Source organism: Eublepharis macularius, chromosome 1 (genome assembly GCF_028583425.1).
Source record: "Eublepharis macularius isolate TG4126 chromosome 1, MPM_Emac_v1.0, whole genome shotgun sequence".
Lineage (NCBI taxonomy): Eukaryota > Metazoa > Chordata > Lepidosauria > Squamata > Eublepharidae > Eublepharis > Eublepharis macularius.
The window spans coordinates 192,737,134-192,848,392 of record NC_072790.1 but is presented as its reverse complement, the minus strand read 5'-3'; the positions used below and the strand labels follow the sequence as shown (position 1 = coordinate 192,848,392).

At 42.0% G+C, this 111,259-nt stretch overlaps 2 protein-coding genes across 4 annotated transcripts; one reads left to right on the top strand and one right to left on the bottom strand.

Moving 5' to 3' along the window:
• Nucleotides 1-18,892: 18,892 nt before the first annotated feature.
• On the bottom strand, nt 18,893-70,798 carry INTS7 (integrator complex subunit 7). 2 transcript variants are annotated; one of them, XM_054995811.1, is made up of 20 exons: nt 70,697-70,798; nt 68,376-68,505; nt 67,324-67,470; nt 66,213-66,350; nt 65,935-65,981; nt 64,784-64,983; nt 63,886-64,008; nt 57,477-57,594; nt 55,570-55,704; nt 54,216-54,313; nt 52,143-52,382; nt 49,817-49,954; nt 48,442-48,648; nt 39,476-39,670; nt 38,468-38,571; nt 36,924-36,992; nt 35,680-35,812; nt 31,936-32,034; nt 21,565-21,750; nt 18,893-20,745 (listed from the first exon to the last, which is right to left on the bottom strand). In XM_054995811.1, exons 1-20 carry the CDS (start codon nt 70,785-70,787, stop codon nt 20,443-20,445), a joined length of 2,901 nt encoding a protein of 966 aa, XP_054851786.1. In that variant the 5' UTR covers nt 70,788-70,798; the 3' UTR covers nt 18,893-20,442. The 2 variants fall into 2 exon arrangements, with proteins under 2 accessions (XP_054851786.1, XP_054851793.1); XM_054995818.1 differs by lacking the exons at nt 18,893-20,745; nt 21,565-21,750 and adding an exon at nt 25,627-25,681.
• Nucleotides 70,799-71,199: 401 nt separating this feature from the next.
• Nucleotides 71,200-98,791, top strand: DTL (denticleless E3 ubiquitin protein ligase homolog). Of its 2 annotated transcripts, none has more exons than XM_054983340.1 (15): nt 71,200-71,293; nt 72,893-73,018; nt 74,040-74,138; nt 75,688-75,749; nt 76,357-76,477; nt 77,627-77,692; nt 78,180-78,295; nt 79,113-79,186; nt 80,750-80,853; nt 82,107-82,211; nt 85,945-86,057; nt 89,931-90,020; nt 90,624-90,756; nt 96,028-96,872; nt 97,945-98,791. In XM_054983340.1, the coding sequence occupies exons 1-15, from the start codon at nt 71,248-71,250 to the stop codon at nt 98,011-98,013; spliced, it is 2,169 nt and encodes a 722-aa protein (XP_054839315.1). In that variant the 5' UTR covers nt 71,200-71,247; the 3' UTR covers nt 98,014-98,791. The 2 variants fall into 2 exon arrangements, with proteins under 2 accessions (XP_054839315.1, XP_054839305.1); XM_054983330.1 differs by having other exon boundaries at nt 97,942-98,791.
• Nucleotides 98,792-111,259: the final 12,468 nt, after the last annotated feature.

Genomic DNA, 111,259 nt, shown 5'->3' with positions numbered 1-111,259 from the left:
TCTCGCGTTGTTATCTCCCAAACTGCAGGTATGCAAAACAAAAGTTCTTTTTGCTCTTTTTAAGCTCTTTAAGTCATTAAAATCACTTTCTTCACTCCCCGCCACTTTTTAATGCCTTTTGCTTTAGGAATTTGTCTCTTTACTTTAAAACGTTTCAGTCGTTGAACAGAAATTAAGTCCGTTATGGGAGATAGTGATCTTTACTCTCTCTCACTCTCCTAGGGTTGTTCTCACTGTCTCTTTGGCTCCCTTCTGGTTAAAATCTGTTTCTGAAGCTTGGGTACGAAGATCCTATGCCAACTGAATGACTCCAAAGGTTGCTGCAGAGATATTAGCCACCCCTCTGGGAGGGGATCTTCAAAGCAGATGGAGAATCCTTGATTCAGAACTCCCTTCTGCCAAGATCACACCCTCTTAGGGCTATCGAGCATCCTTGCCCAATTTCTACCTGAAATTGGGGGGCTGTGGGTGATCAAAGCACCCCACTAGCCCAAAAACAGCAACCCAGATGACACAGCTCCCTGAGTCACTTCAGATCTCCATGATCCCCAGCTGGAAGTCGACCACGGCAAGGCTGATCCTGATAAGGCTTGCATCACAGTGGGACCAGAAGCTCCCCCCATGCCTTTTGAAGTGCCAAAATAGCCATGTTTCAGCACTTGAAAAGGAAGGAAAGTAACAAGAATGTCTGGACATGCCACACCTTACAGCTTTTTTATATGTATATATATTAAATTTTATTGGGCTTTTATAGTAAACAGGGAGGGGTTACAAGACATAAACGTTTAACAGATTCATATACAAGACACATATCCATCCGTCCAGATACAAAAAGCCACTATATATGTAATTAGCACCCCATATACCTTCAAAATTCCCTTTCATTTTCTAGTCTTTATTTAATTTCTATACTTTTTAATCCACTTACTCTGCTCCTTATATCATTTCTAATAATTTTTTCTTTTGTGCATATTATAGATAGATCACATTTCACCTCTTTTACCTTTTAATCAGGGATCTTAAATCCTTACTCATTCCAGGAGTGGGATGGAAACAGTAAAGCATAAAATATCAGCAGGACAGTAGTATACATCAAGATAAAGAGCAATTTTTATGCTAATTTCCCCTCTTTCTTATATCTGTTCTGGCCATGCCTTCCAAACTTGTCTACTTGAAATTTCATAATAGTAAAGGTGGAGAGGCCAAATCAATATTTAGTTTAAAGACAATTTTATATTCTATAAAAAATATCTCCTTCATCTATTTCGTTCCAGCCAAACTTATTTGCTTGGGTTTTCATATTGATAAGGCACATAGCTATATAGCTAAAACACAGTTTTGCATTTTAAAAATAGTAGCTCCTTCATCTGTTTTATTTTGGCCATCTGCACTTGTTTACTTGGATGCTCATACTCGTAAGGTTGAAAAGAGCAGATGGTCATTTAGCTTAACCACTAGTTTGTATTCTGAGAAAAAGGAGTAAAGTCTAAGAACAACTAATAAACTCCAAAGGCCCATTTATCACATTATCACTATCGCTTTAACAATAGATATACAAAGTCTGTTATAATATAGAGCCTCCAAAATTTTCAATAAATCTATATTGCATAACATTAAACATATAGAAAAAGTCTAAGTCATAATCCATATTTCTCATTCTTTCTTACTTTCAAAACAAAGAAGGAAAAGAGAGAGCAGTAGCAAAACCAAATAGCTCTATACTTCCATCAATCTCCCTCTCTCAACTCTTCAAAACATATACTATACAGTGTTATATAAAAAAGAAAAAATAAGGAAAGAAGGGAAGAGCTATAAAAGTAAGGGGTTAGGTCTGCATTAATGAGTCCTAATCTGGTCCTGATTGTTGCTTTTTCTTCTTTCTTCATGAAAAGTAGTACATCCAATCCTTAATCTATCTGGGCTACCAAAGGTAGATTCCCTTGTCTTCCAGCCATTTCTGAAGGGGGTCGATATGAATGTTATTACTCCTCTGCTTGTTTTTCTGCTTTAAGATCCACTGCACTCTTTTTTCCCCTTTCAGTATTGGCATGTTGGATTCTCTCCATGCAGGTCTGCTTCGTAGCTCCGCCTTTTCTTTGCTAATGTTTTGTGTCTTGAAAGGGACGTCCTGGTAAAATCGTCCATTTTGCAAACTGTGTCACAGACTGGTTTTCCCCTCATTTGGCTCTATTTTTCTTTCAGTTAAATCTGTCCCTTTAGAAATATTTTCTGCGTTGTCATTTCTTGTCATCCGTTTGACCTTTTCCACTCCAAATATCCCGTCTGCTTTAATTAGTAATTCCGTCATTAATTTAGATATATTTCTTGCAAATTAGGGAGTACCTCTTCTTCTCAAGAAGCCATTTCAAAAAGTGGTTAAAAGCTTTATTTTAGTTAATTATGTTCAAAAATTTATAGCTTTCCAGCAGTTGCTGAGAGAGTCTCTTTAGAATTCTTCTCCTGTCTCTGCCCCTCCCAGCTTGCTCAAGCAGCCACAACGCAATCAAGCTGGATTGCCCTCATAAAACCATAAAACAGTCTACTTACTTAATGGAAGGCTGTGGGGTCAGTTAAGCTATCTTAAAGTTATTTTTTATCTGTCTTGTTAAGAATCTGCTTCATTCGCTGTGGTCCCTTTTAGCTTGTTGGACCCCCAGTTTTGCAGCTATGTAGCCATATTGGCTCCTTTGTTGGTCCTTGTTTTCAGAACTGGTATCGGTGCTTCTGGGGGTTTGCCAGTCCCCCTAGGCTCTTCCACCTTGTTCCAGCCTGCCTCCCCTCTCTGGGGGGAGGACTTGGGGGTCCAATCTCTCAGGTCCCAAGGAACCAGGAAGGTCACGGCAGGGAGCTCATAAAACTCCCCTGTCGTAATTTCACTGTCTCATCCCGGAAGTCACCTTACAGCTTTTTAAAATAGCCTGAATTCAACTGTGAAATAGCATTTTTATACACATAGATCATGTCCAGCTCTTAGAGTCTTGGGGTTCATTTCTCAACTGCCTCCATTTCTGCATCTTCAGACTTTTCACCTGATAAGGAGGAGTCTGTAGTCTGATCCATGAAAAATGCTTTCCCCCTACTCTCAGGATGTTTGAACTAAAAAAAAAAATCTGATTATGTGTCTCCTGATTAATTACACTTATTTTATTAAAAAAACCTTTCCCTCTTAAAAAGGGCCCTATGTACTTTAACAAAACTATGTATCAGAGTATCAAACCGCTCAAACCAGTAACTACAATAATCATAAAAAGACACCCCACAACTATCTGCAGTATAACAGATCATACATCCTGTATGATCTGTTCAGAAAACTATCAGTTCAACAGCCAATGCAATAGAAGTCTTCAAACAAAGCTGTTTCGTGTGGCCCATCCTAAACATGAGTAAAGTAAGAGCCATCCTATTCCAAAGAAATCATGCCAAGATCAAAAGGCTTGCACCTGGTCTGAAGTCAAACACTCTGATGAGGAGCTACAACATGTACAAGCTAAAGAGAGAAACGTAGATAGCACACAGGCTCACACTAAGAGAGAGAACCGTTCAGATACAAGGGTCCCAGTCTGTGAATGCCTTTGGGACAACCAGTACTTTAATGTGAGCTCAGCCTCAGTAACAGGCAACAAATGTGTGCTTTTAGAATAAGAAATGTCAAGGGAGGCTATTTCGATTATCTTCAACACACTTTTTGCCATTTTACAATGTGAACTGTACAAATGGAATTTCTAGCATCACCTGTACCACTCACCAGCAACTGGCTAGCAAGATCTGTTGGCAAAGATAATGTCAATTCACCATTTATGCTCAGACCAATCCACTCCCAAGTCCAACTAAGTTTTCCCGCAACAGAAGATGCTTGTGCAGGGACATGTTTCAAAGACACACACTGGGCCCAAGCAGAGCTCGTCAGAATGTACTAAAGGAGATGTCAGAAAAATTACTATCAAATAATAAATTTGCAAGCCTGTTTACTCCCTCAGTCAAATTGAGTGTGCCTGTGTTAGTGTATGCTATTGGTCTATCCTCTGTTAAAACACTTACAAATGACTTAACTTAATCCAATTACTATTGTTCATTAACAACTCGGTGACGTCATTGGAGTACACTAATGTTAAGTCAACAACCCCATCACAACTCTATTTTAAAAAACTTCCAAAAGTCCCCCACAAAATTCTTCAGGAATGAAGGTCAGAACAGCAATCACTGTCCCAGAAAAAAAGGCCAAACATTTATGAAAATACATAAAATAAATGCTAGCATATAAAATATTATCAATTAATTTGTCCCCCATGTACCAAGGCATTTCAAACTTTGTTCTAACGCAGCAGCTAATTTAAACTATGCTCCAGGTATATGATGGCAGACAAGCCTCTGTGAACAACAGTCTTGCCTGCCATTACTAGTCCTTGCAGATACTTGCCTCCTCTTCACAGGGTAATTTTCTGCACATTCTGTACACACTATCAGTTCACATGTGGCAGTGGGAGGGCCAATCAAGGCCCAGTTTTCACCCATTAACTGCTCTATGCATGTAGTTGAGGGAAGCAGTAGAATGGACTGTACTTCTTGTTTCAAGTAAGGTATCATGTTGTTGAATACTCTATATAAAACTTAAAAGAAAACATGTATTGTCGAAGGCTTTCACGGCCGGAGAACGATGGCTGTTGTGGGTTTTCCGGGCTGTATTGCCGTGGTCTTGGCATTGTAGTTCCTGACGTTTCGCCAGCAGCTGTGGCTGGCATCTTCAGAGGTGTAGCACCAAAACTGAGCACTGAGAGATCTCTGTCTTTTGGTGCTACACCTCTGAAGATGCCAGCCACAGCTGCTGGCGAAACGTCAGGAACTACAATGCCAAGACCACGGCAATACAGCCCGGAAAACCCACAACAGCCATTAAAAGAAAACAATTTAAATAGAAAAGCAGCACAACAATAAGGCCGATTCCAGATGACTAACCTTAAGGCGCTTCATGCCGCCCTCTTCCAGATCGCGACGGGGAAAATGCGAAACATCGCGTTTCCTCGCGCAAGTTTTGCACGTCATCGCGCAAAACTCACGCGAGGAAACGCGATGTTTCGCATTTTCCCCGTTGCGATCCGGAAGAGGGCGGCATGAAGCGCCTTAAGGTTAGTCGTCTGGAATCGGCCTAAGTGGGACAAAGCTAAACCCTTTCTCCTGGAGAGTCCTTATTGAGCATTCAAAAACTGAACTTCTTATCTGAAGTGGTACAAGCCCATATTACAACCCCAGGATTCTACCACTTCATTTACTGTCTAAGAGTGGGGCATACACTAAGGTGTGGTGTCCTCTACACAGTGCAGAGGTTACATAGCAAAGAATGTGTTCCTGACAAGGAGGCTACTTAAAAGGATTCTGTTGAGGCTGGAATATTTGAAAATCTCTGTTTTAGTGCATTTCTGTAAGGGGAAAAGAAGCACGTCTGAAAAATGAAAGGAGGTCACAAGAGAGAGAGAGAGCTGTTGTGGTGGTAACTCAGTCCATTTTCATATCTCTGGGTTGCAGCATGCTGGAAGATGCCGTGGGTCCTGAGGTGCTCAAACCAAAAAAATGGGCTTATAAATATTTTAGATAAAGAAGATTCACAAGGGAAAGACCCAAAGGAAACTACAGAATAGGGGGAAAACTGGAAAGCCGTCTTCTTTCTCACAGGGGTCCCCACTCATACCAACAGGGATAATCTCTCTCCTCCTCTCCCTTATCACAACCCAGGCTAGAAGTGGGGTGCAAGGACTGAGGGATGCACTTCTGCTTCCCTAAGCACAAAGAGAGGGACAAATTCTACTCCTAATCACAATTATATATTTCCATTTCATTTTATATTTTACAGTTAAAACCTTTCTGCCCTGTGAGTCTTCTAGCAGCTGTTCAAACAGCAGCTGCTGAAGGTGAAAATAATAGCAGTCCAGGAAAGCGCAGCAGCATCACTCAAACACTTCCAAATGCCCTGAAGAATAAAGTCTTCAATGCACTTCTAAAACCTGAAGGCTCTTAAAGCATGGCAAGTCTATTTGAAGAAGGTGTTACAGAGAAGGAATGCTACCTTAGAAGATGATGTGCTCTCTCCTGACAAATAAACATCCATAAATGTTATGAAGAAGGAGTAGCAAATTTGACAGTGTCGGAGCCTTTGAAGAGCAACCATTGTTTGACCATGTGCAGGAATGTGATGCATGAGTACACTAAAAAAGCTTTTTTTGAACTGCTCCAGTTGGTTTTGTTGTGTTTTGCTACAGCACAAACCTTTGTCCTCCTCGTGCTGAAAAACTGGCCTATCAAGACATGTTTTAAATTGTTTCTAGGAAACAGAGGAGGAATGAGTCAACGAGCAATCATTTATTTAATTGGCAAATAATCATATCACACAACTTCTGTTGTGTTTAATCCTGTTTATTCCTATTGTATAATCTTCTAAAGTTAAATTTAATCATGTTCAAAACACACACACGCACACCTTACTTCCAGAAATATTTGTTCAAATGATGTAATTCAACAGTAGCAGCAGAAACAGAGTTGGATGTTTTGTGTAGCCAGCAGGAGAAAATATAATTCACAAAGGCAATATGATATTTTGCATCTTAGTTGGCCTCAAATTAGAACAGGACACTCATCATTTTGTAGAAAGAAGCAAATTTTCCCTTGCATAAATTTAAAAAATCTAAGATTTAAGCAAATCGGCATGTCATCCAGGTGTTGTGGACAGGACAACGGAGTTTTAGGTTCAGATGCCACGCAGAATGGAAGACCGGTCACTATCACTCAGCCACACAGATTCTCACAAGATTAGGATGTGATCTTTCTTGAAGGAAAAGATGGGCTACAGATAAAAACCCAGGGTGGATTGAGATGGGATGGATCCAAAAGGTACCAATATAGACATGGAAGGACATTTTAATGAGAAGAGTAACTTTGTATTTTAGCCTGTAGCTTGGAAGCTATGAAGCATTAAATCATTTTTCCCATTCCCTTGCTGTATAATATTATTCCAACTGATTTAAGCACATGAGATTTCTCTTAGCTATCTGGCTCTTCAATGTAGAAGTTCCCTGAAAAAAGAATGGCTGAATTCCACCTGAAACTCCATCTAAAGTGTAGAGTGCATTTCAGACAGGAGAATGTCCTCTCTTCCCAGTCACAAGATTATAGAAAGCTAGTTTATTACAATCTCTGCTTGCAAATTCAACCACTAATTTGGATAGAAAAGTTGCTAGAGATAATAAGCACTCAAAGCAAATTAAATTTAGGATGACAGTTCACTTCCCATTTCCGTTGCCAAGACGTAATGACAACATAATAAAAAGAATCAGGAAGCCATTTTGGTACACAGAAAAAACAGTGTTGCACTTACCTGTAACTGTTGTTCATCTAGGTCTTCCGCGCAGGCACACATGGGACTGCGCATGTGCAGGTCTGCCGACTTCGGAGATTTCTATAGCTCAATACCATTAAGGGGGTGCCCTTGCCTCCCAGCGTGCATGTGCGGCCGCTTTTCCTGCCCAAAATGGTCACCAAGAGGCTTGACGCCCCTGTAGTACCCTCAGTCCTCTTTTGCCGCCGTACCCTGAGGTAAGTACCAAGAGTGTTAGTGGGGAAAGAGGGAGGGTATGTGTGCCTGCATGGAAGACCTGCATGAACAACAGTTACAGGTAAGTTCAACACTGTTTTTCATCTACAGTCTTGCTGTGCAGTTCCACATGGGAGATTACAAAGCTTAAATACCTGGGTGGAGGCAATGAAGTGCTGTCACAGGAAAATCGATTGCAGGACCACTGCGCCCACTGCTGTCTCTTTCCTGTCCAGGATGTCCAAGGTGTAGTGCTTGACACACGTGTCCACTTTCGCCCATGTCACCGCTTTGCAGATGTCTTGGAGCGGGACACCTCTCAGGAGGGCTGCTGAGGATGCCTCGGATCTGGTGGAATGAGCATGACCTTCCAAAGGACAAAATAAGTCTGCCGTTTTATAACACAATAGAATTGCCTGAACCACTCAATGGGCCAAGGTCTGTGGGCTAACCTTTCCCCCCTTCTTTTGACCCCAGAAACATACAAAGAGGTGGGAGTCCACCCTAAAGGGTTTTACCCTATCTAAATAATATAGGATAGCCTTACACACATCTAGCGTGTGAAGGGCCCTTTCAGCCTCTGTGGTCTGGTTGCACAAAAAGACTGGCAAGGAAATTTTCTGGGAAAGGTGAAATTTTGAGACCACTTTAGGCAAAAAATACACCTTAGTCCATAGGACTACTTTTTCTGTGTGAACCTTCAAGTAAGGGGGTTCACAACATAGAGCAGCCAACTCACCCACCCGTCTGGCCGACGTAACAGCCACTAGGAATGCCACCTTCATAGAAACAAAGAGGGCAAGTGGCTAAGGGTTCAAAAAGTTTCAATATAAGTCTGGTCAACACCAAGGGCAGCGACCACTGAGGGACCAGGGATCTGACAGGGGAAAACAAATTGTTCAACTCCTTCAAAACTTAGATGTATAATGTGGAAAAAAATCTATCTACAGGGGGGTGAAAGGTGGAGATAGTCGCTAAATACACTTTGGTAGATGAATTGGATAAACCCCCTTGCTTGAGTTCCCAAAGGAAATCCAAAATTCCAGACGAGGAAGCTAAGGAATCTAAATCTCTCCCTTGACACTACCTAGAAAATGTATGCCACTTCAGTGAATAAGACTGGCACGTAGACAGACGCAACGCCTTGCATTCTCCAGGACATGAGTTACTCTTTCAGAGAAGGCTTGCCCTGAAGGATTAGCCATGCAGTCAGTCTGGGTTTGTCTGTCCTGTGGTGGAAAACCCTCCTCCACGACAGTAGATCCGGTCTTATCAGAAATTGGTACACTCGAGTCTGCAACCTCAAGAGGGTGTGAAACCAAGGTTGCCGTGGCTAGTAAGGGGCTATCAGGATGGCTGACGTCTTGTCCGCCTGAACCTTGCTGAGGACCCTGGCTAAAGAGGGAAAGGAGGAAACATGTAGAACAGGTGATCCGATCACTTGAGTTGAAACGCGTTCCCAAGAGACTTGTGGCCCACTTCTCCTCTTGAACAATAACAGGGAGCCTTGCGGTTTTCCTCTGAGGCAAAAAGGTCTATATCGGGAAAACCTCACTTGACAAAGACAGGATGTAAATCCTCGTCTCAAAAGGACCACTCATGGTTGTCCCCTTGCAACCTGCTGAGGTGATCCGCCACTGTGTTGTCTACACCCAGAATATGAACTGCTTGCAGCCACACTGAATGATCTATAGCCATTCCCGGCGCCAGGGTTTCTGGCGCTGGAGGCAGCCTCACGATGCGCGCGCACCCCAGAATGCATGATGACATCATCACACGATGACATCATCACGCCACGCCACCGCAGGGTGGCTGAGGCAGCATGAGGCCGCCCGTGGACCGCACGCCCCGTCCCGTTGCTGCTGTGGCTGCCTGGGGGCACCGCACCACCGCAGGGTGGCTGAGGTGGCGCGAGGAGGCCGCCTGCACGCCGCGTGCCGCGCACCGTGCGCCCCACACTGCCAGCCGTCCGTGTCCCATTGCTGCTGTGCCTGCCTGGGGGGGTGTAGCAGCGGCAGTGGTGGCAGTGGCGGCAGCGGCGGCAGCAGCGGCGCAGGGCTGGCCAGCAGCGGCGCGGGGCTGGCTGGCAGCGGCACAGGGCGCGCCTCCGCCCCCAGCACCCCCTCCAGCACCCCCTCCAGCACCCCCTCCAGCCCCGTGGCACCTGTGGCCCCCGCCTCACCACCTCAACGGTGGTGCCGGCCCTGTCTATAGCCTGCATCCAGATTTTCATTGCCTCTCTGCACAGTGACAGATGCCGTGTCCCTGTTTGTTTATATAGAACATAGTGGTTGTATTGTCTTGTTCTTTACAAAATCTGAAAAGGAAACCAATGCATACGACACTGCTCTCAGTTCTAAAAGGTTAATATGCTCCTGATGCTCAGAATCATCCCACATTCCATGTGCATAAGACCCTTTGCAATGAGCGCCCCAACCTAGATTGGATGCATCTGTAGTAACAGAGACATCAGGTTGTCTATACCCAAATTCTATACCCTTGTAAAGGTTAGAGTCGTCCATCCACCAATCAAGGGATAGAAGGACCCTCCAGGGATACTATTTATTATTATTGATTGATTGATTGGTTTGATTTGATTTATACCCCGCCCTCCCCACAGATGGGCTGAGGGCGGCTAACAACATTAAAAAAATACATTAAAAGTCACAAAACCATAAAATCAATAATTTTTTAAAAAGTCATTAAAATAGTCCAGGAACAGGCTATTTAAACAAATATTGGGAGTCCATATATGGGTATAACAGATGCAGATGTCCTAGGGCAGCCCCAGAAAGAGTGGTGGTCTTAGATGGAAGAAGGAGGACACCCGCTGGCACTCAGCCAAAGGCTAAACTTCCTACTCTGTACTAAACTAAACTTCCTACTCTGAGAGTCCCTTTCAGCAAAGAAAACAGAGGTAAACCAGAGTTGTAATGGACGCATACGCAGTCTTGCCATTGTCGAGGCCATGTAGCCTAGTAAAACCTGGATGAGCCTGGCCAGTTGGAACCTGCATCTTTTGAACTTCCTAACCAGTGCTTTTATCTTTTGGGCTCTCTCTGGGGGTACGAACCCCGCATCTCGAACACCATCAATGACAGCCCCTATAAACTGGGTAACTCTAGCAGGGCAAAGCTTTGATTTCTTTTGGTTGACAAACAATCCTAGCTTAAGGCAAGTGGATAGTGTAATTGAAATCTGCTTGTCCACATTGGCAGCTGAATGCCCCACAATCAACCAATCATCTAAATAAGGGAAAATACAGCAGCCCTGTACCCTTAAGAAGGCAATAGCTACCCCCATACATTTAGTGAAAACTCTTGAGGCTGTGGACAACCCAAAGGGGAGGACCCAGTACTTGAAGATACGAGTACCATAGGTAAAACGAAGGAACTTCTTGTGTTCCTGAAAGATAGAAACATGAAAGTAAGCATCCTTCAAATCTATAACTGCAAACCAGGACTGTGCGGGTATTAGAGTTAGGACCGCCTGCAGGGTGGTCATCGTAAACTTACAAACTCTGACAAGTTTATTTAATTCACGAAGATCTAAGATTGGGCAAAGACCCCCGTCCTTCTTTTCTACCACAAACAAATTGGAATAGAAACCTAAAAGGGAGGACCTATCTGTGACCTCCTCGATTGCCCCTTTCTCTAGAACAGCTGAGAGTTCGGCCAGCACCCCTGGTTGTGAGCTCTGAGCAGAAAAAGTAGGGAGCCGGAGGCAAGGTAACTGAAGAAATTCAACTTTATAACCAACTTTAACTATTTGTAAAACCCAAATATCAGAGGTGATATTACACCACTTTGAAAAGAACAAGTTCAGCCTGTCCCCAAACAGTGGGTCAGGTCCCTGTAATTGTCAAAATTGCTTATGGGAGTGAGATTGCTCCTTGGACTGCTGTGGGTGAGCTCCCTGTTTATTTTTATGGCCCTGTTTCCTTTTCGAAAAGGATTGCAGGCTCTGGTAAGATCTCTGAGGATGGTAACCATACCCCTGGTATGGGTAAAAGTGATGTTTTCAGCCTCTCGCAAAGGACTCATACTGAGATCTATTGGAAGCTTGTCGCTGAGGAAAAACGCCATATGAGCATGCTGTACGCCTGTCTTTACACTTTTTTGATAAATAGTCATCTGTCTTTTCTGAGAACAAGGTTTGTCCCTCAAAGGGGAGATCCTCGACCTTATTTCTGGTCTCTGTTCGTAGCATGGTGGTTCTTAGCCATGCAAACCTGTGAAGAACGATGGCTGAAAGCAAAGTCCTGGCAGAAGTGTCTGCCATATTATGGCCAACGTGGATCTGGTGGCAGGGTAAATAAATTGCCTCCTCTTGGATAACACAGAGGAAGACCCTCTGGTCTTCAGGTAGCTGTGGGATGAAGGTGCCCACCTTATTCCACAGGAGCAACTGATAAGCGGCGATCATTGCCGCATAATTGGCAATTTTAATGCCAAAAGCTGCTGAAATGTAAACTTTCCTCCCCATGGAATCGAACTTTCTGCTCTCTTTATCCGAAGGAACTGACAAGGACCCTTGCTTGGGCTTAGCTTGCATGACCTTGGCAACCAAGGAAAATGGGGGAGGATGCAACTACAGGAACGGATACATGTCATCCTTGGTCCTATAGAGATTCTCTACTTTTTTATTTGTAGGAGGGGTGGAAGCCGGTTTAACGTTTAATCCAGTTCGAAGCTCCATGAAGCCCTCAATGACAGGAAAGGCAACAACGGGCATCGATCCAGAGTATATATGTTTTAAGATCTTGTCCTTAGAACGTGGTTCCATGGAAGCCACATCAATCTCCAGAGCCTTTGCCATCCGCTGAAGGAGTTCATTATAAGCACAGAAATCATCCGTGGACAAAGCCTCCTGTGACGGACCGATCACCCCCTCGGATGAATCCGCCGACGGTTTGTCACAGGACCTTGGATACCGGGAGCTCTCATCATAGTCCACATCGGACAGTCATGGGGTCCGTCTGGAGCCCAGGTAGGAATAGGCTCTTACGGAAGGGGATCTAAAACGGTCCCTGACTCTGCAGTCCGAGTAATAGGAGCCCTCCCTATGGTAACAGTGTGGAGTTGGCTCACGTAGGAGACGCTGGTGTCTTGAATAAGGACTATCCCCCTCACAAGCATCTTGAAGGTCCTCTTCCTTCCTGGGACGAACGTGAAGACCAGGAACCCTGGAAAGGCAACCTGGATTGTCCTGACGGAGTGGGTGGCTTGTCTACCAATATTATGTCCTCCTCCATCAAGCTTCTGGAACAAGGGGTACTATGGGGTGAGGAATGATCACCCAAACCTCGGTGCCATTGCCTGGGCAGATCGGATCCGGCCTCACTACACTGGACTGCAGGTGGTTGGGAAGCAATGACACTCTCCAAAATCTCCTTATCACGTTTAGAAGTCTGATGTTTCTTTCTCCTTTCTTTTCCAGGCCAGTTCCTGATGGTTCTGAGGGCAGCACTGGATCTGAAGGCTTCCGAACCAATGAGTCACTGCATCAGCTCCAAGCTTCGTGATCTGAGGCCGTTCCACCCTGAGGAATCCTTGGTTCCAATGCTCTCGACACCAAGGAATCATCCTGACGAGTTGGAGGAGAGTGTTGAGACCACTATTGGCGCTGAAGGTGTTCTGCTGCATGGAGTTCTTGACTCTGGAGGGGTCGGATCTGAAGTAAGTATGGTCGGTTTTGAAGCGCTCTGCATTGCCGATGAGGTCGGATCCGAAGATGGTCAAGACAGATCCGACGGTGGTCAGGACTCGGTATTGGCTGGGGAAGAGCAAGAGCGAGGTGTTTTGGCTCCAGAGGACCCAGGCCCAGGGTGGGTAGACAAACCGGGCAAAGCAGAACTTTTAGCTGTGGGTGGTGGATCAGTCGCTGCCATGGCATGCTGCCATAGAGAGGTTTACAGTCTACCCACCCACTCTGCTCTGGCCTTCGGAGTGAAGGTACGGCAGTGCTTACAAGCCTGTGTGTTGTGAGTCTCCCTCAAACAATACAGGCAGTTAGAATGGCCATCAGATCGAGTCATTTTCCTAAAGCACGAAGCGCATCGTTTAAACAAAGCCTTCTCCGACATACTTGCAAGGAAGATGTCTTCTCTCTCAACGAACAGAAAACGAGCCAGAACTTCTAGCGTCGGCGGCAAAAGAGGAACTGAGGGTACTACGGGGGTGTCCTACCTCTTGGAGACTGTTTTTGGCAGGAAAAGTGGCCGCGCATGAACGCTGGGAGGCAAGGGCACCCCCTGGTAGTATTGAGCTATAGAAATCTCCAAAGTTGGCAGGCCTGAGCGTGCAGTCCCATGTGGGACTACACAGGAAGACTGTAGATGAACAATCCGTTTGCATCCAACAGCATACACCAGAATGCCCCCAAATATAGGGACCTCTTTGCTTGTGGTCCTAGATTTTGGAATGAACTCCCAAGAAAGCCCTGGTGGTATGTTTTCCACAGCTTAGCAAAAATATTGTCCTTTGAAGGGCTGCTGTGTAAGCAGCAACTGAGCAATAGGCCATGGCTCAGTGGTCTCAGAGCATCTGGTTGGTATGCAGAAGATCCCATGTTGAATCCCCAGCATCTCCAGTTAAAGGATCTGGCAGCAAGTGATGTGAAAGATGGTATCTGAGACCCTGGAAAGCTACAGTACTGACTCTTGATGGATCAAAGGTCTGATTCAGTATAAGGCAGCTTCAGATATTCAATAAGCATGCTGCTTATTTACTCTGCTGCTTATTAGTGAAGCCCTTTCTATACTAAGGCCTTTTTAAAAAGTTTTGTTTTAAAAATTATTTTAACAATACATTGTGTACTATTTTTAGCTGCCTTGAGGGTCTAGTGTGGGCTATTTAAAATAAGCCAATCTTGATCCTTTTTAAAAAGGGGCAGGGCATACTTACCTGTACATGAGGAACATCCAGGCTTTATTCTGCAGAGGTAAAATGTCCATCCGTGTGGAGAAAGGGGTAGATGGTGGGCTAGTATATTGCAACCCCTTCCCCTGAGGTAGCCCTCAGAGGCTATCATCCCACATTCAAGGGCAGGATTTGTCTGTTTCCACTATACCACTGTATAACCACTGACAAAGTATGCCCTATCTGCATGCATGTGCACACACACACCACACACAAACCTGTGCAATATGGAGACTTGACCTGTGTTACAGTTCCTAAGAACTGCTAAGAATGTACAGCAAGTACTCTGAACCCTTGGAATGTGCTACACAAATGCCAATATTAATGCTCTAGAAGGAAAATTACTGGAAAAACATCACATTGGGGGTTGCTGTTTCACTAACAGGGTGAGAGATTCAAAGCAGGCTATATGTAAATTTGTCCTTTTTGATATATAAATGGAGAGCTACTCTATTCCTCTTTTAAATAGTTACCATATTACTTCAAATGGTTGCTTATTTACAAGTAATTTTTACTGGCCTCCTTTAAGAATACAACCTAACTGCAGTGTCTTGAAGAAAATGACCCTTCAAATTATATAAGAAAAAAACATTCTGAATTGCAGAAATTACCACCTGTCTTCTTAAATGAGCTTGTAATATCACACAAAGAAACATTTAAGGCTTTTAAAGTATGTCCTTTGAGGTGCACTCATTTGAATACTTAAGGGACAGTAAATTTCATTGCATTTAATAGAACTTGTTTCTGAGTAACAAATCTTGACAAGTTCAAAATATGGTCAGAAAAAAGAAATAACTTGCACACAAACTTCTTACACAGTTGAAATACATCAACACATGGATGGTTCATATCATGTGTGACTCACCACATTCAAAACTATCACCCAGAACACAATTCTTTTCAGTTGAATCAGTTCACTTATTTGGCTATGAATCAGGTGATGAGAAAAAATTACTCCAGGGTGTCATGTGAGCTGACTGCAGAAAGAACAAACGTGAATCTTGTGGGTCCTTAAAGACTACAACTGACATTGTCAAGTAAGACTTATGCCACAATAAACCTGTTAAGGGAGTCACAAGAGCCTTTAAAATTAAATTATATGCATGCTATATAAACAGGACTATAGTTCATATGTCAGATTGATATAAGCCACACAGAACTGTGATAATCATTACATATGGCAGTCGAATACAGGAACTGTAGCTGGTTGGTTCACATGAAGCTTTCCTGCACAAAGTTAGATCATTGGTCCATTTAGCAGCTCAGTATTGTTTAGTTAGAGGGACTGGAGCCCTCCAGGGTCCCAGGTACAGAATGGTCTTTCCCAACATCTGGAGACAGTAGACTAAACCTGGGACCTTTTGCTCTTCTAGCTCTTCTAGTTTCTTCTTCAAGTTTTTGTTTGTTTATATTTAAATGCCACTTTTCTGGCCCTCAAAGCAGCTTACAAATAGAATGGCCTCATGAAACATGAAAAATTACATCAGTTACATAACATCAAAATGCAATTTCTTAAAAACTTACAGAAGAAAATTTTTGCAGAAATAGAAATAAAATAGTTAACATCTGTAAAAATCTTGGTGGGGAGCAGAGGGGAGAGAATAATGCATTTTAACAGAGTAATGGCTCGATAGAGAAGGCTGGTGGATATCAGGGATAGAGTTCCACAGGAGAGGGAATTTAACCCTACGGAAAACTCTATGGAAGAAGCTGCCATCCGGTCATAGCCTTTCTTTTCTTCAGCAAAGAGCACAGGCATGCTGGCTTTGAAGACGCAGTTCTAGATTTCTGAGCACAGCATGCTGTAGCAGGTTTGCAAAAGCCAGCTCCATGAAGGAAAGCTCTTGTGCTCACCAGCTGGTTTCCACGCATGTTCTCCTCTTTAAGAGGCAGTGCACATTCACTAAGTAGATGGAACCGATACCAGAGAGTTTGTGTCTAAACAAAACCATTAGCCTGCATTCTGGATCACATTTAGGCAGGTTGGGAGGAGGTGTTACTACTTGTGCTCTCTTTCACATGTACCTTTAGACATGTGTGGCCTGTCTAAACGGCTGAGGGGAGAATCGTAAGTGCAGCAGCAGACCTATAGCAGATTGTTGTGCTCACTGAATCCTAGTTTGGGGTTATCAAGTCCAGGAGTCTTCTAACAAATTTCCTGCCCCCCCCCAAAAGATCAAACTAATCTAACTTGCATTGTAAAATATAGAAACAAAAGCAAAGATTTCAGGTCCCAGTTGAAACGTGAGCTACAACTGAAAACCTCACTTATTCACTTGAGGCTGGGGCACTCGAACCTGAACTGAGGCAAGACAATCAGTTTGTAACTAGACAGAAGCAGCAGTGAAGAAAAGGCCTCCCATTCAGTCCCCAAAAGAGAGAATCAACATCCCATTTTTGCCATTCTCAGAAATTCAGACATGCTGTATCAGGGCCTATAAAACCAAAATATTTTCCAATATTAAAACTAGATCTTTTTTTGGTCCTTTTCGCACTGGGACTTTAAAGCATTTCTGTATCTGTTCTGCTTCCCATGTTTGCAGGAATTTCACACTTGCAAGGTAGTCATGGGATGCAGTACTGATGTTTGTCCATGGTATCCCCGATTTCCCCCCTGCGGACATACTTCTATGTTATTTTGAAGGTGCTGCTGAGTTGCATCTGGTCTGATTAATGTCAGCGCGAACTCTATACTCCCCTTCTGCTTCTCTTCTCCCCCCTCTCCTTTTCCCTGGGACTGATTGGTCTGTGTGAAATTAAGCACTTCCACCCTCCTCAGCTCTCTGAACTTCTTTTCTGCCATTTTTATCAGTAAAGTGAAGTAAGGGTCATAAGGCTGCTTCGCCGTTGGCTTTCTTCCTCCCAGGTATGCATGCTCTCTCTCTTTTTTTTCTCCAAAGCCAGGAACAATTCCTAATCTTACTGCTTATTCCCTGCTGGCTTTAAAAGCCAGGGAAGGGTTAAATGGCTGTTTTCCCCCTTCCTCCTTTGAGGCATGCACACTCTTTTTTTTAAAGGCCAGGAAGGGTTGTAAGTTGTAACTTTACACATTTCTCCTGGCTTTAAAAAGCCAGGAAAGGATTAAATAGCTGCTCCCCCCCCCAGGCATGTTTTGGGCTTTGCCAAAGAGGAAAAAAAAAAACAAGCATTTTGCACAGCCCTTTGGAAACAAAGCAGCAGGGAAGCTGCTGGGAGGGGATGAAGCAGCAGCACTTTAACCATTTCCTGGCTTGGCTTTAAAAAAAAGTAAGTGAGAGAGGAACAAGCCTGAAAAATACATGTTTTCCCCCTGAACTCCGCTACCTATTGCCTCTCCAGTGGGCAAGGGACAGCCCAATAAGCAAATGGGTGTGTGTGTGTTTCCAACATTGCAACGTTACTACACCTGCTCAAAGTTTAAAAAGCGTGACGTGAATTGCAAAGCCCTGAAAGCCTGGAACTGCACCAAAGCTTCAAAGCCATTCTAAAATGAAAAACAAGATGCCAAATCGAAACTGCCTCGGACAGTGTAGAATGTGGGGGTGCCGTGCTGAAGCCATTGCAATTGCGGCGAATGCTCATAAATGGTGGTTTAAACTGTAAGTGTGAAAAAGGCCTTTTTGAATACTACAGCCTCAGTAAGTACCACTTAATTCTACTAACATTTCTTCAGCTTTAGTAATTTCTGCTGCATCAGATCAACCAACTGACAAGATAATGTACATTACTCTGTCCGTAAGAATCAGATAAGCAGCATGATGGTATTAAAATAAAAGGTTTTCCCCTTGCATACTCTTTCCTGAGGTGATACCAACTCTCCTTGGTATATCATCATTACATACTGCTATGCAGAAAATCCGGCTTAATTTGCAGTATCATAGGTTTACAATTCTGTTGTCGCATCTTCTGCTTTCAGTGGTAATCAAGACCTGTTTTTTCCCCTAATTATATGACTAATGAATGATGTGTGTGTTCTTGAACAACACTAAGTTTCATCTGTGTCCAATTTTTTTGAGAAGTTATCTGCTAGCAAATTCACCTAAAAGGATTAATTATTTTTGTCCCACTGTTTCTCCACAGAGTTCAGAGTGGCATACATGGTTTACGAAATAAATACATTTACCCCTCCTCCATTATATCCTCACAACAATTCTGCAAAGTAGGTTAATCTGAGATACAGTGATAGACCTGAGGCACCAAATGAGTCTGAGAACTGAGTGGGGATTTTAATCCAGTTGCCTAGTTTAACACTCTTCCTACTATGCCATGCTTACCAATATACATCAACTCTCTTCTCTAATCAAGTTTCTAACAAAGAAATTGAGCCAAGGGGGAAAAAAACAGGGTCCATTTTTAAACTCTAACATTCCCAATTTTGCTAACTGGTCACACAAAACTTAGAAGTACACTCTTTATTAAACTATTCAGCATGTAACAGATAAAGTTGTGTGCATTACAAATAAAGGACACCCAATATATTTTTTAAAATCCTCTTAGCAAAGACTGTTGCTGTTTCTTCCAATGTATCACAACCCACAAACAGTTTAAAGTATATGCCCACTGAAACACAGAATAATGGACTTTAATGAGAATGAATAGGGCACATTTCAAGATAGAGGTTATCTGATAAATGTAAAAATGGGAGAAGGTCCTTCCTTTCAGGACTCTTGAAGGGTCTGACAGCAGATGTTACTGAAATCTAAACAAAGTGTATCCTGAAATGACAGGGTTCAGGGTATGTGCTGTCCTTCCAGCAGTTTTCTATTTTTCACATTAAAAAGAGGGCAAAAACCATTTCATGCACAAATGTATTAAGTACATATGCTTTTCTAATATCTTTATATAGAGCAAATTGCTACTTCTTAAAACCATGAAATGTTCTCAATGAATCCTCTCTGGACATTAGAGGCTTTCCACATATTCCCTTCCCATAAACAACGATTCATTTCTGCTCTTTTGGGAGGAAAACATCATACAACTGAAACGTCTTTTCCTCTTAAACAAGGTATTCTTCTGTTTCCCAGCTGGCATCCCTGTGTTATATACAGAAGTAACAAAAGAGCAGAGTGCTGGGATTCAGAAACATAAAGAATGCAACTTTATAAGGGGAATTATACCTTAATCTTTTTTCTAGTCCAGTAAAGATCAAAATGAGTACTTACAATCAATCTAACTAGGATTTCTCAACATTTCTGCCAACTTTTTACATTTCTAAATGTGCTGAACAATACTTCAGCTCAGAATGAATTCTCTCTCTTACACACACGCTCACAATTGGTTTGAAAGCCCAAGTGCAGCACTGGAATTTGCTCTCCCTAGGAACTGTCAACCAGAAGAGCAATTTGGTCTGCCACAAATACAATTGTTATAAGACTTGCCCACTCACTGCCTTCCCAAAGGGAGGCTCTTGCTGGTGGTGTTCAAGCTGAGGGGAGGTGTTTTTTTGTGTGTAATTTTAGGCTCTTTTATTCCCGATGTCAGGCCTTCGTGATAAACCAGTTCACAAAGCCCATTTTTGGTGTGATGAAATGCATTACCAGCTAACACAGAACAAACTGAAAGCTACCGGTTGATGGTTTCACTGTGTGACCAGATCACAGTGGGGCAAATGACGGTGAAGTGAGTTGGCATGTATGCAATGAAGCCATCAGAAAACTGACACAGAACGGATTCAGTTCTGTCCACACCCATGATAACCCACATCACGTGGCTCACGTGAATCTAACCAAAGAAACTGAACCAAGCACAACTTATGGCTGTGTTCAGCACCTGAAATGGCTGTTTCAGGGGCACAACCAAGCTGCATTTTGAATGTTTGAATGGGGCTAATAAAGGTGAACAAATTCATTGTGGTTGCCCCAAAAGAAGCAACGGTGGCAAATTCTGGGGACAGAAGTGGGAAATGGCAGCATCCAAGGAATGTCCAGCTCCAGCCCCTGAAGGTAAAGAACATTCACAGGAGGGCTAAAACCGTGAATATGCAGTCCGTTGCTGTGGCTGTGGCTGCTGCGCTTGCTGGGGTGGCTGCTGTCCTTGCTGTTGCTGCAGCCGAACTTGCTGGGAATACGGATCTTCAAGAGACTTAACAAACAAGGTGGTTTTGGGCCCAGTCTTCCATATGATGCCATTGAGGTCTCTGACAGAGGACTCTACTGTGATGCTGTGGGTGCCAACAACAGCAAAGTTCAAGAGGAACTGTGTGCTGAAGTAATCATTGTGAGGCTCAACCATCTGCTCCATCTCATTTGTCAAGCTGTCAATGGGTATCTGAGAAAGACAGGAAAGAAACGTTGGAATGGCAATTTACGCTGCCTCTCAAAGAAAACGTTCAGATATTTCTATTTTGTTGTGTAAACAGAGGCTTGGCTTTTACAGCTGAGATTCAATCTTCCTTCCATTCCTGGAAGCAAGCCTGTGACCTTGCAGAGGAGGGGCAAATTAGCTGATTTGTTTTTTATTTGCATCTAGCAACATCTAAGTAAAACATTACAATCTATCTTTATCTATCTTTCCTACATGATCACACAAAGCTCAGCTGTCCATACCAAAGCTGAGGCCTTGGGAACCACCAATCACTGATTGGCCATGTCAAGTCACCAGCATTCTTTCACTTGAACAGATTGGTTTCTGACTTCCAAACAGATGTATGCTCTTGGCAGGATATTTCAAGTGCTAAGATAACAAATGCATAAAAGGATCATCTATTCCCAGCTGCTTTTTACCCTCTGAAGTGCATATATAACTGAGGGGCATGCTAAGAGTGGGAAATTTAGTAGAGTTACAGCACTGAGACTTGCATCAAGGTTATAGCATCAAGTCTAATACACCACTCAAAAAGGCACTCAGACTACCAGGGTGCCAGTGTCTGAAAGAAAGGAAGGAGAATCAGCTTATTCACAGCAAATTCCTAATGTGTTTCTAGCATCTCATTTTCAAAAGAACCAAAGCTGTTCATGCAGATTTGAAGTCATACAGTGGAAATGACAGAATTCTTGCTACCTCACAGGGTAAAATAAGGCCCACAGACGCTTCGTGGGTTTCAGGCAAGACAACTGTAGGCAATGTATGGTCCTATGCTTCCTGTACCTTGTACTCTTGTCCAGATTTGCTCTGTAGTATTGAATATACATTCAGACAGATGGACTGAATTTTGCGGAAAAGTCCTGGTTTGGAGCCATGCTGGACAACGCCTTCCACCTTTAATGCCAGCTGCTGGTTATTCTGAACTACTATGGGCTCTGCAGGGTTACGTGGAGAAGGTGAAAGAGCAAGCTGAAACACAGACAAATGAAATTATGCCAAATTTACTCAAAAGAAAGATGACATCTCTCTTAAAAAAAGAGGCTATACATAAAAGCAGATGACCCTGAATTTAAAATGACCCCTCCCCGCAAAAAGTAGCAGAACAAACTAAGCTTTCTATTGCACAGTAATCAATATACAATATAGACTACAGAAGAAAGTATTTTAACCTTTCACACCTCTCTGCATTGTAGCACATTATTCAAAAGAAATATAAGTCAAAACTTAAACTGTGTTATTTTTCTCAACTTGACTGTAGTTGGTTTCACTGTGAAACAGGATTTTATTCTTCCCTTAAAGGTTTTGTATGAGGGCTAGGGAATTCATTCAGCAAGTTTCCCCTGGATTCGAACACTTCAGGGTGCAACAGTGTCACATGTGTGTATAGGGTAGGGGAAGTGTGTGCACATGCTGAATACTTCCCCATTTTAAAAACTTTCTGTGCATACAAAATGAGCATGACAGTGTGAAGAGTTGAGTAGACTTCCCCAAGGCGTGCTAATTTTGCAAGTACACATTTTTCAGATGATGGAACATTCAGTCCATGAGTATATGCACACTTAAACAGCCTAAAGCGGTACAATGCCAGAAAAGTTTACTCACTTGGTTTTGGTAAATTTGTGAACGCACCCTCATACTCTTGAGTTGTGTACATTTTAGGCATCTCCAACACATAAACATGGAGTGTAGCATTAAGCACAGAATTTGGCATTTCCATTTTTTAGAAGAACAGGTTTCTTCTGTCCATTGTGGTTTTTGAGCAACACCGGGCACAATCCAGTACCAGTAAAGCCTTGAGAAATGCTTTCAGTGGAGGACCTTTAGTATCACGCACATCTCCTCTCCCAGAACAATCACTCCCTGCCTCCCTACTGTAATCATCACCATCTTCCTGAAGTTACTTCTTATTTTCTGACAGTCTCTGGTCCTTGGCAAAGATTTCTGAATTTTTAGAAAGCTTGAACCTTGCAAGTGGAACACAGTGTAAGCATATCCAAATTATCTGATTTGCAGATCCTGGGTTTCCCCACTGAAGAATTAGGTGTAGTTTTGGGGCTTAGGGGGAATAGCCTTTGCCTATCATTCTAGATAGCTGGTGCCATTCTAAAGGCCCCGCCAAGGACATGAGCATGCTGCTTCTTCAGCACTCATAGGATTTAGGTGCTGTTTATTCTTTACAGCAGTGGTGACAGAGCTGTTTGTCCATCACTTCATCCAAATCACCCAGCCTTTTCCACCCAGTCACTGCCAGTGATTGGAACCATGGAAAAGTCACAACACTGTTCTATCTCTGCAACTCTAATCTGAAGGAAGCCTTATCCTCTATCTTGCCACATTCTACAATCTTTCTACTAAGCTCTTTTGCTTGTTAAGAGCCCTTAGCTTTTGACTCTGACAATCTCATGTACATATACTCCAAGTGACTCTAAGCAGACATTTACTCAACGGCTATTGACACAACCAGCTGATTACACTAAGGAGGACTGAAGCTGAACATGCCTGCGGTAACTAAGGAACAACTCTAGTATGTGTGCTCATACTATATGGCAACCCCCGCCTCCCCCGGCTTACCAAGCAGCCTCTCCAGTGAGTTCCAAAAGGACAGCACAGACTTTCCTTTTTTGGGACTACTTTGGGGAATAATGTCAATTAATTCAGTTACTTTACTGTTATTGTTGTTGTTTTGTTATTTTTTCTGTTTTATACAACAGGAAGGGTTTAAACCTAATTGAAATTACTTGAACAACCACTTGCATAATTCAACCACGCTGAGATCTGTTATAAAAATTTTTAAGACCAGCTAGCCTCAGAGTCAATTATTTCCTCAGGTACCTTGTTAGGGATTTTAAATATGTCTAGCTGTTAAAGCTGCTTCTCAAAGGAAATTCTGAACTCATGCATAGCTTTTTAGAGCAATCCCATTAAGTCTCTCCATGTGGAGACTTTGCATGAGGACTGGAACATTTGCCAAACACATCTGTTTACAGGATCCTGCATTTATGCTCAGTTGTGTTCATAGTCACCATTCTGGTAAAACTGCCCAAATGACTTATGGCAAATAAAGTCTCTGTGAGTGCAATGCTGTATTCATGAGCAAAGAAGAACAAGCGTTAGAAATGGCAGTTGGAACAGCTTATCCCTACAGTTATCTGACTATTCCACAACTTTCATCCTCTGTGCATCATGAGCCCATACACTGTCTTAAAATAGCAAAACAACCAATCAGTACCATTGTATCATAAGCATGAGGGTTATTTTCTGTGATGGGCATATGTCATTTCTATCTTTTTTTCTTTCAGAGTCCCAATGGTATGTACCTTCCAAAACCCATCTCATGTAAATTCTGAATTCTGAGCTACTTAGTAATATTCAACTGCAGCATCTGAACATGCATGTTAACTGAAAGGGAATTTATTTCAAAGTACTCTGCTTTCCAATTTAATTTCCCTTTCAGCCAACACCCTCAATTAATTAAGATACCAAACAGTGATCTATGAAGAGATATGAGCTTTATTTGCCAATAAAACCTAGATGCGTATCCTTTCTAGAACACATGCATAAAGACCAGTTACATCAAAGGACCTTATATACCCTTAATGCTAATTGTTTACAGAATAAAAGATCAAGAGGATTAATACAGTTCATCAGAATTACATTTCCCAGGATACATGGCACCCAACAGCCTGATTGACAGGCCAATAAAATCTAACTGTAATGTCTTAAATGCTTGGAGTCACACTTCTCTTATGGGTAAGAAACTTCTCTAGGAAACTGTTCTTTCAAGGCTAAAACTTAAGTTGTAAAGTAAAAACAAAAGAAAAAATTTATAGTTAAAAGGAATTTTAACCGGACTGTCTTGCAATTTAATCTCTCAAATGGGGGCCTACCAAGGCAAATTTTGCCTCGTGTAGGTATTTAGCTTCTATAATGCTCACACAGGATTTTAGGAGCGGGGGTCCTCAGAAAAAGCCCTTAACATTAACATTTTAAATTGTAAGTTTGCAGAAAAATGCCCAAGAAATGGTTGGATGGAAAAGTATTCTTGATCATTCAAATACGCAACTGTATTATAAAACACTGATATTACATCAGAAGCTTGAATGGATGTGTATGTAAATGGTACATGCACACAATCTCCAAGCAACTTTTTAGAGAGGAATTACAACATTTGATAGTCATGTTATATAATTATAAGGCTGAGCAGAAGGGACTAGTATTGCTTTCTATCACAAAGTTCTAGTGAAAAATAACTACAAGCCACGATTTAACCCTCCCCCCGAAACCCTATAATGCAATCAAGGAAGATGATTGCATTTCCCCCCGCTAACAATGATAAACTATTTACAATACAGAAGATATGATATACATGTGACAAAGGAAATTACATCCAACATGTGGAAAGATAAATGTATTCTTCAGAGTATATTTCTTTGGCAATGCTAAATCTGAATTATTTCTAACAGTGAACTTTTGCCTTAAATATATATTATTTATACAGCACTTGAACTTCTGTCCAAGAGCTTTAGAAAAAAATGCTTAATTATTTTCTAGGCAGGCTAACAGTGCAGTAACATCTGAGACCATATTACACCAATGCCGATAAAATTAACTTTTACAATGAATAAAGAAAAGGAACTAATATAATAATCCACAAGATGAGAAAAGAATGTTAGATTTGTTCACTTACCGTGAAGCTTCCTTTCTCGGTGGTCCGGGAGTGGAGCAGTCCGTCCTGACACTTGGGTAGCTCCTCCTCCTCCTCTTGCGCAGGGTCGGATAAAAGTTGCGATCCTAGAGGGGGGAGGGCCTTCCCAGACTCAACAGTTCTTCTCCAAGCCCTCAATACCCCTCGGAAGTGCCATCCAAACTCAGTATAGCCTGTTTTATAGCACTAGAAAAACTGACATTAACTTCAACTTGTTAACATTCCCCTTTAACATATCTTATCAGATTTTTTTTTTAAAATATGTACAACAGGGTGGGTTTATGGACTGCTCCACTCCCGGACTACCGAGAAAGGAAGCTTCACGGTAAGTGAACAAATCTTCCATTCTCCTGTTGTCCTGGAGTGGAGCAGTCCGTCCTGACACTTGGGATATACGTCTAGCAGTGTACCTTTTGGGTGGGTATCTTAACGCTTATGTGTCTAGGACTTGTTGCAGAACCCTTCTTCCAAAGGCTGCTTCTGCAGAGGCCATTTGATCTATTCTGTAATGCCTCGTGAATGTATGAACAGATTTCCAAGTCACAGCTCTACATATATTCTCTAGGGACGGAAAGGCTCTATATGCTGCCGAGGTGGCTGTTCCCCTTAAGGAGTGTGCCGTAATTCCCTTAGGTGGAGTCATCTTCCTGGTTCTATATGCTAAGCTGATGCATTCTGTAATCCACCTACTTATAGTGGATGTTGTTACTTTCCCACCCATGGAATTCTTCCTAAAGGAAACAAACATGTTCTCTACTTTGCATAATTGTTTGGTCCTCTCTATGTAAAAGCTCAGCGCTCTCCGCACATCTAATTTGTGCCACTCTTTTTCTTTCTCATGACTAGGGTTAGCACAAAAGGAAGGTAAAATTATTTCTGCTTCCCTATGGAAAAGAGAGTTGACTTTGGGAATAAATGCTGGGTCTATCCTTAACAGTACCCTATCTTTGTGAAAAAATGCATAAATCCTTGTTTACTGAGAGGGCCCCAATCTCTGACACTCTCCTCGCTGAAGTTAGGCCCACTAAGAACACCGTTTTAAGTGTTAGTTCTTTCAATGGACAGGTAGCCATGGGCTCAAATGGTTCCCTTGACAGTGATTTGAGTACCAGGTTCAGGTTCCAAGTCAGAAATCTATGCACTTGCGGTGGATTAATCAGCATAGTTCCACGTAGAAACCTCTTGATATGAGGATGTCTGGTAAGTGATAAGCCCCCCTTCGACCCTCTAATGGCCGAAATAGCAGCCACTTGTCTTTTTAGCGTGCTAGTACTGAGGCCCGCATCAAGTCCATCCTGTAAGAATAACAGAATCTGCTTTATGGACGCTGTCAATGGATTTCTTCCTTTCTTCTCACACCATGATCCGAACACCTGCCATGTCTTACTGTAACTCTTATTCGTGGAATCCTTTCGAGATGCTAGCATTGTTGAGATGACACGTTCAGGATATCCTAATTCCCTAAGCTGACTGTGCTCAACCTCCAGGCCGCTAGTCTCAGGGATCTTGGATCGGGATGAAGCATTTTCCCCTGCTTCAGTAAGTCCTTCTTGTATGATAGTATACATGGTTCCACAGCTGACAGCCTCTTCAGGTCCTGAAACCATGGTCTCCGTGGCCAAAAGGGGGTTATCATTATAACCTCGGCCTTCTGTTCCACCACCTTCTGTAGCACCCTGTGGATTATCTTCAGTGGTGGAAAGGCATACATCAGCCTGCAAGGCCAATCCTCGTTCAGTGCATCTACTCCTATTGCTTCTCGTGCCGGTACTCTTGAGAAGAATTTGGGCACTTGGTTGTTTAGTGGAGTCGCGAAAAGATCCACCTCCGGGTATCTGAATTTCTGGCAGATTTTGTAAAACACCTGTCTGTCCAACTTCCATTCTGACTGGTCCACTCTGTGTCTGCTTAACTAGTCAGCCATCACATTTTGTTGACCTGCCACATGGATCGCCTTCATCGATTTCAAGTTCATCTCTGCCCAGAGAAGGATCTCTTCCACCTCTTTGTTCAATGCCTTGAACTTGCTGCCTCCCTGCCTGTTTATGTATGCTTTTGCCATGACATTGTCCGTCTGTATCATGATGTGTTTCCCTTTTAGACTGTCTTGCAGTTTTCATAGGCCGTATTTTATAGCCCTCAGCTCTAGGAAATTTATGCTGTATTCTTTTTCTTCTGGGCTCCATTCCCCTTGTGCTATTCTGTTTTTTGTATGAGCCCCCCATCCTGTTAGGCTCCCGTCCGTAGTCATTGTTGTCCTCTTCGGTTCGCGGAGTGGTGAGCCCTCTGCAAATCTGTTTGGGTTCTTCCACCAACTGAATGCACTGTATAGAGCCTGTGGGATTTCCACTAATTTGTTCCGTCTGTGTATTATGAATCTCTGGTATGGCCGGAGGAATCTTTGTATCGGACGTGTATGGAATCTGGACCACTGTAGTGTTTCTTGGCAGGACACCATCATCCCTTGCAGTTTTGCTAGTTGCATCACTTCCACTTGTTTGTCTTCCTCCACCAGGTTTATCAGTGTTTTTTCCTGTCTCTCCTGAGAAATGAAGGCTTTGTCCTTGACCGTATCTACTGTCACCCCTAGATGGACTATTCTCTGTGACGGGTAGAGAAGACTCTTTTGTAGATTGATGACAAAACCGTGTTGTTCCAAACAACGTATTGTTGTTTTCACTGCATCCTGGGCTAGATCTAACGAAGGGGCCTTTATCAGAATGTCGTCCAAGTAAGGCGACAGGGCTATTCCTTGCATTCGGAGAATCACTATCAAGGTTACCAGGACTTTCGTAAAGACTCGCGGGGACGACTTCAGACCGAAGGGCAAAGCTCTGTATTGATAGTGCTTCCTGTTGTAAGCGAAGCGGAGATATTTTCTGTGCCTCCTTCTTATGGGGATGTGTAAGTAGGCCTCTGATAGATCTATGGAAGCTAAGAAGTCCCCTTGAGGTATTGCCCCTGTGGTAGACTTCATTGTTTCCATTTTGAACTTCTTCGACTTTATATGGAGATTTAACCACTTCAGGTCCAGTATGGCTCTTACATCCCCGTTCTTCTTGGGGACGATAAAGAAGATTGAATAGACCCCCTGTTTCCTCTGTTAACATTGGTACTGGCTCTATTGCTCTTATGCTCATCAGATGTGCGATGGCATCCTTGATCCCGAGATTTTTCTGTGGTGACGGATTTTTGAGCACCTGTACGAAGCGCCTTCGCGGGATCCCCTTGAATTCCAAAGAGTAGCCCTTTGACACTGTGTCCAATACCCACTGGTCCGTTATAGTACTTTTCCATTGATCCGAAAATGCTTGTAGCCGTCCCCCAATCTGAATTTTTGTTTGGTGGTTTGCACAGTCATGCTTGACTTCCTTTCTTTTGGTTCTTTGCTTGTGGGGCCGGCTTCCTGTATGAGAATGGTCTGTTCTCATTTCTGGGTCTGTTGAACCAGCGGGATTTGAAGGGCCTGTCTGCTCCCTGTCTCGAGGTTCTCTTAATCTCCCGAAAGGAATACTTGTTCTTAAACTTTAGATCTTTCTTCTTTGATGGAAGCACCTTTTTCTTATCTGAGTCTTCCACAAGGTATCTGTCTAGGGCACCACCAAACAGTTTGGTACCTTCAAACAGGATTGCGGCTGGTGGGTCCACATCCCAGTTCCTCAGCCATGTATTTCTCCGTGCCGTGACGTTAAATCCAGCAGCCCTAGATGACATTTGAAAGGAGTCAAGGGATGCATCTGCTGCGAAGGCTACCGCCAAGGCTATTTTCTTCACCTCATTTTTGATTTCCTTGGGAACCTCTCTGCCAGCAGTTGCTAAATCTGAGGCCCAGGTGTACGCCGCCCTGGCAAAGAGAGACCCAACCGCTGAGGATCTCAGTGACGCTGCTGACGCCTCAAAGTCTCTACGTAGGGCCTGTTCTATCTTTTTGTCAAAAGGGTCCTTCGGCATGCCTTCTGTGTCCATAGGTAAGACTGATGTTGATGCCAGGCTTGTCACTGGATCATCCACAATAGGAAGTTTAAATTTCTTTGTTGTTTCTGGAGTTAGAGAATAAAACTTATGAAACACCGATTGCAGTGATTTTGGCTTGGCTGGGTTGTCCCATTCAGCCTTAAGTATGTCATGGAATATGGCTGGTAGAGGCACTCCCATTTGTTCGGGACCCAACTTGGGGAGAGCCCTTTCTAAGCCTTGAGGATAGGGATGCTCTTTTTCCTCTTTTCCTGCAGCTGTCTGAGAAATCTCTAGTGTTCTAAGTACTTTTGCCAGTAACTTAGAAAACACTTCAGGAGGAAAAAGTCTGGTTTGTATTTGTCCCATTTCTTCCTCTTCTTCTTCTGAGAGTTCCCCTTCCTCACTTTCTGAAGATTGTTGTGAGGAACCTGAGCCCCAAGGGGACTCTTCAGAATCACTAGTGGCCCCAACAGTACCTTTCTCCACCCTTCTCTTTTTTGATTTAATATGGAAAGGAGGCTTTGCAGGTCTTTTCCTGTTAGAGGAGCCTGCTAGCTGTTTGTCTGCCCCTTTAGCCGTGTTTTGGCTTTTGATGTCCTTTACTGCATCATCAATCCCTTTTTTAATTTCTGCTCTTAACCAGGATAGAATATTAGCCTTGGCTTCTTGGCCAGAGAGATCTGGGTCTCGCATCTCATCACCCTCCCCCTGGGTAGAAGGGGTAGGTATCGGGGAGCTTGCGCCACCAGTTAAAGTCTCTGCTGCTTTTGGATCTGTTGTGCCTGTTCTCGCCGCCATTCCCGCCAAAAATCTTCCCACCGCCTCCGGCGCCTTCAGACAGGCCGTTGCCACTTATGGGGCCTTGGAATTCTCCTCTCACGGCTGCTCTGTTGGGCGTCCTCGCGGCCTCTGCAGAAGCCGGGTCCTAGGTTTCTAGGCACGTCAGCTCTACGGCTTGGCTTTTTGTCGCTCCGCACGTCTGAGTCAGGGGGGGGGGGAGGCACACGTCCTTCCATTTTTCCCCTGCGAGCCACGCGCCTTTCGCTTTTAGTTCAGTTTTAGGTCGCTGCTCCGAAGAGCAAAAAGAATCCATGTTCCTGCTGAGCAGGGCCGGAAAAAACTGTCGCGTCTGGGGAGCCCCTCCCCACTCTAGGATCGCAACTTTTATCCGACCCTGCGCAAGAGGAGGAGGAGCTACCCAAGTGTCAGGACGGACTGCTCCACTCCGGGACCACAGGAGAACAGGAAATGTGGAGATCTTTCAAGCCACCCAACTGATTTCACAAAAATGAGAAAGCTGAATAAGACTAATACATCATTCAGTAGCAATGGATTCAGAATACTGGACTTCCCAGTGCCATAAGGGGGGAGGGGGGAGTTGCATTTCCTTCAGGCAAGTGACATTCAAAATGGCTGAGAAGGGGAAAAGGCGCAAGGGCAAAGTATACACAAGCTATATATGTGGTGGCCTTAAAATTATTAATTGTACAGCACTCTGTAACAAAGCATTATAGGCGTTTATTAACTACTACAGGCACTCAACTTTCTTCCTCTATTTCTGCACTACCTATTGTGGCTCCACTTGTTTCTGCTAAATTCACAATGACCAGAAGAGGTACCCAGGATAGCTTTGCTATGCGTTCTCCAGCCAGGGAACAAGAGCAGCTATAGTACAGTGGTTAAGTCATTGGGCTTGAAATCAGCACTCTGCTGGTTTGAATCCCACTAACTGCCATGAACTCTGCAGATGGACTCCTCTCAGCCCCAGCTCCCCTGCTGTATTGTGGGGATAATAACGACGTTGACTTTATTCTCCACTTTGATTGGGGCACTAATCTGTCTGTAACAGCGGTATAAAGCGCAGTTATTACTATTAAGAGAAGCAGCGCACTGGCAGGCTGTTCAGGATCTCTCTCCTAGTCTTGAAATGACAGAATAGCCAATGTGAACTGTCACGCAATCCAATACTCTCCCCCTTAGGAACAAGTGGACAGAACTAGTATCCCTGCTGTTTCATCCTAGTGTATAGGATTAGGACAAGCAACTGACTCCAACTCAATAAAGAGTGCTGCAACGGGACAGGTAAGTCAATGGCAGCAGAAGAACAAGATACACTTGAAAAAAATGCTTAAGCAAAAAATTATGCCTCTGCTACAAAAGGCTATAAAGGTCTGTGTGACACACCACCTTCCTATTGAGGTAAAACAAAAAAGCAGCCAAGAGGCTTTTGTCATAGTGACATACATTCTGGTATCTCAATGCTTCAGAGGAACTTTCGCTTTTCAAAAACATTTTTAAAATCCAAAGTTGTATTTTCCCCTAAAGTCTTAATTTTAGCTAAATCAGATCTTTTGACATTTCAGCCTCCATACAATAAACAAGAAAGTCGGATCAGAAATTGTCCCCCAGTACAGGAATGATAAAAAACAGGTTCCCATTACATAAAATGATTTTGCATTAATTTGTCAAAATTTGGTCCAGCTATTGCTTACCTTAATGCTAGTTGACTGTAGCTTCTGGAAAAAATACCTCTGAAATGACAGGGGAACTTTCAGCAAGGCAATGACTGCACTGCATAGACAAGCCGTGTGCTAGAACAAAACAATGCCAAGCCAGATCAGAACGAATCCTTTCTACAGCACAGACAGGAAACAGCATGTACTCTGAGCATTAGGATAGTAGTCACTTGCATTTAAGAGAAGTCAAGAAAATGCACTATCAAGAGAACAGAATAGCCCAGAGAAAATCCAACAGATACATTTTCTTTCTTCTATTGGGACAGAATGAACACTAGCTATAGCTCTAAGAACAGTGTAAGCAAGGAGGCAGTACAAAACGGTGCCCTTTTTTTCCTAGCCACATTGGATGACCAAGAATACTCGCAAAGAGGATGTGATGGCTGCAGCAACCTTGTTACAGAGTAACATCTTTACTGAGGGTGGAGCATTACTTTTTAAAATAGACATGTGGAAACAAGAATCTTTGTCAACCTCTAAACAAACCTCTAACCATTAAATCACAGAGCTGTGTTTAAGATAGCTGTGTTTAAGACAGCTTATCTCTTACAGGTTAACAGTCTTCCAACTTGAAGGGGTCAGAAGTTTATTTTTATTCCAGCTATAAAGTGAAAAACCACATATCCGAGTTAACAATCACTCATTGTTGTCTAAGACTTTTATTTAAAATCCATCTAATGAATCTTGAAACGATCAAATAGGCACAGATCACATATACAAATGTAAAAGATAACATAAGCAGACGAGCATACACATCAAAATCCCTTTCCCTATATATCTTTGATCTAAAAGATAAGATATAATTTTAAGAATCTCGCCAAAGCACTTCTGGAAAGATTAGATAGTCTCATGCAACTCAAGTCTGAGACAGTCAGGGGTCTTTGGATGTGGCTATCTAGCAGAAGTTCAATGACATGAAACTACATAAGCATACTAAAGTCCACCATAAAATGACAAGAAAACTTAAAGACCTAGATCCGGGACAGTATTTGGCGGACTGGGCGAAACTGAAACAATTTTTGGAAAAAAAATGGGATGTGAAAGGAGAACTGTGGCAGTTTGAGAACTTTTGAAACAAGACATTTTAAACAGAAGAGAGAAGTGACTTTACCATTAAGAATTTATATCTATTTTAATCTAAGCTTGGATTATAATATAGCAGAAGAGGGATGAAATTTAGAACTGATTTTTTAAAGAATAAGATAGGGAGGTTATGATAAGTAATACCTTTATCAGAGTATATGAATAAGGGAATAGTTAAACAAATATACTGATGGGGCATACTATATATACTATTATGTTGGTAGATTAGATTGTATATTATATAATGAATGTGCAGTATGGTGCTGTGTGCGGTGCCACATTGGTGGCAGGGTGCACAGTAGGGGTGTTAATACATATTATAATGACAATAGTATATTTGATAGAATATATGTTTAAAAGAAATAGAATATGTTTAAACTAAGACTTTTGTTATATATTATATTATATCATACTGGTCTATATTGAGGGGTATAAGATTTATACTATATTGATAGTATAATTGATAGATGTATATTATACTGATAGAATATTTGATAGTATAATTGATAGAAGCATGCTATATCGATAGGGTATTTGATATATATGATAGAATACCTGGAAAAAAAAATTAGAATGTGCTTAGACTAAGGGAATTATCAAGTAATAAGAGGGGGTAAGGGTTGGAAAGCTGTTGGAAGTCGATAGAGAGGGGGGAGGAAAAGGGTGGGGGATAGGGTTAATTAGATATTGAGGGAATGTATGTATTGAATTTGAAAAGTATACTCACCAATAAAATTTTCTAAAAAAAAAAAAAAAGCATACTAAAGTCCACCAATTTGTCTCTTCCAATGGCCTGATATGAGCTGCCCTCTGACCTTAATACCTCTCTCTTAGAATACATGTTGCAAATCAATGATTTATTTGTTCTTTATATCGTACAGTTTTTTCTGTGCATCAGTCCAAATACAGAAACTTGTCTGTTCAAGGATGCAAGCAACCCACCTTGCAGACATGAAAATGAAGCAATTGTCAAATCTGCTTCCCTTTTGTTCAACCAATATTTTGTCAGGCAACGGTCTGCGACAGCCTGATCTAGCTCCAATGCAAGGGGTCTGCAGGCTGACAGAGGAAGAAGGGTCTGGGGTAGAACAGCAGGATATGGGTCCAGTGGCACCTTAGAGACCAACAAGATTTTCAGGGTATAAGCTTTCGAGAGTCAGAGTTCCCTTCTTCAGATACCTTCAGAGGAAAGGAGTGGCAGGACAGCCAGACATGACTCATCAAGGCAGTAATGGCTGCCCCTTAGAAGTTGAGGATAGCAGTAATGAGAATCCATGGTTAAGACTTGAGCAGAAACAGATGTTCTAGAAAGAACATTCTTGTCCATGGTTCTGGAGGAAGTAGTCAGAGGGTTATTTATTGCACAATGATTTTTTGCTGTGAAGCTCTTAGATTTGTAAATTTTGCCATGCTTCATACTATATCAGGACACAGCAGTCACCAGCAAGAAGTTTCTCTATTTAACTCTGGTATAGTTTTTAGTTTAAAATCCGTTCACTCCAATGTTATTTTTTGTAAATAAAGTTTATTTTTGTTTTGTTTAATCCTGGCTGGCTTGAGATTGTTAGCTGAGGGAAAATATCTGACACACACAAAAATGCTCTGGTCACGACCAATGGGCCTTGGCATTAATTGGTGGCAGCATATATTGAGGGAAAGTAACTTCTGAGTTCCCTTTTCCCCCAATAACCCTGGGCTGTAGCTGGGTGAGGGGAGGTACATATAGGGAACCAGCTGCCTGTCTGGTGGAGCCTCTGGAAGAGGAGGGGACACTGTGAGGATTTGGGCCAGGGCTCTCTGCCTGCTGTAGTGCAGGCTAGACTTTACCAGCCACCACAGAAATCAGGATGAGAAGAGTATGATACAACAGACACCAAAAAGTTGCCCCATATTAAAAGGCCTTCTGTAGACACTACTATTTACTTGTCGTTAAAGTACCTGTTTCATGCAAAGCTAAGAGGTTTGCATTTAAAAGACAGAGAACAAGGTTTAGCTATATACAGCTCAATCTGAGGTCCTTTTCTTCTTTCCAAAAGAGGCATAAAAGCTAAGAAAAATTACCTACTGGGAAATTCTGGTTTTGCTACAGGTGCTAACATATTTAATACAATCATTCTAGACTTAACAAAGAAGATTTTGTCTCTTCTGAATGTCTTTTTTTAAAGCTTGGCAATGATTATAGTGGTTTATATTCATTCATAGCAGATAGTAATATTCCTCTTTCAGAGCTTTCATGTCACATGTATCTCCATTCTTACTTCAGTGCAAGAGTCTTTAATAATCCTGAATCTTGACTGATCTCTTCTGAACCAAATATTTAAGATATTGGCCTGCATCCTCCCACTTAACTAAGCTAAGTTTGAAACCTACCTCCAGCCTACCAAGTCTTCTTTCAACCTTAAGTGGCTCTTCCTCCAACAGAAAAACTACTTAAGCTGGAGGAAGCCACCCGCTGCCACTAGGGGAGATTCATTCAAATGATGCAGCAGCAGCATAATTTTACCTTAGGTCAGACCTATCTCCTTGGTCTCCTTACAAGCAATGAAAATCCAGAAGTACTTTTAAAAAAACATCAATTCACTCCTCAGAGAACTGTAATAGTTTAAAGGTGTGAACCATGCAATAGTCATTACTTGCCATGTAAGATACAGGTGCGTATTTTCTGTTCAGCGATTCCACCTCCTCCAACACGTGACTAAACACAGACATCATTCTCCTTTCATATTCACTCGTGGCATGCGCCCCACCTGCAGAACCATATTCCTGAAAGCTAGAGAACAAAATTAACCTAACAACATTCAGTGGGCTTCATCTACAAACAAGTGCCTTAGAAACTTGTGTATTTTTTTCAAAGCAACTTTGAGCCTCCAGGTTGGAAGGGGAGGATAAAAATTCTAGAAATAAACTCAATAAAATATCAATGTCTTCTTATTCTGTCCTCTTCAACAGTGCAGCCACAGATATTCTGTGAGTCTTAGTTTTAAAATTCCCATATTGATGTGCTCTATTACAACTTCTGAGCAATTTTTCTAACTTCTAGTTTCAAAGGCCCTGATCCAAGTTCTACTGTATCAATGAAATCCAGGGTGAGTCCAAGTGCTAAGTAGACTCACGAGGCTACATCTCTAGAGTGGCTTCATTTAAGTCAATGGAACGACATCAAGAGATTAATTAATTTGTTCATTTGGGAGGCCTCAAGCAGGAAAACAAAGTCAGAACTCATAAGAAAATACATGGAATGCTGTATTTTAAGTATAATTCTTACTTGCAAGTCAATTTCACTGAAATCATTCAGGCTTACATTCAAATAGGTTTTAAGACAAAGCATAAAAGCAATATTGGAAGGAAATATTTATGGCTTTTATTCTTTCATTTTTTCCTCACGAACCTCTGTCGATTCCCCAGATCATTCAAAACTTATCAGTGATTTTTAATGAAATATAATTAATGGTAGACAAATTGCTCTGTAAATCAGCTTGCACATCAGCATTGACTTTCCTTAGTAAAGTGAGATGTAGGAGAGGATTAGGTCTGTTCTAGGCTAGAGTTCACATGGGTTGATGCCAATACCCAAGACTAGAGGGGGATACTTTACTGTCAGGTGACGGCTTAATTAGAAACAGTACGCATGCTCAGGACCACCATTCCTTTCTAGGGGGTGATAAGATTTGTAGCTTCTTCTGCTCCCTCCCGAAAGTACAAATCCCACAATCTTCAGCAAACAATGGAGTTAAAAAGTAGTCAGTAAGGCTTCTGTAGTCCCTAGTGGACCCTTCTCATGCTTGCTTTTTCACTCAATTATTTTCTAATGTAATGTAATGTAATTTGTAAAAGGTTGCATAATAAAAGCTGAGGGAAAAAAGTTTATCCCACACACTTACCTTATAGATTCAGGATCTAAAATGAGGGCTTCAATTGCATGTGATATTAATAGGCAACTCTGCTGTTGTCTGATGTGATGTTAAAGTGAACAAATAAAAGATGCAAAATGTGTATTTCATGGTGCTCTAAAAATGATGCTCATATCAGAATCAACGTGGCCTTAGATTATCATAATACTAAATTCTAAGATCTACTTCACGTATTATATGTTGGCAAACATGTCTTATCAGTACGCGCACACGACAGGGATCTGTAACCATGTTTTGTTTCTCTTATGCGTGTCCCCAAAGAATACAGATGATGCATATTTGCTGCACACGTGCTTTCTAATGTAACATGTGAAGCAACTTGCCAACAGAATCTAGCGGCTTGACCACAGTTCCAAAAGAGGATAGTACAGCAAATGAATCCATTCATTTATTTAAGAGGCTCATTTGCTCTTAAATTCAAACCCCCTCCCCCACACCTCAACTGACAACAAAATGCACAATAATGCAGACACTGCGTAGAATTGCTGTTTTGCCTGTGTAAATACTCAGTTCAACCTCCGCAGCTGAGAAGAGATCTTAGGTAGCAGGACTGGGAATGATTTCTGCTTGAGGGTTTGCAAAACCATTGCCAGTGACAATGGGCTACATGGAGCACTGATCTGATTTGGTATAAAGGCAGATCTGTCAATCCTGAAAGGTGAATTCTCACTACCAAACTGCAGTGACAGTAGTGTTTTCTTTCAAAATTAAACTGCTAAATTAAAACTGTAACATTTATTTTTGTTCCACGGGTTTTGCACTGCCTATATTCTACTGGTGTGTTATATGTACAAGAGGCATTCATTATATGAGGTGGACCGGGGTTAGTATTTGGTGAAAGAACTGTATACCAAGGTTAACGTAACCAAAAGCAAAAAGCTTTGACAAACTGGGACTTAGTGAAAGATCCAGCAAATGTGGCTTTTGGAGAAATAAAGCTGCAAGTGTCTGCTTGCAGAGATGAGTACTTCAGTTAGTACTAATACACGAACATACACTAACTACTTCATGAACATGATTATCTGAACACACTTCATTTGCAAACAATTCTTTAGAACACGTGCCTCAAGGCAGGGAAGTTCCCTATAACAACAAAGCCTTCAAAGGAGAAGGCACCGCTATCTGCTTAAAGATCTTCCCAAGAGGCTTATTTAGATGTATGCTATATAGAGTCTCTGCCATATAGGGTCTCTGCCAGGATATGAATATGCATCATTGAGAATTGAATCTCTGCATCTCTATGCATCGAGAATGCCACTATAAGCTGCACCTACCAGTCCATTCCTGTGAAGGAATCTATTCTATAAAATCTCCTGCTCATTACAGACCAAGCTGCTATACTTGCAGGCCTCTCATCTCTCTTTTTATGTCTAATTCAATGGAGACTTGGGTCAGGAACTTTTACTCCTAAAATAGTCAATCTATGCCTCTCTACATACCTCCCCACCTCCCCTAATAATTTCAACATCCCTTAGGGAAAATAACTAATCCCTGTGCTTTCAAGAGCAGGATACAGCTCCACATTCCTCAGCGTGGCCGAGTCTGCATCAAAAGACGACTGATAGAGATCTCCATATCTTGCAGCCAGGTTCCTGAATTCTTCCATGGAGAGTTTCATCTTCAGCAAGGGAAAAAAATGCAAGGAAGTGATTACCATAGATGATGTAACGCTGATTTCGTATTTTTATATGCACCCACACTGTTGCTGTTATTTATATTAGAGAATGGTCAAACTAATACATTACAAGGCCTCTCTATTGTGCCTTTGTATCCTTAGGTTATTTGGCAAAGCACTGCTCAAAGTTCGCCTTCCATACCATCCTACATCAGAATATAGGCTTCCTTGAGACTACTGGAATATCTCTGCTTCCTTCAGCTCCAGCCTCCTAGCAGTTCCTTGGAAAGGAAACAGTGGGAGGCTGCCAGCAGATGGGTCAGTTGCTCTAGTTGGAGTTCCTGGTTGTCAAATATTTGTTTGTCACCACCGATTTCTTTTACGTATTTTATATGGTTCTTAGCCACTAAGGATTACTTGTGTGCCTAAAAGTGGGCTAGATACATATATATTTTCTATTTACATTTACATTATTTATGCCTGCATATTGCCATTTTCCCCAATGGAGACCCAAAGCAGCTTACATCATTCTTGTCTCCATTTTATCCTTGCAACAACCTTGTGAAGTAGGTTAGAATAAGAGTATGTGACTGGCCCAAGGTCACCCAGCAATCTTCCAAGGTAGAGTGGGGATTCAGACCTGAGTCTCCCAGATCTTAGTCTGACAGTCTAAGCAGTATATCATACTGGCTCTGTGAATAATCATGTTGTATCTAAATAAAGCCTGTACCATCACAACAGGGATACAGAGGAACACTCTTGGTTAAACCCCTTGCAAAGTGATCCTAATCACAGGAGGGTAGGCTGGACAGAAGTCACTTGTCACTTCTTCTGTCTAAGAGCTTACTGTTCTCATCTCAGCACAATGACTCAGGGAAAAATCACAGATACAGACTAGAGCACATGCCTGGTTGGAAATACGCCCACAGCGCTGAAGGTCACTGCCAGAGGTCATGGCAATTGTGGTTGCAATGGCAGGAGGGGGGCTGGTCTTCAGGCTGTTGCAAGTGCAGATGAGCTGAGAAAAAGCCTGCAGGAGGTCAATCCTGAGCTTGACAAACCCACACTGAAAGCTCAGTGGGTTAAGTGGAGTACTAGCGGCCTGGAAAACAAACAAACAGGCAGAATTTGGACGTTGGTAACCTGGGTCAAAAGCAAATATGCTGAATAAATACCTTTCAGAAATTGTTTCATCAGATACATAAAAGAAATTTCCTCAGACTGTGAGGGCTTATTGATTAAAATCCAGAACACTACACAACTGAATATGTAGAGAGTAGTTTTAGTACCTATATTCTGATGCTTACTGCAGTTTAGAAAAGATCACAATTTTTACCCAAAGAAAATCTCATTTGGATGTTTTCTTTCTGGGACTTCCGTGATGCTTGAAACTGCCAAACTGAGCACATACATTGCCCACACTGAGATGTGGCATAATTACCTACTCTGAGAGAATGCATTCTAAGTATCCATATGGGCTGCTGCTCTGGGCATGTCTCCTGAATCTAAGTAGGCACAGCCAAAGCAGTCACACAGGGATCCAGCAGGGAGTCTCCTTGGGGGACAGGAAGGCTCGAGTATCCCTAACATGGAGAACGACGGGAACATTCAATCGTTTTTGCCGTACAGTCAGAGTCAATCTCAGGAGGCTGACTGGAGCAGCTTATGAGACTTTTTTGTTATTTAATTTTAGTTCTTGCAGTATATAAGCTGTTGTCTCAAGTCACAAAGTGTGCCCTGGAAGTTGCGCAATGTAGTTCTCTTTTTTAGGACAGGGGCTGAGAAGAATGCAGTGACATGTCCAGAAAACTCTAAGTTCCTTTTCCTGACAGGTTTTGTTTATGGAAATTTGTCAAGGCTTATAACTCCATCGTCTGAGTTTCTTGGAAAAAGACATCAAAGCACCACATCAACAAGGAGGGCAGCATACCACCTTATTCTTTCTACTATAGAAATCTGCACAGATTCAGGTAAGAACCTTATTTATAGGTGTGTTCACCTAACACACCTATAAGCAATCAAAACATTATGAAGGTAGAAAGCAAAACATTATGAAGGTAGAAAGCAAGCAAGGGAGCAGGGGCTCTCTAGTGTTTTGCAGAGAGTGCCACCTGTATGATTATCTGCCACTGGGCAGAAATTGTGGATGTGTGCTCAATGCATGGAGCTCTTAGATCTCAGGGAAGAGGTTTGTTCCCTTGAGGCTAGGGTTGCCAACCTGGAGAAGCTCAGCAGCAGGGAGACAGTTGTGAACGATACTTTCAGGGACCTACTAGAACAGTCCCACTTCTGTGCTGACAGCTCTTCTGCTGTCATGGAGATTGTGGGTTTCAAGGTTGGAGGGCATCAGGCTGAGAAGGGATATGATCCTTATGTGGGACACCTTCTTTGGATGACAAACCATTATCCTCTTGTACCGAGGATACCCCCCTGGGGTCGGGAGGAGGTGGACTTTTGGTAGTGGGTGATTCAGTTATTAGGAATATAGACAGCATTGGCTATGACAGGCATTTTGATTGCATGGTGACTTGCTGCCTGCTGCAAAGGTTGCAGGCATCACATACGGTCCAGATAGACTGATAGACAGTGCAAGGGAAGAGTCAGCGGTCGTGGTGCATGATGGCACCAGTGACATTGAGAAATATAGTCATGTGGTCCTGGAAAAAAAAAAAGTACGTTATTAAGCAGAAAAGTTACAGGCCAGGTCCACACACACCAGTTCGATAGGCACAGATTAGGGGTTTCAGAGTGTGGAGGAGAAAGGGGTGCTAGAAGGAAGCATTTAGATTTGTTATGCACTGGCAGCTTTCTGGGACAGGCTGAAAGTGTACAAAAGAGATGGGCTTCACTTGAACCAAAGGGGTAATATTTGGGAGTGGAAGTAGGATGAAAAGGAGGTCCATGTGCAGAAACAAAAGGGTCCAGGGATGGAAGGGTTGTTGGAGAGGGAAATCTGTTATAGGTGTCTACATGACAACACTAGAAGCCTCTGAACCCAGACAGGGGATCTGGAGTGCTTAGTGCTAACTAACAATTTTGATATAATGGGTGTCTCAGAAACATGGTAGAAAGGGGGAAATCAATGAGATAGTCATCCCTGGATATAAGCTATACAGGCAAGACAGGGAGGGATGTGTTGGGGGAGGTGTTGCATTATATGTCAAAGAGGAGATAGAATTAAATGTTATAATAAATAACATAACATTCGATTTATATACCACCCTTCAGGACAACTTAACGCCCACTCAGAGCAGTTTACAAAGTATGTCATTATTATCCCCACAACAAAACACCCTGTGAGGTGAGTGGGGCTGAGAGAGCTGTGATTGACTCAAGGTCACCCAGCTGGCTTCAAATGGAGGAGTGGGGAATCAAACCCAGTTCTCCAGATTAGAGTCCTGGGCTCTTAACCACTACAACAAACTGGCTCTCAACATTAAGTTAGAAACATTAAGAGAATGAACTCCCCAACAGAAGCAATATGGGTAGAAATATTGGGCCCTAAGGGTTACTTAAAAGTAGAGGGTGTACTATTACCTACCTGATCAAACTCCTGAGGATGATCTCGAGATGAACAGGAAATAAAGGATGTGACTAAAGCAAATAATGTGATAATGGGTGACTTCAACTACCTTCCCATTCACTGAGGAAACATATGCTCAAGTCATGTTGTAGAAATGACATAATTGGCTACAGAACCAGAGGGGCAGGACCTGGCTCTGAGCAGAGCTCAAGGCCTGGTAAGAGATGCAGGTGTTGTTGCACCAACTGGGAACAATGCTATTAAGTTCAGCATTCTTGTCAATGGGAAGTTATCCTTAAAGTCCAAAACAATAACATTTGACTTCAAAAGAGGGAGCTTTACAAAAATTAGGGGAATAGTTAGAAGGAAGCTTAAGAAACACGAGACAGTCAAATCCCTGGAGGATGCCTAGATGCTATTTAAAACCACATTAATTGAAGCCCAGACAGAAGCATTACCCAGTTTAGGACAAGTACTGCCAGGTCAAAAAGGATGCCCGCATGGTTACCAACCCAAGTCAAGGAGGCCACAAAAGGCAAAAAGGAAGGTATGTTCCAATGAAATGAACAGAAGGGAGTACAGGGTTTAGTTAAAGAATCGTAAGTTGATAATTAGGCAAATGAAAAGAGAATTTGAGGAGCAGATTTCTAAAAATATCAAGACAAACAATCATTTTTAAAAATATATCCTGAGCAGGAAACCAGTCAAAGAAGCATTTGGGACTTTGAGTGACCAAGGAATAAAAGGATTGCTAAAGGAAGATGAGGAGATGGCAAAGAAGCTATATGAATTCTTTGCATTTGTGTTCACTGAAGAAAGTGTGAGGCATGTACTCAGGCCACAGCCACTTTTTTCAAGAACGGAATCTGGAGAAGTGAGTCAAACTGAGTTAATGAGATGAAGTTCAAGACCCACTGGGGATATTAAAAGCCAATAAGTCTCCAGGTCCTGATAGCATACGTCCAAGGTTTCTTAGGGAACTCAAATGTGAGATTATCTCTAGTGGTGGACAATCTCAGTTTACCAATAGATTCAGAAAATGCATCTCTTTCAGCTGCTTTCAAACCATCTACAAACCATCTATATTGTTGAGATGCTTTGAGACCAAAGCTGGACCAAAAGATTCTATGTTGAAGTGGTTTTGATATTTTTCTTCTGGATGTACCCAGAAAATGGAAGACTCCAAATAACCCATGCAATTTATTCTGTAGTGATCCACAGAGGACAATTCTTTTGTCTGTACCATTTATAATCTTCATATCACACTGCTGAGATCCTCCATAGCTTTGGAGTTGAGTCTCATATGTTGATGATACCCAGCTCCATCTCTCTTTCAACAAGGCCCTCTAGAACTGGCAGTGTCTGTACTCTGTTCGTGTCTGGTCAAGCAACTGAAAGCAAACAAGCTGAAACTGCATCTAGACAACAAAGAAATGATGCTCATCAGTAAGGCAGAGACTTTGAAGGGGACTGCTCTGCCCATTTTAGATAGTTTTGGGTTGCAGCTTAGCTGACACACACTGCAAAAAGCTCAAGAATTTTATTAAATCTTGCATTATTGTTAGAAGATCAGGTCAATGCTGTTGCTAGGAACTTTTTTTCAGTTAGATCTGATGTGACAATAGCTGCCGTTACTAAACTCTGTTGATCTGTCCATACTGATCCATGCTTCAGTAGTTTCAAAACTAGACTGCTACAACATGCAAAAAGAACTGCCCCTTACAACAACTCTGAACTTTCAGCTGATACAAAATATTGCTGTTTGTCTGCTGGGTGTTGAAACCACTTCATTGGCTTGCCTAAATATATTAAAATTTTGTACCCTGCCTCTTGGCTCAGGTAATAATTAAAACTTTGCAGATAAAACTAGATAAAATACAAAAAAAACCCAAACCCAAATACACCTCCTCCCCAAAAGATGCCTGCTGTACATATCAAAAGCCCTGGCAAACCAACGTCTTGCAGCGCCTTCTGAAGGTTTCCAACTAGGGGACTCCTTTTACCTCTTGAGGAAACGTGTTCTAGAATGGGAGACACAATCAAAGAAGCCCAGGAGCTGGTTGATGCCAGGTGAGCCACCCTAAGACGGGAACAGCCAGCACGTGGCAGCCTGAAGACACTAGCTGGCGCACATGAACCAATATATGGGCACCAGGCCATGAAGAGCTTTAAAAGTCATAACCAGCTCTTTGAATTGAACTTGGAAACACACTGGCAGTCAAGGTAGCAGTTTCAAAATGTGCAAAGAATGTTCTCATCAGCTAGTCTCAACAAAAACTGGGCTGCCACATTCTGGACCAGCTGTAGCTTCTGGGTTGTCTTCAAGGGCAGACCAACATAAGAGCACATCACAGTAATCCAACCACAAGGTTCCAAATACATGGCACAGCATGGCCAGACTGGCTGTCTAAGAAAGATGAGTTGGTGAACCAGATGCAGCTGACAGAAGGCAGCCTGAGCCACCGTGCCAACCTTCCTTCCAAAACAGCACGGCTGGGTCCATGAGCTCCACCAATCACTTAACCTGCTCTGCAAATGCAAACTCCACTCCATCCATAATAACACAATTAGACATTGAATCCCATATAATTCAATCCTCTCCTGGCATTTTTCTGAAACCTTATGCTTGAAATGAAAGAGCTTAAGAGGCAACATTCATAAACAGCACACATACACAGCTTAGGTTGTATACCACCTCAACAGCAGCAGCATTTTTTCAACGAACACCTTGCCGCTGCTGTACGGATATTGCTAACACAACTAATAAACGAAGCTCTGTTATTTCCAAACCCATTCAAAAGACAGAGCCAAAGACACAGAAAAGAAGCAAATCAGCGTTTGCTCAGTGAGACGAACAAATTACACATTCACCTTTCTAAAGGTTCATTTTTAAAAAAGCAACTGCTTAAGCCCTTGTAATAAAAGCCTTATCAGATGCATACATTGCAAAGACAAACTGAAGCACCCACTTCCTTGCACTGGAGTTTTCTATTCAAACTAGCACTATTTTTGTCACATTAAGCAATTAAATACATTTTCTGCTCTATATAAAATGAGCACTGTTTCATTTCTGCTTGCCTGAGCTAATAAATTGCCTTGTTCTGGACTCAGGAATGCTCGCACTCATGTTGTAAAGACCCAAGACAGCAGTCATTTAACCAAACTGGCAAGCTAAAATATGTTTTGTGCCTGTCCTCCCCTTTCCAGCACCCCAACTGACTTGTTCTGAATACACATTTTGATAGCCTTCAACATTTATGTCAAGTACTGACAAATTATGAACCACAACTACACAGATTCCCCTTGAGGCACTTTTCTACAGCCTCCTCCCCTGAGGGGATTAAGGATTTCCAGCCCTTACAAATGCCAAGCCACGTTTGAACGCATGACAGCAGTATTATATGCATTCCACTTTCCTCCAGGAAGCTCAGGAAAGAATACGTGGCAGTGCCCTCATTTTATCCTGTGAAGGAGGTCAGAAAGAGTCAGTAACTAGTCTAAGGTCACCCAAGCGAGCGTCAGGACTTAATGGGAACTAGAATCCCAGTCTCCTTGGCTCTAATCCAACATGCTGCCTCCTACACTACACTGGTTCACAACTCATATGCTAAGTGAAATATGGCAGGGGGGTAGTTGAAAATGCAAATTCAGTGTTCTCCATCAGTTTCACCACCCTGCTGCAAATGTCTTTGCATAGTTCAGCTGGTCCCAAGTAGGCTAGGCTGTTAACTGGGACACACTGTAATAAGCGAATTTTGTGCAAGGTTAAGGCCAATCTGCTTCCAGTCTGTTACTTGGTACAGTTCCAAGTGGTAATCTTGCATTTTAAAACCCTGAGCAGTCGAGGACCAGGGTACCTCAAAGGACTGTATTCCACTACACAAATCTGCCTGGCACAGGACGCCATCATCACCAAGCCAGATTGGTTGCTGTCATCTGAAGGGAGGTGGAAATCTACTAGAGGAAAGGTATTTTCCATGGTTGCTCCCCAGTAGTCTAACTTCCCTTTGAAAGATGTTATCCTGATGTCACCACTGTCCCCTTTTATGTACCAGCTGAAATCTTGTTCTGCTTAACCAAGCTTTTGATTATTTAAGTTTGGGTTTTTAAGCCCCACTTCTGTCAGCATTGTGAACTGTTTCATCTCTATGCCACTGTATTACTACGTCTGCTTTACACCGCTTTAATTAATATTTTAGTAGTTTGTTTTTTATTATTACAGTAAGCCACTTTAGACAGAAACATGGTATGTGAATCTTTAAAGTAAACAAAATAACAAATGAATCAAATGGGCTGGACATCAAGAATCCCCTCCACTAACTGCAGAGTGTCCCTCCAACTCCTGGCAGTCTCTCCTGGCATTAGAGGCTCTTTTTCCAGTGGAAGGCTTCTTGCCTTCCACTGGCTATTAGCAAAAGAGTCATAGGATTCAACCCCATGCTTTCCGTACCCATTTCAAGACTGTGTGGATGATTCAAGTCCTCTCACTTTCGCCAGAATAAAGTTATGACACAACAGGAGTGAAACAACCAGGCCACCATCCAGAATATTCCTACAAACATTATGCAAATGGTATTATTTATGTGAAGCCAAAATACAAGTTAGCTGCAACCCCTCAGCTGGCACTGTATTTCCAACACACCAAGACAACTTGCCCTTCCTCATTTAAAGATTTCAAAAATGAGAAGTCCTATTTAAAAAAAAAAAGGCAACATTTGATTTAAAATGGGCAGAATGAAGGTGCTCACTTTTGTATAAGGAAACTATGGCACTTGGTTGATTAAGCAAGCAATTCCAAGTTGCTCAAGAGGCAGCTAGGAGCTTTTGCTATTGTACCAACTTGCCTCTTCTGCATTCCATTCCAAGGTACTTTTCGCACTCAGTTTTTAGAGCGTGTTTGTACCTGTTCCGCATCCCATGTTTGCAAGGTTTTCACACTTTCAAAGCAGTCATGGGACGCAGTCCCGCTTTTTGTTCGCTGTATCCCCGATTTTTCTCCCTGCGGATATACCACGATGTTTTTTTAAGTCCGCTGCTGACTGGCAGCTGGCCCACATTTTGTTAATGTGAACACTTTTGCCACTTTTTGCTTCTTCCCCCTCCCCTCTCCTTTTCCCTAGGAGCTGATTGGTTTGTGCAGAATTAACCACTCCCACACTCCTCAGCTCTCTGAATTCCTTGTCCACCATTTTTTTTAGTAAAGCAAGGTAAGGGTCATAAGGCTGCTTCTCCGCTGGTCTCCTTACTCCCAGGTATGCACACACACTTTTATTTATTTTCAAAGCCAGGAACAATTCCTAAGCTTGCTGCTAATTCCCTGCTGGCTTTAAAAGCAAGGAAAGGGTTAAATAGCTACTTTCTCCTTCCTCCCTTAGGGTATGCGCGCACACACTTTTTTTTTTTAAAGACAAGAATGGGTTGCAATGTTGCATCATTGTAATGTTACTGCACTTCTTCCTGGCTTTAAAAGCCAGGAAAGGATTAAATGGCTGAGTTTCCCTCCCTCCCAGGCATGTTTCAGGCTTTGGCAAAGGGAAAAAAAACCCCAAGCATTTTGCACAGCCCTTTGGAAACAAAGCCTCAGCTTGCCGGGAGAGGATGAATCTGCAGCATTTTAACCCTTTCCTGGCTTGATTTAAAAAAAATAAATGAGAGTGGTACATGTTTTCCCCCAGAACTCTGCCACCAATTGCCTCTCCAAAGGGCAGGGGACAGCCCAATCAGCAAAAAGGGGGGATGGGTTCCAACACTGCAATGTTACTACACATGTGTGACGTGAATTGCAAAGCCCTGAAAGCCCGAAACTACACCGAGGCTTCAAAGTGGGTTTGAAATGAAGCACAGACGCCAAATCGAAACTGTAGTGGACAGTGTGCAATGAACAGGTGCAATGCCGAAGCCACTGCGATCGGGGAAAATGCTCATAAATGGCGGTTTAAACCGTAAGTGCGAAAAGGGTCCAAGAAAAAAAAACTAATGCAGGCATCTGAGCACTTCTTGCTCTGCCTGTACTGTCAAAATATGGTAGTTTATTTCACCAGTAGAGTAGTTCAGTTCTTCACCAGCCACACCAACAACTCAGTAGGGCTCATTTGGACAGTGCAAACATACTGCGTAATTTGCCTTGAGTCTCAGTGTGAAAGGCAGACTATAAATTACATAAATAAAATAAAATAAATAAAAACTGAAATATTGTACTGTTGGACTAAACCCACTGCAGTACAGGAAATGTATATTTGAATCTTTTCCCAAGACCTTTGAAGAGTCTAGCTAAATAAAGAGCAACTGAAATGGACAACTCCTTTAATCTAGAGACTGCAATGAAGAAAGAAGAACCAATTTACACTGACCGTTAAAGATGCTATCCCTTTGTGATAAGATTTTAGAGACTCGGCAATGCATGAAAGTGCTGAACTACAATCGTCCTCTTGAAGCCCCATTAGGCACTGCTCTGCATGGGAGAACTCCTTCAAACTATTCAGCCAGAAGTAGAAGTGTTCAGAAGCCACTTGAGTCAGCAAGCTTTGGAAGAGCTCCCTGGCCATGCCATGATTACCCTGCAACAGAAGACAGACACAGCCAGAGGGAGAGAGTGAGAAGGTGCGAGGATCTCTGCATTTAAAAGCAACACAACAGGGAAGAGCAGCACACGTGAAATAGAGCTGGTTTTTTAAATCCAGACATTTGCAATAGAAATTTGGAAAAGGGCCTTTGAACCTTGTCCCATCTGCTTTTCTGAAACACCTTTCCCCTGGAATCGCTCGTCAAGATATTTTGCTCCAGTGTGATAGACACACACAGACACAAACACACAGGGGAGCATTTTTATCTTTGTTATGGAAAAATAATCACTTCTTAGGAAGAAATCGGCAGCTTGCTGAAGCTTACAACGAAACATGTAACACAAAATATACTTTAAGCAGGACAGCTTTATTCATGAAAGTTGAACAGAGGCTCACCGAAGTTACAAAACAACCATTTTCAAACTGGCATTTCAGTCACCATACATAGCAAAGATTACTTCCAGTATAAACTCTAAAAACAGACCATACTTGGTTTTTAAAAAGTTGTCATCAGCTCTGTTTCAAATGAAAAAGTCAAAAACTCAGAGTCCACATACTACCAATCAATCCAATGACATATAGCAGTGTGTGAGCTTTCAAGTTATCCAGAACTTTTCTTCAGGAAAAAGAAGATGCTTCAAGACATGGCGTTAAATCCTAGGCAAGTCTTTGTTAAATGCAGAGCTGTTTCAAACATTACTGGTAGCCAGCTACATCTAGCCTCTTTAAGCAAGAGGTTATCGGAACAGCCACAATCCTTAGAAAATACAAATTCCAATTTTGTAGCATCCAGCCTGAAAAAGAGTTTTGCAGAACTCAAAAGCTCATGTACTGTTAACTACAATACCAACACTTGCGCCTATATACCACTTTTCTAAACAGATTTGTGCCCCACTCAGAGCAGTGAACAAAGTCAGTGTTGTTATACCCACAATACAGGTGAGGGGCTGAGCCTGAGAGGGCTTACTCAAGGCCACCCTATTGAGCTCATGGCAGTAGTGGGATTCAAACTAACTGAGTGCCGATTTGCAGTCTAACCACTTAAGCATTATGCTACAGCATTTGGTTAGTGTGAATAAAAGATATTATGTGGACTTTGTTCTGGGTTTTTGGATAGTTTAAAAAAAACCAAAACTGTATCACAGCCACTGTTTGCACATACCATTCTGGAAGCTTGTCTGGCTATCCTGTAAGCTGTCCATCCATTAGAGACATTTTCAAGCTGTTGTTTGATAACAGTTTTAACTTCAGAAGATAAAGTCTTTTGACTGGCAACAAATATCACAGTAGCAAGAGAGACCTAATGAGGAAAAAAAAGGAACATGGCAAGCCAAAATATAACAATCTCCACTACCATGTTCTATAAGTATCACTTGAAAGTGATTAGTGCTCGTTCGCCATGATGTAGCAAGTAAATGTCTGCCCAACTCAAGATACTGCTTTTTTAAACATAACCTGATGAAGAATACTGAAGAACTTGAAAGTCTGCATGTTTTGTGTTATTCTGAGTGGTCCTAATAAAAAGTTATCATACGGCTTTTGTTCTAAAGAGTTATGAACAGGATTTCAGACTTGAGCTAGTAAACCATAGCACTGGATGGCTTTATTGAATTATAACTCTGAGTCTTATATACAGAAATGTATGAGAACAGGCACAATATATCATTTATGTTTGTTGTACGTATGTACGTATGTCATTTATAGTCCACTGAGACTCAAGGCAGATTATACAGTGTGAGATTAGTACAATCAATATTGAGAACAATTCTATAAACAATGCCATAGGGTAAATAGATACAAGTTCACAAAGACATAGCATTAGTAGGAATCCAATACAACATAAGGAATAATCTGACTTATTCAAGTAATAAGCTACTTCAACCCTCAGAATCTATTTGATTCTTAAAAGCCTTTAATAAGCTCATGCATTAATATCAAGTCCAGGAAAGGCCTACATAAAATGGGGCTGAAGTACCTCCTTGTTTACCAAGAAATAATTACTGGAAAATCACATACAAATGAGGGAAAAGGAAAACGAATATAATAAAAGATTTTTAATTTATAATAATTTCTTTTTAAAAAGAAGGCAATCAGGAGAGAAGGAAACATGAGCAAACCCCTGTAATTTCTTAATCCAAAATCCACACCATGAGGTCAAAAGACGAGAAAGTGATCCTATAAAAATCTCACGACTGTACTGTTTGCACCAAGGTGGCAAAATAAACACAGTGTCCCTGTCAAACAAATGCCATCTACAGGACTGAAAGGGTATTAAGACAACAGAGCAGCAATCTTGGAATCTTTTTTCGTTTTGGGGTTCCTTGAAGTTCCTTTACTTGGTCACATCACTCTGCTCTGCAAAGTTCAATGGTTTTCTTTCATTGTCTGAATTAAATTTAAATTTCTCTCATTTTTTAATCATCCGCTTTTCTTATTTCAACACTTCAGCTGTATGCTGTCCCATTAATTTTCTTGTTTCCTTAAGCCATATACCTTACTTTGGTCATCTCTCTCCTATGTCTTTCTTTTTGGCTGTGACTATTGTTGAAATAGTCTTTCTAGTGATCAAAATTTGTTCTGCTGGGAAGGACTTTTCAAAACTCTCCCCCCCCCCAAGCTTTCCTAGATCGATTTTCCTGCACAAAACCCCCTCTTTTCCCAAGCTTTTCACCCTCTAGCCCTCCCATTTGCTTTCTGTCACACGTCTTGAAAGCTTCCAGTCTAAAAGATAAGGCACAAGACTCTGGTGGATTTTTTTAAATTTATGAAGTGCCTAGAGTGCAGCAATAATAATGTTACTCTTTCCAGCATCATCACTTGAGTATTAAAAAAATAAAATAGTGTAACAAAAAAAGCTGGCAACTCTAGATAAGACCAGCAGCTCATCAACTTCCCCCTCTGTATACTTGATTGCAAAAAGTCTGGTAGCAGGCAGAGCATTCACAATCAAGGCATAAAAGTCCACATCAGTCCTAAATTTTCAATCCTTCATACCTGGCAGTTAGGGAATACTGCTTGTTCCTGACAAATGGGATACAGCGCTCTTGAGCATCATTGCTAGTAGCTGGTGGCATATAGTTTCCATTTTGTGACATCATTGTTCTTGGGGACATCACAGAATGTACTTGACATTTCACACCAACAATAAGAACCAGGAACGATGACATTTTTAAAGTTATGCAAAGCATCTATCTAAATACACTATGCGTTTCTCTGTAACCGCTTTGACAAGAAGTACTTTCAAACAGAACTGTTAAATATGACACAAACATGGCAAAGATGTGTTTTCTCAGAGAGCCCACTACAAAGGGAAGAGATGGTTAAAAGACATCATGTCTTTCATTGTGTTTACCAATGCAGTAAACTGACTGTTCCATACATGGTCCAATTTTAATTAAGTTCACCAGTAGTTTATAAAGTGTGTATTCGATCCAATTCCACCCAGGTCCAGAATACATCAAGAACAATGTTCCCAAGCCTCATCTTACCAGCAGCTCTTGTTGTTTATCAGAGGCAGAACTCCCAATCACTTTATATAGGTCCATCAGGTCTGCCAGCATTCCATCCCCTAAGACAGGTAATTGCATGGCAATGGCTGCCAAACAATGGCACATGAGAATCCTAGCAGCATCTTGAGCACTGTGCAGCTGCGTCAACAAAGACTCCACAATAGACTGGCTCAGATGGGGGCGACACTTGGCCAGCTTCACCATGCAAGTGAGAGCAATCTGCATTAAAATAAAACAATCGTTTCAGCATCTGCCACCTTTCAAAAGATTTGCATTTTTTCTTGAATCACAAGAGGCTAGAAACAAAGGTTAAAAAAATATTGTGCAGGCACCTAATACAGTGACAGTCTGCCAAAGCATATGTAGGGTGGATGCGGGGAAAACAATTATTTTTACTACAAGGGGTTTTTAGCATGTGACTGAGAGACAGAAAGTTCTCATAGGATCTGCTTGCCAGGCCTCTGGGGAACATTCAGAACCAAATGGCATTTAACCGAGTCTGACATAAAGGAGTCTAATACTGAAATGCTATGTAATCAGCCCTGTCTAAGTCAGTTGACTTACATAAGATTAAACTGGCTTAACTCTGCACAGGGTTGCTATACAAGTCTCACCTACACTCCAGTTCTTCATTAGTTATTTTTTAAAGGACTGCAATCAATTAATGAGCAGTTAAGGCATAAAAGGATATTCTTTATCAGTGCACTGAAAATATAAGGCAGATGAACAACATGATTGCATGCCTTTAAAAAACTAAAGGCCACTTAGGCTAATAAAAGGCATTACTTCATCCACTTGCCGGCCCTGACATCTGGGACAGAAAGGAAGCAACCACAACCTGCATCTTTGCTGTTTAGACTAAATAAATAGGCTCAATATGACAACTTATAGGAAAGCAGTGCTTAAATATCTTCTCGCAGATGAGCTTCTTGTAATTCTTTACTTTAGCAGGAATATGCAGGGCAAATTCTTCCCTGACATTCAGACTTGCTTTTTTTTTTTTTTTATAAAATTTTTATTGGATTAGAATATATAATCATTCAATACAAACATTCCCCCTTTGTAAATATCCACTTCTAACCCCCTCCCTTTCCTCCCCCCTTTTGTTTGACTTCCAACAGTTTTCCAACCCTTTGTCTATCTTATTACTTACTTACTTATTACCTCATATAATCTATTAAACATACATTTAGACTCTCTTCTAAGCTTGTTATTTGTTTATAACACAGAGTTACCTTTAACCCCTCCTTTACTGAATCCTATGTTCTAAATAACACATTGCTAGCATGTATTACTAATCTTTATATTATCAGTATAACATTTTATCCATTTTCTATTCCCTTACTTAATCTCTTTATTCTCCCCCATATAAGTTAATCAATTTAACTTATATTCTGTATATTTCTTTAAACATTTCTTATTCTCAATCAGTTTTAATTATATGAAATATCTGTTATACTAAAAACTTAACTATATTAAAAATACCTGGCTAGCATGCTCATATATATTCATAATATATATTCATAATAATACATCTATTATTTAATACTGTGAATAATAAAACAAGATTTTCATCTTAACCCTAATAATAGCTTAGAATTTAATAATTAAATCCCTCTTTCCCGGTAAAGCCGCTTCTCTCTTCTTTTATAAAGTCTCAGTAATTCTCGAACTGCCACAGTTTCCCTTCCACATCCCATTTTTTCTCCAAATATTGCTTCAGTTTCCCCAAATCCATATTAAACTGTCCTGGATCAAGGTCTCTCAGCTTCCTTGTCATTTTGTCCATCTCAGCCATGTACAGCAATTTGTAAATCCAATCTTCAATAGTTGGCACTTCTTGCAATTTCCACTTCTGCGCGTATAAAAGTCCTGACATTCAGACTTGCTGATGAGGTCTTGAGTTCTCACGCTGGTAAGACAACATTCCATACTGCCTGGGTATTCTAGGCTGCTGAATTTTTTCGATTTTTAACTTTTAATGCAAAAAGTAACTAGTAGACACTTAATCAGACCAGGAACAAATCAGAAAGAGAAAAAGACAACATTTACCTTTAAAGATGCTTGTGCACCTGAACTGCCATCCTGGCTACAAAGAACAAGGAGGGATTCGAGGCCAAAGACTGCATCTTGCTCCAATGGCAAAAGATCTAGAAAAAAGAGCTACATTTTATTTCTAATTTGCTAGCACTAGTGTTGATATGGTACTACTCGCCACTGTGAAGGAAGTCATAATTTACCATCAGTTTGTCTCATTACAGTAATAAAGCAGAACTAAGAACCTCAAAAATTAAACAAGTTCAAATCTCATCAGATTTAAAAGATACACTGACAGTCAAGTCAGTCAGCTCCAGTATCCACATTTCTAACTGTGCCATAAAGATACTAGCATCTATTCAGATACAAACTGAAAGGCAACACCATCTTTAGACTTCATTTTTATCAGTGGCATAGGGAGGAAAAACTAATGTGCCTATAAATCTCAGACCCATCAACTACACTGAAGGGCAAATTTTAAACTATGATTAAAGCTATTTTACTGATGAAGTACATAAACCTAGTAACTATTTTCACAAAGACAAGGCCAGGAGGCCTCTGCGAAGGCGAACTCAGGATAGTCATGTATTAGAAAAGGACATACTGAATGCTTGGACAACCAAGATGCAGCTCAACACCCTCACTAGATTGAGGCAGGCAAGCGGTAGTGTGTCACTGCAACCAGGACACACTTCCCTGTACTGCAAGGTCATAGGGTTTTTGGGAAGATAGCAGCTGCAATGGGTTCCCTCCAAGGTTTGGCTGACCACAGAGACCCTAAGCTCAAACAGAGCTTCCTTCAATCAACTCTTGTTCAAAAGTGACACTGAGAGACTGCTTTTTTACTGGGCTTGTGTACCTTACTTCACATACTTAAAAACTTACCTACAGCAATTTTTAAAAAGACTGACACCCGACAACCTAAAGATCAGAGGACAAAGCTTAAAGGACGGGCAGTGAACAAACAGATCAGTTTTCAAACTTAAGAATAAATGGACACAACTCTGATGTTAAAACTGGCAATACTAAAAAACCAGCAGGTGAACATTTTCATCTTACAAGGCACCATGTTTCAGATCTATAAAAGAAAGAATCCAACACAAAGTTGCTGGATTAGAATTCATTAATAAATTCAGGATTATTTCTTGCCCAGAACTTGACAAATAATTTTAGTTTAGGTGAGGATTTACTCGTGAAAGCTGACACTGGCATAAATTCTGAGAGCCTCTAAGGCAGACTCTTGTTTTACTTTGCTGCTACAGATGAACATGGCTACCCATCTGAAAGTAGAAAAAATACTGAGCCCACCGAGAGCTCTCCAATTTAGCAGGAAGAGGATGATGGTTGCACTGGTACTCCAGCCAGTTACCTTTTTCCTGGCCAGAAGCAGCTATATTTGTCAGAACTCGCACTCCATGAGCTGCAATACCCTGGTTATTATGGTAACAGCACTCCTGTGCTAGTTTCACTAGGTCAGATGATCTTGCTGCAACAGCTGTAGCTCCTAAATAAGAAGGAAACTTTTAAGCAGGACAGCAGTGCCAGTCATACTCAATATTTTATTTTCCACAGCTGAGAAGTGAGAGAAGAATAAGATGTTAGAGCAACACCTTTAACTGGACCAAATTGCAATGGTAAGTTTGTACATGATTCCCAATGGCAAAGGGAATTTCATCAGCTGGGAGGAGAACACTCAAAAACAGAGGTTAGCATGGAGAAGATGCTGCCTGATGCTACTACAGCTAATCATTTATGGAATGCAACTTTTTCAAAACATTACATTTTAATCTACAGCAAGAATTCATACATATTTCAGCTTATGACACTATCCACATACGTGTCAAATAGTAATAAGCCCCTTCAAAGTTGCCTTCCTCCCACACCCACTACTTATTCATTTGGCTTTTGCTCAAGCTCAGTATACTCTAAATAGCCCCTTCAGATTTCTAAACATTCTATTCTCCATCTCTTTAATTTATCCTGCCTCTAAAACATTATTGTGTAACAAAGCAAGTGTTATCACTACCAATACCTATTGGCACTGGCTGGAAGAGCTTCATAACTTCCTTTATCATGTCCCCAGTAGGAAGCAGCTCTCACCCTTGAAGGCAGCAAGAGCTCCTCATCCAAATTTTCCATGAATGACACAGAATATAGGAGGCTCTGCCTCCCTTCCCAATGGCTCTGGAGGAGACAGAGCCAGGCAACTCCTACAAAAGCCCCATGGGAATGAAACAGGGCTTGGTCTTCTCTTCCCATTCCCTGGAAACACAGACAATTTGGGGGAGGGCTTTGTTTCACCTTGTTACAAAATCACAAGAAGCAATGCTTCATCATTAGATGTGCAAGAAAAGGTTTGACAACAAATAGCAGAGAAGATGTAAGACAGACAACAGCACTGGGAAGGGGGTTGGACTAGATGGTCTGTATGGCCCCTTCCAACTCTATGATTCTATGAAAGGAAGTGAGAGTAGTAATACCATGTTATTGCTGAACAGTTATATGCTGCCTACTCTAAGTGATGGGATCACTGCATAATGCCAAGCACTTCTTATTATGTGCATTTGTTTATGCTTAGTTCAATGTGATGCAGTGGGAATCTTGATATGGAAAACCCAAATTCAAATCCCCCCCCAGCTCTGAAAACACACTGAACATCCTTGAGCAACTCTGTATTCTTCAGTGCTATAGGACTCAGAAACAGCAGGATTTGAGTTCTGTGGCACTTTAGAGACCAACAAGATTCTCCGGATGTAAGCTTTTAAGAGTTAGAGCTCCCTACTTCAAATCCTGCTGTTCTACTGCAAATCAACATGGCTACTCTCCTAAAACAGGACTCAGAAATTATCATAAAATGTTGCTCTGAATTCCTTGGAGGGAAAATCGGATGCTAACATAACCATTCAATAATTCAAATTCAATAGGTTAACATCCAACAAGATCACGGAACTTAACATGAACTGGAACGCACAAACATTCTGATTAAACTAGAAGCGCCTTAGGTGGATTCTGGAGAGTACAAGAAATAAATCTTTTAAATAAGATCTGCATCATCACGCATGTAGCCATTCTTCCTCTCCATTGGTAATCTTCCAGCATAAGACACTGGACTAGATTCTCAATTCAGGATTTCAGTTTTTACCACGTTCCTGCAAAATTAAACTCCTTCCCATATTTGAGAACTGTTTCCACACAGTTCACTCTTCAATACTGAGAATGTTCACAGGGCTGAAGAACCCACTCATATTAATTTTGGTGAAAAGAATCTATTCATACCTGGAGCAATGCTGAAGTACTGTTTGATGGCTATTGTCCCCGACAATGTGGAAAGTACAGACACCATGCCTAGTTTCAAGCTGTCATAAGGAGTTTGAAGAGCACATTCACAAAGCGCCTAAGAAACCAGGAGAAAGAAAACTTTCAGTTCAAGGGAAAAAATTGTTTTAGTGTTTTCCCCCCAAATATTCAATATGTGTTGACTGACAAGTCAGGCATTTATATACACTGCTCAGTATTGTCCTGCTTGATCCCCAGATGAATACATGAAAAAACTCACTGAAATTAATGTTTAAAAATTAATTTTAAATAATTTTACTCTGCTTCCCCCCTCATGTTGCCCTCCCCTCATTAGCTTACCACAACAACATCCAAGATAAAACTACCACCTAAAACAACTACTGGATATTTTCTCTTTTTGCAAGAGGTCAAAAACACAGGCATTAATCACAATATTAAGAAAGAATCTCATGGGAAATATAAAGGCTTGGACTCATCCCTCACCTTTCTGCCACTTCCTGTGGTTTTATATCAGGAAACCACATTATCGACATTTTGCCAGAGTTATACAAAGCTTCAATAAATCATCAGTACAAGAACCAAAGAGCACATTTATTAGGAATCTATCTTTCAAGTCACAGAAAAAATGAAGCACCAAAAATAAACACATTAACAAACAGAGTAGGGGTGTTTCTATAAAACAACAGCTTGTTAGGGCATTTCTAGAGTTATTAAAAGCTGTAATTCAGCTTTGTTTCAATCTTGGTTAGAAACTAGCCTCTTTGCTGTTCCATTTATTAAACAGTTACACAAATATAACCCTTCCTTTGTTAGCAGTCAGATCTGCCCTGATGATATTAAGGCGGCTTATGAGTATGGCAATATCATAAGCCCCTCTTTGTGTTTTAAACACAGAAACACTGCCTAGCCAGGCAGAAAATGGATACCAGATCCTGATTGGGAGCTGGAAATTTACTAGCATGTGAGATGCCAGGTGAGACCAGCTTTCAGCCCCCATGCCCTGGAGATGTGCAAAGATCTTAAGACAATACGGTCCTCCTAGAGTTCCTGAACAAATCTCCTTAACACACTCTACCAATTTTCCCTTACCCATTCTCCCATTTCAAGCTAGTCAGGGCTCTGATAGCCTTACCCACCGATCCAATGTGGGTTGTCAATCAGCACTGATAACTTTATCAAATCTTCCCAGTTTTATTGTCTCACCCCGGAGACAGCTTTCCAGCTTATCGTCTCACCCCAGAGACAGCTCTCCAGTTTTTTGTCTCACCCCAGAGATAACCATTAAGTTATTGTTTTGGGGGCAAAAGATGTAATCTTGCCCCAGGATATGTTCCACAGTATAATTGCACTGCCCCTCCACCATAGTTATGTGCATATCCTCGAATCCAGCATCTACCCTCCATTCTAAGCTTTTCTTGTATTGACGCACTGGTCACTTTATGCTTTCTCTCATGGATGCCCTCTTCAGGACTAGTAACTATCACCCAATTCCTCAACTCTCTTTTTCCTCACTGCTTTCTAGTTAGCTGTGTGTGTGCACTGTGTGCTTTGTGTGCAATTAATCTTTATTATTTTAAATAAAAACTCCTTTTGATTGAAAATCTGCTTTGTTATTGAAAGAATTCTCTAGAAGGGACAATCCTGGTATGCATAGGTGGAGATCTCGCTAGGTTACCCACCTCTTGCTGCCTCTCCTTACATGTTAATGCTCCCCAACTTGCAAGGCCCCCCTCCCATTTGGGTAACATCTTGAGAATATTTTCCCATTAATTCAAGGAGTCAAAGTATAATTCAGCTGTGGGTTCACTGTGTCAAAGTAGAAAGGGCTTAACAGGATCGACGGTAAAAGACCACAAACACAAAAGCAACCAAGACAGACAAAACTTGGTTAAGGAAAGTCTTCAAGAGACTGAAGTTTCCTCAGATCACTCTATAAATGATGGAATATGTGTCCATAACAGAAATGGCAGTTCTAGAAATTCCTTCCTAATGAGAAGGTTCAAACGGTACCCAGGGCAGCCCACTCAAAATATTTCATCTTCCACTAGTTCAGCAGCAAAAATTTGACTTTTCCAGGTCTGTTTTCTCCCTGCTGCCTCAATATAGTAATCTTAAACATTCACCAGCTGCTTAACTTGAACAGGACGTAGTTTCTCTTAAATGAGAACTGGGAACAAATAGCACTGTGTGTCTCCTAACTAGAGCTGCAAATATGCAACCATTCCTCATATACAGGCACAAAAATATCCTACAGACAAAGAATACGCTTCTATCTTTCGCAAGACAGAAAAGAAGGTAGGGTTACACACTGTTTATTTAAATAATTTCTATGCCACCTTGTAACCTTTACTTAATACTTTTTATTGGTCTTTTTAAACTGGAAAGTAAGTGCACTTTTAATATTGAAGTTGTTGGTGAGCTGCCATGTAGGTCATTGGACAGAAAGGAAGAAATATTTTATACAAGAAATATTTCAGCAACTAAACAGTTCAGGTACAAGAAAAAGATGCAACATGGCTACCCACCTAAAACTTATTTCTTCAGAGCATTCCTTACTGATAGAATTATTGTTTACCAAGCAAAAGTGTTAGAAGTTCATTCCATGCTTAAAGATTGCTGAAAATCAAGGGCCAAGTCATTTCACATGATTTGCAATCATAGGACCAGCACTCCTTAAAGAATTCTCGAGAACAGAAGCACGAGTTTCTCACAGTACTAAATATGATCAGAGAACGCAAGGCAAACAAAGAACAGAGTAGTCAGCAAAAGGAATGTCCACAATTATTTCTCTCTCCAGCCTCAGATGTTGGCCTGAGAACAGGGGAGATTAAAAATGTCACCATTTGTCTGAACTGCAGCACCTCTTGCTGTATCTTTGCAATGCATGACTGAGCATGGCTGAAACAACAAAAACAACTACAGTAAATAGTTCTTCATTTGATATAGACCTCTGTTTCATATCACTAACTGAGAGAGTACTCAGCAAAATGGAACAGTTCTTAATTACGCATCAGACTCAACAAACGCTTTCATAATACTTGTAAGTTATTAGGCTTACTGACAGGGACTCAGTTGGTTAGTTCAAAGCAGACACAGAAAGCCATGGAACTGTCTCCATCGTTCTCACTACAACCAAGTTCCCTTGGTTGTAGCATAAAGCCCTGCTACACGTGGTTTCCTCCTTAATGCCCTTACCCATACGTCTCTTACTACCTCAACCCACAGTTCGCTCCAGCCTCTGCCCACTATTCTCTTCTCTCCAGTCTCTGCCTACTGTTCTCTTCTTCTTCATCTATCGCCTGGAGGCCCTTTCTTATCATCTCACTGCCTATTCTGCCCAATGCTTACCAGCTTCTGAAGTCCCTACCCTGTGGGCCCGTTATTTCCTAGTTCTTTTCCAAACACTTCCCTAGTTCTCCTATTTGTCCAATATCTATGCTTCTGTCTCCACTGTCACCCTGGGTCCTGTCTTGATACCTTCTTATCAATTTTTCCTAAAGTATCCTTTTACTTCTCACACTGTCAAGATTCCAGTGCTGTTTTTCCTGAAATTCTATGACATCACAGCAGTTCAACTGAGAGGAGCTCATAGATAGGTTATAATGGTTGCCCACTTGCCTAGTGTTGGGATTTCACCACAGATGCAGGACAGCCAGCCCTCCCTCAAGCCTTTCCAGAGCAGCAACCCAATAAGACAAACCAGGAGGGCCCCACTCACAACCAAATAGCAAAAAGAACATTGACAGAGGAGCTGGGGGCCCACGGGAAGCCAGAGAAGACAGTCAACAGCAGCAGGCCAGCTGGCAGTCTTCCCTGACTGTAGGTGAAGATGCACCAGCTGGTGACATCATCAGCCAGCACCCTGACAACCCCTGCCACATCAGGCTTGAGCTCAACAGCCACAGCAGGCTGTGGCAACAGGGACTCCCAGAGAGGTGGGGAGAGCCCCATATACCCAACTGAGCCCAGAAATAGCCCAGGAGCTTACCTAGCCATTGGCTGGTGATAGTCCTGGTAAGGGCTTAAGGGGTAGAGGCATACCCTGAATCACGTGGTGCTTCAACTCCTGGTCCAGTTGGCCACTCAGCCCCTGGGGTCAGGCTGAGACAGGAAACTGGGAATGGGCAGATAATTAAGGACCTCGAGAACTAGGATGGGGAGGAGCCAGGAGAGCCAGATCAGAACATTGAGAGGTTTGGACTCCTAGGAAGTAGACCAAAAAAGGGTCTCTGGGTGCAGGAACCCTCCCTTAGGCTCTTCCAGTGTGAGGTCTGGGGAGGCCCAAGATGACATGGCAACATAGCAAGAAATCGGGCTGCAGCTGCTCCAGTGGAGGAGGCTCCTCATACTCACTATATTTATTTGGACGACTAAGTTCTTAAAGAATTACTAAAGCCTGTCCATCACCTAAGTCACTATTAAAACATTACAAGTTGAAGACTTTATTATTCACTGAATTTTTCATTAATTTGGCAAATAAGGGGGAGGTGGAATCTGAATACTGAAGTTTAACTGAAAGCTGCACTTAAACTAAGGAAAACTATTCAGCCAATGCAACACATCCAAATGTTAACAGAAATCTGCTAAAAAGAACACTACAAGGGTAGAAAGTTCTTATGCTGACATTATGAAAATTCCATTCTAGGAGAACGGTAACGACTAAGTACATTTACTGGGACATCTTCAGGTACCCACCCTCCCAAGTAAAAATATAGGCAGAGTACAGAGTGAGGGGTAAACACACTCTGCCCTTCCCTTTCTAGGTACTCATAACCTTGGTCAGGATGAAAGCTCATCTAGCACATGGCCTACTACTGTGAAGAAGAGGCTAAAGAAGTCATTTTCTGATACCACTTAACCAATCAGTTAGCTTCAAGAAGGTTATCTGGAGGCTGGACTGGACCTTGACTGCCTACCATTGGGTAATTTAAATCAATGTGTTAATTTTATCATGTACTTTAACACACTTGAAATTAAACTCCATGTAATGTTTTATCTATACCTACCACATAAAGTGTAGTGTGTCCGGGGTCTGAGTCCCAGCCCCCAGACTTGCCAGGAGGGAACAGCAGGAGGCAACAGGGAGGCAGCAACCCTGCTACCCCAGCCAGCAACCAGAGCCAGAACCTGCCTACTCCAGGGGGAAGGGGGAAAAGGCCAAAGCCTCAGAGGACTGGAGGGAACAAGGAGAGACCAGCTAGTCCCACCCTCCAGGGGGAGGAGAGGGGGCTAAGCAGGCCAGAAGAAAAGGGCCAAGGCAGGGGGAATAGGGACCCAGCAGCAGCCCAAACCGAGCCCTTACCTGGCAGGGAGGAGAAGCAGCCACAGCAGCTCAGAGCCACGCCCCAGCCTCCACCTCAGCTTGAAGACTGCAGCCTGGCTCAGGAGATGTTCACAAACAAGCCCCTCCAGGTGGAGCTGCTGAAAGCATTCTGTAGGAAGAGCTGGGCAGCCAGCCAAAGGGCCACAGCTGGGCCTACCTTCAATAATCAGCTCAGCCAGAGAGGCCTGGCAGCCAGCCAACATAACGCAGCTGTTGCTGATCCCGGCAGCCCAGCCAGCTACCCCAGCTGGAGACAGCCCAGGCCAATGCTAGGAGGCCAAGGAGGGGTGTGGCCTGGCAGGCAGGACCTGCAAGGTGGGCGGGGTGCTGAAAGAAGGCCCTATAAAAGCTGGCTGGGAAGAGCTCTGAGGTGGTGGGTGTGAGTAAGGAGTGATGATGTGGAGTGAGAGCAAAGCAGTGCGAGAGTGGAGGCTTGGAGGAGAGTTCTGGGAGAAGGAGATGATGGAGGACGCAGGGGGTAAAGCAGGCCAGGTTGAGCAGGCCAGCGAGTGGACTGAGAGGGAGTCAGGGTGATGTATACCACCCCTCCTTCCACAGAGCAGGGTCCTGCAGCATCCCTGGTGCCCCTCTGATGGCAGGGCTGGCCCAGCCAGCGCCCTGCCCAGCGGCAGCAGCGACAGGCCCTAACATAGTACATTTCACAGACCTTTTCCACTCCAGCAGCAAAGGAATGCAGCACAGAAATACTGCATGCAATGAGGAATCTACACTTATCTGCCCTTATTCAGTCAAGTTAAGAGTTATGGCATCAGTGTGAGGAAGCATTGTCTCCAGTTGGTGACAAGTATGCTGTGATCTGCTCATAAAACACCCTGAGACAAAAGCAAGAAACTGCCTCTGGGCAAAAGAAAAGACATACATTTAGTTGTTCAGTTTCTCAACAAAAATAAGAAAACAAAGATATATAACAGTACCTTTTATACTGGGGCCAAATGTATTTTGGTTGGACCCAATTAAAAGTTATTGTACAACTTTTGTGTTTGTCGTTGGACCGATGTGGCTATCTGCAAACTGTCTGGAGAAAAAAATATGGACTTTACGTACCTGAATATTCTCTCTGCTCCAGGTATGTGGAGTTTTATTTGCAAGTAACTTTAGATCCTGGATAGCAAGCCTTTTTACAGCCTCTCTTGGGTCATTCCTCAAATACTGCAGTAAGAGCTGAATCTGCAACAAAGTGTTTTTTTTAAACCATGTGACTTTTTACCAGAAGTGTGCAACGAAAAAAATTCAGGTCAGAAATAAGCGATTTCCTAAGTGGCAAGCTTCAGGTGCTTTAAATTCAAACCCTGTGGCTGGCTCCAGCTGACCGGTGGAGGAAGGGGCTCCCTCCTTTGCCGGTCAGCTGGATCCAACTGCAGAGTCTGAAAGCACCGCAAAGCTTTCCGAAGTGACCCAAATCGCTTTGGAAAGCTTTGATTTGGCATTTCTGAATTGGGGCCAGCATGCTGGACCTGATTCAAAAATCCCAAACCTTTACGAATCGAGTCCAATTCGGGTATTTATCCCAAATCAGAAACTCGAATCACACACATCTGCTTTTTACTCCCTCCATATCTCAATATATATACAAGTATAAATTGTTAAACTTAAAAATCCTTCATGTGTATTCAAAATCCCAAACTTTCCACCTCTCTGATGGCACCAGAAGACTCATGCATGATGAAATCATGCTTGCTTGTTGCAGCTTAGCAGATGTTCCATAGGCAGGGTTAAGCACATTCTGTAATTTGCATAAGCACAGAACACAGTGGAAGAAAAAACTCCTGCTTCCTAAGAATCTCATTTTTCACTTAACAAGAATCAGATTTCTAGTTTTTAGGATCATAAAGCTGGGTTTGAAATATTTGAATCTGATGACATCCGAGAAATCACTAACAATTTTGCTTACTCCTTAAACTATACTATGCTTGCAACAAATCTTCACCAATGAATGTGTTACCTGTTTGGGAATGTCAACCAGAGAGGATGCAGCAAGCAAAGTGAAGGTGTGCAAAGTAACAATGACCATCTTGGTTGATGGGTAGGAAGTCACCAACTGTTGGAGTAGCTGACGGGCACCGGAGGCCAAGCTGGCATCATGGTGCATGTGCTGTAGGATGGGGATCAGCTTCAGCTTCAAGTCTACGGGAGTGGCTAAGCCTACATGAAGGAAAAACAGCTTCCAAAGTACATCTTACATACATAGCCTGAAAATATTCCAACAGTGTTATGCAGCATGCCTGTTACAAAAATGGAAAGTTCATGGATTTTAGGGGCAGCTTAAAGGCCATTTCAGTATGGGACACGCATGGCAATGCTGTTCAAACGCTGCTGTGTCCACCCAACTAAAGTAAAATTTGGACCATAAGCTTCTTGGGGCAGGTTCCTGTCTTTTTTCCTTATGTTATTATGTTACTGTGGAGCGCACCAGAGAGAATGAAACTAGAGTCTAGTAGAATGTTAAAGATAAACAAAATTTTCCAGGGTATAGGCTTTCATGAATCAAAGATCACTTTATCAAATTCATCAGCTCAAAGTGAGCTCTGACTCATGAAAGCTTAGACTATGGGAAATGTTGTTCGTCTTTAAGGTGCTACTGGACTTGTAATTTTGTTCTACTACTACAAACTGATATGGCTACCCACATGAAATTACCAGTCTGAAATTAGGAACCAGACTCTGCCAGTTTGCTTAAATAAAAATTACGGTTTTAAATTTAACATCCAGCTAACTGTGGCCCCAAGAAATTCAGCAATGCATTTGACAGGGAAAGGAGGGCTGAAATGCATGCATCTTTGTGGTGACTTTTTAAAATAAGGAGGAAAGTTCCCTTCAGACAGGAAAATACTGCCTAGGGTACAGATACTCTCTTGGCTTTCCTATCCAACCACCTGCCTTATACAACCAACACTAGGGAGGGGATGAACATTTTAAGAGGGGATTGCTGTTGTAGAGAACTAATTTTGGAGTGCAGGACTTCCCTCGAAGTATAAAGCATACCATACCAGTCTCACTGACGGAAGAGAAAAAAAACTTTCTACATGAACCATCCAAAAGCATGAACATAAAGTTGCAGCACTTACTGCTAATTATTGGATAAAATGTATATACCTTGAATCATTTCACTAATTTTGTTACATATCCCGCCAGCAAAATCTCTGTCAAAAAGAAACAGGAAAGAAAAGTTAGATGGCCTGAACTGAAAAAGGATTACCAAGTCAGATACTATTTTATGTCATTTAGTTGTAAAGTTAAATAACTGATTACTTTTTTTTCACATAAGTACCTTTATGAAATATTAGATATAGTAAAATAAAATAGAAAACGATAAAGCAAAAGAACCAAAACAAAAGGAAAGAGTAGCCTGCAACAGCTGCAGATCTGCTTACTTGGACTGAGCAGAGAAATTAGCTGCAGCAAAAATAGCAGCTTCGACTTCAACGTTGTCATGTGAGTCCAGGCTCTGGCGAATACTGTGATGTGCATTCTTCCTCTCTGGAATTATGGATGCCATGCTGCCTAACATCCTGGACAACAAAATGAGAAAACATAAGTCTGCCAAAATGGTGACACTCAGAATTGAATCTGCAGTCATGTAAGAAAATCTACTGTCCGGGGATGAGTTCCTTGCCCCCCGACTTACCTCGGTCCTAATGCTCAGGGGCTGAAGGGATCTCGGCGGCAACCACGGGGGGCTCAGAGGTAGTGGCTCAGCCTCATCAAGCAGAAGGCAACCGGACACTGAGGGCGAGAACCGGAAGGCGCCCCAGGAGGCTCGGAGGCCGTGGTGGCAGTAGGTGCACAAACCACCCAGCTCAACCTCAAGGGGCAAGACACACACCTGACATCTTGAGACCTGGCTGCCTGGCCAACCTGTTTGGCACAGTCCCAAGAAGCCAGGCTAGCACCTCAAGAGCCAAGGTGGAAGCAGCAGCCAGACTGCAACACTTGGAAAGGCCCTGCCAGCCCCACTCTGCAAATGGGTAGAATGGAGAGGGGAGGGGCAGCAGGAGAGAATCATCGAGGAGCATCTCCAGCTGGGCAACATCATGAATAATCAAACCACAGCTGCCCTAGGATAGAGAGTGACACCGGAGGAAGGGCAGGGGGAAAAGGGGAGAAAAGCCATATATAGGCAGGCTCAGACAGGAGGTGGGGGTGGAGAGTGTAGGAGTGGATGATGAGAGAGAGAGAGAGCGCCAAGGAGGAGGATATGTACCAAAGAGCAGAAATGGGACCCAAGGCAGGAAGTGAACCAGGCCAATAAGTGGCTGAGAGAGTGCAAGGGTGGTGCTCTCTCTACCAGACGGGAGCCTGTGGTGAACCCAACTGCACCTGAGACCCCTCAATCAAGCATTTGTGCGCTGGGTGCTGCTATGCTCATGGCGGAACCTGACATCTACAATTTTGGAGGTGTTGTATGCAATACGAACAGGATACTTGAAGTGCACGCACATTATGCTGTTGCTGGCAGGCTGTTGCCCCAGTAAATATATCTACCTGAGTGTAATGGCTCGAGCAACTGGATCGTTGCTGTGAATAACTGAGAAAACTCGTTTCACAAACTCATCTACATTCAGGATCTTTTCCAAGTGCTTTTCACTTTGCTGAGTAACTTTCAGAACACAGAGCCGCAGGAAGTTGTTTCTGTATTAAAAATATAAGTCACTATTATTCATTACGACATTAGATAACATCATCAGTATTGCTTTATATGACTCCCTACAAGAATCAAGATGTGGACCGAGGGCATGCAGACTGCATTTGGGTTATGAAGCACTTGCGGAATTGCTTTGCTACATGTGTAGATCCTGATAACTGCCTTTTATTTATGTAATATATGCTGCAGTATCACTAAAATTTAACATAAAAAAGAATCAACACATTCAATAAGATTTTTTTAAAAATTTAAAAAAGAACAGCAGCTGCAAACTTAAAATTTAACACTAGAATGCAGCAATCAAAATAAAAACCAAACTTAAAACAGCCTCAATTCAGAAGCAGCAATTAAAGCATTGAAAGCATTAGAATAAGCTGTCCAACCACATATTTAAAAAGTATTAAAAGGAAAACATCCTCAAACAACTGGACCAAACACATATGTTTAGGCATAATGCTGAAATGACATCATGTTTGCCACCAGGCAGAACATCATGAAGAGAGCATTTCATAAATGAGACACCACTGTGGAAAATGTCCCTGTCCTTGAACTTAACCCTCCTCATCCTCTACAGGTGCATGGAGGTTAAGGGAATATGGCCTCCAAAGCACATTTTAATGCTTGGGCAGGTGGTCCTTTCGGTATCACGGCTCCAAAACATTTAGAGCTTTACAGGTAAGATCCTGAAAACAAATTAAGTCAGCTTTCAACTCCGGCAAGATTTGTTCCATATAATCAGTGCCTACTAACATACCATATGACACAGGGAATACTAAAAAAATATGAAGATACAAATCTCTAAAAAGCGAGAACAGTTTGTCTCTCAGAAGCAGAAACTAAGACAAACTGTTGCTTGAGTACCAAGAATCAGAAAAGAACCAATTCTACTTACCCAACTCTAAAAACATCCGCTAGTTTCAAAAATGCAGAGTTAATAAGAATCGGGAATGGATATTTCTGAAACAGTCTGGGGAAACGGACAACAGCTTCACACTGCTCCCCCAGTTTACCAGATCGGAGACCTGAGAAAAGGAATATTAGCACATAATTATCCCAAATCTTAAGCATACAAGCAAGCAAAATAATGCAGCACTTATACAATGACAGACAGAATATAACAATGCACAGAATTTTAATTTCTTGTAACACATTTCACCTGGATATACAAGGAATTTAAGCAGCAGTACATTATTTTTAAAAACTCAGATTCTAATTCATTTATGACAGCAATTCTCCTAGTTCCTCTAAGGACCTTCATACTAGTCATGAACTCAGAACTCTGAACTCAGCTATGATCTTATATCTTACTGTAGGAAGCAGTTCCCCCATATTTGTTGCTGACACTGCCTATTTGGAATGCAGGGAGCTTGTCTGTACTAAAAATCATTGCACTGTCCCCTTATGAATACTTACTGTGTGCAGCAGGTTCAGTAGAAAAGAAGAAAAACCCATCTCATTGCTCACAAGTAGACATAAACTTGAACTACAATGAATTGTTTTTGTTCTCTAGCAGTGTTTCTAGCAGTGACTAGTAAAGTTTCTAGCAGTGACTAGTAAAGTTGTAGCAGTAACTGCAGAGTGCCATTCTCCTTACAAAGAGCTTACTTAAAACAAATTTAACAGTATACTTAAAAGTGTGAAAGTGTATTAGAAAATATGTGTACTATTACCAAGGCATAGAAACCAAACTCAGAGTGGATGAAGCTTGAGGTGCAGTATTCATTTAAGTAACATACTTGGCTTTGCTGTTGTTCAAAGTTTGAAACAATAATCACATAATATATGGCCAGAGCAAAGTGTTACCAACATGTAATTCTGCCAGTTTTCTGTGCAAAGCATGCCCAGGGTAAAATGATGGATGAACATTTGCACTAAGAGATCATTTCCTCTGCTCCCTTCACCATCTAGGAGTTGCTTAGTGAATAGCAGAGCACAACCTTCCATCTGACATTTAGGCAGAGTCCCCATTTAAAAAGTCTATGCTGGAGTCATGGAACCTGCATATATGAAACTCATATGGGGAGAAGCTGTACAAAGGTAGGGAACTGCATAAAACTGAGTGAATAATCCAACCCAATAAGTAACTTTTTGTTGTTTTTGCTTATTCATTCATTCATTCATTCGATTTTTAGCCCTCCCTCCCCACAAACAGGTACCAAAGGTACTAATGTTTGGCCAATTTTCTTTCCAAAGGAGAAGATCAGCAAATTAAATATTTTACATGAAAATCACTGTTTGTATCCCAAAGATGAGAAACTGAGTGAACATTAATAATGTATTCCACTATTACTATGGGAAGCCAGACATCTGCTCTTATGTGCTCCTTTTCTTTGCCCATGCCAAAAGTTATTGTTTAGTGAATTATAGAGCACCATACTCCTTTTTGACATTTAGGCACAGTTGATGTCTGTCCAGAATAAAATGGCCTGATCCTTAAAGGGGGGGGGGTGCTCTTTAACAGCAGCACAGCATTCAGAAATCAGCAGATAAATGCTTTTTATAGAGGAATAATCATTACTACCTGCTAATGTCTGCAAATCAAGATGCAGGTCAAATCACATAGCTACAGATTATAAAGGAACTCCATGTAAACACATTGCTGACTGTTATTCTGAAAGCTGTCACCCAGGCCCTTCTATACTGATCTCTGCTTCCCCCAACCCACTGTACTAGTTTTATTAGGGACATTATATTATTATGATTGTTATGTCGTATCTGTACTAACTATAATCACCTCTATGATCCAGACCCTATCACAAAGGCAGCAAAAGGGTCTCTGCAGCAGTCGAAGTTGGGTTTTTGTTTTGTTTTTGCATATCTAACAGTTTCTTAAGTATGCAGAAAAAACATTAATTCCCAAATGGGGCAATAAAAAATAGACTAAACATATTCTCGGGGACACGGAAGGTTGAATGCAGAATCGAGCCAGTGAAGAGCGAAGGAGATGGGAAAAGTGGCCAAATACCTGCAAGAAATTCGAGTGAGGGGATGTCCTGATCGCTTAAGACTGAGCTATGCTGAGTAACTCTAGCTAGTCTTCGGTTGCATGAAGTTTACGCTAAGTAAACTTCAAACAACCGCAGGGCACTTTTTAAACCCGCGGCCTGCTTGTGTCACTCGCAGATCTGAAGCGCGCCAGGAGCGCATCACAACCAAGGAGAGATCAACCCCATGCCAAAAGGCGCCTGCGCAGTGCTCGCGTTCTCGCCTTACCCTTATCCAATTCCATGAGAGCAGAGTTGGCATCTAGTTCTTGCTCTCCGTAGCCGGCGTCAGCCAGGAAAGATTTGGAAGTGGCCGCCATTCTGCCCGGCGTTACCCAGAAGCTCCTAATGAGGAAAGAGACGATGATCGTTTTCCCCGTGTGGTCTCTCCCCCTCCTGTCACTCACAGACACTGCGCATGAGCGGGCGCTGCACGACTCAAAGCGCCTGCGCGCTTGCCTATGTCGCGTGTGCGTGTTGTAGGCGCTGTTACGGCAACGGAAAGAGAGCGCGCAGCCGGCGAAGTTGTAGGCGGGTTCATTACCCGACAGAAAAGATGTGGGCGTTGTTCCGACCGTATTTTCGGAAGCAAGAAGCCAATGAGGAAGCAGAAGAGGTGGGATTGTGTTCCCGGCTAGCCAATGGCTATGCGAGTTAGTTTTGGCGGGTAGTTCGGGTTGGCGGGAGTTTAGTATATCAGAGAGTGCTCGTCGGTTGCTGGTGGGTGGACAGTGAGCAGTGGTTTAGTCTTCATTTGAGCCATTTGGCGCGGCTGTCCTCATGTTGTGTCGGTCTCTTATTAACCGCTCCCGGACCGGGCCACGTGGTGAGTACTGCTTGGTCTCTTCTCCCCCTGAGCCGCTTTTTCTCCGTTTAATTACGTTTTGCTTATTTCCCCCCCAAGGGTACAGGCGGATCTTTTTCCTCTTAACGTTCCTGTGAGGTAGATTGGGGGGGAGGGGTCGCTGAAGGGCACCTAGAAAACTTCATAGGGGCTTTGAACAGGATCTCGATTCCCTTCACAACTCAGGGATTCCTTCCAAACGACAGTTTAACCGGTTTCAGGAACGCCACACGTCTCGAGTTAAGAGAGCCAGGCAGAAATCCTGTGCCGCTTCAGCGCAAGCAGCCATTCAGGCCTCACCAGTGGGGTCTTGCCTGAGTCCCTCTCGTTTTTTCCTCTGCCTAAAATCATCTCTGGGACTAGCGGGAAATTCTTAGTTTAAACGCTTACAAATTTTCTTGTTTCTCTTTAATTAGGAAGGAATAACAGCCTGTTGGTGGATGAGTGCACCTGTGTTTAAATTAGTTTATGGTTCCTCTTGGTGCTGTTTCAGAACTTACGGGGAAAGAGGTTGATATGATTAAGTAATTAAATCTAGCTGAAACAGATATTCAGAACTGGAGACGCTTAGGGAAGTATGGGTTGGGGTTAAAGGAGCCTGCAGTAAAACTTGCTCAAAATGGAGGATAATCAACAGTTTCTGGGTTCCAGTGCTTTTACAGTTTGACTGGTCAAAAGTCTAACCGAAATAAGTAGTCAAGGTGAAACCTGCATCATTATTTTAGGACAATTCTTCTAAATTGCCATTCGGTGCTAACAATAATAATAGTCTGTATAGGAAGTATAACTGTACAATGTTGTATCCAGGATTTGTACAAAGGCTTGGCAACTAGTATATCAGCAGAAACACATTTCATTTCATTTGGTATGCAGGTCTAGGCCAATTGCCAAAGTTGGAAGATATAAAGATGGGGGAGGGGAACAGAACAGCCTTGCTCCAGCTCTACAGATTGCAGTGGCTTCCTTTGTTGAGTCAATCCATTTCATGTTTGGTCTTCCTCTTTTTTTACTACCTTCCACCTTTCCTGGAATTATTGTCTTTTCCAAGGTGTCTTGTCTTTTCTTGCTATAACTAAAGTACTATAGTGTCAGTGTCTTCATTTAAAATTATAAGTAGAATTCAGGCTTGATTTGATCTAGAACCCACTTACTCCTTAACAGTCAATGATACTGAAAAGACATATATAACAGGAATGAAAGACTGTAGCCCATGTGCTGTCATTTTGCTCCTATATAACAGATAAAAGGAAAAAATGCTGTCCCAGTCTTGGCTGTTTTGCCTGGTGCTCTTGCAGAAGGTTTGGTTGCCTTCTTACTGAAAGAGTGGGCTTAAAAGTAACCATTGATGCTAGATGTTGGATGTAAAAGGAGTTTTAATCTACAGTATATGCACGGTGATAACTGATGTATCAGTTGTATAGTACAGTTAGCTGTACAATAAAACTTTTAAAACAAATTTGATTGCTGTGGTGTTCTGTAAAGTTGATTGCTGTTTATCTTTTGGAAAAAGAAACTCTTAAAACAGACACACATGCATGCACATGTGTTATTAAATTCCAAATGTTGTCTGTCATTTTTTAGGTCTGCTGCCACAGTTTCCCCTACACCATCTCTTAGATTGTTATCAGTGTGCTAAAACAGATGACCACCCGTCCTATGGAGAAATGGAAATGCTGGTTCCTCCTTTTGGCTGCACCTTTTCAACTGGTAAGGTGGGGGTCAGCTCTCAGTTTTTTCTGTAGAGCAAGGATGAAATACACCCATATAGATTATGACTAGTTTCTTTGAGTGATAATTTAGGATGAACAAGGAGAAAAGTATGGTATATATTAACATTGTACTACTACCGTCTAAACGGATGGGTGTTGCGACGTTCACACAGTGGCTACAATGTTAGGTGCTGCAGAAGGACAAATGTGATTCAGTATAACAACAACAACAACATTCGATTTATATACCGCCCTTCAGGACAACTTAATGCCCACTCAGAGCGGTTTACAAAGTATACTATTATTATCCCCACAACAAAACACCCTGTGAGGTGGGTGGAGCTGAGAGAGCTCCAGAGAACTATGACTAGCCCAAGGTCACCCAGCTGGCTTCAAGTGGAGGAGTGGGGAATCAAACCCTGCTCTCCAGATTAGAGTCCCATGCTCTTAATCACTACACCAAACCGTGTTTGAATTCTCTCAAATGGAATATTGATCTTAGCTAATGTGTGGTATCACACAGGGAATGAACTGCTGAATGAACTGTAAATATTCTGTATTCTTTGTTGGCTGTTTTGTCTAACTAGGTTAATGGAGTTATGATTTACAAACAATGCACTAAATACAAATATGTAAGAACTTAAACAGTTTTTTTTGTTTTTGCAAAACTCTATACATTTTCATTCCCACAGTCCAAATAGTATACCAACAAATGGATGTAAAACATTGTTGTCGTTGAAACTTGCTGTATTATATTTAACTTCCAGTCTGATTTCATGGTTTTGTTGATTCCATTTCACAACCATTTTCTGTAAATACATTGTTTATATTGTTAAATTTCATGATTTGCTATATAGTTCTAAGCAGAGTTATATGATCCTTCTATTGACTTTAATGGGCTTAGAAGGCTGTAACTGTACTTGATTCCCTTGTTAAGTGTATTGTAACTTTTTTAGTAACATGCAAAAATATAAATGTTAAACTTTAAAGGCACACACATTTTATTGCCTTTTTTCTAGTTCCAGACCTGCAGCACATACTTGCTGTTACCAATGAAGATGGATTTGTTAGGCTGTATGATACCCAAACACAAGCAAGTGACAAGCAGGTTTTTAGAGGTAAATGTAACCCTTGCGTTGATGTGAAATGTGAAATGATTTGTTTGATAAAAGCAATTTTAATAAGACATTTCTTGTGTGTTGGTCATTTAAAATAACTGGCAGTTTATACAAGCAAAAACTTGACATAGGTTTGATTGCTGCTGCTTCTTGAATGACATTTATCATTCTGATACATTTTCTTTCTTTTTTAAAAATATATAAAAAACTAGATAAGGAGGTATAGAAGGAAAAAAGAGGAGGGGAGCAATACATTTTCTTAATTGAACTTTGTATCTCCCTCCAAGTTGCTACCGGGGGATCCAGTCACTTTTGTATGAGCTCTCTAGACACTTGTCCTGCAGACTAGGATTGCAACCATGTTTTTTTACAAGTCATTTGAATCATGCCAGATTGTGTTTGACCTTTAGACCTTATGCCTGAGCCATGCAGAATTTATCATGCCCTTTGTGATGAGACAGACTTTGCCCGTTCCTATGCACCACTGGGAAGAAGAAAGCTAGTCAGCCAAGGGTCCCCAGCCAACAGGGCTCTTCTTTCACTCCCCACTTTTCTCAGGGCATGTTGCCATCACCACCAAATCAGTTTTCAGAGGTTTTGTCCAGTCCAACCCAGGCTCCTCCTGCATTTTGTCTCTTAAAAGATTTTGTATCTCCCTATCTCCAAGTTGCTACAGGGGGATCCAATCACTTTTGTATGAGCTTTCTAGGCACACAGGACTTGCAGCCCCCTTTCATGCTGATAAGTATGGATTGAACTTGGCTTGAACATATTTAATATGAAAAGGATTTTAACAAGTAAATAAAAAGCACACACTGCAGAGACAGCAGACTGAACAAGGATAAAAGGAATTGGAATAACTGCACATCTTTGTTTCCTGGCACTATACTTGTTTCTCAAGATGGAAACAAGAGACAGGCTGTCCAGTTCTTTAGGTTGCATTCATTTTGGCTCTTCTATTATCTTGGTTCCAGTATTCATGGATCATCCCTGACTTTCTTAGGACTATGCATGTACTTGTAGCTGCTGTCTTGAGCTGTGATGGCCCCTTCCTCCTCCTGAAAGTATGTGTAAAAATGACTTATTTCTTCATCCAGCTCCAAAAGTTTTATTCTTTGACTTCCCCCTACCCCAAGTTTTAGGTGTGATTCCTAGTCCTCCTGTACCAAGGTCAACTTCATTTCAATGGCACTGATGGCTCTGTATTAGGGAGGTGATTCATACCAACTTGTTTCACAGCTTTCCTCCTGCTGACCATCAAGGAGCTCTGTACAGCCCTTGTGCCTGCACAGAGTTCAAGTCCCACAAATACTCTGTGGGGTTGTAAATCTAGGTACCAAACTCCAGCAGTGGAAGGCTGTACTAGTAATTCTAGGTACCAAACTCCAGCAGTGGAAGTCTGTACTAGTAAATCTAGGTACCAAACTCCAGCTGTGGAAGGCTGTACTACACCCTTACTGCTTTGCAAGCTGGGTAAAGAATATAGCCACCATTTGGTCTATGAAGCTGCAGTAGCTAGAACAAATGGATTCTTTCATTTCCTTTCCAGAGTGGCAAGCACACACCAATGCTGTTTTTGATCTGGCCTGGGTGCCCAATGATCACAAAATTGTAAGTAATTGTAAGCACTGTCAATACTATTTGTCCTTTTCACTAAGTTAAGTATTATGGTCTTTTGAAAGTTATTAAATAAGATAAGATATAGTTTAGATCTTTACCAGTAATAAAAAAGTGACAACTAGGATTTAGAAATAAGATTAGAAAATGGGGGGTTGGAGTGCTGTTGGAAGTCAACACAGAAAAGGGGGAGGGGAGGGGGTGGGAAGCATATAACCATGGGAAACGAAGGAAAATGTAACTGTTATAATCTTAATTGTATGTTAACCCATCCAATAAAAATTATATTTAAAACAAAAGTTGGCACTAGGGTTTATTCCCTTTTGTACTTTGGCAAAACTCTTAGTAGCGCTGATAGCTTTAGCTATAGGAAAAGTTTAGGTTTGAATCTTAAGTCTGTCTTTTGATGTATTGAAAGATAAATGATCTTACATTATCTTATCATAACTCACATGTACATCTGCCATTACTTGAGTCTGCTTCATGTATTTGTAGCATACTTTGGGCTACAAAAGCTCATACTATAATGAACTAGTTATAAAGGTGCCAATGGAACTTCTGCTGCTGCAAAAAAAAGAGTACCTTTTGTATTTTCCTGAAGGTTACTGTTTCAGGAGATCAAACAGCAAAAGTGTGGGATGTAAAAACTGGTGAACTCTTGGGGACGTGCCGAGGACATCAGTGCAGCCTCAAGTCTGTTGCTTTTTCCAGATTTGAGAGAGGTAAATATTTACATTTATACTTTACAAGGAATCCAACCACATTCTATTTAAGATAAAGCAGTAGCTTGGAAAAACATGCAGCGATATCTTTTGAAAATTTCTTATCTTTTTTTACTTTCTATGAATACATGCTGCATGTTCTTTCTGTTCTATACATGGCTGACCAGCATTAAGTTGATCCCCCCCCCCCCCCATGGCACTAATATGTCATGGTACATCAGCTTTTCTTCATACCCAGTGGCTAATCATCTATATGCAGCAGTTTGCCTCCAAGGAGCCTCTCATACCCTGTCAGCAGATTGGATGCCTTCCTAAGCTCCTCACAGCAAAGAGTTGCCAGTGTGCCATGTCCTTGATCCCAAGTTGGCTCCCTGTCCTGCAGCATTGTGCCTCATGAGCCTTGACCTGTTGCCTTCTAAAGACCAGCAGGTCCTGTTGCATCCATGTTAACCAGAGAGGCTGTTAAACCGGAGAGCACACACAGCTAAGAAACCTACAAGAGCTCCCTCCTCAACAACATTCAACAAATTCTGGCTTTTTTAGGCCCGTTTTGGCCAAGTTTGGGCTCGAAATGGCCAGGATCAGGCCGCTGCTGGGGGGGGAGTGTTCTTCTGTGTGGCGGCAGCCCATTCCAGGCCAATTCGGGTCTGAAATGGCTGGATTGGGCCACTGCTGGGCGGGGGAGTGCTCCCCCGCAGTGCAGCAGCCCGTTCCGATCCGGGCCGAATTGGGACCCCCCCCCCCCCGGAGCATGGGAGCACTTCCAGGGCGGCCACGGCCTGCATGTTGATGTCACTTCCCAGAAGTGACATCATTGTGCCATCACGCGAGTGCACACACACGTGTATGTAGTCACAGGGATGCCATCTCCTCCTGGGAGTTGCCTTGGGTAAGAGTTCCCCCATCTCTTTCCCCAGAAAAAAAGCCTTGTGGGGGGAGGCTTCGTGCCCCATCACAAAATCAGTTTGGGAGGGTGTCATGCATTGCATATTCAAATGATGGTGTTAAAACAGTGAAGGGGATTTTGGGCAACGGCAAGCTGCTTATGTTCTATTTTGTTACTTCCCAAATCCCTTTTGAATAATTACAGAGCCATATACGATTCTACAATGTGCTGTTGGTTTAATCGTCATTATATGTATTTTACAGCTGTGTTCTGTACTGGAGGAAGGGATGGAAACATCATGGTTTGGGACACCCGCTGCAACAAGAAAGGTACAACTACTGCTTGCCCCAAATTTTATCTTCATAACAACTTTGTGAGAGGTTAAGCTAAGAAGGTGAATTTGTCCAGGGTTTCTCCATGAGGTTTCTGCTTGAGTGGGAATCTGAACTTAGGTTAGCATGACTTGATTTCAACCCTTGTCTTCACAACAGTGATGTGGGTATTCAGCCTGCATATGGTGACTTTTTCATGCTGATAAGTATTCATTGGAATTCTCTTATTAAAAAAAACTGAAGGCAGATTAAAAATAATCAATTTTTGAGAGCAGGTTAGTGGAATGGGCCTTTCCTGTCTTTCTTTCTTTTTCCAACAGAGTGTCTGGAAATTGATATAGTCTGAGAAGGCAGGGCCAGGTGACATTTGGCCAAGCAGGCTGACTGAAGAACTTGTCCTTGTATGTCAGTTATGTCCATATCTGAAAGGAGCAGCAGTACAGGGAACAGTGCTTCAATATTGCTTTCTGAAACTGCCTTTCAGATGGGTTTTACAGACAAGTGAAGCAAATAAGTGGAGCCCACAACGTAATGGACAAACATATGCTCTCCAAACTGAAGAAGAAAAAACAGAGCGGGAGAGGACTGGCTCCTTCAGTGGTAAGGGTTTGAAGCTGAAGCCAGTTGAAGGTCAGCTTTCCTGTTACCATACACTGATTTATAGCTCAAAAGTTAACTTTGCTGCATTTTACTACACTAATTTGTTTTTTAACATGCTGCCTTCATATTTAACCTGGCTGATCTTAGTATCCTACACAAGACTCAAAACATAGTCCTTGTAGCAGTTCTGGTGTCTCTTCATGGCTGATCTACTTCTTTGATGGGCAAACTCTGTTCCAAGAAATTCCTTAAGTAAGAGATTTCTTCCCGTGCAGTCTCAACAATCCTGGTTGCAAGGAAAATACATGGTGGGGGGAGGGGGGCTCAGCAGCAGAGCATCAGGTTGGCATGTGGAAAGTCCCAGGGTCAATCTCCTGCCTCTCCAGTAAAAAGAATCTGGTAGTGGGAGATGGGAAAGAATTTTTTCTGGTGAGCCATTGCCAGTCAAAATAGGCAAAACTTGCCTTGATAGAACACCAATCTGGCCTAACTTCATGGGTTCATTAATGTCTTACATTTTGAAATTTGGGGGGGGGGAGTTTGGGGGCTCTGTTGTAATTAACTGCAAATAATTACCCTTGCATTCTTCTCTGTGATGTATTGTAATCTAGTAACAGTTACTTACCTAAAACAGTTGTTTCTTGGTGCTGAAATCATCAAACTATAGCTGATTGTGAATGGATGGTTAATGGAGGAGCAACATCCACTTAAGTTGTCAACAGAGGTTGCTCAAAATGAATGAGCAAATAAGGCAATCGGTTCTAAAGCTGCTCCAAAAACGGGTTCATTCTTTTTTTAATATTCTTTTTCTCTTCAGGATTTCCAGCAGAGTGTAACAGTGGTGCTACTTCAAGATGAACACACCTTAATTTCTTCAGGAGCAGTTGATGGGTAAGGAGGTGACTTTTTCCTGCTTGTACAGTGTAGCTTGAAAAAAGGCAATGAACACACCAGTTTCTAACTCCTGTTCTGTCTTAACTGTGAAAAGAATTAACTCAAGATGGACTGCTGGAGTGCGCCAACTTTAGAACATGAATTAATGTGAACATTTACAGAATAATAATAACAAAATTCGATTTATATACTGCCCTTCAGGAAAACTTAACACCCACTCAGAGCAGTTTACAAAGTGTGTGATTATTATCCCCACGACAATCATCCTGTGAGGTGGGCAGGGCTGAGAGAGCTCTGAAAGAGCTGTGTCTGACCCAAAGTCACCCAGCTGGCTTCGAGCAGAGAAGTGGGCAGTCAAACCCGGTTCTGCAGATTAGAGTCCCACCCCTACACCTACAACCACTACACCAAACTGACTCAGTTTTCCCCATGTACCTCTTCCCTTGCAAAGGGGAGGACTGCATCAATCATTGAACTTGATCTTTTTGTAGAACATACTCTATAAGTGGAACATGTGCGAAGTAAAGTATGTCTTCCTGAGTAAGCCTGCAGAAATATATGAAGTCAGATGGGGGGTAGTTGGAGAAGAGGATTCACAGTTGTAAGCTCTTTGCATACAAGCCAACTAAACACAAGGCTAGTCCTCCATTCATGTTTCAGGGGGGGCCACCTGTCATCCATTACTGTTGCTGCCATCATTTCTGACAGTGGAAAATTTAAGTCTTGCTGCAAAACTTAGATAATTGTCTATTCCCCATCCTACAACATGCAATGGGATACATGGAGTAGAGCAAGTGCATTGTGCAGGCCTCTGTCTCAGGCACTCATCCAGAGTCAGGCAATAGTGGCTATGGTGTGGTCGAACATTCCCCTGCTTAGTGGCAGTAGCAGTGGTAGTAGATTGGCAGGGTAAATCCATGGCACACATCCTGTCTGAAGCATTGTGGAAATATCAGATGGATGAACCAGCATTTCATTTGTTCATATATATGGGTGTTCATTTCTGAAGTCTTGCTTGGTTTGCATTTGGGGAATCCATTGCAAGTATCTTTTTTTTAAAAAAAATACTGTATCTAATTTTGCGCCTATGTTTTTGGCCTATAACAGTTGTTAAACAACGCCTATGCTTTTTGCCAATATTAGCTGTGTAGTCTTGCACAGGCGTTCCAGACTTATAGAGCACATTGTGTAACCTGTCTAGAAAAATGCTGAGAAGCCGCTTCAGTTTTAAATTGTTGAATCAAGTAGAAAACATTTTTTGATGGGCAAAATTAGCTTAGCTGTCACATTTGGTCACATCTTTGGTTTGAAAGGCCAGTATTTTTACACTGAAGGCTTCTTTGCAATAGTTCTGAATGTGTTGAAGAAGGACCTGGAATAGCTTGTATTTCTTGTCAACCAATCATTCACTTTGCTTGATTGATCTTAGTATCTTTTTGCTGAAGGCATGTTCTGCTCATTGATTTTACATATAGAATTGCATTCTCCTTTGTGTATTTATTACAAAGGATAATGGACTACAGTGTTGGTATTTCAAATGGTTTATCTTTTAAATTTTAGTGTAATCAAGGTATGGGACCTGCGCAAGATCTATACCACATATCGGCAGGATCCAGTGCCATCCAGATCTTTCAGCTACCCTGGGACTAGCACACGTAAACTTGGTATGGCTCTAAGAGAGGAAGTAGGTGCTCAGGTAGCATCTGGGGCCATCAGTGGGTCCTATTAAAAGTGATCTGCTGACTGTTCTACGTGTTAACCTTTGAATAGGGCTGCTCAAGGATCTCAGTTGGTTCAGAATATGGTTTCCTGTTTGGCTAGAATAAGCCATAGGGGAGCATACACTTTCACTGATAGTAATGCACTGGCTTCCATTTAGTTTTTGGATATAATTTATCTAACTGAGGGCTTCTAGCCATCACAAAAATGACAATCGTAATTCAAAATTTGATCACATGGGACTAGAACAGAACTCTTTAGGAACCAAAACTGTGGTTGATGCTGAAGAGCTGATGACCTCAACAACGTTTTTGTGTTTCTCTCCCTCACTCCCATTTAATTCCCTATACATAACCTGCTCAAAACATTGCTACCACTCAATCTTCCTTTAAAAATAACTTACACAGTCTCCTGATTTACAGCTTGCTCATTTGTTTTAAACCGCATCCTGAATTTATAGATGTCCAGCCTGTGACTTGAGTGTCATAAATGGTACACTTTGCAAGGATTGGTAGCATTTCTGGGCAGCAGCAGAAACGCTTGGGTCTGGCATTCTCCTACCTCTCCGTGTCTAGTACTTCCTACTGTCTGCTTCTCAGGCTGGCAGACTAGAGACAGAACCGCCCGGGGGGAAGGTGGAGTGCTGCTGCTTGAGTACTCCAGTGTGCCCTAGAGAAATAATTTTTGGTACATGTCCCTCAAGTCAAGCCTGAAATACAAAATGCTAATTACCAGGGCCATACCTGTTAGACTTAATGAAAGCTGATTAATGGTTGAATGCTTTTTCAGGCTCACTTGCTTAGAAACTCCAGCACTAGTCCTAAATATATAAAGCTATCTGACTCAATCCAGATGTACTATATTGGCCACATACTGTCAAAATTTCTAATCGTTAGGTTGAAATTTAGTTAATATCTGATGGTGAGTTGAAATTTAGGAAGCAACTTGTTTCTTCCCTCTGTTAGGGCTAATGCAATTGGTGCCGCCAGCCACAATTCTTGTTCCTTATTTACTTATCTGAGCAGAGACTGGCTCAGTGGTAAAGCACACACCTTGCATACAGAAAGGTTGCAAGCTCAGGTCTTAGCACTTACTGTTAAAGAACCTCAGGTAGCAGAGGTTGGATAAAGTTTAGAAAGAACTGCCGTTTTCAGAATCAGAAAAGGCAACTTCATATAGAACTTTGTCTCTTTTCTAGGTTATTCTAGTCTTGTTTTGGACTCCACTGGTACCAGCCTCTTTGCTAATTGCACTGATGACAGTATATATGTGTTCAATATGTCAAGTGCAAAGGCCACCCCAGGTAAGGATATTGATGGGAAAGAGTTTTTCTGCAATTGATATGAGTATTTGTGTGGGAGTAATGTCTCTGTAATGCTTGGGGCAGGTAGTCTACTACGGAAATAAGTATTCAGGGCTTTTTTTCAGCTGGAAAGCAGCAGAACTGCATTCCGGCTCCCCTTAAAAAATACCCATGTGACTGGTGGGTTTTTGGCCCCAAATGGCCAAAACGGCCAGGATCAGGGGGAGGGTTCCCCCTCCCAGCAGTGGCCTGTTCCAAGCTGTTTTGGGCCCATGTCAGCCAGTTTGGGCCCAAAACGGGTCAGGATGGGGCTACTGCCAGGCAGGGGAAGGTTCCTCTCTCCAGCAACAGCCCATTCCAGGCCAATTTGGGCCCAATCCAGGCCCCCTGTGGCGCATGGGAGCGCTCCTGGGGCGGCCACAGCCTGGAAGTGACATCATCACACAGTCCTGAGAGTGTGCGCTCGTGAGTTCCACCACCTCTTTTCCCAGAAAAAAAGCCCTGTATGTATTAATGTAATGGCTTCTTTGGTGATAATAATAGTAGCTTTCATACTTCGCTGATCTTTCTTCATGTGCTATATATGAATATATATGATATATCTGATTGTGTATATATGATTTTAATTGCTGAATTTTAATGTAAAATTTGCTATGTGATTGTATTTTACGATTGTTGTACCCCGTCCTGAGCCCGCTTGTGGGGAGTGTGGGTTAAACACCGAATAAACCAAACGAATACATCTTCAAACTGATGAGCTTATATACAGAACCCAAGAAAAGTTTGCACTTCTAATAGTCTTAATCCAAAATCCATGGCCTGACACAGAAACTAAATGGAAGCACAAACCAAAGCTTAGGACATAATCTAATGTGTTTCACAAATGCTGCACCATCAGATTTCTACCTATACTAGGGCTGTGCACAGGTGGGAGATTCGGAATACCCCTTCAGTATTCCGCTTCGGAATACCCCTTCAGCACGCCGTTTTGGATTCGGGGTTTGGGAATCACTTTGGTATGCTCCGTGAAGATTCGGAGCATACTGAAGTGAATGGGGGAAACTCCCTACCACCACCACCACCCAACCCTGGGGCGACTCCTCCACCCCCCACCCAACCCTGGGGAGGCCCCTCCAACCCCCACCCACTTACCTGGCGGCAGGAGGGTCATCAGCTGGGCGGCGGCAGCAACACAAGGCAGCACAGTCTGGAGCCAGCCGGCTCCTCTGCCGCTGCCACCCGAGCCTGCGGGGTAGTGGGGAAGGCCGGAGTTGCCTCCTCCGGCCCTTCCTGCCCCTCAAATGGCCGCGGCACGCCAGCCATTTGAGGGGCAGGAAGGGCTTTCCTCGCCTCCTCCAGCCCTTCCTGCCCCTCAAATGGCCACCGCGCCGCAGCCATTTGAGGGGCAGGAAGGGCCAGAGGAGGCGGCTCCGGCCTTTCCCACCACCCCGCAGGCTCGGGCGGCGGCAGAGGAGCCAGCCCGGAGCCACCACAAGATAGGTGGGGGGGGTTGATGTTTAAAGCCCCCCGCTGCCGCTTGCAAGCAGTGGTGGGGCCCTTTAAACAAGTCCCAGAGCTTTCCGAAGCATTTCTAAATGCTTTGGAAAGCTTTGCTTCGGTATTCCGAAGCTGGCCCTGCTTCGGGAATACTGAAGCTTGCCGAATTGGGTCCGCTTCGGGTATCTTTACCTGAAGCGAAACCTGAATAGCACAGCCCTAACCTATACATATAGAAGTAAAGCCCCCACTGACTTAGGAAAATATTTCTGAGCAAACAAGTGTTTAAACAAATCCATAATGGGTCTACTGGTAATAGGTTATATAAAGACCCTGAAACATGTTTTTTAATTGTTACCTTGTCTGAATGTTTGGCTCCCATGTCAGATTACACTAGAGATTGGAAGTTGTTTTTCCTCTTCTTGCCTCCTGGTTTCTTAGACTTGCTATCCAACTATGTACTTCCTTCTGAGGCCACCAGAGTGCAGCAAATACTGAAAGATTCACTATGTGGCTTGGGAAACATCAGGTGTTAATAGCTTTCCCTTTTGTACTTGGACTCAATTTTTTTCTCCTTTTTTGGTGGGCGTGAGTGTGCATACTTATTTCTAGAACATAATTATTTTACCTTGTGTACATTCCAGACGTCCTGTCTGGCAGCAGTTTCTGATCTTGAATTGTGTCTCTCCTCTAGTACACTTTCAGCCTCCTTTCTAGTTTTTAGCCTTCATGTGTCACAGAATGGCCTGTGAGATGGTAGTATGCTTGCTTCAGTTGTGTAATAGCACCTTGTTAGTTCAAAAAACTACTTGCTCATTACTATGTACTTCTAAAAGTGGCTGAAAGTGGGAACTGTTTTGTGTATAGCTTCCCTGCTTGTTTGTTTGAAGGCAACTCTTACTTACCGCCAGTGGGAAAGTTAGCTTTATGGAATGGAAACCATTTTATGTTCAAGCTTAGGCTGCTGGTTTAGCAACCACCATTAATCACCAAGGCAGTCACTGGAGGGAAGGAGATCAGGAAACTTCTTTGAGTCCCAACATAAAAGGGTGAATAGATAGCTTTTCCTAGAGGCAAAAAATGTTGTCTTAATTTATGTATCAGCAAACTTTACTATCATATTTTTACCAGTTGCAACTACAGCTTTTGGCCTCTGTATAAAAGCTTCCTTTCCAGGGCTGATAGAGGGCCTTGGTAACACTCTGTGCTCAGTCTGGAAATGTGCCCTTTCCACCTCCACAATCATCTTGGAGTGTTCCGCATCTGCATGCAACTCTCCCTGCTGGTGACAAGCGCTTCCAGTTCTCAACATGCCAACTGTGGCAGCTATTTGGGGCTGTATTTCCAAGGCTTAATAGATCAGGTGGTGAGGATGTATTATGGAGTCCTTAAAATAGCCAAGTGACCTGTGTTCCTGAGCCCATGCTCAGCCTTCTTAAGAAACAAGATAGCATGGTAGGAAACGAAAGGAGCAGCAGCTTGTCAAGCATTCAATCTAAAAAGTGCTGAATGTTCAAAGATTTAAGGAGGTTACTGAAACAGGTGCACTCTAGAGACCAAGAAACATAGCCAAACTGTACTGCAGGGAGTAAAGAGAGATGGCAGAAGGAGAAAGACGGGAATAAAGTTGTTTTACCCTGCTGGCCAGATGGTTGCAACACAGTCCCAACTTTCAAGCAGGTTCCCTGTTTGAACTGAATTATAGGGAGAAGTTTGGATGGAATTACCAGGGATAGTCAGGTGGGCAAGCACTACTTCTGTCCATTGCATAAGCTTTCCATATATTTTCTGTCTCATGCTTCTGTTCTAAGACACATTTTTTTAAAAAAAACGCTTTGGACTGTACTTTTGTTTTTCCAAATTCTGTTTGATTTTGAACATAGAATAAATTGGGTAGAATATTTGGGGGTGAGGGAAATATGACATATGACTAGCTTCGGCTATGCTAGACAAGGAATATCTGTGCAGTGTAGTACTATACAGACATCTTCTTGGAGTCCTTTCCATCTGTTGTCCCTGCCAATGTTTGGACTTTCTCCTCTTGCAGTTTACCTGCTAACAAATGGGATAAGATGGGCCCTAGAGCAAAGAGGGAACATGCTTAAACAACTTGATTCTGTGGGTATGTGAACAAGCAAGGGAAGCTTGTATTGCTGCCCTTTGTTGTATAGCTGGCTGATCCCTGAGCTATGCTGTAAACTGTTTGGCACTGTGCTTTATTTTTTTCAAATCTCAGTACTGACTTTCAGCGGACATCAGAACTCCAGTTTCTATGTCAAATCAGGCATCAGCCCAGATGACCAGTTCTTGATTAGTGGCTCAAGTGACCAGTACGCCTATATCTGGAAGGTATGTTCCTTCAAAAAACCCAAAATCTGTGTGTCTGGTCTGTCCTCAATAGTACTGTGTTCTCTCTCTCTCTCTCTCTCTCTCTCTCTCTCTCTCTCTCTCTCTCTCTCTCTCTCTCTCTCTCTCTCTCTCTCTCTCTGTGTGTGTGTGTGTGTGTGTGTGTGTGTGTGTGTGTGTGTGTGTGTGTGTCTCTCTCTCTCTCTCTCTCTCTCTCTCTCTCTCTCTCTCTCTCTCACTGGGGCAAGTTTCTGGCATGCTGTGCCCAGAGTATGCAGCTGTCAAGCTTGAATGCAAGCCCTGATATAAAACAGAACTAACTTCCTGCCTCTACCTTCTCTCATCAATCCTGCTTATTTCAAGTTGCTGATCTTAATCTGGTTTTAATGGGCCTTTAAAAATCCCCTTTCAATCCTGTTTATTCAGCCAGCTATGACAAGCTGAAAGTTCTTGCTTCATACTTAACAGCAGTTCCACGTTAACCAGAGCCTAATGATCAAATTGTCCCCTCCCCTGGCACTTTTTCTCATTTATAAGCTCTTACTATATGTGTATATTGTTTCCTCTTCGTGTCTGGTGGCTGGGTTTTGTTGGTATATTGAGGTTGTGTGGGGAAATGCAAATGTAGCTATATTTTTCCACCAAATAATGTGATTTAGGACTTTGGTTTATATCATCCAATATAATAATAACAGGATGAAGTACATTTTACTAAAATAAAATACTTTACCAAAACTGGAATAATCCCATGTACTAAATGCTACTCCAAAACAAGCGCAGTGGTCTGGATAATTTTGAAGCAGCTTCCCCTCCCCTTCAAAACACACCTCTTCACAACATCCTCATGTTTTGAATTGGCACGTGAGAGGCATAATGAACAGGGTGCTCTCCCTGTCTCTTGGATGCTAGGATGGAAAAGAAGGGAATCTCTAGGTCATATCTAAGTAATTGTATATTAAATTCTAAAATGACAGCAAGCATAATTGAACCCTTCTTTATAAGCCAATGTATCCGTGGCCAGTATGCTGTAGTAGGATCTTTTTCATGTTCCTTCTCAGTGTTTAGGCCAATTCACACAAAGCAGTGGCATTTATTTTTTCATACAATTTCATATAGCAGTGGCAGTCATGAGAATGGTCAGCTGTGTTGTGCAGCCATACACTGAAGTGTATGATTGGTAACAAGAAATACTGCTTCTTAATATGGATCAGCATCAAGCTTTGCTAGTTGTCTCCCTTTTATGCTGGAGCCATTGACTTATTTGCAACATTTTATGCTCACAAACAATTCCTGCCAACTCTAATCAGTGTTACTTGATTGCATAGCCAACTCCCTCCACTTTCTTATCCTGCAATTTGTCCTCTGGGACCTTGTTTCAGTAGGTGAAAAAGCTACTTCGATATCTACCACTTTATACACACGGAGTTAAATTTTCATTTCCATTTCTGACCTTTGTGACACAACAGCTTTGTCCCCCTTCTTATATGCCACACTGCTTTCTTTCTGAGAGGAAGTTATATGTGTGCTCTGTATTTTATTCCTGTATCAATATTTGGGATATCTCTAAGAGCTGCACCACAGAATGCACTTTGGCCTTTGCTGTTTCTGACTTTAATCACTGCTCTTTGTGGGAAATGGCCATGATGTCTGATCCAGGAGAAAAGCTGCATGGCAACTAATGCTCTTGCAGAATGGCACATTCACTACCCATAAAGTGTCATCAGTGCCGAGAAGGGAAATTGTTAGGAAAGATGAAGGGAAAAGAGAGCATAACTGTTTGAAGTAACTGTTGATCACATTTAGGTGGTACTTGGGTACTCAATAGGGAAGATTACCATTCCTCTCCATAAAGCAGCCTTTTCTACACATGATTTGGCTCTGCCACCAGTGCAGTTGTTTGCCATATAGCAGCATCTTTGTAGGTTACATTTGGATTTTCATTTCTAGCAATGTCTTGTTGGGGAGGGTTGTGTGTACACCAGCTTTCAGAGCTGTCCATTGTGGTTTACCTTGTAGTGTTACTGTGATTAATGTTTTGACAGATATGTTCTCAGGTGCCCATTGCTATAGTTGGGCAGTATGACCAGATTCTAAGAGTATTCTTGTTCCTTATGACTACTGGATGTAGCTCCTATGCAAAATATGTCATTTTTCCTGTTCTTGTTAACACAGGGCTTTGCTACAGAAGTGGAAGGGAAATCTAAATATAAACAAATGTATTCTCCCAATCCAGAGCTTTAGCTGTTTTTCTTTAAAGTGTTCTCATTTCCATGGTATTGCCTGCTTTTGCAAAGTGGCTGGATTTTTGAACAGGGCACCTGCTAAATATGCAGGCAAGAAGTTGACCTTGTTTGAAAAAGTTCTTGACCCAATCTAATTTCAACCAGTTTTTCAATATTCTACTTAGAAACTTACACAACTTTCAACCTGCCAGACCAAAGAAACAGCTTCTAAAAAGGAAATGGAGCAAGAAAAGTGGAGCACTCTTTCTTCATTTCTTTCATATCTCCCTGTAAAGCCTCACTTAGACACATGGTGAAGAATCTATTAACTTCTCTTAGTCATCAGCGCAAATACCCATCAAATATCACATTGCTAACAGTGACTCATAGCTTCAGGAAGCAGAAGCTACTGCAAAACTGAAGCAAGCAATTTTGGGTTTGGTAGCTTCTTGTTGTTAGCTCAAGTTACTCCTTTTTCAGTGATACACAATAGATGGAGTGGCATGCCACTGTAGTGTTACTTGATGGCTACTTGGTTTACTTAGCTTGTTAGTAGGATCTGAAGACAGCACATGCCTCTGAAGACAAATGACCTACTGATAATTGCTGAAGCTAAATGGGTCTGGCTCTATAAGCTATTTGAGTGGGACACTGCCTGAGAACCATGTGAATGCACCTGTGAACTCTTTAGGACAAAGTATAGTCAATGCGTGCAGCTAAAAAATCACTACTGCTCCCTTGACTTTCCTCTCACTGTTGCCACTACTTTCAAAATTGAAATATTGCATAATTATTTCAGTTGAAAAAGCACATTAATTGGCAGTTTTTTCAGAACAAAGTTAAGATTTATAAATCTTTCAATGCTTCTTGGTCCATATACTTAAATTCTTTACGATCTTCTAATAAGGTTAGTAATAGAGCTGAGATTTTGTTGGGTAGCTATGAGCCTGTGAAAATCTAGATTAACAAAGCCCAGGCTGTGTAGGTATGCTCTGACTAACAAAGTGCAGAAAAAGTAGAGTTCGGTTTGGCTTTCAGATTTATTGGGTATTAAACTAATATGAGGCATCATTCAAGGCATGCTTGCTGAAATCTCAGAAGCCAACAGAGTTGCAAACAACTTGATGAAAAAAATGTCTTGCCCCTTTAACAGAGGCTTAATAGGACATTATATACCATGTAATATTATTTATACCACTGTGCCATTAAAAGCTTCAGCTGCTTGTTTCTACACATTTTAAGCTGCTAACAGAGGGGCCAGATACGTTTTTCTCCAAATCATTGGCAGTCCTAGAAGCCAGAGAGCTAGCTGAAGAATATTTCCGGTGGTTGGGAGTGGGGACTTCAATGCCCTGCATAGTTTTCTACCTTTTCCCATGACAAGGAGAAGCAGAATAAATTATGAAAACAAGGTCCATCATGAACACTTGCCTAGTTTATATCTGACAAAGTGGGCTGTGGTTCATAAAACATTTGTTACTCTTGTTGCCCTTAAAAACAGCAGTCCTTTAAGGCATGCAGAGTAGTTCTAGTGAGAGAGCCATGTTTGCTTGAAGAAACTGAAGATTTTGAGAAGGCTTGTCCTTCTTCCACAGCATCTCAATAAGTAGGTAACACTTCTATGGGACATGCTACAATTCTGTTTTTTTTTAAGGTGTCCAAGCCCCAACTTCCTCCTGTAATGCTCTTTGGTCACATGGAAGAAGTCACTTCAGTTGCCTGGTGTCCTTCTGATTTCTCTAAGGTTTGTTTTTGCATTTTGAATATTCCATGCTTTCATAAATGCATTCATGACCCCAAGAGAACTGAATATGCTTCAGGAGGCACAGAATGTTTGGAACAAATAGTAGCGACTTAAAAGTCTAGAGAGGAGGCGATTGATCTGTTCACATTCTTTGAGAGCTAACAGTATCCTGAAAGATTTCCAAATAACTTACTTCTTTTTTCTCTCTTGTTACAATATTCCCAGCTTCCATAAAGTTAATGCTGATATACATCACAGGATTGTTACAAAGATTACAACACAAAACATGCAAAGCACTCTCTCTACTCAAAAGCACTATATAAACGCTAGAGGAGATTATGATTTTACCAGTGGGTATAATGAGTTTGTTTCATAATGTACTTCCACTCTCTCCTTTTAAACTCTGACTCACAGTTCCCTGATTTTAAATTAACACCACAGTATTGCTTTGTACTTGCATTAACCTCATGCTTCCTCATTAGGAATATTCCTTATAGCAAGAAAGGTATGAGGCTGGCACCACTTACAATCCCCTCAATCTTTTCCCCTCCCCACTTAAAGAGATGTATTTCTTTCCATCTGACTCTTGGTGTTGGTTTGTAGATTGCCACATGTTCAGATGACAACACCATCAAGATTTGGCGCTTAAGACGAGGCAAGGAAGGCAAGTTGATGGACAAAAGCAATTTGATGGGTTGGCCCTGTCAGAGGAAAGTTAGAGAACAAAATGAAATAGGTAAGTTTTTAAGAAAATAACACATTTTCTGTCCCCTGCCTGGCACTTGGGGAATTCCCCTGTCCCCCACTCTGTACAAGCATCAGTGTTCACTGTTCAGAAATAGTTTTGGCAACAGACCTAGGGGTAAATGACAATTTGCATATATGGGCAGGTACCTGATAGCATGTGAAATACAAACGTAGCCTGAAGACCATGCATGCAAAGCTCATTGGGTCTAGTAATTACAAATGCTCGTGGTGGGTTCAAGTGGCCAGTTTGATGTGATGTGCAGTTGGTATGATGGGGCTGCCACTGAAGGAGTTCTTTTTCTTAAATGACAGGTTGATTGTTGAAATGCGTTTGGAGGTATATAGCCAGGTTAAAACATTCAAACTACCAGTCTTCTTGCTCTTCTCCCTCCAGTTGGTGTGTAATGATTTTACTCTGTGCTTTACCCTGTGAAACTGGCCACCTAGATCTATTCACAATGAAGTCTGTGTTTTGGATGGCTATATAAGATCATGTTTCCATAGCCCTTCTGTGTGTATCATTGGCAATTCAAGAATATATACTGGCTTATACTGCATGCTATCTTGTTGTATCTTCCTCCCTCACACAACATGAGAGATGCTACCATGCTTTATCTGCATGTTTTTCTGCAAGTTAATTGGATATGGACCACATCAGACAGCTCACTTTGGAAAAGTGGGGTATTAATGCATTTGAAGCCTGAAAGTGAAAGCAAAGATTTCTGAGATGGCAGTATTTGAGCTTAATACCAGCAAGACTGCTTAGAGGCAGCATGCCTCTGTGTCCCAGATGTTAGGGACAAATTTGTTGCTTTCATGTTTTTGCTTGAAAGCTTCCCAGAAGCATGTGGCTGCTAGGAGTGTGCAAAACAAAACAAACGAGCCAGAAATACTCTTGGAAATCACTGTTCCATTTTGTTAAAGTAGTTTCCAGAATGCTGAACCAAATCTGGGGTACTAAATTGTGTAAGAGTCCCTCCCACCAAAAAGTTTGTGTTTCATTTTGGTTTGTACCTTGCAGCACCAGCAGCAGGCAGGCATTGGGCTTGCCTCGCAGGACAGCATCTTGTTTTCCTTAATGGTATTCACCAGTCAGATCCCAAGAGTAGAGAGCCTTTACAAATTCTGTTGGTGAGAAGGGGAAACGTCTGCAATGCTCATGAGTGCATTCCCCCCCCCCAATTGCTACCCAGGCAATGGCATCATCTCTGTGTAAATCAGGTCCTTGCAAGGGGACACCTATCTTCACCTATCATCTTTGGAAATATTTGGAGGGGGAAATGTGCATACTTCAATCATAGGCTGCAATTCAAAAGATACTTCCCTGGGAGTAAGCACTATTGAATAACATTGGAGTTACATCTCAGTAGACTTGTTTGCAGGGGGGTGGGATGCGTCTTGGTTTATTTTGCGGTGCTACCCAGGCACTGGTCTGTCTCCCCCACCGCTATCAGGGTGCTTAGACAGTTGATGTAAGGAAAAGTGCTGCTGAGATTGTGGTGCACAAGTGGTCTGTTCAATCAGCCAAACTTGATAAAAAAAAATCTGGAAGGCTTCAATCATAGGCTGCAATTCTGTAGATACTTCCCTGGGAGTAACTCATAATGAAGAAAACCAAACAGATACGAGCTGGCCACACCCCACCTGGAAAATCTAATAACGGCTCCTAGTTGGTTCGGAACTCTCAGATCCAAAATTGAAATGACAATTTTTTTCAGTATACACCCCTAGCAGCTGTTCCCAGCTGCAGAGGATGTTAGACTGGATGGCCCTCTAGTCCCATCCACAGCACTGCTCTTTTGTTTTTCCAGGGGACAGGGGGCTCATTCCTCCCTATATTTCATTATATTCATGCACTTACTGCTGCAAATACTTTATAATTCTGCAGAGTTCCATGTTAGAAAGCATGTCAAAGTTCAGCAGCTCTTAATACACTTAATTTCATTAGCCCAGCAGAGGATTTACTATCCTGTAGGGCATTTTATTTTAAGTTGGCAGTGCATAGTTCCTGTTTCAATAACTAAACCCAAGCACTCCCTTTCCTGTAAAACAGGTGCCTCCTTCAGCACTCTTTGTGTGTCAAAGCTGCTGTGAGGATGTGAGTCAGCTCCTCCTGTCTCATATCTGTAGAAATGTTTAGCCCTTTCTGTGACTGGAGAAACTGTGACAAGAGTTTGTAATCTGTGAAGAGGTTGTCTTTAAGGCTCTTCCACCTTGCTATGTTGCATGGGGTGTGCTATTCTAGAACATTACAGGGAACATAAACTTCAAGTACAGCTTCCTGGTTCAGAGTGACTTGTATAACAATTAAAACACAATATTTATCCAAACATTTATATGCCCCAACAAAAGAAATTAGGTAAACAGAATTTCTAGTTATACAGTTGTTGTTATGGTAGTCCAGACCTAAGGGCCATATGCCTGCCCTTCTGCCCCTTCCAACTGCCTGGAAATAATTGGAACCCATAGCATTGGTTCATGCAGTAAAAAGCTGCTCCTTAGGTTGCACTCTCCCTGTCCCTGGTAGTGGAATGGGACCCAACATACACTAGAATACAATTGCAGCTTCTCTGTGATGATTCCTATAGAACAGCAATTAACAAAGAAGTTTCGGTGGCATCATTTGGAAATTCTTCAGACATGAATTGTCTGGCTGCCTGTGTTGCAAGTGATACTCATGCTTGATAAATGCTCAAGTCACCTTCTAAAATGCTACTGAGCAAAATAGTTGTGTAGATTTACATAAACAATGCAACAAGCTATTCAGAAAAGCATCATTCCTTCTGTTGTGTAAATATTCATTGTTGCAAAGGAGTGTAGTAGTAAATACAGAAGAGGATCCTGGTTTGTGCAAAGTTGTGTTAGAGACCCATAAGTCTTTCACTTATGCGGAAATGTAGGGAAGTGCATAAAGCTAAAGTTGTTTCCATCCCAGGATCCTGCCAGCAGTTCTAGGCTATGTTGTCATTGCTGGTTAAATTTAGTTCTACAACTATAGGAGGTAGAACCGTAAAAACTTCAAGAAAACTGAGGGTTTGGGGAACTTAATGGGTGAGTTTTCACCTTCACAAATAGGTTCTTTTGTTGCTCTTTCACTGGAAAGCAGTCAATTGTTTGGTCAACACAGAATTAACTTGCAGGAAACTTGTAGAACAATAGGAGGATAGTATGCCAGTTCTTCCATAAAGTGTGTGTGCTGTGCGTGCACAGAAATAAGTCACTGTGTTCTTAAAGAGCCTGCTGAGAAACCCACTTTGCTTTCTATTTCCATAATCAGAGAAGGGGTTATTGTGGTTCTGGGTTCAGAACTACAAGTGATGTGAATGATGGATCTTCACAATTATAGTTGGCATCTATGTTAGATAATGTCATCCTGGCTTTTTGCTCATTCTGTCTTAACAGCTGGGAGATGGAAAAGTAAGTGCATGAACCTTGGAAACATAAGCAGACTTCCTGCTGATCTTGGCTTTTTGAACACAAAACACATACTGTGTATATACAGGAGTTATCTGCCTGCTGCTTCATGACTGGCTTAATCAATTTCTATTTCAAGGGCTGTCCAGATAAAACATGCATCTAGTTAGTTTCCCACCCTCTTCACTGGAACAAACTGATGTTATGGCTATGTAATTACTCTTAATCTGGGGCATGATGCTGAGCATACTCTTCTTTCTTCTCTTTATAATGTAAATGTGGCTTTTCTCATTTTGTAGAAGCCATCTGTATTTGAGAGTGGGCAGGTGAGGTTTGCAGACAAAGTCCAAAACCAAGAACTAGATCTGTGTTGTGTCTTTTATTTGGACCAGATTAATTGACACAAAAAATGTGCAAACTTTCATGTTCACCAGTGTTCTTCATCAGGCTGGATGTTACAAAATTTTAAAGGGTAGAAGGCAGATTTCTCAGGCCATGACCTTAAAGTCTGATCTTGCAGGCATCCTTTGTGAGATATCTGCAGGTAATTTGCTTCAGTATACATTTGAATCAGGACAGTGTTCTTTAAATGGCTAGGTAAGACAGCCTCCTCACCTCACTAACCATCCTAGAACCATTATCTATGTACTGGCTCTTAGGAATAAATGAAGCTGCCTATATCAAGTTGTGCTATTTGTCCTTCATTTCCAATACAATTCAGACTATGTCAGTAGTTCTCAAACTTTCAGAAGTGAGACCTGCTACCTTTTGGGACCAGTGTTGCAGGCAAGGTTTCAGCTTGTATCCAGACACTTGTTGTGCTAGTCTCTGAGGCAATGGGTCTATAGTATGCTCATTGCATCTTGCACTGCTAGTGACTGGGAAAGAGCTGAGTCCCTGGGAAGGCCATACCACAAAGGAGGGGAGGAGGAGTAAATTGAGCACCTTTACACCCACACTTCTTTCCTGCTGCTAGAAGAAGGTAGGCTAAAAGGTGCCTCTTCCCGTAGCCTCTTGACTCACTTTCCAAGAGACTGAGTCAGAACTCACAGGAATTTGCAGGAATTCTCCGAGATCTTGAGCATCCTTTGCCAGCCTTGTTAACTGAGATCCTCTTGACTGGCCATGCTGAGAACCGAGCCTGGAATTTTTCTCATGTACTCTTCTGCAGAACTATAGACACACCAGTCCCACATTTTGCATTTTCTTATAATTCTATGCATGCTCAGTATAATAAGGTGACTCCAATAACAGCAACACGCATATAGAAGTAACAGACCCTATGGACCAGCTGTTCCATGTGGTCTACATAACAAGGTGCCTATGTCTAATAATTAGATCTCAGTTTTAATTTTTGATTTAATTTCTAATTTTTTGAAACTCGGTACATCTTAAGAAAATTCTGGCAATGAAGCACCATGGTTTTAAAAATCCATGTAACAGTGTTCTAGGAGATTAATATATCCAGTTGGCAACCCAACTTTAATGTATTTGTGTAATGTTTTAGGCTTACAGGGAAAGGCAGGCTAGAAATAAATAAATCTAAATACACCTCTTCTAAGTCTGCAAAGGCCATTCCGTGTTGTTTCAGCAGTAATACTGGTAAGGTAACCTAGCTGGAGAAGATGGCTTCATTTCCATAGCAGTTGGGTTGCTGCATACCCTTGATAAACTAAAGAGGTAGTCAGTAGAAAGGCTTAATCCTCTTGATACCACTACTTATTCAGGGAGTGAATCTCTCAGATTCCATGTTCAGGTAATACATATCTTTGTTGTAATATTGCTTTACTTACTCTTGCAGCATATTGTCCTCACTTGGACTGTGTGTACTTTGTTTCCTCTTCAGAAATTATAAGCAGCCAGCAGAGTACTCCTGCTAAAGTTACGGCAGTGGGCAGCCCCCATATTTCTTCACCACAGCCTGCAGCTTGTGCTCCAGCTTACATGGGAGATCTTCCTCTTTCCACCAACACACCAACATCATCTTCTGTCAACCCCCCAGCCACTGTGGCCTACACACCAGCAAGGCAAAGGGAAGCCCCTTCTGGCACTTCACCCAAATCAGCACCTCCCTCAGTGATGTCCATCAGGCACTGGATTACCAAGGCTCCAAACTTATCTCCTCCATTGAAGGGATCAAAGACACTTTCTCCTCGAAAGGCCCTGGCAGAAATTTCTCAGATTCTACCTGGGGTCCCTTCTACTCCTAAATCCATACATTTGCCATCTGAAACACGAGCCAAGAGGAGACTAGAATCCAGTGAGGACAGTAATGCAAAACGAAAGTGCCCCAAAAGTTGCAACTGTGTGACTGACCCTGATCAAGATCCTAAAAAATCCAGACTGGAACAGTATACTCTGCCAGTAAATTCAAAGTCTTGTGGTGAAGACTGTCTGACTCTTAATGGAATAGCAAAGGCCACTCAAAGCCAGAAGGAATCTTCCCCTCCTAGACATCCATATTCTGCAGCAGGCTTGACAGATCTCCCAGTTCCTCTCAAGGTTTCTTGTGGCAAAATGCTTGACAAGGAAAATGGTTCTGATGACAAAAACTGGCTGTCTGCTCTGGGGGACAAGCTGCGGACTAACAAATTTGGGGGCCAGAATGGATCAGGCAATAGTGTTAAGTTGTCACAGAGTTCTAGCACAAGACGACAGGAACCTGGGGCAGGAATTGGTTCACCAGCATCGGTAAGTAAATCAGGCATGGCTGCAACATCTTTAGCAGGGGATTAATGTATGGGTTAATCTCCTCTGACAGGAATTCTGTTATACACTAAAAGTGTTCTTTTGGCAAAGAAAAGGAAAAAATGCCATTGTACAGTACAGTTGATGGCTTTGTCAGGCAAGCATTTTCTGTGTGCATTCCAAATGAAGCTGCTCAGAATTCGGAGCTTTGGTACATCGCTGAAATGTCATTGAAGAAAGTGAGCTCATACAAGAGAATTTTGCCTCTTTTCCTTTCCCCACTGTAGCTGTTTGTAACCCCTGAAAAGCTAATTCTGGTGGTCCCGAGACTTTCTGGAACCATCGGTTGTGCCCTGGAGGGCTGCAACGAGAAGGGGATACTGGCAGAAATCACTTGGAAGAACCTGAGGAAGATGGCACAGTGCCTACTGATGCCCCTTTCTGACTGCTGCATCCCATGTTGTTCCCAAGAGTATTTTTCCTTCCCTTCTATTCTCTTGTGGCTGAGAAGCGGCATAGCATTCCTTTCTACCTGTTGGTAACCTGACCTTCCTTCTCTATTCACACACAGCAGGCCAAGTTGCATTGAAGTTACCAAGAGCTATGAGGCCTAGTTGTATAACATGAATGAGAATATGGCTGAGCAGAAAGATAGTATTGAGGAAAACTTATTCTTCAGTTTCTAAAGGCCAAAAGTGACTAAAATGCAAGCAAGACTCCTGTTTTCAGTGTATTCCAGCTTGGTATACAGATCTTTGAACAGGTCTCCAAAGACATGTAAAGGGGGAGTAAAGATTCTGTCTCAGGAAAAATAAGTGGTAGAATTATGGAAACGTGTGCTAGATAGGAATTTCACGCAACATTTCAGTCTGATTTTACCAGTCAAAGGATGCTTTTAATAGACAAATGCAGACAGTGAGGGGGTATAAAGTTTTGGGGGTCATACATTCCAAAGTGGTTGTAATGTTAACTCCCAATGTCATTAGAAAGGGAGATGAGGATTATTTTGTCAGCTAGACATTTAAATAAATGAACTCATAACTATACCTGACTTTATAATTTTTTTCCTCAGCAGCTTCCAACTTGTTCCGTACCCATGCGAAAGATATGCACATACTTCCAGCGAAAATCACAAGAAGATTAAGCAGTGTTCTGCATTTGCTGGCATGTTTTGATATACTTTACACTACTGAAAATGAATTGTGTATCACCCATAGAAAGAGACAACAGTGTTCTCAGAGTTGAAAGTTTTGTTCCCATGTTTATTTTAATTCTTTTAAAATCTGTTACCCATTTATTGCGTAATATTAGGTAAGACATCAGCTAAAAGTTCTAGTTTTTACAAATATTTCTACCAGTATTATCATTCTGTCCATATTTCTTCTTTGGAAATGGCCATTAAGATATGGTGCTGCAATATTAAATACTGTTTCTCTCTATGTGTGTATATGTATATTGTCATAAAAGTACTTGAAATGCCTTCAGTTTCAGAGGACAGTGTAGCAAAGTTAGCGTTCTGCTTGTAGTGATGAAATGGGTGAACCAGTCCCCTGGATTACTGTCTCCATAATGTGAAGCACTGAGTTTACCCTTGTTGTAAATGACATTGTAAATGAGACCTTGTTTTTTGTGAACATGAAGCTTCTTAAAATTGCTGACTCTTTCATTTCACTTCTACTAGAGCATATGTAAACAGAGTGGAAGTTATAGAAACAAATTGAAAAATAATAGGAAAAGGTCTGATGTTTGTACCCCAAAACCTCTTTCATGTTAACTCTGCTGTGTGCTCTTGAGGGCGTGCAAGGGTCTATGAGTAATTTAGAATATGAGCATCACATACAACTCACAGTGGTGTGGAAAGTATCATATCATGTGACATGCTCATAAGTGGAAAACTTTGGCGTTAACTGAGAACTCACAGCTCTTTGCCACTTCCTCTGCTCCCTGACTCCAGCATTCCATGAGCAAATAAAAAGGTGCTTAGCAAAATGTTGCCTGTGAATGATTTGAACAAGCTATGTGGCACCAGTCCTACTCTCTAAAAACCTCCTGGCTTCATAGCACAGTTTGATAAGGTAGTTTAAATAATCCATGTCACGTTAGATTCATTTATAATTTAAACTGCTGGTAAAGTTCTTAATATACAGTTATTTCTCATTTCAATACTGGGCGTTTTGGTACAATTGTTGCTCTTATGGATGGGGTTGTGGAGAGTGACTAGGTCAGTTTGGAAAGACAAGTGTATATATGGCTCTAATATAGAATGTTACAATCCAATCCTGTGCAGCATTTCTCCAGAGTTGACTCATTTGGCTACTAGACATGACTAAAGGAAACCTCCTCGGAATATTAGCATTAGGAGGTAACATAAGGAGATAGGATGTTTGCTTTATACCTTGTTTGTTGGCTTTTAAGGCTACTGTCTGAAACAAGATGCTGGACTAAACTGAGACAACTGGATTGACCTAGCATAGTACCTCTTATGTTACTGCTCCATCCACTGGGAATAACCTTGAGTGGCTTATGAATTTATGTGCGTGTGCGTGCACGTGTGCGAGAGAGAGAGAGAGAGAAAGGATCTAGGCCATAAAGTCCCATGCTACTATGAACATTAATCCTAAAGTGTAGTACTTTGCATAGATCAACACATAGACTAGAATAATTGCACAGAGCTGGATTGTAACACTGTTTTAGCCCTTTTTTTTTTCCTTTCCAGATTGATTGAACAATCCGAGGTGTATCAATATATTTATTGTTCAATATGGCCCCAGCTGTGGATTGCAGCCATCTACCAAGAAGGGGGATATTTCTACAAACCTGGGGGGATACCCAGGTTTGCACAAAAATCCCAAACCTTTTAAAAAGGAGGAAGAGGGTTACAAAAAAACCCAAATGAACAAGTTGCCTACACAAGCACAAATAATTGTGTCCCAACTAGTGCAGCGGGTGAGTGGGGGCGGAGGATGAGGTGGGCACTGTGGAAGCCAGTGTTGCAGCCACACTGCCACCGCTGAAGCAATGAAGCTGCAGATGGGTGGAGGAGGAGGCGGCTTCTCTGGAGCTGCTGATGCCAATCCCAGTGCTGGAGGCAAGTAGGTAGGTAGGCTAGAAAGGAGTAAATGGGAGTGGGTAGAGCAGCAGTGGGGCATGGTGGCAGAATGAACAAGGCAACAGCAGGATGCTGCTACAGCTAGGAATTATGCTCCTCCTGTTTCTTTATGAGACTCTACTTGTCACAAGAGATCAGCAAGTTTAACCACTGAAAATTGGTCTGAACAAGTCCTGGGAACTGCTAGTGTGGTATAGGAAATAAGTATGTGTTTATAAAGTTAATTTGGCTATTGTTATACCAGCACCCCGATGGTCATTTAGGGCCTCAGGCTGCACCAGAAAATAGAAAAAAGGACTGCTAAAAACATACCCCTCTCCTTTCTTGAGAAAGGATGCCAAGAGGGAAGAAGCAGTTTGATCAGACTCAGAGGGACTAACAGCCAGAATTTTGTTAAAATGCAAAATGAGGTCTCCAGATTCCCTTTGCAAAAAGGCTTATTCTAAAAACAATCTTAAGTTGCTAATATTTCAGATTCCAGGTACAAGAAAGGGTCAGTGTTTGTGTGACAACGAAAGACATTACAGGAGACATAATGGGATTTTCTTAAGCTTAAATGACTAACATCGAAAAGAGCAACCTAGTCTCTGTCTTGAGTTAATTAGGACAAAAACTTATCTCCTGAAACCTAACACTTCTATAAACAAATACTCAATCATGGTTTTGAGTTAATCAGGAAATTAGCACAATCTCAGGTCGCAGCTTTATTCGAAACAAATATGGGCAAAGGGAAAAATATTCTTCAACCTGAAACTAGCAAGACAATTTGACTCAACTATTACAGGACACACACATGATAGGAATTTAAGTAAGATCTGAGATTCAGCGCTTCAGGTTTTTCCATCTAACCTACCTCTGCCACTAAAGAAACGGCATGCTTTCTTCAGGATTGGTGCATATGATATAACCTATCCCTTTTCCTTAATCTCTTCGTTTCTTACTATAGCTCACAATCTTTCCTCATTGCTCAGAAACTGCTGGTTATTGCTATAGAGTCTCCCTCTCTCTCCTAAAGGCCCTCACCTGTTGCCCCTCTTCCCCATCAGTCCATGTCTCTAGTATCTCTCCCTCTCAGATGCCTAAGTTTTCATGTTCCATTCTCTTTCACTCTCATCTAGCTGCTTCATTCATGTTCTTCAGAAACATGCATCTATACAACTTTCTCATGGACTAGCCATGAGTGAGACATAATTGGGCATCTTAATTATCAAATATTTTAGTAATTGCTGAATTTGTCAAATGCTTGCCAACTGACTCATTTTTCCCTTTCTATCTTCAGTATATTCTTTTGTAATAGTCAACTCTTTTAAAACAATGGTCTCATTTTATGGGAAAGTACGTCACCAGTTTGTGTATACAAAGTATCAAGTCCCAAGAAGCCCAGAGTTGAAGGTGCATGTGTGAATGGCCACATACATATGTTCCCACAGAGTCTCAGGGTAACACTGCTCAGTCTTCATAGTGCTATGGACACGGCCTCGCTCACAGTATCTTGTGCCCATTTGATTTGACTGCATTTATTTGAAATGTGCAGAATGCTGAGATGCCTGCTACAGTTTCTTAAATTGCTTAACCTTTCGGCCTCACTTTATGAAATAGAGCTTTGCCTCTTTATATTTTCTCATTTCTCACTATAGTCAGAGTAAGTATATCTATCCCTTTAGATGACCATGTGTCTAACAAGGTGGCTTTAGCCTGAAAAAGCTTGACACTGCACAAGAAATTTGGTAGGCTGTTGCAATAAAAAGTATGTTATATGGCATCATAAATGCTAACAGCTGCTGCTCTGGAGTTTGTTTAGGCTAAAGTTTTGTTGTTGGGCACGTTTGTAGTTTTAGGATCACATACAATGTTCACTTGGAAGATGGTCACACTTACTTATACTACTGGGTGAATTCATGCCTTACTTTACTCAAGCAATCGCTGAGAGTGATTTCAGCTCAATTGATGAGGGAAAAGCTTACCACAAATACCACTTCCTTAACAGTTGTGGTATGGGAGATGGTGTTGTTTTGAAAGTAAGAGTCATCTTTATCTCTGAAATAATTTTTTTAAAAATAAGATGGTCGTTGGTAAAATAGTACTTGACACCAACTGCTAGTTTTCTTAATGCGATACAAGACCCAGATTTTCCTCAGTGTCTCAGCACTACAGCTTGATATTGTATTAATCCTTGGTTATGGAAATGAGAGCCTTGGCTAATTTATTTTTTTTCCCATTTTGCTGTTTGGGTTGTATTATGGAAAGTTGCCATTTTAATGTTTTTAACAGTTTTGTACATTTTAACACTATTTTTGTTACTTCTGATAAACTGTTGCAGCTGTTAGTAACCAAAGGCTTGGCCATGTAAATGCATCTGAGATTAATTAATGGTCTTGATCCCATTGTGGCTAAGTCACAATTAAAATCCCTTGGGACATTGAAATAATATGGTGTTTCAGTTAAGAGTGTTGGTCTAGGTCTGCGAACACCTGATCTCAAATCTGCATTCAGCCAGAAAGCTTCCTTGGTGACCCTAACCCTGGTATAGTCAAATCTCAGCCTAACCTATTTCAAGTTAGTGTCAGGATAAAATCTGAGAGGACTGTGCATGCTGCCCTGAGAAGTGGCAAGATAAAACCTATTAGTCACTACTATTGGCTTGTGACTGTATGAGTGGTAATTATGAGGCCTAGTGAGAGAACTGCTTTTCTACAAAGTCTAGTCTTCCAGGGACTTATCAGTTATGGAACTAAATTCCCAAAATAACTCCAGAGGTAAATAGTAGGGGACAGCTTTGGTGTCCAGTTCTGAGGGTAAATCTGCTTTCATTTACTGAATGTCAAGGGGGCCCACAGCATAGAGACCCAGGTAAATCTGAATAACAGTAGATTGGGTTTGAGGTACTGTCCTTCACTATAAGGGGCAAACATCTGATTTTCCCTATAACCATTTTTACACATGCTATTTTAACTTTGACCTACAGGGACTAGCACCAGACCTCCTTTTGAAGTGTGGCAGAACAGATCAATACTGTGTATCTTCTCCATAGATACAACTACTCCAAGCAGCTATGTTTTATTAATATGGCATTAGCAAATATTGTCACACTGAAGGTCTACTTAATCAGCTTGGTTTCTTGTTCCATTATTTTTGCTGTATAAAAAGAGGTGTGAAAGAGCAAACACAGCACCAAGTGATATAAAATACTAACAATGTTTTTATCCCAATTTTCTTAAATTCAGCATTTTTATCTACAAGTGCATTGACTATAAAGTTAGTGTTGAGTAGGTTGCACTGAAAGGAACTTTAGAGGGTGATTATTTTAAAATGATTGTATTGTAAGGAAAGGGGGGAGTGAAATATTTTATATCAGAGCTACAGAGCTGTAGTTTATTATTAATTGGGGGGCGGGAATCAAGGATTCATCACATTTTTTTAAATAGTACTGGGATTTCTGAACAAGTTCCTGTATATTATTAAGAAAGCTTTGTGTCACTTTGAAGAAGCAAATAGTGATAGGGTTTAATTTAATTTAATTTAATTTATTATATTTATATTCCGCCCTCCCTGCTTTCGCAGGCTCAGGGCGGATAACAAATACAAACATGTTTTAAAACATTTAAAAACATTAAATAATACATTTAAATGGTTCATTTAAATGGCGACCACAAATATCACATCAAAACAATACTGCAGCATAAATAGCCTGTAACAATTCCCTTAAAAGCATTAAGTATAAAGACTCAGTTAAATTCAAAGACTTAGTCATCTAAGAAAAGTAAAAGTAGCATACAGAAGGCAGATAGGTCAGTCTGTCTGCTGAAAAGCACCAATTTGACATCAAAGAGGGCAACATTCAGAAACCAGTGGGAGAACATTTGAAAGTCACTCTTATTCAACTAACAAACTTCAAAGTGGAAGGCTCCAGCATGAAACATTTCAATTAGGACTTCTCAGGAGGCAAATTCTAAAAGTCAACCCCCAACCTTAGTACCATGTAGATGGCTTGCTTAAATAAAATTGATTAAGCTGAATTGTCTGAGGATGCTCTGCAACTGCTGCATTATAGGCGACATCCCAAGAATGATACAGTACCAGACTTCAATGCTGCTACACTGCCCTGGTTTTGGTGACTGCTGCCCTGAAAAGCATCTGTCATGCGAGGTAAACTAACTTGCCTACAAAGGGTGTTTTACTTTTTCTTGGCAACTAAACAGCCACTGCTATGAACACTTGAGCCATTGTATGGGAAAGTGTATAATAAAACTGAAGCAACGGGTCGAAATGAGATTAGAGTCCTTTTCAGGCATTACACCAATGCATAGTAGGAGCCCCCAGCAACCATGTGGCAATCTTTCAATACTGGTGGTCACCATGTTGTCTGAATAGGGGCAATACATGTGTTTTGTATTTGTGTATCTGCTTTGGTACATACAAAATGACAAAATTTTCCAGGATTCTGCTTGTACCGAAACATGCAAAATACCACATTTCCCTGTTCGGACAACATGGTGACTTGCTTGGCAGTATGAGTGCAAGTGCTCTTGATACACATGGATATAATATCTGTGAAGGCTACCACTTGTGCTCTGGATCTTTGTACATCCTGGTTGCAGAAATAATGTAAAAGACAACATAAATGTGTCATTGATGTCTATCATAAATCAGTCACTAACTCAATGCACCTTGCTTCAGCCGCTCAAGAGGCAGTCATCTCCCTGCTTTAAAAAATCACAGAAAAGTGATGTGGCCAGTTATGACCCTGTCTTTAATTTGCACTTCCTAGGCAAGGTAATAGAGCAGTGGCAGATCAACTCCAAGCCTTCTTGGATAACTCATGTGCTCTGGATCCTTTCAGTCTGACTTCAGGCCAGGATATAGGACAGAGAGTGCTGGTGGATTAGTTGATGATCTCCATCTGAATTAGACAAAGGCTCTCCGTTGCTCCTAATGGATTTATTTGCTGCTTTTGATACGGTAGACCATGCTATCTTGTTGAAATGTTTGGAGGCAGAAAAAGGTATTGGGATGTGCTCTGAACTGATTTAAATCATTCCTTATGGTCCAAACTCAACAGGTTGCCTTTGAAGACCAGTTATCATCGGTGTGGAGAATCATTACTTTTGTCTTCTTGATGTTCAGCTGTAATTCTGCTTTGGCGCTTTCACCTTTAACTTTCATCAGTAGTCGTTTCAAGTCTTCATTGTTTTCTGCCAATAACATGATGTCATCTGTATATCTCGAATTGCTAATATTCCTTCCACTAATTTTCACTCCACCTAGATATAATCCAGCTTTCATGATATACTCTACATAGAGGTTGAACAGGGAAGGAGATAATACGCATCCTTGTCTGACACCTTTGCCAATTGGAAACCATTCCAATTGGAACCCCCCCCCTTTTTTTTTGCAATTGGAATGTAGACTGTTTCCAGTCTGTGAACCATTGTTTTGTTTTCCATATTTGTTTACAGATTCTCGTTAATACTCTGATGGACTCCATTTCTATAGTTTGAAATAGCTGTATTGGTACTCCATTCCTGTCCTCAGGGCCACATAGTCCACGAAGGAGCCTGACATTTGGGCACATTATTCAGAGCCAAATTTAAATTAACTAGTTTAGAATATAATTCCTGGTGGCAGCATTATCTACCCAGATGGTGTAAGAAGAACAGGGTTTAAGGCAAAATCTAACTACATGACAGAAAGGGAGTCATGACACTGCCCGTTTGTTTCTGAGTTCAATTCAAGGTACTGGCCATCACATGCAGTGGCATTCACAGCCTTGAACCCACACATCTTCAAGAATGTCTCTCCCCCTATGCCATGCCATGAAAACTTCACTCATCTGAACAAGACCGTCTACAGGTGTCACCATGAAAGTGGGCAAGATCAAAACACCTGTTCATATATGAGTATTTTCTGTAGTGGCCATACCATATGGAATGGCCTGCCTGAGATGCTCAAGAAGGTCCCACACATCTGGTTTTCTGCAAACTCTGCAAAACAGAACTGTTCAGGATGGGAGGGCGTTTTTATTAAAAACAAATCAGGAACCCACAAGGACTTTCAGGGAGCATGTCACCCCCCTCCATGTCTTTCAATTCCTGAAAGCCCCCATAGTGTCTCCTTTTTCTGCCTCCTGTCCCACTCACCAGTCAACCTACCTTTATCTCCCTCCATCTTGAGTTTCCCCCTTCCCTGCCTCTGTCACCCTCTACCCAGGAAAACTATGGTCTAGTTGAATGGTGCTGGTGGCCAGACCAGACCCAGTTATACAGTGGGGAACCTGCAAAGTCATATGAAGGGCACCTCATTTCTCTTTTACTGACAAAAACCATGCATGAAAATCTGGCAAAACTGTTGAGGTTGCCAAGCAATGGCCACTGTGAATATCTGTTTCTTAAAACTACAGGTGTTGCTTTTATCACTGGGGTTTAAACGCCCCCCTCCCGGGTGTATTTTTTTAGAGTTCAGTTTTTTCTACAAACTTGAGGGGGTTTTCAGCTGTGTAGAAAGATCTGTCTTGTCTGTTAACTGCTTCATTCTCTGGATTTAAGTATCCTTGGATTTGGTGGAGTTGTGAATTAGATATAACAAGTGGGGACCCACAAGGGTCACACTGTGAGCTTCCACAGCAGAACCTGGGTCTCCCACATCCTATTCTGAAACTCTAACCACTACACTACACTGGTTTTGCGGGGGGGCTGCTGTTGAACAGCTAACAGCTGCTCGGGGTCTGCCTGCTTTCTATCTGGGAAATGGTGTGTGTAGGAATGACACGACACAGGGTTGAGATTCTGAGCATCAGTCTGCGAAGGCTAGTCTCTCTCTAGCCAGGCAGTGGCTCTTTTATTTAGGCACAGCATGCATACACAAGGACTGATGACCAAGGAAATAATGTTTATCTGTGCTGGCATCCAGTTAACCAGTTACTGACAGGGACGGCTGAAACTGCACGTAGCCAAGAGAAACTTTGCATTGTTAAGCATTTACGAGCAGAGAGGAGCAGAGTGCCCTTTCGATAAGGGTAGGTTTGCCTATCCTGCTGACCTACAGGCCCACAGGTGTGGGTGAGGGCCAATGGCCCATTTAAACTAGGAACCACTTTTAAACAAAATGAAAGATCTCTAGAGAACTGAATAAAAAGACTCATCAAGCAACACAATGATTTTCCCCACAGTGAGGTTAAGACAATTGCAACTACTGCAGAAAAAAATCTAGTTGGTCTTTAAGGTGCTACTGGACCCAAATCTTGTTCTTCTACTACAGACCAACATGGCTACCCAACAAACTACTGCAGAAAGAACTCAAAATCCATCAGTGCATAATGTCTTTCCATCTACAGCACTGTGTGTGTGGTTCTTCTGAATCAAGATAATCTCACATAAACACACGAAGCTGCCTTATACTGAATCAGACCATTAGTCCATTAAGATCAGTATTGTCTACTCAAACTGGTAGCAGCTCTCCAAGGTTTCAGGCACAGGTCTTTCATTTCACCTACTGCATGATACTTTTAATTGGAGATGCCTCGGATGGAACTTGGGATCTTCTGCATGCAAAGCATATGCTTTACCACTGAGCCACAGTCTCACCCAACATCAGTAAAGGAATGTTGCCCAACCAGTCTGGGGAGAACACCTTGTGAGCAAATCCATACAGTGCTCCCCTCACCTTGCAGTATTTACAAGTTCTGTAACTTCTACATGACCTGTAGGACCAGCTTTGTTCACTGCTGCAGGTGAGATTTTGCACTCTGTTTAACAATTGGATGACTAAGAATGTAAATTCAATATTGCTGATTGCACTTAAGGTTACTATCCTTTAAAGGTGGGACAAGGCAGTTATTCAGGGCAATTAAAACTGTTGTTCATTACTCTACTTTTGAATGCCTTAGCTGCTGATTATATTGTATTTTCACTTGCAGTGTGTAATCCACCCTGGATCTCGGTAATAATAATGATGATGATGTGACCTGATGCAAAGGTAGGCAGGGCTTCCATGGCTTTTATGTTTGGACAGAAGATGGAATGTTAGTATGGTGAGTCAGTGTTGTATATGGTTAGCATATTGGACTAAAACCTGGGAGATTTGCAGGAGTTTCACACTTGTAAGATAGTCATGGGCTGCAGAACCAATGTTTGTTTGTGATATCCCAGATTTTTCCCTCTGCGGACATAACGCAATTTTATTTTGAAGCCGCTTCCCAGTCAAGTCTGGCCCAATTAATGTCAGTGCAAACTCTATACTCCCTTCTGCTTCTCTTCTCCTCCCTCTCCTTTTCCCCGGGAGCTGATTGGTCTGCGTGGAATTAACCACTCCCACCTCCTCAGCTCTCTGAACTCCTTTTCCACCATTTTTATCAGTTAAGTAAGGTAAGACTCATAAGGCTGCTTCTCCATTGGCTGATTGGGCCGAGGCTGATTGGGCCGAGGCTAGGGCCGAGGTGGGGATGCCAGTGTGAGGGTAGGGAGCCTACCCTATCCCAGGGCTGAACACCATATGGCATAGGTGAGAGGGGTGAGAGAAGGATAGAGCATGAAGGGCAATTGGTGGCCCTGGTAAGGGAGGGGTGGAAGGGTGCTATAAAAGAGGGGCCTTCCCATGAGGCTGGAGATAAGCAGACTGGTGTGAAGAGAGCAAGCCAGAGAGAGGGATAGAATTCATAGCCAGCGGCCAGGAGGAGGATTGTGGTGAAGTAACCCCCTTCCCTGCCAACTCTGAAGTCAAAGAGGAAGGGCCTGTCAATGCACCCGGGAGGACGGCTGAAGGTGGGGTCGACCCGGCGGGCGGGGCCGAGGCTCACAGGACCTTAGGTTCAAATCTGCACTCAGCCACAAAGCTAATTGAAGAGCCCTGGACCAATTGCTGTTTCTCAGCTAACTTAACTCTTACATGGTTGGTGTAAGGATTAAATGGAGGCAGGGAGAACCATGATCTCAGACCAATTGTAATTTCTCAACTTAGTTGTTGTGAAGATACAATGGAGAAGGGAATAATATTGTAAGCTACTTTGTGTCCCCATTGGGGAGAAAAGTGGAAGATGGGTAGATAGACAGACAGACTGATTGATTTATACCAACCTTACCTGTTTGGTGGGTGGGTGGAATGAAAGTGGATCATTTTTTTATCTATCCCTTTCTAAGAAAGTGCACCTGTAAAACTCTCTTTTTGTCTATATGGGTGCAAGAAGGACAAAAGTCGTTTCCCATCTGCATGTAATCATCCTACTATATAAAAATAAGCATGTTCTAGACAACTCACTTCCTACCCTGATGCACCACCAGAGGGCATTGCCACAGAGGGAAGCCCAGGCAAGGCAGCCTGTCCCTCCAGAGAGCACACCACTGCGGAAAGCCCAGGCTGGGATCAGGAGGGGAGCAGGTGGCAATGTCCGCCACTCCCCTGACTTCACCCAGCTGGGATCAGGAGCAGAGGAAGTGGCAATGCCCATCCCCTGCCTTAACCCAGCTGGGATCAGGAGCAGACCAGGTGGCAGTGCCCACCCGCCTGACTTCACACAGCTAGGATCAGGAGCAGAGCAGGTGGCAATGCCCACCCCCCACCTTAGCCCAGCTGGGATCAGGAGCAGAGCAGATAGCAATGCCCACCCCCAGCCTTAACCCAGCTGGAATTAGGAGCAGGGCAGGTGGCAATGCCCACCCCCCTTTCAACTTGCTGGAATCAGGTGCAGTGTGTCAGACAGTGGCTTACTAAAAGTTGCAATCCAGACTATCTCTTGCAATTAGACATGAGTCCATTGGTTTCAAAAGACTTTACTGAGTATAAACAACCCTTATAGTCCACTATCCAAGATACAATATCTTGGCTGGTACATGAGTATTGTTACGAATGACAGGCAAAGGTTAAGGTATAGAATAGCAGGCCCCATCCTCCCCCCACAGTTCTCAAAACAAACGGCTTGAGGCTGAGAAAGTGAAAGTTTCCCAAGGCTGGAAAGGTTGTAGTCATAACATTCCTCTTCTCTAAGATAACTGCTACTGAACTACTTGCCATCTGCAAAAGAAGCACTTAAAACACTGACAGGATTAAAATGGAGTCTCTTTGGTTTGAACACAAGAAACATAGTCAGAACCTGACATTCTGCCCCCTCTAAAATGCTCTCCCACCAGGTTTGAGAGGGTAGAGAGTGTGAAAAGATTTTAACAACCTAGGAGCATGAACATGAACAGCCTCCACCCACTCATCAAACCCAGAGTCAAAGTCCTTCCATCTGATGAGGTAAAACAGCTTATTACATTTGATTTTAGAGTCCAAAATTTGCTGTACTTCGTAATGGACCTGATCATCAATCAAGGTTGGTATAGGAGGAGCACGGGTGTGCCATTGATCTGCTGGGGGGACCTTTTTCAATAAGCTGATGTGAAAAGTAGGATGCACGTGACGCAGATTCTTTGGTAAATCAAGTGCTACAGTCACTTTGTTGATGATTTTATGAACTGGAAAAGGTCCCAAAAACTTTAATGCCAATTTACGGCTGGTTTGAGCAACTTTCAAATTTTTTGTGGATAAATAAACAAGATCTCCAGGATGCAATTCCCATTCAGCCACATGATGGCGATCAGTGTACTTTTTATAGTCCTGTTTAGCTTTGTTAAGATGTTTTTGAATAAGAGTCCATTGTTGAGCTGCCTCCCCCCACCATTCTGAGATGTCTTTAGAAGCTGTTGCGGGGGGAAGAGCTTCAAAAGGGAATGGTTTAAAGTGATAGCCATAAACTACTTTGAATGGTGTTTCTCCGGTAGAAGCATGCACACTGTTGTTGTAAGAAAATTCTGCTAAAGGCAATAAATCAATCCAATTGTCTTGTTGGAAACTGATATAGCAACGGAGAAATTGTTCTAATATTTGATTAGTTTTTTCTGATTGCCCGTCGGTTTGCGGATGGTGGACGGAGCTTAAGCCTTGTTCAATGCCCATAAGTTGCATGAGCTCCCGCCAGAAGTTGGCAATGAACTGTCTGCCGCGGTCGGATATCACCTTTGATGGAAAAGAATGGAGTTTTACAATATATTTCAGAAAAATATCCACCAATTTTTTTGCCGAAGGCATAGTGGTGCAGGGAATGAAGTGGGCTTGTTTTGAAAATAGATCCACTACAACCAAAATGCAGGTGTGATTTTTGGAGGGGGGAAGATCTGTGATGAAATCCGTAGAAATGATTTCCCACGGTCTACTTGGTGTTTCAAGGGGTTGTAAGAGTCCGGGAGGCTTGCCTTTTCGCATTTTGGCGCTGAGGCAAATGGGACATGAAGCCACATATTGTGAAATATCT

Excerpts from the sequence above, each read along its gene's own strand:
- INTS7 (XM_054995811.1), bottom strand. The coding sequence starts at position 70,787 with ATGGCGGCCACTTCCAAATCTTTCCTGGCTGACGCCGGCTACGGAGAG. Across the intron at positions 64,984-65,934 it reads AATTAGTGAAATGATTCAAG|GCTTAGCCACTCCCGTAGAC; the intron begins GTATATACATTT and ends TCCTTCATGTAG. Across the intron at positions 49,955-52,142 it reads ATAAACAACAAGAGCTGCTG|GTCTCTCTTGCTACTGTGAT; the intron begins GTAAGATGAGGC and ends TTTCCTCATTAG.
- DTL (XM_054983330.1), top strand. The coding sequence starts at position 71,248 with ATGTTGTGTCGGTCTCTTATTAACCGCTCCCGGACCGGGCCACGTG. Across the intron at positions 82,212-85,944 it reads AAGTGCAAAGGCCACCCCAG|TACTGACTTTCAGCGGACAT; the intron begins GTAAGGATATTG and ends TTCAAATCTCAG. Across the intron at positions 86,058-89,930 it reads AGTACGCCTATATCTGGAAG|GTGTCCAAGCCCCAACTTCC; the intron begins GTATGTTCCTTC and ends TTTTTTTTTAAG.